General features: G+C 43.9%; 2 long non-coding RNA genes across 5 annotated transcripts; one reads left to right on the plus strand and one right to left on the minus strand.

Annotated features, from left to right (window-relative positions):
* Positions 1–2,329: 2,329 nt before the first annotated feature.
* LOC132711909 (uncharacterized) lies at positions 2,330–106,504 on the minus strand. 4 transcript variants are annotated; one of them, XR_015729718.1, is made up of 5 exons: positions 106,416–106,504; positions 83,540–83,646; positions 57,573–57,775; positions 9,592–9,658; positions 2,330–3,218 (listed from the first exon to the last, which is right to left on the minus strand). It is a non-coding gene; the product is annotated as an uncharacterized LOC132711909 (long non-coding RNA). The 4 variants fall into 4 exon arrangements; XR_015729722.1 differs by lacking the exons at positions 2,330–3,218; positions 9,592–9,658 and adding exons at positions 52,842–53,215; positions 54,544–54,797; XR_015729721.1 differs by lacking the exons at positions 2,330–3,218; positions 9,592–9,658 and adding an exon at positions 54,236–54,678.
* On the plus strand, positions 21,208–26,089 carry LOC148112203 (uncharacterized). The gene is made up of 2 exons (XR_015729662.1): positions 21,208–21,485; positions 22,701–26,089. It is a non-coding gene; the product is annotated as an uncharacterized LOC148112203 (long non-coding RNA).
* Positions 106,505–144,179: the final 37,675 nt, after the last annotated feature.

The following is a 144,179-nucleotide window of genomic DNA, read 5'->3' on the forward strand; positions in this document are numbered from 1 at the left end:
ATAAAATTACAAGCCAGTTGGGGGAGGAACAGACCAGGTCTGAGATGACTTTGCCTGTTTTCACAGTTGTGTCAGTAGCTTTACAAGATTTATCTAAATTTGCCAGGGATCTTCCTGCAGAGCTTCTATAGACAGTAATAAGTGATGTTTCTTCTGTTGCTGTTTAAAAGCTTAACTCGTGGATCTCTGTGCCTCAAGCTATTCTCAAAGGGACCAAAAAAAAAAAATAGGCCATGCGAGGCTGCAATGTTGCTGCTGCTGAGAAACAAATTTGAATCGCAATTTTCGAGTTTCAAGGAGCTCTCAGCACAATGCTCAAGGAAGCATTCTGCGTTACCTGAAGCCTCCGTTCATCCTTTGCAAGCCATCGTTGTTCACTCTAGGAGCATCCTCTGAAGCCTTTCTAGAGTGCACAAAGCAGCCAGTGGCCCTGAGAAGGCATCCCACGGCAGAGCTAACAGAGAGGCTGGCCAACAGACTGCCCTTCCTGGGCACTTAGCGGTCCAATGAGGGGCCCTTTGTGCCAGTTCCTTTAAAGCAGAGGTCTTCAAACTTGGCAGCTTTAAGACTTGTGGACTTCAACTCCCAGAATTCTCCAGCCAGGATAGCTGGCTGGAGAATTCTGGGAGTTGAAGTCCACAAGTCTTAAAGCTGCTAAGTTTGAAGACCTCTGCTTTAAAGCAAAAGCCAACCAGACATGAGACCCCAAAGCACCCCCCCTTCCCCCTTCCCAATTCTCCAACGGACTCTCACAGCCCTTGCTGTCCCTGGGAGTGCCTGCTGTGGGCGCTAGATGGCAGCAGAGGCTTTTCACCCCTTCGCAGAAGTCAGGCAGACTCAGCCAAGAAGGATCCTCTGGGGAATCACCTATTTTGCAGTTCAGCAGAAGGCATGTGTGAAAGTGAGGGAGGAGCAGAACCACAGGCCTTGCCCCTCCCCCCCCTCTCTTGGAGATATTTTGTGAATCATGAGAGCATAATGGCCTTGTTTGCAGAGCAAACTCAGAAATGAAATTTTTAAAAGGGAGAGGGGGGTGGGGACATTGTATTCTGGCCCAAATCAGGCAAGAGACCATCTGATGGGTGAGGGGGGACATATGGGAGTAGAAGGGTGGCCGAGGGATACAAACACCCTTTCCATAGTTGAGGGCCTGACAGAAAGACAGAAAGAATTCCAAGCAAAATCATTTTTGTCTGTTTGACATTCACCTCAGATAAAGGAAGTTATGGCCAGTCATGGTCCTATTAATGTTCTGGCAAGCATTAATGCAATCCCTACTGGTGGGCATCAGCTGCTAATCTCCCTCTCTTGTACCTCTGGCAAATCTAGAGCAAGTCCAGAGAAGGGCTACCAAAATGGCGAAAAGAGTGGGAACCAGAAGAAACCTTGGGATATTCAGCTTGAAGAACAGAAGCTCAAGAAAGGACGCATCTTCAAATACCCATTGGGATGTCAATGTTGTAGAGGGCTTGGACTTCTTCTCAGGAAGGCTAGAACATCTGGGTTGTAAATACAAGTTAGACATGAGGAAGAATTAGTTAGACAGTCAGAGCTGTCAGTGAGTGGAAAACTCACTGAAAGTTTTTAACCTGAGACTGGGCCGTCATCTTTTGGAGTCACCTGATGGTGGAGTTTCCCTTCCAACTCTGATTCTGTGACATGGCGCCAATGCAGGGATGAAATCTAGCAGGTTCTGACAGGTTCTGGAGAACCGGTAGTGGAAATTTTGAGCAGTTTGGAGAACCGGCAAATACCATCTCTGGCTGGCCCCAGAGTGGGGTGGGAATGGGGATTTTGCAATATCCTTCCCCCAGGAGTGGGGAAGGAATGGGGATTTTGCAGTATCCTTCCCCTGCCACGCCCACCAAGCCATGCCCATAGAACCGCTAGTAAAAAAAATTGGATTTCACTACTGCTCCAATGGGCTTTTTCCAGCGAAGGCTGAATAGGTAATTTTCTCAGTGCACACAGAATGGACCAGCAGTTGATCAGGACTCAAGAACATGCTGGGGATGGAAGGGGGTGATGAAGAAACAATTCTGCCACATTCCTGTTTCGATGAACTCAGAGGTGGTGCAGAGTTGTGTAGAAAAGGTTTTGTGATGTTACAATGCAGATGGAAAAACCTTACAGTATGTGGGGACGTACCTCACCCAGATCACCCTGTGTGCATAGGAACCTACCAGGCCAAGAAGGAGGCCTTCTTACAAGTTTCTCTAGAGACGCACCAAGGAAACCTTCTGTTATGCATCCATCCACCACTGCATTTGAAAATGGTCGCACCCAGGTCCGAGGTTTCCCCATAAAGGATCATCAGCAATAACAAGACAGTTTGAAAGATCATCTTTGAAGTAGGAACATAGTTTTACATCTCCCCCCCGTGGAGTTTCAAGGGTGTGGGTGGTTTTGGTTTCCTTTGGAATGAGGTCACTGGAGGCTTAGAGGTATTTTGTAATATTTGCATTTTTTCAGAAATACCGTACGCTGCCTGCCTGCGTCTAGCAGGAGGTTTGCATCAATTCTCCAGCAGACAAGCTTGGCTCACTTTCTGCCCTTGATTTTATGACTTCTAATTCTTCACATCTGCACAGTGGAAAAGGAAGGTGGGAAGGGCAGCAGCTCCCCCTCCCAGAAGCGAGGGAGGGGGGGGGGTGTCTGAGGATCTCTCCTACCCTGCCTTTCCTCCTGAGGCTCAGAGCTTTTTCTCCTCTGGAGTTTTTCATGGGTGCAACTCAGATAGGAGAGGAATTGGCACAAATTTACCTCAGGAAGTCGTATAGTTGAGAAGGATGAAACTGGATTCCTGACATGGGAATAATCCTCAAGGTCATCCTGGATTCCTGGCCACCCCAGAAGAAAAGGTGCTTGGTCAAGGGGTGGAAGGCTGGGCTAATCTTCCTGACCAGCTCAGTTCCCTCTCTTCCCTCAGGATCAAAGTGAGGGTCGGGAGGCTGCCTGGGCTTCTGTGTTGTTAGCCCTACGGCCATGAACCAGGCCTCTGGGTGCTGAGCAGAGAGCTGGGGTCTTCAAGGGGTTAGGCCTCCAGGAGCTTTTCCAACCCATTCAGTTAAACTGCAGGGCCACGGTTTATAATTTGATTAGTATTTCTCACTCAAGCTTCCTGAGCTGAATTCTTGCCACCTGCTTCCCTGCATCTGGAGATGCCTGCCTCTTCCTGGGCCCTTGTAGGACGTTGAGACTGAAGAAATCCAGAGTAGCTGGAAGGGAAAGGAGCAAAGATGAAAGTGAGAGTTTCCACTTGTCCCAACAGCTCTTGATGGGGTTATAGATTTGGGCTGGTGGCCCTCAAAATACCTGCCAACTGTTTTGGATGTCTCAATTAGATTCCCCCTCAATCTTCAGGGAAGGAAATGCCAGGCCGAGCTTTGGGCAACCAACCCAGCTAGAATCCCCCAGCTTCACCCCACTATTGTAGTTTACTCTGCTCTGAGATTGCTTCCTACTGAGTCTGGCTAGGCTAAAATGACCCATAACATTAATGGAGTATTGATAGCACTGTATGTTTGCTGGAGCTGGTCTTTCTTCTGATCCATTTCATGATTTCCCCTACCCTGCTTTGTCGATGCATATATGATCTTTTCTTTACATTGGTAAGAAAGTGACTCTAATGTTGACATTATATTAGAGCCTGCAATAAGATCAGCACTGTGAATTTTTTAACAGAGAGATGGGAGTACCAGACCATCTTATTTGTCTCTTGAGAAACCTATATGCGGGTCAAAAGAAGAAACAGTGAGAACGACACGTAACCACTGATTACGTTCAAAATTGGGAAAGGAGTCCGGCAAGGCTGAATATTGTCACCCTGCCTATTTAACTTATATACAGAGCACATCATGAGAAAGACAGGACCAGATGAATCAAAAGTTGGAATTAAGATTGCTGGGAGAAATATCAACAACCTCAGATATGCAGATGATACCACTCTAATGGCAGAAAGTGAAGAGGAACTAAAGAGCCTCTTGATGCGGGTGAAGAAGGAGAGTGTAAAAGTTGGCTTGAAACGCAACATTAAGAAAATTTAAGAACATGGCATCCGTCCTGCTCAATTCCTGGCAAATAGATGGGGAAGAAATGGAGGTAGTGACAGATTTTATTTTCCTCGGCTCCAAGATCACCGCAGATGGGGACTGCAGCCAAGAAATTAAAAGATGCTTGATCCTGGGGAGGAAAGCTATGGCAAATCTAGACAGCATTCTATAAGGCAGAGACATCACCCTGCCAATAAAAGTGTGTATAGTCAAGGCTATGGTTTTCCCAGTTGCAATGTATGGCTGTGAAAGTTGGACTATAAGAAAGGCTGAGCGCCAAAGAATTGAGGCCTTTGAATATGGTTCTGGAGAAGACTCCTGCGAGGCCCTTGGACTGCAAGGCAATCAAACTGGTCAGTTCTAGAGGAGATCAACCCTGACTGCTCTTTAGAAGGCCAGATCCTGAAGATGAAACTCAAATACTTTGGCCACCCAATGAGAAGGAAGGACTCACTGGAGAAGAGCCTAATGCTGGGAAAGATTGAGAGCAAAAGAAGAAGGGGATGACAAAGAATGAGGTGGCTGGATGGAGTCATTGAAGCAGTAGGCGTGAGCTTAAATGGTCTTCGGGGGATGGTAGAGGACAGGAAGGCCTGAAGGAACGTTGTCCATGGAGTCGCGATGGATCGGACACAACTTCGCAACTAACAACTATATGCCTATGTTTGTTGTACATCATACATGTGCAACACACTTAATCGAAAGGTGTGAGGAAGGGGCGGAGCTTAAGAGTCTTTGCATGGCAGAAAGCAGAACAGCAGGCCTGATCTTCCCCAGAATCGCCCAAGCCTTATCTGATCGTTCCCAAGGGAATGCAGTCCATCTGGGAGCATTCTTGCAAATAGGCATTGCAACAATAAAGAAGTCAACTCATGGTGTGGGCCTGCGTCTTTGTGCCTGTCATTCAGGCTGCTGCAATATTTGTCTAATGCAAGTACTCACTTCCCAGAAGCACCCTTGATGTTAGGCAACATGCCTCCATGCGCATGCAAGAAGCTGGGGAATACCAATGAATGGAGGACTGAGAGACACAATTCCAGGGGTGAAATGCTCCCGGTTCGGTCCAGTTCACCTGAACCGGTAGTAAAAAAGGCTACTGGTTTGCCGAACTGGTAGTAAAAAATGTAAATGAGGGAAGAAGATATTATCAAATTCCCTTCAGAAGAAAGATCAGGGACTTCAGATTTCCATCACTTGGAGTGGAAGGTATTGAGGCTGCCATAATCTGTCCCTTATCCCTAGATGGGTATCCAACCTCTTACATTAAGAACTGCGTGCAGCCAACCTGGCAGAGGCTTCCATGACTCAAACTCAGCAGAACCCATGGTGAAGCAATCTGTCCTTCTGTCAAGATAGGACTAATGAATTTGAGGCTGTGGCAGCCCTTTGAAGCTCTGTGAAAAGCCTGGATTCCACTTGCATGCAGAAAAGATGGGGTAGCATCAGAGCTAAATCAGAGTTAACAGAGATGCAAGACCAAAATTGGCAGTATTTGCAAAATGTGTTTCCACAGATTTAATGCTGGATTTGGCTAAAAGTTGCGTAGCTTAGCTAATGCTGAGAGTGCTCTGAGACAAGGGACTATCTTTATCTACCCCTAGAACCATATTTCCTCTCTCACTTGCTTTCTCATGGAGAGAAAAAAAGAAGAAGATGCCATGGGAAAATGTAGGGAAGTTGTAATTGGAAGTTCTGGACCTTCCTGTAGAATTCCAGCTCAGAGAGGTGTTAATAAAAGCTAGTCTGTCCAAAATTACCCCTTTTCCTTGGCTTCTTAGATTTCTGTTTCTAGAAGGCCTGGTGGAGCATGATGGATCCTGCCTGACTTTCCCCAGGCATGCATTTTCAAAGATTTTCTACAAATTCTGGGTTTCTTCTTTTCTCACCAATGAGGCTTTGGAGCACCAGAAGATCCTGATGAGGACAAACCCAGCTAGCTCAGTCCTGCCTTCTCTCCCTCATTGGTGCAATCTCTTCTTGCCTGAGAAACAGGAAAGCTATATTTGTACCAATCATAATTATTATTCTTTCACCAGTACCCTTTTTGAGAGATAAAGCCTCCTGGAGGCCACAGGGCAGGGATAAACAGTTCAGGCTGGAAAGAAATGGGGCCCACAGGACAAATAAAAACTCAACTTCAAACCAGCAGATGCTGTGAAAGCCTCCGAGCAGGAAATATCTCCAGCATGACACTGAGATTTATGAAGTTCACTGTTTTGCAAGTTTTCAGAAAAGGTCCACCAAAAAGGAGGAGGGGGGGGAGGAGAACAGAATAACAGAATAAGAGAGTTAGAAGGGACTTTGGAGGTCATCTAGTCCAACCCTCTGCTCAAACAGGAGACCCTATACCATTCCAGACAAGTGGCTGTCCAGTCTCTTCTTAAAAGCCTTTAGTGATGGAGCCCCTACAACTTCTGGAGGGAAGTTCTTTCCTTGGCTAATTGTTCTCACTGTCGGGAAATTCCTCCTTACTTCTAGGTTCGATCTCACCTTGAAAAGTTTCCATCTGTGGCTTCTTCTCCTGCCCTCAGATGCTTTGGAGAATAGGTTGACTCCCCTCTTTTCTGTGGCAGCCCCTCAAATATTGGAACAATTTTATCATGTCACTCCAATCCTTCTCTTCACTAGTCTAAACATACCCAATTCCAGCAATTGTTCTTTATATGTTTTAGCGTCCAATCCCCTAATCATCTTTGTTGCTCTTCTCTGCACTCTTTCTAGAGGCGCTACATCTTTATATATATATATATGTGTGTGTGTGTGTGTGTGTGTGTGTGTGTGTGTGTCTTTTTCTTTTTCGTAGGCTTTTATGTGCATATTCTTTCTAGCCAGGTTCCACCTACGTAAGCTAAGTTGTTCCACAGCCCTAGTTCTGTGAAATCTTCTGTGAGATTTCACAGAACTAGGGCTGTGGAACAACTTAGCTTATGTAGGTGGAACCTGGCTAGAAAGAATATGCATATATATATGCATGCTTTTTTGGCAGCTGCAACACTGGCAGTGCTGGCTCATATTTAAGTGGTTGTTTACTAGCAGCCCAAGCTCTTCTTCCCAATTACTGCTATTGAGCCAAATTTTACCTAATCAGTATTTGTACGTTTGGTTTTTCTTGTCTAAGAGGAGGAGGAGGAGGAGGAGGAGGAGAGGAGGAGGAGGGGGGGATCACAGAGGTTAAAGTGGGGGGACCTCTCAGTGGACCAGAGACCCCGAAGCCTCAGGGTCCAGCTGCTTTGCGCCTCTTGCAGGATGATGCCTCCTGCTGGTGACTCCCTGCCTGTCCTCACCCCCCCTTGGCTGCTTCTGCTGCTTTGAAGTGGGGAGGTTTATGGTGGGCACCTTACAGCCCAAGTAACTTTCTGAGCCGTTGGCTCAATCTTGCAGCTGGATGAATTCATTTATACATGCAGTATATGTGCAGAGTAGGAATAAAAAGGAGCCTCAGGCAGTTTGGAAACCAACCTAAACTATCTGCAAAATTTAGAGCTGAAAAAATGAGAGCTCATCAGATCAGAAAAACTGGGCAGCATCTGGCAGTTCTCCTCCTAAAGAAGCACATTTGCATTGACTGCTTTATTCTCCCTTCTGCTCCTGACCTGAGGGCAGTGGGACGGGTTGCGCCAGATCTGGTGTTCTCAGCCATGCTGCCAAGCAAACCAAACTTCAGGGAAGGGGTGCACTTTGGGGCGGGAGAATTTCTGAGTTCCGAGCCTGGAAGTGAGGCCAAAACACTACCAAAAATTCAGATGTATCTTATCCGTCACACGGGGCTTGCACAGAGTGAACAGCTGTGCAGAAATTCTTGTGCAGGAAGAAGAGTCAGGGTGCTGCAAACAGGACCCTTCTGCCTGCCCAAACATGGTTCCTTCTGGGTTTATACTAGAGGTCTACGGGGCAGAATTCTGCAGGGAGCACCATCCCTTCCCCACTGCAGCCCTCGCACCATCAGAGCCCTGGTCTCCTCAGCCCCTGGGCTACAGCAAAGCTTTCAGCAAGGCTGGCTTCAGGCTGTGGCCGAGTTGGCATGGTCTGGGGCGCCATGACTTGGGTGTGCCAGAACTGAAGACTTCGAAATAGTGCAACAAAAAGAGCAAAAAGCAGTAAGAACACCCTCTGTGAGTCAGCGTACCTGCTTGAGGGCTAAATAGAATGAAGTAACAAGCCTCTTTTTGAATTCCTAACAAAATTGGGAGATGAGCCCAGAAAAGGAATTTGCTTCGGGTGCCACAATGTCCAGAGCCGGCCATGACTTTTGGACTGTCTCAGCCAGAAGCACCAAAATTGCTTTGGCTGTTAGTAGTTCAGATTCTTGTAGAGAGCTTAAGCTTCCAATAAATCTTTGACCTGCCTGGATCCTCTGATTTCTCTGGTGCTTGACATGGCCCTGAGGAGACAATCTGGGGGGAGCCACTGCCATAATAAATCTACTTTTGATTGCTTAAATTAAGATGAAGCCAAGCTCACCACTGCCCAAATGCCAGGGGTGCCCTTTCTCTCAAGGGGGCCGATGCCCAGTGCCTGGGAGAGGCTTGTGTTTTCCTCCCCAGGGCAGGAGATGGCTCTTGGGAGGGGATCAGAATGATTCCTGTGAGGAAGGGAGGCTTCTCCAACTGGATCTCAGTGATCTGGCTGGGAACCCTCTGCAGCTTTGGTTCTACTGCCCAAAGGCCAAAGAGGCTTCCGAAGCTGCTCCTGTATGGTTGCAGGAAGTGGGCACGTCTAGTCTAGTGAAGAGAAGGACCAGGGGAGACATGATAGCAGTCTTCCAATACTTGAGGGGCTGCCCCAGAGAGGAGGAAGGGGGTCAAGCTATTCTCCAAAGCACCTGAAGGCCAGACAAGGAATAATGGATGGAAACGGAACAAGGAGAGATTCAACCTAGAAATAAGGAGGAATTTTCTGACAGTGAGGACAATCAACCCATGGAACAGAAGTTGCCTTCGGAAGTTGCGGGAGCTTCATCACTGGAGGCTTTTGAGAAGAGACTGGGCTGCCATCTGTCAGAAATGGTGTAGGGTCTCCTGCTTGGGTGGGGGGTTGGACTAGATGACCTCCAAGGTCCCTTCCAACTCTGTTAATATGTTCTGTTCTGTTAATATCAGCAGAATCTCACCAAGTCCCTGCCTGTCTCCTTCCGGCCACTTGATCAGTTTCGCTCTTGAGCTGACTACTTGGGGCTCGCTGGCTTGTCTCTTGCTTTCCCTTGCTATATAAGGGTTGGGCTGCCTACTCGGAGCATTTGGCTGCTGGATCGGCCCTTGGGGCTGGCCCTGTCTCCGCCACTTATGTCCAGCAACACCACAAAAGCTGGGGGTTTGTAGTCTTTTGGGGAACCGGCAACACTTTTCCCCTTCCCTTCTCCCTTCTCAAATAGCTTACACGTTCTGGGCAGATTGTGGATTGAAACATTACAATAAAGCATTACTCCCTCCAAGTTCAGGATTTAGCAAGTGTCCGGTTAAATGTCTAACCCATTCAGGTCACATCCCCTCACAGTCCTGCAAGGGTTAACACAACCACACATCCCATCACCCCACCTTACCTCTGACTCCTCCCCCTGGGTATAAGAGGTCTCACCACGAGGCCATCCAGCAGTTCCAGATGTGTACCTGCAAGAGAAGGACAAAAGGTCAGTTGCTATCAGAGGAATGGGCCTAGGAACAATCCAGGCCTGCAATAAAAGAATTTCTTGAAGACATTACTCTGTCTCGTGAGTTATTGGGTTAGATCCATCACTATATCAGCAAGCCACATGAGACGATGTAGAGTCAGAAGCATGTGAGGACGGTGCTAATAGAGACATTCCAACATGTGGACTTGTGGTTTGGCCTGTCTCTTTAGAATGTCTCCTGGCGTTTTCAAACGGTGTGCTGTAAAATAACATTCTGTACTTTTATGGCTGGCAAGAGAGCCATAGAGGGAGACCAGCAGGGGCTGCTGACCAGCATTACAAGGCAAGGAGACTTCAAGGATTCAAGAAGGAGACTTTGGATGGGCCGGCTCAGCTTTGCCCAGCTCTCCGCTTCAACTCCCTGCAGCGTAATCCTGCACGACTCATGAAGCAAGTCATTTGAACCCTGCCAAACCCAGTAGAGCCCAGGTGGGTCTCAACTGGGGGTCTTCTCCTTTTGCTGCTGCTGTTGTTTGCCTGCCTGCAGAAAGAGCCTCCCAGCTTTCTCTGAGCATCTCCACCCACAGGAAGAAGAATTCATATGCTTTGGATCTGGCAGAGGAGACAAAAAGGAGACAGCTGGACAGATGTCTGCCTTCTACAGATTCCTACAGATAAACAGAGTTGGAAGGGACCTTGTAGATCATCTTGTCCAACCCTCCACCCAAGCAGGAGACCCTACACCACTTCTGACAAATGGCAGTCCAGTCTCTTCTTGAAAGCCTCCAGTGATGAAGCTCCCACAACTTCTGAAGGCAACTTCTGTTCCATTGGTTGATGGTTCTCACTGTTAGGAAATTCCTCCTTATTTCCAGGTTGAATCTCTCCTTGTTCAATTTCCATCCATTATTCCTTGTCTGGCCTTCAGGTGCCTTGGAAAATAGCTTGACCCCCTCCTCTCTGTGGAAGCCCCTCAGATATTGGAACACTTCCTCACCTGATGAGCCTACAGTGGCCATCTCCAGCTGTAACAGGCACTGGAGACATTTTCCTGCCACCGCATAAATGGGACCAGTGACATATTTGGGTTTGCGTACCCATTTTTGTCAGTAGTCCCCCTCCCCAATATTTAATTTATAAAATGGAGTCCTATTGCACAAACCATCCATTCCCCATGCCCCCTTCTCTCACACATAGATCCCACACACATAGCTTTCCTCCTAACAGCTTCGTCCTCCCCTCAAAAAAAGGTGTTGGTGAAACAAAATGAAGAGGGAAGACTGCACAGAGAAAAAAATGAAAGAAAGGGGAAGAAAAACTGGGTGGAAATTATAGTGGAGGGGAATTGAACAGGAGGCAAAGAAAAAAAGGGAAGGGCTAATTAGGAGTCGAAATGAGTTCAGTTCATCCAGGCAATGGTTCCTCCTGAGCCAAGGGCTGCAGCCTTCAGAGTAACTTGCCAAGGGATCCGGATTCCAGCACTTGGACCTCCAAGAAGGTCCTCTTCCTTCTTCACTGCTTGGTTTCCAAGAGCTTCTTCTATTCTGAGCATATGAGAGCTCCCCCTCCCTCTCCAGCCATTTCCCTGTAAATATGGGTGAGAAAATACCCCTTTTCTATTAGATAAATACATATTTTTTTAAATCTGTTCTTTTCTCTGAACCTGTTGAACTATGCACACTGTGGGAAAAGTTGATAAGGAGAAATCTCTGATGCCTGCCCCCTGGCATAATCCTTAAACTTTATTTAGAAAAACCTTGACCAGAACTGCTGCTCACAAAACAAATAGTTTTGTTATCTGAAAAAATGACTTTTTCATATACTTTCCTATGGTGCTTTATGCCCAATGACTACACTGCCCAAACTACTTTTATGGAGAGGGGTAAGGAGAGAGACAGTTCATTAATTAGGAAGAAGGTGCTGGCCCAGATTAGAAATATCTTCATTTTTTGTAAAATTCTGAAATCAGGAATGCACACCTGTGGGTCATAAAAATGGAAGGGGGTTATTAAACTTTCTACCCTGTTATTGTTATTTAGCGTATGGCATACAATGTCAGGGAAATCTACAAATGCTAGACACACAATGCAGTCCTGGCAGCCAAAATTGCTAGTTTATTATGTTTGGCACTTGCGTGCTTATCCTTGGTGCACCGCAGGGGGCAAACTAACTTACACCAGCTGCTGGCTCTTCCAGGCTCCTCTGCCAGCCTTGCTTCATGTTGTGTTGCCTCGCGTCCAGCCAGGTCCCATGCCAGCTTCTGCTCTCCACACACACAAACAAAGCTAGCTTTTCCCCACCAAAGTGATGCCCATTTATCTACTTGCAACACTGCATGCTTTCGAACGGCCGGGGGAGCCGGAGCCATGGAGCGAGTGGCAGGAGCTCACCCTGTCTCACAGAGCCAAACTCGGACCGCTGGAGTGCAGACAATTTCTGGCCAGCAGTTCCAGGGTCATTAAGCCACTGTGGCATCGCGCCCCCTCTACTCCAATACAAAGAGCAGCACTGAAGCGCCGGGCAATTCTCCCTGCCGGAAGTCTTATCTGGACTTTGTATGTGAACAAGAATTACCCATTCATTGTTATTAACCGTTATCACCTTTTGAGTTCTTTCTCACACTTCCAGTCTATTGTCCTACAACTTTTCTTTCAGTCATTTGAATAGGGAGGATTATTAATAGGATTGCTTGCAATTGCAACCCATAAAATAAATGAATAGAACATACAAGAATAGGAAAAACAAACGGGTGAATATTTCAGAGATGGCTGCTACTCATTTTGGTCAACTCTCCCTTAGCTGTGCTCGCATGTGCCTCCGACACGCTGGAGGCTGGAATGTTGAGTTTTTGTGGATGTAATTAAAGGGAGAGTAACTGGAAAAAACCGCAGGCTTTGTGAAATGCATTCCAGCCATTCGCTCGACAGTGTTCTCTTTAATGTTTTTTTTTATATTACTTTTCTTTGTCCAGCAATTGAGTTGTCAGTTTTGGAAAACTGCAAAACACTTTCGGAGTCTCTCATAATAGATGGAAGGATCAAAACAATGCAATTTGAGGATTACAATGCTCCAAACTGGGAACCCCAAAATATGACATGAAAAGTGCTGATAGTTCCACACTCTTTTTACAGATACAGATCTCCAATTACTTGCAACGAGGGCAAGAAACCCAGTTTTAATGATCAAAAAATGTAGAAGATTTTTTCTGTAAAGGAAAATGGTTTCAAACCTCCTCCAAGAACTAGTTGTCAAGAAGCTGCTCAGAAGGAGATCCAACCTGGAAATCAAGAAGAATTAATAAGTGAAACAACTTCCCTCCTGACGTTTTGGAGGTGTTCAAGAAAAAACTAGAGAACCGTTTGTCTGGAAGGGAATAAGGTCTCTTGCCTTGGACAAGGAGTTGCCCTAGAACACTTCCAAGGCCCCTTCCAGCTCTATGACTCTAACTTGCACCCAGGTAATCTCACAGACACATTAAAATCAAAGTTTTTGGATAACAAAACAGAAATTGGTTGCTGTCTTCTAAGGTGCTTCTTCTACCTCATAATGTAGCCTTGAGCTGTGGGATTCCTTAGATCTTCTTCTCAAGTATTAACCAGGCCTATAAAATACAGAATAACAGAAGGGATCTTGGAGGCCTTCTAGTCCAACCCCCTGATCAAGCAGGAAACCCTATACCAGCGATGGCAAAAAGGTTGCGTGGAAACGTCTTGCGTGCATGCGTGCTCATCAGGGCCGCACTCCGGAAAAGCTGAGCTTCCAGGTTCTAGTGTGTATACGCGCCCACCAATCAGCTGGCCAGCATGCATGCACATACTGGGTTTTGGTGCTGCCGTGCGCACGAAGGGATCACGCTCTGGAAAAGCTGAACAAGGAAGAGCCTTGGTGGCGCAGCAGACTAAAGCACTGTTAAGTAGCACCAGCTGCCTGCAATTATTGTGAGTTCAAATCTCACCAGGCTCAAGGTTGACTCAGCCTTCCATCCTTTCGAGGTAGGTAAAATGAGGACCCGGTTTGTGGGGGCAATAAGCTGACTTTGTATATAAAAAAAAGAACACCGCTTAGGGGGGAGCTGAAAGCCCTACTAAGCAGGTATATACCAAAGTATGAAGGCTATTGCTTAACACATTGTAAGCTGCCCTGAGTCTCCAGAAAAGGGCGGCATATAAATCGAACCAATAAATAAATAAACTTCCAGGTTCTGGCACACATGCGCACCCGATAATCAGCTGGCCAGCACACAGATGCACACTGATTTCAGCACTGCCATGTGCGTGAAGGACAGCTGATCATCATATGCACACGTGCACCAGAAACCCAGAAGACAAACAGGCAAAGTTGCATGTGCCAGGTGACATGGCTTCACGTGCCACTTTGGGCATACGTGCCATAGGCTCACCATCATGGCCCTATATCATTCTGGACAAATGGCTGTCCAATATCTTCTTAAGAATCCTCCAGTGATGGTGCATCCACAACTTCTGGAGGGAAGTCATTCCACATATTAATTGTCCTTGCTGACAGGAAATTTCTTCTCGGTTCTAGGTTGGATCTCTCCTTGATAGGTTTCCATCTCTTACTCCTTGTCCTGCCCTCAAGTGTCTAACTCTACTTAGCTTCCAATTCCAGAGAAAGTGGTGAGGTACAGTTTCCTGCTGACTTTGGCAAACCACATACGTACTGCAGCCAGGAAACTGCATGGACCATGAAGTCCTCAGGAGTCCACCTTCATGCAAAGAAGGCGTGGAAATGACAGGAGCAACCGAGGCATAGAAGGCATCACTTGTGGAAAGTAATAGCTCCTGCAGCTCCTGGGCTTGAGTCTTTCCCAAGGAGGAGAAACTTCAACCAGCTTCCAGTTTTAAACAATCTGATTTAGATTTAATGTTGCATGTGAGCAATTTTGTTCAGGTTAAATTCTCAAAATTCTTCACTTTCTATGTTTAGGGTGAATTGATTTTTATGTCAGCACCTGCCCTTTCATGTTTTTACAGTAACAATCATTTGATGTTTTATGAATTTTGTTCATGTAGGAAAGATTTTGATTGCAACAGCAAAACCAGGTCTTGAAATGTTGGTGGGCCCACTTTATTTCTGCCATGCCTGAAGGATTAACTTGACTTGTGAGATGCTGCTAGAACCGAGCAAACCCCACTGGCTGCATCAGTCAGAGTTCAGAGGAACCTGCTTTTCGTGCAAAGGGGCAGCCAGGGGTCCATCTCGTGTGGTGCCTCCCTGGGCTCTGTGGCAAAGAGGAAAGGAAGGGATGTCATAGAAAAAAAATCAATTTGAGCAGGTTAACAATGTTACAGAAGTTCACCAGAAGTAAGCCAGTCCTGAAACCTTCCAAAATATATAAAAAACAGAGGACAGATTGAATTGGCTCCTTTAGCTCCATGTTACCTAGCAACCAGGTAAAGCTAGACTTCTGGTTCTCCATCACTGGAGGTTTTCAAGAAGAGATGGAGAGCCCCGAGGATTCCTGCCAGGAGCAGCAGCTGAATTAGAAGACTTGAAGGTCCCTTCCAATCTGGAGATTCTATGAATTTATTTTTGTCATCTATCCTGAAAAAACAATAAATGGGTGAAGTGAGTCTGGAAAAATGGCTCTTCGGAGGCTGGGGAGTTAAGGATTTCTTCACAGAACATCTGCTTCTATTTTATTCTCAGACTTTGATTTGGGGGTGGGGGGGACCTTATGGGGTGATGTTCTAGGGCAGGGAGCTGCAACCTTAAATACTCAAAGAGCCATTTGGATCAGTGGTGGGTTGCCCCCGGTTCACACCAGTTCTATAGTAACGGTAGTAAAACCGACCCCGATGTCTTCAAAATGCTTCTGGTCATGCTCAGAAGAGCACACGTGCGTGCAAAGCGAGCACATGCACCTGGTTGTGAACTTGTAGTAAAGGTAAATAGAACCCACCCCTGATTTGGACCCATTTCTCACAGAAAAGAAAACACAGGGAGCCACAAAATCTGGGTGGGTGTGGCCAGCTCGATGTCACTCACTCACTCCTACCCAGTCACATTATATGAGTGACTGGAAGGGGAGAGCGAGGGGTGGGGCCAGCCAGTGGTGGGTTCAGCCGAAAGGGAGCCCCAGCAGGGTGACGAAAGAGCCACATGCAGCTCTGGAGCCGCAGGTTGCTGACACCCATTCTAGGGCCGTTGGATGAACCTGGAGATCCTGCAGCAGGAGTAGCTGCAGGAGTTTTCCTCTGCAATCTCAAAATTGCCTAGAGAAGACAGTTGGGTCTGTTTCCTCACAATCTGCTGCTTTTTGTCTCTTCAAGGGTCTTTTCTGGGAAATCTCCATTTACATTCAGGGAAAAAAAGTGCTCCGGTGCTTAAATATTTGGACACCAGCAGATTAGTGGAACCAGGACCGTCCAAAGCCCTTTGGCAAACCAGCAGAGGCTTGAAGGACTTCCTGCTGCAAGGAAGCTGCAGCCAACACGTTGGAGGGTCTTAATTGGCCCTCTCGGGTCAACCTGCATGCCTTAGTTTGGGAGCCTCACAGGCATCTTGGCATAAAAAGAAGAAGGGGGTTGGGAGGATGAAAGGGCAATAAAGCTTTGTGTGTACGTGATAGGAAATCAGAAGGTGGGGAATGATGGGATAAGGACTAGAGCAGGCAGATCCTGTTTGTACCAGTATCCCACAGCCAGGCATCCTGAGAAATATACGGATTACCCCCAAACATCTCGGAGTTCTCAAAACATTTTGTCGTGGTTGGCTGGAAATGGACTGGTCATGGGGTGGGGGGGTGGGGTGGTGCTGGGGGCAAACTTACATTTTATTTTTGTGTCCAGCAAACGAGGTGCTTTCAGAGCTGGCTTGACTTGACTGCAACCGACACTCTTAGTAAAAGAACCCTTTGCTTTAACCAAATGGAGCTGAAGGTTTTTCTTCCCTAAGGGATCGGACTGGGGCAGGTCTGACACCTCCCCATAACAGCAAATGGTCCTCTGGCAGGGAGCCTTGCAAGGGGCTTCTGCTTCTGGCCTTTAATAGCTTATTTATCTTTCTTGATTGCAGAAAAGATGACATCTTCCATGGTGAAGCTTCTGGATAATTTGCTGGCTTGGCGGGAGCTGGATGACACTCCCATCCCCCAGGCCCGCCTGACCGACCACTGAGCTCAATTTGCTGAGCTGGGCAGAGATGTGGTAGGGAAGGAGGAAGGGAGCGGTGAGCTTTCCTGGGCTGCTCAGGTTTCGGAATGAGGAATGGCCTTTCCTGGGAGGGGAGGGGAGCACAGCAGTCTGAGCAGAAGAAAACCTCTCAGAGCCCATTGCCTGAAAGATGGATGCCAAGCAAGGGACAGAAGAGGCTGGACGGTTACTTGTCTGGAATGGTATAGGTTCTCCTGCTTGAGCACGGGGTTGGACTAGAAGACCTCCAAAGTCCCTTCCAGCTCTATTCTGATTCTGGTGAAAGAATGTTGCATTCTGGGAAATTCTAGCCCTTGCTTTATCCTCTCCGAAAGATCTGGTGCTTGGTCTTCTTCTCACCTTCCTTCGGTGCTAGGGGGCTCCTATTTCCAGCACTGATACGATTGTGGAACAGATGAATTATTGTGAAAGAGAAAACGAAGGATAAAATTGACAGAGCAAAGGGAGGCGTTTGGGCAGGAGACAGATCAGATGGTTATTTAATGCCCGTCACACAGAGCAATGCTGTTCTTTAAATACTAATCCTTTTTCATCAGTCTGTTGTTTGGCAAACAAACCTGTCCATCGTCTCAGCGGAGCTTATTCCAAAGAGTTTTTTTTTCCTTCTTCTTCTTCTTTCTGCTCCGTGGGAGAGAGGATAGCACCTGCATTCAAAACACTTCATGCCAGGGAGCTGGCTCAGGTGTTCTGTGGGGCTGAGAGGAGAAAATCAGTGCTCAGCTGGAAGCAGAGCAGAACATTAAATCAAATCTTGATTACCGTCAACGACCAGCACAGTTTCTCATGGGAGATTCTGGGCCTCCCTCGGGTGCTTCGGCTGCCTGTCGTAGGATGGCTCTCCATTCTACTAAAGTGTTGTAAGAAATTAGAAAACCCTCAAGACCCCCACCTGGTTAGTGGGGAGTGGTGGGGAACGCCCGTTTTTTGCTGTCCCCAGCCTCCAGAGCCTCTCTAGGAGTCTGGGGAGAGCGAAAACAACCTTCCCCAACCCCCAGAGGCCAAAAATGGCCTGTTTGCCAACTTCCGGTGGGACTTTAAGGCCTATTTTTTGCTGTCCCCAGCCTCCAGAGCCTTTCTAGGAGTTTGGGGAGGGCGAAAATGGCCTTCCCCAACCCCCAGGAGGCCCTCCGGAGGCCAAAAATGGCCTGTTTTCGCATAGAATTATGGGTGTGGGCATGCATGCATGCAACCCCCCTGCCCCCCTCCTGGCACGCGGGCAAAAAGGTTAGCCATCACTGGTATAGGGACTCCTGCTCAAGCAGGGGGTTGGACTAGATGACCTCCTGTTATTCTATGTTGTATGCCAACAGCACTGTTAAGGATCCATCACTGTCTCATTTGGAAGCTGAGGAACTTGGCCCCGGGTGGTAGAAATTCCTTCTAAGGTGCCCTGGTCCACCATAAATGAAACCTCACTGCCACGTATTCTGTGTGCCATCATTTCAGCTCTTTTCAGAACAATCTTCTGCTTCCAAAAGAGAGAACTTAAGTACTTGGAGATGTCTTCAATTGCCCCTCATCCTTATTGATGTTATGAGAAAGAGGGTTGACCCTTTTTAAATTATGACTTGTTTGCTTTTATTTAGAGTCCATTTAAGCTACAGCAAAATGTCTCTTGAAATGAAGAAAAAGGATATATGTCTTTAGTAAAGTTATTAAAAATGGAGCCAGAAGAACTGCCTGTTTCCACTGTTCCTTAAAGCTATCTGCATTTCAAAACAAACACTCGTTAATGTAGACCAAATGTTGCTGGTCACTTATTTTGAGTCAGGATCCCTGCACATGTGGCAAATCGACTCTTGCCCATCCTCCCCCCTCTGGATGAGAGATAGAGCTTTTCCCCCTGGATGGCTCAGAGGCATCTGAGCAGGCGTGGATCCACTCTCCCTGTAGCAAAAGAGGTGATCACACCTGCTGACAGCTTCACACAAGTCCACACGCTTAGAATCCTGACCCAAGACAAGATCAGCCCCATCATGGAAGCCTTCTTAAGGGAGCTCCCATCTCTTTCCAATCCTTCCAACTCTATTGTTCCATGTTCTGTGTTCATTCCTTGTTTCTCTGAGCAAACATGGCAAATACGTTCCTGACATGGAAGTCAATGATTCAGTTTGGGGGGAAAAAGTAGATATGGTCCCATGCCAGACCACTTCCATTCCAGTCCATGGTTAATAGAGGTTGGCAGAAGTTCTTCTGGACTTAGGATTTTTGGGGACTAGGTCTGGGAATGGACTAATTTGCACAAGGGAGTGCAAGGAGAAATGGAAGTGGGCAATAACATAGAATAACAGAGTGGGGATGGACCTTGGAGGTCCAATGCGCTGCTTGAGCAAGAGAGTCTATATCATTTCAGACAAATGGCTGTCCAGTCTCTTCTTGAAAGCCTCCAGTGTTGGGGCAGCCACAACTTCTGGAGGCAAGCAGTTCCACCGGTTGATTGTTCTGTCAGGAAGTTTCTCCTTAGTTCCAGGTTGCTTCTCTCCTTGTTTAGTTTCCATCCATTGTTTCTTGTCTTGCCTTCAGTTGCTTTGGAAAATAAGTTGCCCCCCTCTTCTTTGTGGCAGCCCCTCAAATACTGGACCACTGCTATCATCTCACCTCTAGTCCTTCTTTTCACTAGTCTAAACATACCCAGTTCCTGCAATCGTTCTTCATAGCATCTCAGTAGTGATGGGTAAGAGGAAGGGAGAGATACGGCAGGAGTCAGGGGATGGGCCATTCTCAGGTGCTCTACTGCAGGCTTCATGTACTTGTGGTCCATTCCATCCCCTGGTCCCATTCCTGAGTTCCATTTGGAGACCTTCAAGGCCTTCAGTTGTCTGCTGCTGCTGAGTGCCAAGTGAATCTATAATAAGGCACCCTCATCCATGACTTGATCATGGGTTAAAGGGCTGACCTGGCATGTGTTACCAGAACCCATCTGGGGCTGGAGGGCGATCTCTGGCATCAGCTTGGCTCCAGGGTGGAGGTGATGGGCTGGCAGTTCTGAGCCTAAGAAAGGACTTCTTTCCTGGCTGTATTAGCACTGTTGGTTGGGTTAGTTTTCTCATCTACTAAGTATTTTAATTTCTGTGTTTCTTTATGATGCAATTGTTTTTATTTTGTAATTGTTTGTCACCCAGGGTCGCCTGTCGAGTTGGGTGCCTTCAAAAATTGATGAAACAAATCAATAGGTCCATCGCCTCAAATCCCTCTCACATGCATATACAGAGAAGCCAGTTGGATTAAAAAAATATTTCCTGGCCTTCAGATCTACTGATCTACCCAACTGAGGCTCCCTTTTTGCCTAGATGTGAAGGACCCCGATGGCTTTCCCTTGAAAGCGAGGTTAATTCAATATTGAAATTCAAAGATAGTGACAAAAATGGATGCGTGACCTTGTTGTCATCTTGAGCTGTTTAAAAATAAAGACCCAACCATGACAATAACAGTGTGGAGGGAAGTGTTACCCCAAGCCAACTGAAGAGATTTAGAGACATTTTTGAATTGCAATTTACCACCTTTGTGAGTAAAACATGGAATTTGGGTGGTGGACTCACATAGAACATGCTGTGGACAGTCTCTTAATGGCTGTGTCATATTAAGAAATGCCTGCTTACTAGAACCCAGTCCCAGGTTTTCAGCTGGAAATTCTCTACATGTTGGTCCTGGTAATGGAGGTGGGGGGATGAGGGGAAGAGATGCTGTCCAGGAAACAATCAGAGAAGAGAGGCAGGAGCCCTCAGTGGCTTAATGGTCAGAGGAAGGAAGGACCTGCCTTAATGGTTCAAATAGTGGAAAATGGACAGGAGGAGTTTGTACTATCAGACCTGCAAGATTCTGTTGATGTAGCCTTACAGTCAAGTAGAATTAGCTCATCTAGCCCTGTTTCCTGTTTGCGGGAGGGCTGCCAGTCCTAAGATGCTCCCTGTTTTTCACTCTGAGCTGAAGCTTTTGTCTGAATCGCAGCCCCCTCTTCCTCTTCTACCAGCCACCCCCCTCTGGCAATTCTTTTCTTCTTAGATGCCACCAGGGACACTGAACACTGAGATTCAGAGCATGGGAAAAAAGGAGGCAATTAATTAACAGCAAATGTACAATTAGCAGCCCCTCCCACTTCTAATAACTCATCAGAATGATTTCATTGAAACTGAGGCTAGCGAGCACACTTATTGCAGATGGGCCATCCTGCTCTGATTTAATTTCTGTTCCTTTTCCACCCAGAACCAAAGCAATATTTTAGCCTTCCTATTTGGCAGGCACACTGGAGCATGGGAAATCATTGTTGCTTTGAAAATTTTCTTTAAACATCAAGCACATGGAAACACGTCCTGCTTGGTCTCAGTGCCAAGTGTTCTGAGGAAATGCTGATAACGCAACCCAATGTAGAAGCATCATTTGCATATGGCCCCCCAACAATCTGGATCCTCATTTTCCTGATCTCAGAACGATGGAAGCCTGAGTCAACCTTGAGCCTATCAGGATCGAACTCCTGGCTGTGGGCAGAGTCAGCCTACCATTCTGCATTCTAACCACTGCGCCACCAGGGCTAAAGCTGAATCTCTCTAAGGGTCAAACCCAGTTCGCAAGTTCAGAAAAGAGGCTTTGAATGGTCCTGAGAGATGCTGGGAGGAAGAGGAGCAGCTGTGATTGGAGCTCAGTCCTCTGCAGGTATCCATTGTGCAGGGGGGCCGAACCAGCGGCTGGGGGGATGTTTAGAGTCAAGACGTGAAGTGCTAGTTGCACTCCTGAGACTCCTCAGAGCAGCTCTACCTTCAAAGCCCTGGCCAGATCTGTGAGCAGAAGAGTGGGGCAGTGTGATAGGCACCTCAAGGCTCTTCCTACCTCCTCCAGTTTGCTCCCCCCAAGTCTGCTCAGGGCTTTGCTTTTCACTCGGAAAGGAGGAGATCCCCTTGCAAGGCTGATCGGTTGCACGCTGGGAAAGTGGGGATTGGGAAATCTGGAGCAATTCCTGCTGCTCTGGAACATCGTACGTAGTTTCAGGATATTGTTTTGCTACTGAAATTCCCTCGATTTTTAAAAATCAGCTTAAATCTGGGGAATTCTCTATTTGAAATCCTCTAATACAAAAGCATCCTCACTTTTTTCAGTTCCTAAAGCCAACCTGAGTAGAGAAGGGCTGGGCTGTCCTCCCAGTCTCCCTGCTGGGTCGCAACCCCCCCGCCTGAGCTCCTCAGGTGCTTTGGTGGTTGGTGGAATTCTTCAGGCTTTGCGTCCTGGGGGATTTCAATTTTTTTCTGGAAGTCTGGCGATCCCTGCATCATGTATGGGGTTCTGATGTCACCTTTAAAATAATTATATTTAATTGTTTTAAATGGCTTTTGTAAAATGTTTTAATTGTTGGTTTTATGGCACGCTGCTATACTGTACAAATAAATATGGGAGCTCCAGGATGAAATGACGTTGGCGATGCAGATCCTCTGTTAAATAGAGTTCACAATTCAGAATTGCCTCATCTCTTCCCTACAAACCACACATTCCTAAATCTGCAGTTTTCCAGTTCCAGCTGCCCTCTACTCTTAGATGGGTGGTTAAGACACTGGATTTATTGGCTGAAAAGACTGTAGCCCAGGTTTGAGGCCTGAGGGCCGTGTGATGGGGTCAGCTCCAGTTTTTGCCCCAGCTCCTGCCAACCTAGCAGTTCAAAAGCATGTAAATGCAAGTAGATAAATAGGTACCACTTCAGTGGGAAGGTAACCACGATCATGTTGGCCACATAATTGCAGAAATGTCTTCAGACAGCCTAGCTCAATGGTCTTGAAACAGAGATAAGCAGCGCCCCCTACAGTCGGTGATGACTAGCGGAGTAAAATCCACAGAGACTCAGATGCCATGGATTGATATATCTCCTTATTTTGCCTGCAGACACAAGTGTGCATTGATAGACACCCTACCAACGAGGAAGCAGTAAAATGACCTTTTCAGAGATGCAAAAGTGCCGTATGTCAGCCCACTGGAGAGAAAACTGTTTGAAATGGGAGAAAACAACCTCAGAATCATTTATGTGATTTAACAAATGTCTGGAGCTGAGGACCTTGTGTCAATGACCATGAACCAAATCTCTAGTTCTGAAAAAAAGACCAAGGAAACTAGAGGGAAGGAAATTAATGAGGATCATGCAGTCAGAATAAATGGAGACCAAACAGTGGCTTAACTATTATTAGAGAATTATAAAAGTATAATTTAAAACTGGGCAACTTTTCCATACATCCTGAAGGACAGAAAGATGCAAGCAAGAGAACCTTTTAAAGCCCCTTGCAGAAGGGGCTGTCTCTTTGATGAAACCAGAGTTCAGCATAGTGGCCTTTCTCCAAGGCTGAACTGGGACAACTAAGGCTTCTTCAGAACCAAGCAAGACTAGTCCAGCAGCAGGATGCCATGGAAGGAGGAGAAAACTTTGGACTGGCATAAATGGAAGGTGCAGAGAAAGAATAAGGCCCAGTGAATTTCAGAGCCAGGCTGGTCCAAGAATGGAACCCAGGGATGGCATCACCCAAATGCTGGGGTGGTGATGATGATGGTGATAGGACAGCCAGGATTCTGCAGTTAAGCCTCACCTTCCCCAAACATTGATGGCTTAGAAAGAGGGGAGAAAAGGGCATGATAGCCTGCAGGAAGTGGCAGAGATGTATGTAAGTATGGAGATAAGATTCCTTGACGAAGGACCATTGAGAGAAAGGAAACACCAATTTAAGATGTCTTCCTAAGTCTTCTTGGCCCTCTTTCGGCAGACAAACTCTTTTCCATGCTCTTCTCAGCTTGCAACTCCAACACATGGCAACACAAAGATCCTGTAGCAAAAGAAGTCTGCTTGTGGCGGGCAGGGGGAGCAAAGGGTCTTCAGGATGGGAAAGTCAGATTCTTAGCCCAGACCAGACACTGTCTGTCAAAATGCAATGAGGATGGAGTCTTTGGAAGATAAGGCTTAATTGGCCGGAGAGCCAGGACTGAGGCAAAGGCCAAGCATTTCTGCAGGACTCAGGAATTTGGCTAGAAGTCAGGCATTAATTTTGACTGCAAGCCATCATTCCGCACTCCTCCAAGGGCAAAGGCAGCACCCACATCCTAGGAAAGCAAACATCACAGCTTGTCTTGCCATACATAAGCGAAATGGCATTCAGTGCTGAGCGCAGTAAATAAATGTTAAATGCCCCAGGTCAGTGGCCGACTCAGCAGTTCTTCCGAGGCAGATCTGCACTCATCTCACAGCCCCTGGCAGAAGAGAAGCAACTGGAAGAAGGGTTGAAGGCTGCCTCCTTCCAACTCTCTGGGCTTGGGAGAGTTGGATCATTCTTGCAGGCCTCCCCGCTGGAGCCTTCAAGCATCTCCAGGAACATTCACAGGGTCTACAAGACTTTCCTGCTGCCACATCATACCAACTAATTTCTCAGCATCATTCTGGGCTGGGAATTCTGGGGGAATCAGATTGTGATACAAATTTGCCCTCCCTACCAATGTTTAAGTAGGAAAACAACTATTTTCCCATTCTTTATATTTCCTGGCACTTTTTAAACTTATAGAACATAGAATAACAGAGTTGGAAGGGACCTTGGAGATCTTCTAGTCCAGCCCCTGCTCAAGCAGGAGATCCTGTATCCAGTGGTGGGATTTAAGTAATTTAACAACCGGTTCTCTGCCCTAATGATTTCTTCCAACAACCAGTTTGCCAAACTGCCCAGGAAGTTAACAACCGGTTCTCCCGAAGTGGTGCGAACCGGCTGAATCCCACCACTGCCTGTATCATTCTAGCCAAGTTGGCTGTCCAGTCCCTTCTTAAAAGCCTCCAGTGTTGAAGCACCCACAATTGCCATTCCATGGTTTATTGTCCTCACTGTTAGGAAGTTTCTCCTTAGTTCTAATTCTAGGAGCTAAACTCACCAGTCCTTTTACAGAGAGTTGCTTCTTATACAGAGAGAGGCATAAAGGGAAAGGCTCACAATTCAAGGCAGGAGCGGGCTCAGAAGGAATTATGCCAGAACAATGCAAACATTACAGAAGAGACAGCGGAGAGAACTGATCATTTCTTCTCTAAAGATGGTCAGTGGTGGGTTCCTCCCGGTTCGCTCTGATTCGGCTGAGCCAGTAGCAGTGACGATATGACGTCACCGAACCGGTTCTCCCCCCCACCCACCCCGCCCTCCCACCCCCCACGTTATTCTTACCTTTTATTTGGTCCCACCCCCAATCTATTGCTGCCTCCTGAGTCCCAGCTGATAGCTAGAGGAAAAAAAACTGTTTAAATTCTTGCCGCGGGGCTTCAAAGGGCCGCCCTATAGCCAGTGGTGGGATTCTGCCGCGCCCCTCTGCACCACTATTTATTGCCAATAAATAGTGGTGGGCGAGGGGCAGGCGAGCCAGCAATTTAACAAATGGTTCGGTGTTTTTTTGTAATTTTATTGGCCCGCAGAGCTTCAGCATAGGCTAATTAGCGCTTGATTAGATTGGCTCCCGACTCTCAGCTGATTTGCTCTCAGCTGTTTTGCTCAGGGCTCTGCTGCTTATTTGCTTGCTAGAGCAGTTTTTTCCCCCCTAGCTATGCTGAAAAACAAAACTGAAAGTAAAGCAGGCTGTTGGCTTTGCTGTTGCTGCAACATTGGAAAATTAGGCAGGCAGATTTCTTTTCTTTTTCCTCACCAGAAAAGGTAGGTGCAAACAATGGGAAATTTAGGGAAAAAGAGGAGAGTTCAAGATTTTAAAACACAAAAGAAAAAAAGCTCTATTTAACTAGGGAATTGTAATAATTGAGATACTATTAATTGTATATTGTGTTGAAAGCAGAAATGGTTAAGTTGTGGTTTGGAGGAATATATGGGGGAAATTATTTGGTTTATTATTATTGGTAAATATAATTAATTGATTTGTAAGAAATTGGATTGCATGGAAATAATTGGAATATTCATGTTCATATTGATTAATATACAAAAAAGGTAATTATATAACTAATTGATTTATATTAAAATGTTGAATTTATATTAAACAACTGTAATATTACATAATTAACCTATGTGAGGATGGATATAAAAATAGATGACAATGGGAAGGGGTATAATATAGAATAGAAGGGAAAAATTGAATTTGATTAAGATTAGAGATGAGGATGAAGGGTAATATTGGTTTTTTTAAAAAAATAGATAAGGAATAAATATGGCAAAACGGAAATATAGAAATTGTAAATTTAATTGAAATGACTAAACAATGTTTAAATTTGTGAACCGGCCAAATACTCTGTTCAAAGAAAATACATTGTATGTTTGTATGTGTGTTTCTAATTATTGTTATTTATTCATGTTTGTTCTCTTTTATTCTTTAAAGTTTAACAATTCATTCTTTATCTTAATATCTTTATATTTTTGGGGGGTTGGCTTTCTTCCCTTTCATCTTTTTTTATTGTACAGCAATCTTTCTCCTCAAACCTACCACCTCTTTCTTCTCTTTCCTTCTTACTTTCTTTTCCTCCCCCTCTTCTTCTCCTCCCTACTTCCTCTTCCTTTCTCCTTCTCCTCCTCTCTTCCTCCCTCTCTTACCCTCACTCGTACTCTAATTTCCCTTCCCTTCCTTCATCCTTCTCTATTGCTGTATCCTTTTATGCATATGGACTACTCAGAGGGCTGAAAAAGTTATTTCTGACTGGTCCTCGCACTTTTGACCAGTCCTCGAACTTACGATTGTCCTCACATTTTACGTTTTTGCCCTATCTTGTCACCATGGTGAAGAGAAGCAGTTGTGAAATGAGTGACATGGTTGTTAAGAATGCTACAATGGGCATAAATGATGACCAGTCATAAGTGCGAAGACCAGTCAAAAGTGCGAGGACCTGTCAGAAATCACTTTTTTCAGCCCTCTGAGTAGTCCCTATGTGCACAGGGACTACTCAGAGGGCTGAAAAAGTTATTTTTGACTGGTCCTCGCACTTTTGACCAGATCTCGAATTTATGACTATCCTCACATTTTACGTTTTTTGCCCTATCTTATCACCATGGTGAAAAGAAGCAGTTGTGAAATGAGTGACATGGTTGTTAAGAATGCTGCACGGGCATAAATGTGAGGATGGTCATAAGTGTGAGGACCAGTCTAAAGTGCGAGGACCTGTCAGAAATGACTTTTTTCAGCCCTCTGAGTAGTCCCTATACACATAGCCATGGCCACCCGGTCACATGACCAGCTAGAAACGCCCACTCAGTCACATGACCTCCAAGCCACGCCCACAAAATAAGACACGCCCACAGAACCGGTAGTAAAAAAATTTAGAACCCACCCCTGAAGATGGTATGTTATAAATATCAGGCAGCTTGATTGCCCTGTCCATCTCTATGTAGCTCATTTCAGCAATTGATTAATGTGATATTTAAAAAGTGTGGGCTTTAGAAACAAACAAACAAACAAACAAATTTCCAACTTTGGAGATTGCTCAAGAAGACATTTGTTCTCTGCAAATATTTCATTTAGAGCATCTAAAATTAATGTTCTAAGGTTTTGTTTGTTTGTTTGTTTTAAAAAAACCATAAGATCTACCTTTCATGAGATGTAAACGTACTCTTAAAAATGCATAGACAATCTTAGTGGGAAAAAACAATCCTTGGTTTTTAGCATTTTATGAAGAAAAAGCAGAAATGGTTTAAAATGTTGCTTTGTTGGCACAGAAATTGTATTTTATTTGACACAGATTTTTGTGTCAAATTGGAATCATAGCAACATAAACTGGCTGTGGTGGATCCAGTGGTTATCGGCACAATGGGTGACATACCCCAAAATCTTGGCTGGCACTTACAAAACCTGCACATTGACAAAATGTCCATCTGTCCATTACAAAAATTCTACACTGCTTAGATCTGCACATATATTACATGGGTACACTATAACATCCCAGATTCTTGGGAAAAGCTCAGTGTGTATGAAGGCTGCAACCCAGTGGTGAAATCCAATTTTTTTTACTATGGGTTCTGTGGGTGTGGCTTGGTGGGCAGGGTGTGGCGTGGCTTGGTGGGCGTGGCTTGGTGAGTGTGGCAGGGGAAGGATACTGCAAAATCTCCATTCCCACCCTACTCCAGGGGAAGGATACTGCGAAATTCCCATTCCCTCCCCACTCCTGGGGGAAGGATATTGCAAAAATCTCCATTCCCACCCCACTCTGGGGCCAGCCAAATGTGGTATTTGCCGGTTCTCCAAACTATTCAAAATTTCCACTACCGGTTCTCCAGAACCTGTCAGAACCTGATGGATTTCACCCCTGCCGCAACCAGCTAAAGACCAGGCAGCTGTGATTCGAAATTCTTTTTCACATTTTTGTGTATTTAATAATAATAATAATGATGATGACTCTCTTAGCCTCAGATGCTACCTTCATAATTCTCAGGTCTTTGGTCAGGACTTGAATTATTAAGTTTTCACCAGTCTTTGACTGTAAATCTAATTGTAGGTTACCCATATAATAATAATAATAAGGTCTTGGTTGGAGAAACATAATCCAGCTGTGAGGGGAGCCCATCCTGATAGTTTGCTGCTTTTCCATCCATCCATAAAAAAAGTCCAATAATTTTATTGAAACCAGATTCTCTCCCTCATCATAGAAGGATTTCTTCAGACCATCCGTCATGTCTAGAAGCCCCTTGGGATCTGGCCAACCCTCAGGCAGAGAGAGAAGATGATGGAAAGAATAAATGCTGAGTGACTTTTCCAGTGAACCCACTTTGTGTACACACAAAATGGCATTTCTGAGATCTAAGGAAAGAATTTGCAGCAGATTTTGTGTTACATTAAGCCTCGGAGCTTACGGATACTTAAGCTGTGCCTCCAAAAATGTATTTCTAAAACACTTCAGCTTCTCTGAAATTCCTCTGCAGCTTCATCCAGCGAGGAGCTTTCAGCGAATTCATTTCAAGCTGTCATTCAAAGTAAAATCTGCTTTGTGGGGCCCAAGTGAAAATGTTTGTCAGTCTAAGAAATGTTTTGCCCCTCCTTGACCTTCAAATCAGAAAGGACACGTGGACATCCAGGCAGGAAAAACAGGCAGCCACTAAAGAAGACGACAGACGGGCAAATTGGAATTGTTGAGCTGCCCTTGGGAAAGGGAAAGCTCAGAAGGAGCCCACGAAGAAAATAAATCCTTAGATATATATTCAGAACAAAAGCACAAGAAAAGAACTCGCTTCTCTCAATGCAAAATGACAATAGGTAATAAAGGAAAGAAAGAAAGTAAGAAAGAAAGACAAAAAAAGAAAGAAAGAAAGAAAGAAAGAAAGAAGGAAGGAAGGAAGGAAGGAAGGAAGGAAGGAAGGAAGGAAGGAAGGAAGGAAGTTTTTACCAGGACATTGTGAAAATCAAGATGAAAGAGCAAGTTTGAATGATTGAATGGAGAAATGGTTCAGGGACTATGGTGCAAAGTTCCACTTATGGAACTATAAGTAAGTAAGAGTAGTTTGACAGCGGAATTCGTGACCCCTAATAGTGGTGTATCTAATCAAACAGGCTCCTCAATCATATTTCAGGATTATTTTAATTGAATTCCTGCACACTTTTCAAAATAAAAGTCCTCCATAACTGTTAACAGGTCATCAGTATATATTTCCAATATCATCAATAGGCTAAAGCAACATCATAAAGTATTCCAATTTCATACAAACCAGAAATGAATGGAATAGTCAGAATTGTGATTTATGAAATGCATCATTTTTTTCGTTGTTCTGTCATTTAATTGCAGGACAATAATCTTAATATCTCATATCAACAAGGAACTGCTAAAGACATTAGTTTTTACTACATGGAGACCGAAGTTGCAAATGTATGAACAAATCTCACAATGGAATCGGGAAACACGAGACCACTTCTGTATTTATATTTGTAGTGACAGTCATGTACCGTATGACTGTCACTGGGTGTTGTGCCTTGTGATTCTTGATGAGTGTATCTTGTCTTTTTATGTACACAGAGAGTGTATGCACCAAAGACAAATTCCTTGTGTGTCCAATCACACTTGGCCAATAAAGAATTCTATTCTATTCTATTTAACTAATCTGGGCTGTCCAAATCCAATGATTCTGGGCAACTCAACCTGTGAGAATAATAACAATTTGAAATAAATTTCAAAAAGATAACATCAACTGGAGGGACAACAGTCAATGGAGATTTTAAAATAATGGAGAAAAATCCTTCTCAGCCAACCAAACTCCAGTCCTGGGGAAAGAGCTGTGTTTTAATCCGGGGAGTGACCATCTGAAAACATGGGGAAATATTATTTTGTAGGCTGGATGATGATGATGGTTTTATCTGAAGAGTATATAACAAAGGACTCTACTTCTGTTTTGTGAAATACCCCAGAGCTTTGGATCATATTGATCACTTGAGCCTTTGGAGGTCTCTCAAAGCAAAGGATGGACCTCAGCATTTGGTTCTTTTGGTAAAATTAACCAGCCCTGGAAAGATCAGAATTCAGTAGCACCCAGTGCTTAGAATTGGAAAAGAGGTTAGACTGGTTGCATCCTCTTGTTATGCTGGCACAGTTTCTATATTGAATGCATCACATGTGGTGGAAGGCCTAAAGGCTGAAGTCCAAATGAGTGGGAGGAATGCCAATCATCTGACATAGTCATAGGGCACAATCTCAATATCAGAAACCGAAGACCTAAGAATGATCATTATAAAACATAAAACAGGAGAGTTAAAAGGGAAGGCTTTCCTTGAACATCAAGAAAACTAAGATTATATCTTCTAAGATTATATCTTCTAAAGGAATTTCACATAAAAGTGTAAGATGATAGAAGAAGTTGACATTTTCTAGGCTCCAGAACTGATAAAGATGAAATGCAAAAGAGATTCAGGAAAATGACAATAGATCAAAAGTATTGAACGACTAAACTCAAGAAAGGCCAGGGCATTTCAATCAAGACAAAAGTTAGTATGGGCAACTCAATGGTATTCTCTGCTATGATGCACAGATGTGAGGGATGGACTCTGAGCAAGAACAGAGGAAGAAGTTTGACTCCTTGGAGTCCTGGGGCTGGAGGAGGCTGTTTCACATTCCTTGGACTTCCAAGAGGACCAACCATTCAAACAAGTGATCACCAGAAGCAAGGATCACAAAACAGGAACCGCCATACTTTGACACAACAGGAGGGATGGTGCCTCTATGGAAAAGATGGTAATGCTGGAGAAGGTGATGGAAGGAGAAGAAAAGGCCAATAGCACCTGAAGTGCATGGAAGTAGAACTGGAAGCCACAGAAATGGACTTGCAAAGATCGTGTGATATAGTGAGAAACAGGATGCTAGGAGAGCTTTTATCCATAGAATCACCAGGTGTTGCTATGACTTGATGCAGCATAACAGCAGCATCACCAGAGTCAGCATGTCAGAGGAGAATATTGACTGAAGGGTAATCGGAGTAGCCACATTTGAACTGTGGACTATTCAGAGGACTATCTGACCATTGATCCAGATGAATTTGCCTGGTGCTGAGCTTTGTGCTGCATCGAGCAATCTCAACACACATTGGAATCCCTTCCATTCCATCCAAAGGTCTCCCTTGTGATCATGTTCATGTTGGAAGGATGAACAAGGATCAGGAAGTGTCCACACTTTCATATCATATCAATGGGAAAGATAACTGGTTGTCAGTGGACAATCCCTGCCAATTATCTACCATCAGTTGTTCCTTTGTTGTATATGTCTATCCTGCCAGATGTTGGGTAAGAGACCGATGGTGCAGTATTCAAGCAAAGAGACCGATATAGGAATCAGGAACTATCTGGTGCAAAAGTTGCTTCTGCAATGAACTTAGTTTGGTTTATATATGTCACACCTCTCAATTTTAGCCTCTGTCATTCCTACCACCCACAGCAGAAGGAATAAAAATATTGGTTTATCGTAATGAAATTATTCTCCTTGTGAAAGAACCAGACAAATATTAAGGAGGAAGAGGAAGATTTCTGGTTGCACTAATCTGAATCTAAAATATGGATCTTTCAGTCACAAATTGAGGCTCTCACCCAGTTTTTCAGCATATAAAACAAGTTCATATCCAGCCCTTTCCCTTGAATTATTTTCCTGCCTCCTCCAGGGGGTTTCAGTTGGAACAGAAGTGTGGAATCATTGCTGCTTCACATGATTCATCCACATAACTAACTGTGGGGACTGGATCAAAGGATGCTATAAAACAGCGTGAGCATGAGCATCAGAGGATCCATAGTTGAGCAGGGCACATGCTCTCTCTTTGAAGCAGCTTCTTTGGCAGGAGCTCTGTGAGAAGACCATCCCTTCTTCCTCATCTGCGCCCAAGTATTCCACATGAATGGCTGTCTCTAGTAGGTTGGGAGCTGCGGCTCATAAGGGGTTGTGCTGAGGCAAATCTGTGACAAAAGTACTTTGGATTCATTAGTCTTGTGTGACTCCTGGGAAAACACAAGTGTGACTTTATTACTGTTTCTAAGAAACAAGGATTTAAGTTCAACTTTCAGACAAGTTCCAACTGGAAAATCCACCCTGCCTACAGACACCATTCCCTCTTTCTCTCTCACCCATTCTTCTTCTTCTTCTTCTTCTTCTTCTTCTTCTTCTTCTTCTTCTTCTTCTTCTTCTTCTTCTTCTTCTTCTTCTTCTTCTTCTTCTTCTTCTTCTTCTTCTTCTTCTTCTTCTTCTTCTTCTCCTCCTCCTCCTCCTCCTCCTCCTCCTCCTCCTCCTCCTCCTCCTCCTCCTCCTCCTTCTTCTTACCATCTCTTATAGCACATAAAAGAGACCAGCTTCATCTCCCTTGTGCATTGTCGAATGGCCTATGCTAAAGACCCTCAACCACTTCCAGAGAGAGAGAAAAAATCTTGGAAAATATGATCCTTGTAATCAGGTTAGACATTTTAATGAAAGGCTTAGGGATATTTATAGAGGGAGAAGCTCGGCTAGTCAAAGATTTATCACTTAGAGTTAGTTATACCCTGCCTTTTGACTGAAGACTCTCAGATTGTGGTTGTTTTATTTCGGTATGAGGTTTTGCATTATATTGTATTTTTTCTGTAGGGGCTGCTGAGAGAGGAAGGAAGGAAGGAAGGAAGGAAGGAAGGAAGGAAGGAAGGAAGGAAGGAAGGAAGGAAGGAAGGCAAAGATGAGACTAAATCATATGATGGAGCTATGTAGGTATGTCTAACCTACCGAAGAGAAGAATGACGTGATAACTGTCTTCCAGGTGAGGGGCTGTCACAGAGAAGAGAGAGTCAATTTGTTTTGCAAAGCACCAGAGGGAGGAAAGAAATAATGGGTGAAAGCTTTTTAAGGAGACATCCAATCTAAAATTAAGGAGAAATTTCCAGACAGTGAGAACAATTAACCATTGGAATAGCTTGCCTCCTGGGGTTGTGGTCAGTGGTGGGTTCCTCCCGGTTCGGCCCGATTCTCCCGAGCTGGTAGCGGTGACGATATGACATCACCGAACAGATTCTGCCCCCCCACCCCCCGCATTATTCTTACCTTTTATTTGGCCCCACCCCCAATCTATTGCTGCCTCTTGAGTCCCAGCTGATGGCTAGAGGGAAAAAAAACTGTTTAAACTCTTGCCATGGGGCTTCAAAAGGCCGTCCTACAGCTGATCAGTGTTAAAAGAAAACAAATGAGTGGACCAGTGCCTGCAAAAATAAATGGGTAGACCAGTGCCTGCAAAAATACATGAGTAGATTGGTACATCTCTGCAAGCAGTTAAAAGCCTGGTAGACCAGTACCTCTGCTAAATCCTAAAGAATTGTCACATGACCATCAAGCCACACCCACAAAATAAGCCACGCCCACAGAACCGGTAGTAAAAAAAATTAGAACCCACCCCTGGTTGTGGTGCTCCATCATTGGAGTTTTTCAGAAATAGACTGGACAACCATTTTACTGGGATGGTATAAAGTCTCTTGTCTTGAGCAGAGAGTTGGACTAGAAGACCTCCAAGGTCCCTTCCAGCACTTTGATTATATGTTTTGTGTAAAAAAAATGGTTATCATGTGGCACAACACCCATTATTCACAACCACTGCCCACCATTGCCCATCAATTACCAGGGCAACTCAGAGCAGAACTCAGAGCTGAAATGGAAGAGCCCGGTTCCCCTCTTGCTTGGATTTTCTCCCTGGAAAGCAGGGGTGAAAGAAGCAAAATGGGAGTGAAGCTTCGTTCTCTGAGCTTGTGGGTGAATTTCCGAGAGTTTCATTACCAGGCTAGGTAACATCTTCAGCAGAGTTTAGGGCAGTGATAGCGAACCTTTTAGGCACTGTGCCCAAGTGTGCGTGTGCGCCCAAACTGCAAGGTCTGGATGGATGTGCGCACATCCTGCTTATGCGTACACACCCCGTGCATGCGCCCACACCCCGCCCAAACTGCAAGGTGTGGGCACATGCATGCTTGCACCCTGCACATGTGCATGCCTTGCACATGGCACATCCTGTGTATATGCGCGCATCTGTGCATGCACCCGTGGCCCGCCCAAACTTCAAGGCATGGGTACATGCATGGGTGTGTGCACCCCACACATGCATGTTTGTGCCTCATGCATGCGCGGCAGAGACCCGAAGACCAGCTGGCCAGTGGGAGGTGCACGTGCATGTGCAGCAGAGACCCGAAACAGAGCTGGGGCAACAGCGCGCATGCCCACAGAGAGGGCTCTGAGTGCTACCTGTGGCATGCATGCCACAGGTTCAACATCACTGGTTTAGGGGATGAAAGAATCGAAATGCTAAAGCGCTTCGGCCAACTCAAGTAGTTGAAGCACTGAGTGGAATATTGTTGAGGGAAAGGGGTTTTGGGGTTCGAATGGACTGTGGCCCGATACGCATACAAACGCACTAGCATGGAAGTTGACTGAGGAGTCTTGAGAAAGTACTTTAATAAAAACACATAAAAACAAAACCTACAAGAAGGCATAGACAGCCCAAAAGATTCTCCTCTCAGCAAAGTCCATTTAGCTCTTATCTTCTTCCCAAGCATGGGAGACGTTCAGCGCTCTTTGTCAGCCTTCTCAGGAGCAAGGCAGTGACTCAGCTCTTTGTAGTGACTTCAGCTCTGGAGGTAGCTCTGCTCGGCATCTCTGCATCTCACGCTCTGCTCAGGATCTGCGAGGGTCTCTAGTGGCTGTAATCCTGTTGCTACTTATATACTGGCCAACTGACCATTGGAAAGTGCGGGAAACTCAGAGCCAGGACGCTGTGCTCTGATTGGCTCATTCAAAATGTTCAAACCAATCAATCAATTAATTGCAGCAACATGCTGAGAGGTTTTTTCCTCTCACAAATATGATCTGGAGCCAAATGAAGGAAAACGTGGCCTGATGGCCAGTGGTGGGATTCAGCCGGTTCGCACTGGTTCAGGGTGGCCGTCGTGGGTGGCTCATCCCGCATGTGCAGCAGAGATGGAGGATGGGGATGGGCCATGCCTTCCATGACAGCCAACCTGACCCTGGGCGAACCGGTTGTTAAATTACTTGAATCCCACCACTGATGATGACCAAGTCTGGGCACGAGTTGGAGGACTGGCAGACCTGCTCATCACTGGGACCCCTGCCGCACGAGCTGCTTCCCAATACTATTTGGGGCTCAAGGTGCAGATGGCGGGCAGAGGGCCAGAGACAAAAGAGGGCAACTCTCCGCCAAGCTCCCCACGGTGTTTCTGCGCTCAGAAACTGAGAGCAGAGAAGAGGAGGCCTGTGGAGCATTTGGAGAAACCCAGCAGCCTCTTGTGCACAGGAACTGGGAGGGGAGGGGCAGTGCTCAGCTCTGGATCCTGGGCTTCTGGACTTCCCCAGTTCTTAAATGGACTTGAAGGAGAAAGAACATGTGCTTTATCTTGGCACTTAGCAGAAGAGGTTTGGTTTGATGTGCCAAATCCATATTTCTCCTTAAGATAGGCTACGGGGGTGGGGGGTAGGAAGAAAAGAAGTCAAATAGCTGGCCAAAAAGATGGCAGACAAATTTGCTCAAAAGCCCTAAGTAATGGGCTTCCTTTGACTCAAGTGATCAATGGAGCTTCTCCGCAGGCTCTCAAATTAACACAACCTCCATCCTCCTCTCTCCGGGTCCATGTGGGACCCTCAGGATTGAACCTTCAGTGGCTCCCTACATGTCTCCCGATGTGTCCCAGCTGTTTGACTCAGCTTGGTTGAGTTTTCTTGTGCTGAGATGCTCAGTGCATTCTGTTTCTTGCAAATACCTCTATATTTACATCTGTGGAATTTCAACCAAGAAATTACTGAAAAAGGAATTAAAACAATAATACAGAATGAACAAGATAACAGGGAAACATTGTAGTTCAGAGCTATAAAGGAACACAAATGGGCCTTTAAAATAGTAATAATAAAAACCTACTGGAGAGCCATTAGAGTTGGTGTTAGTGAGACGCCATGTCAACAGCGGAATGCTTACGGCATCGCCTGTCCTCCGCACACTCAGCAGAGGGAAGGCAGATGTGGCTTAGGCAGACCATCCACGAAAGCACAATTATGTTGGCTCAGGTCAGGCAGAGACCACGGGAGCTGAGCCAAATTGCTGGTTTAGGAAGTGGGCCCTCTCATTGCCATCAGCACAGCAGACTGTCTGGGCAGGAAAAGGAAAGAGGCAGCTGCCAAGGAAGCAAGGGCACCCGAGAAGTGGGGTAGTATTGGCAGTGATTTGACACCTTCGGCTCTCCCTGTCTCCCGTTCTTTCAGCCCACTTGAAATGAGTGATACCATCTTTATTCGCCTGAAATAAATAAGTAACCACCATGAGTTCCTCACCCCCAATGTTCTTCTTCTTCTTCTTTTTTTTTTTTATTGCAAAAGTTTTACAATTACATTTTCACCCCTTTTTTCACCCCCCCACCTCCCTCCCCAAACTTCCCGTCCTCCCTAACCCTCCCTAACCCTCCCCCCCCAGACTTCCCTATTATATACTCATAACTAATAACACTGATATATATACCTGAACCCATCCCTCCCCCTACATAATTTTCCCTCTTTGTCTCTTTATATTAAAATATTTCTAATACATTGTTTTCAAATAAAAGCTATTTGATACTTTCTAATTTGGTATTTGTTCTGAACATATTCTATCCACCTTTTCCATTCCCATTCATAAGTCTCTTGTGAACAATCTTTTAAATATGCTGAAATCTTCGCCATCTCTGCAAAACTGGCCATCTTCGAAGTCCATTCCTCGATAGTAGGCAAAGCTTCATTCTTCCAATATTTACCTATCAACAATCTTGCTGCTGTTATCATATACAATATTAATTTTGTTTCATCCCGTGTAAAACCCTTAACTATGCCCAATAAAAACAATTGTGGAGAAAATTGAATTTTTTTCTTCAAAACATTCTGCATGACCCACCATATTTTTATCCAAAAAGCCTTAACTTTCCTACAGGTCCACCAAACATGATAATACGTAGCATCCAAACATTCACATCTCCAACATTTTGGCTGAACATTAGGGTACATACATGACAACTTTTTAGGATCTAAATGCCATCTATAAAACATTTTATAAAAATTTTCCCTCAGATTCTGCGACTGTGTAAATTTAACATTCTGAACCCAAATTTTTTCCCATGTTTCCAACATCACTGGTTCTTCAAAATTTTGTGCCCACTTAATCATGCAATCTTTAACTAATTCCGTTTCTGAATCCCTTTCTAGCAAAACATTATAAAGCCTTTTGATATGCATTGGACCTTTCTCTCTTATATGTCTAACCAATTCTTCCTCATGCAACATAATACCAGTTTTTTGGTCCTCTTTCCATCTCAATTGTAATTGATTATATTGTAACCAGGTTAAATTAATCCCTTCATCCAACAGTGTCTGCAATGTCTTCAGCTGCCATCTGCCCGCATCTGTAAAAAGAACCTCTTTGTATAAAAACCCCCCGAGTGACATTATATTTGTATTCCACAAGGTATGACCAAGATCCAGCCATAGCGGTATTTTATAATCCCATTTGAGTCGGTGCTTCTTCCAAACTCTCATCAAAGAGTCTCTAAGTATATGACTTTTAAATACTTTATCAACTTTGTCATCATAAAATAGGTAAGCATGCCATCCAAATTCAAGATCAAAACTTTCTGCATTCAATATTCCAGCCTTTTTACCCCCAAACCAATCACTTGTTAAAGTTAAAGCTGCTGCATCATAATATAACTGTAGGTTTGGAAGTTTAAGGCCTCCTCTTTCTGGAACATCTTGCATAATTTTCAATTTCACTCTCGGCTTTTTCTCGTTCCAGACGAACTTATTAAGTCCAGTTTGCCAGACTTTCAGTTGTTTATCACTTTTAAGCACCGGAATCATTTGAAACAAAAACAGAAATCTTGGCAAAATGTTCATCTTAACTGCTGCTATTCTTCCAAGTAAAGACAGTTGCAGCTTTTTCCAAGTCTCCATGTCTTTCTGAACCTCTCGCCACAACACCTCATAGTTATTTTGAAACAATTTCATATTTGATTCTGCAACCTGAACTCCAAGATATTTTACCTTAGGTACAATTTCAAAACCTGCCCTCCTTTCAAGCTCATGTTTACGATCTTGTGTCATGTTTTTGACTATCATTTTAGTCTTTTTTGAATTCAGTCTAAAACCTGAAACTCTACCATAGTCTTGTATAATGTCATTCATCAGGATTGTTGATTCCATTGGTTGTGATAGGGTAACCACCAGATCATCTGCAAATGCCTTTATTCTATAATCCTCTTGCCTTATCATTATGCCTTTCAAGATTTTTGAGTCCCGTATTGTATTTAGCAAGACTTCCAATGTTAAAATAAATAAAAGTGGGGACAACGGACATCCCTGTCTTGTTCCTTTTTCAATTTTAAACTCTGTCGTCAAACTTCCATTAATAATAATCTGTGCTTTTTGCTCTTGATAAATTGCTGAGATCGCCTGTGTAAATTGGTCCCCAAAGCCCATCTTTTTTAAAGTCTTTAGTAGAAAATTCCAATCCACTCTATCAAAGGCTTTCTCCGCATCCAAAAAGACCAGCACTGCAGAAATCTGTTTATTCTTATCAAGATATTCCAATAAGTCTATTACTTGCCTTACATTGTCCTTCATGTATCTGCCCTCAATAAATCCCGCTTGGTCCTCATGAATCACCTTTTGGATTACTGGCATCAACCTGTTGGCTAATACCTTCGCATAAATTTTATAGTCTGTGTTCAAAAGAGATATTGGTCTGTAGTTCTCTGGTTTTTTAGGACCAACTTGTTCCTTTGGTATCAAAGATATATAAGCAGTTGTCCAGGATGGGGGTATTTTACCCCCTTGTTGAATATTGCAAAATAAATCTCTAAGTTGTCCCACCATTTCAGCTTGTAAAGTTTTGTAATACACTGCAGTCAAACCATCCGTGCCAGGAGCTTTAGCTGTTTTTAGCTGTTTAATTGCTGCTATTATCTCCTCCTCTGTTATAAGATAATTCATTCTTTCCTTTTGTTGATCAGTAATTTTTGTAACTCTCTTATCCTTTAAATATTTTTCTATAAGTCCATTCTGCACCTCTTCTTTAGCATATAGTTTAGTATAATAATCCACAAAAGCTTCTTTAATTAATTTTTGTTGAAAAATTTCTTTCCCTCCAATATCGATACTGTCAATAATCCGCATACTTTGTTTTTTCCTCAATGTGTAGGCCAACCATCTGCCCGGTTTATTAGCATTGCAAAATGTATTATGCTTCGCGTATTGTAAACTTGTTGCAACTTGTTCCGCCATAAGCATTTGGAATTGGTCTTTCAAAAGTTTTATAGCACTTCGTATTCTTTCATCTGTTGGGTTTTTAATAAGTAACTGTTCTTTATTCTTTATTTCCATTTCCAACTCAGATCTTTTCTTTTGTCGGAACAGTCTATGTTTAGAATTCATGTAGATAAGTACCCCTCTCATATAAGCTTTACTTGCATCCCAAACAATTTCAACTGGGGTACCTTTATTCAAATTTATTTCAAAAAATTCTTTCAAATGCTTTTTAAGTTCTATTATATTTTTTTCCCCAATGTTCTTCTTATCTGTTATCTGAGATAATAAAAAGCCATCCCTAAAATATTTATTTATTTATTCAAATCCTGCAATCGTCCTTCTCAAACAATGTCTCAATTGACTATCTAATTAACTTGAAAGGAAATAACTGTTATTTGAGAAAATGCATGGTTTATTTCCAAGATTGATCGATCGATTGCTGGGTTTGTCAACCTCAGGCCAAGACAATGCTGGCTGTTTATTGAGTGGCAGAGAGAGCAATTCCTGTGATGGAGATTCCTGAAGTTAGACTTGGACAAGAGAGAGGCACCAGGACGGTCAATGCCTAGATTTATGCCGGCATCTTCAGATATTTCAATCACACTCAGATGAAAAAGCCGCCTGGGTTGGGTGATGATCGAAAGCAGCGCAGGAGGTGGGCGCTGAGGGGAGAGTTGCAATTGCTGGAATGGCAAGAACCGTCCAGATTCCTGCCCTACAAATTCTCCCCAGATGACAGGGCCAAACCTCTGTCTCTGTCTCCCCTCTGTTCCTGTTTCCAGCTGCTGCAGGATAAATCAGCCGCAATGGTAGCTCTGTCTGAGGAGGAAAGACGGTGCGTTTCCCTAAGTGCATTTTTCTTATATTCTTCATAAAGGTCACTCTCTGTTTACTGGCAAAAGAGATCAATATGGATTCATTATTTATAAAGGAGTTCACTAATCTGTAATGATTGGGAATCACAGGGCCAGGATGTTTCCCTTACACCACACTGTCTTGGAAAACAGAGGCGAGAGGAGAGGGCGCAAAACCAACTCCACACAACTCAAGGTTTCTTACTAGTCCTTGGCGGTTTTCCCTTCTTTTCAGAACCTGCAGGCGGCTGCATCATCGTTCAGACTCAGATCTACTTAGCAACCCAGTGGTAAAGAAAATAGGACCTTCCTGATGGGGAGAGCAATTGATCAATGGAACGGTTTGCCTCCGGAGTTGGGGATGCTCCATCACTGGAGATTTTCAAGGAAAGATCAGACAACGGTTTGTCTAGGATGGAATCGGCACTTGTGCCTTGGCAGTGGGTTAGACTAGAAGACCTCCAAGGTCCCTTCCAGCCTTGTGATTTCTTGATTCTTGCTTATGAATCAGAAATGTTTGTCACCTGCTCTGAATTGTAAGTGAGTAGCATGTAGGTCACCTACACTAATAGCATTAAGAATTTCCAAGGAAATTGAAGAGCGGCAGTTCCTCATTCTTCATCCCAGTAGGGATAAAAGGAGGGTTAAATTGAAATGCTAACAGCTGCCAGGAAGACCCCCCCTCCTGCTGGAAGACAAGAGCCCCAGCTTCCCCACCCTGGAGAAACCCCACCCTGGGTGCTTCGGAGAAGAGTTCTAAACTGCTCTTGCTTAGCATTGTAGTTGTTGCCAATTTAACACTCACTGCTGTTCCTTGGGATGGAGAGGCAACTGTTTGCTTAAACATTTCCATGCCTCTTATATTTATGAGACATTACTGGAACATCATCTTTACCAAATGCACTTAGTGCATTCATTTGTCTGAAAGCAGAGAAGGCTTGCCTCTTCATTTTGACTGTATTCTAGATCATGTGGTTCTGGCAAGTCATGTGGAAGGAAGGAAGGAAGGAAGGAAGGGAGGGAGGGAGGGAGGGAGAAGAGGGAGGGTGGGTGGGTTGCTTAAAAAATCCAGTGCATTCTTAAGTTTGTACTTTTACGATTCTTTCATGGAATATGACACCAAGCAACAAAGACTGTATACCAATAAAATAAAGTAAAATAAAAAGTGGACAGGTCGGCACCCTCAGTGGATGCTGCAGCAATTACCTGCTGAGCCATCCAGGAGAGGTTAATGTCTAGACAGGAGAGGACAAAGCATTGACTTCATAAAGTGAGCAGGTGGAGACAATTGGGTATTTGCAATCTACATAATAGCTGCATTGCACCTCAAGAGGCACTGGCTTATTTTGGCATTCTTCCAAGCATACATGGATAAGCATTACCTTTGGATCTTTTCTGAAATTCTTCCTGATCGATTCCATCAAGCCCCTTTGCCCAATAACCTTACCCTGTGTCCTTCTCTGCATCTGAGGCCATATCCAACAGGTATGATTGAACTGATTCCCAGGAATCAAATCATGCCCTGGGTAGGTGCTTTCCCCTGGCCTAGGATTCATCTCCCGAGGTTTATTGCAAATGAAGCGGTCCCTCTTTTGAGTTGATAGGTCACTGTGAAAATGAGATCGTTCCACTCCTTGACTCAGAACACAACAGAATAACAGAATTGGAAGGGACCTTGTAGGTCATCTAGTCCAACCCCCCCTCAAAAGCAGGAGACCCTACACCATTTCTGACAGATGGCAGTCCTGTCACTTCTTGAAAGCTTCCAGTGATGAAGCTGCCACAACTTCTGAAGGCGACTCCTGTTCCATTGGTTGATTGTTCTCAATTTTTGATTGACCTGTTTCATTTCTCGTGGTTGCAATGTTCCTTGGGGAGGAGGAGGATTTGAATACTAAGGTAAGGATAGGTGGCTTAAGGTATCACCAGCAGGAAAAGAAGCCAAACTTCCTCCTCTGTTTCCCCCCCCACAAGACAGAAAGATTTGTGGCACAAAATGAAATGAGCAGGACAAGACCCAATAATTCAGTTTTTCACTGTTTTATATTGGTTTCATCTATTTTTTATGATTTTTAATATGTTGTTTTCTTAGTCATCCAGAGTTATTTGTTTAAGCTGGACAGTCATATATATTTTTTTTAAATAATGCAAATGAGGCTTAATTAGAGGAGGTTTTTGTGATCATCTCCTAGTCAAAAAGAACAAGTTAGGAAAGGCTGGTGGGTCTCGTTCTACAGACCGGCCATCTCTTCAGGGGAAGCAATGAAGCAATGGAGACAGTTTCGCTTTTAACGGAGCTGATGATCATGGTAGGAAGTGATGCTGGTGAAGGAATCAGCTCTCCAAACTTCTCTCTGGAGGAAAGAGAAGACTTGGGATTGCCCAGGGTGTTCCTCACAGATGTTCCCCTCAAGGAGACTGTATAATGGCGATGGTTCCTCAATATTTGATGTGGACATCAGATACTAAGAAACCGTTGCCATTTTACAGCTGCTGCCACACACGGCTGGCTCCTGTCTAAGTGATCGTCCACCAGGGTGCCAAGGTCCCTCTCACAGAAACTGATTCTGAGCCAGCTTTCCCCTAATCTGTACTTGTACCTTTGGCTTTTCCTGCCTAAGTGTAAAAGTTTGCTTTTCTCCACATTAAATGTCATGTTGTTGGCTGGGGCCCATTGTTCAAGTCTGATCTTTTTGGATCCTGAGCTTGTCTTCTGGAGTGTTGGCTCTTCTTGCCAGCTTAGTCTCATCTGCAAATTTGATTCTATTAATCTAATTTTATATTATAAATATTAAAAAAAATGTTATAAATATTAATTTGAAAAGAATTTTTTTTATTTCACCACCCAGAGGTACTTTAAAGGGGAGATAGGTGGCAATAAAATTTAATAATTTAATAAGTATTTTCCTATTTTTTTCTTTTTATGTTTTCTCTTTTTCCCTTTTCTTCTTTTCCTCCCTGTACTTTCTTCTTTCCCTTTTTCATCAGTGCATTGAAGACGTTACCTAGTTTGGTAAATTTGTCCCTCAGGATTGAGGGGCAAGAAGAAAGGGGAAAGAAGTTGCAGGTTGCCCCCCTCCATTTATCCCACTTCCCTATTCTTCCTCACGGCCTGTGCACTGTTCAGTTTCCCTCCCCAGCCTCCCCCAGTTGGTGCCATCCTGTGTGTGTGTGTGCCATCCCTGAGAAAATCCTTGGCTTTTTCCTGCTCTGACACTGCCCCCCCTTCTCCCTCCAGCCGATTCTAACTCGGGTTTACTCCGGAACAAAATGGCCTCCCGCTCTCCTGCCTCCAGACCAAAACATTCAAGGCAGAAGCTTCAACTCGGGCAGGGACCACCCAGAGCAGCTGTTCTGTGCAGACGATGCCTCAGACACAAAACGTTTTGCATATCCCGAGTCCTGGGTATCGTTAATAACTATCGTGGGACATATTTTTCCAGTCTCGCTGTCAACAAAAGCTGGTTTTCTAATATTATCGGTCTCTGGTTACTGCCTAAAAATGCTACTTTTAAAAGGCAAATAGCGGCATAAAAGCGATAATTGGATTTAGGCCCTGGTTGCAGTCTGATGCTGCAAAGGATCAGGTTGGGTTTTTGTTTTCTTTTTTACATAATTTGCATAATAATAATTCCATAATAATTTGCATAAAGCAAATTATTGGGATCCATCAAAACGCGCCCACCCCCTGAAAAGAATCCTCTTGGAAGAAGCCCCTGCAAAATCTCCTCGCTTCAGAAGAGTGGATTTCAGCTGATCCTGCCTGCATTCTTCTCTGGGCTGCTTCCCACCAGGAGGCCCAGATGTTTCACATATGTCCATTTCCGCCCCTCATCTCACAACCACATAATGGCTCTTCCAGCCTTGCTTCTTCTCAAAGACGAGACCCCAGACTGCGCTGCTTAAGGAGGGTTTGCATTTAATTCCCCCAGGAAGGCAGCCCGCATCTGGTCTGGCAGCTGCCGGCCGTTTTGGAGCACAAAAATTCTACTCCAATGAGTAAAATTGCGCCAGCCTTTCGTCCCTACCCTTTATTGTTCCGTGTGCTGACTCTGCTTCTCCCTAACATTCCAGCTTAATTCAAAGAATAGCCAGAATAATTCCTTCTTTTAAAACCAACTTTATTAACTTTCAAAAAGAGGTGAAATGCAAAACAACAAGAATGGGGGGAAAAAAGGGTTGAGAAAGAGGGCATCAAGGGGAAAAAGAAGTTAAAAAGTGACAAAAAGTTTTAAAAAATACAAAAGGAGTGGCTTCTGACTTTATTCAGTAGAGATACAAATACATAATAAAAAAAACCTCTTATTCTTTTTTAGAATAACAGAGTTGGAAGGTCTTCTACTCCAATTCTATACCATCCTGGGACAAATGGTTGTCCAATCTCTTCTTAAAAGCCTCCAGTGATGAAGCGCCCACAACTTCTGGAGGCAAGTCGTTCCACTGGTTAATTGTTCTCACTGTCAGGAAATTTCTTCTTGGTTCTAGGTTGCTTTTCTCCTTCATTAGTTTCCATCTGTGGCTTCTTGTCCTGCCCTCAGGTGCTTTGGAGAATAGGTTGACCTCCCTCTTCTTTGTGGCAACCCCTTCTTTATAATTTTTTTTTTTTTAGAAAGTTAAAATACACACTCCAAACAAGAAAAAGGAAATTTTACAAAAAACAAAACACAAATTGACAAAAACATTTAAAGAAAAAAAGAGAGAAGAAAATGTGCATTAAAATGACAAAAAACAGGACGTATATACATATATTATCCCCCCCCCCAGTTGAATACTGATAAATATATTACAACAATAATTTCCTTCCCTTGCAATTCAGGCACAAAATATATAAAGGTCTACATTATTTGTGATCAGTTTGACCTGTTATACATTTCTCTTATGTGTATGTGTGTATGTGTATATGCATATGTATATGTACACACACACATACACACCCACACACACCAACAGCAAAGTTAAATTTCAAAGTCCTCTGTTAACTGGTATGTAATTAATTCATCGAAAGTCTACAACAGCTTCTTATCTGCCACATCATTATATCTGATCAATCCAGGATCAAATATTCTCATTTGTTTCAGCATCACAAATGGTGGATTTGTAACTGGCTGACAAATCATACTCAACTGTGGAATCCTCAACGGAACTACATCTACAGGGAGGGAAGTAAGCAGCGGGGTAACCCAAGGTTCTGTTTTAGGCCCAAAACTCTTCAACATGTTCATAAATGATTTAAGGTAAGGGAATAGAAGGGGAACTCATCAAATTTGCAGACAACACTAAACCAGCAGGAATAGCCAACACTCCAGAGGATAGGCTCAAGATCCAGATGGATCTCGACAGATTTGAACACTGTGCCATATCTAACAGAATGAAATCCAATGTAGAGAAGAGTAAGGTTGTGGCAGGAAAAATCAAATGTGCAAGTACAGATTAGGTGAAACCTGGCTCAATAACTATGTCCCGTGTTTTCTTTCAATCTGCTTATCCATAACACCTATAGCTAAAGCTTCTGGTTTCAATTACACATTTGTTTTTAGTATTTTCTGAATATCTGATCCCAATACGTCTTGGCATTATTACACATACCTTCACATTGATTATATTTCCAACACTTACTTGACATTCCTCTATACATCTCTGATAATTTCTCAGGTGTTAAATACCAACTAAATACCGACAAATGCTTTCAAATTGTATTTCAATAAAAATTTCAGCCATTAAACCACATATTTTCCCATTGATCAAGCATAATATATCTATTTTTTGGCCATTTAATCATACAGTCTTTAACATATTCAACCTCCCGGTTCACTTTCAACAACAGTTTATATACCTTGCCAATAAAATGTTCATTATTAGTACATAAATCCCTTTCAAAGTCTGTTTTTTTTCATCTACAAAAATCTTTTTATCCCATTTAAATCTTCTGACCATTTGTGCATAGCAATCGATTGACAAATGTGACCTTATCCGAACACTTTTCTTTGTACTTAATGTAGATTCTCTTTCAGTAAAAGTGAATAAATCAGCATAGATCAATCAAGTTTTTGTAACTCTTATTTCTCTTCTAAAAAAAGCTTCCTGGGTTGACCAAAATAATTCTTGAATGACAATTAGCACAGAAAGTGGCAGCTTATATCTGCTTTATGTAACTTATGTAAAGTTCATGTGAAGAGATAGGCAGCATATACATTTAATAAATACATAAACATAAATAAAAAGTCTGTAGAGATTCTCAGTCATCCAGGTCATGGTTGTCCCAAAGGTGCTTTTTTCAGAAGGCAACTGGACTTTCTTGTTTTTTTCTTTTGAAGACTTTTCACTTCTCATCCAAGAAGCTTCTTCAGCTGGCAACGACTCTGGCAACAACTCTCAGCTGAAGAAACTTCTTGGACGAGAAGCAAAACGTTTTCAAAGAAAAACCAGAAAGTCCAGTTGCTTCTAGAAAAAGCACCTTTGGGACAAACAAGAAGTACTGGGACAGCATTTTTTGCATCAATATGCATCGAATAATAAACTGGATGAGTTTTGAAGCAGTCGAGTAATCATAATGGCTGTTGGTTATAAGTCCTTTGAGATAAGGAAGCCCTTTGTTGTTGTTGTTTTAAAATAAATCTTCAGAAAGGAGACCTCAGTTCAAATTCTCAGCCACTGATGAATCAACCAATAGTGCGGATAATTGTTAACATCTATTTGAATAGCTGGGAAAACTTATTAGATTCACTGTTCTTTGGCCTGACATAGAGCTTAGAACATATTTCTCTTTCTTGTCACTTACCACAAGGCCGTTTTGTTGCCAGATGTGTTTTGCATATTTGTTTTCAACAGTTGTCGATGGTTTCTAATAATTTGTGCTATTTCATAAGGCCTGCGAAGCAATGTGGTGGAACATTCTGTGCAAGTAAGGTAGGAATTGCTCTGCAGCCTCAGGACCACAGCAAGCCTGGCTGCAGGGACCCCCTGTGGAGCAGAGAGCCAAATTGCATCCCTGCTCCAGGGTTAACTGGAACCAGCCGGCAAAGGCTGGGCTTCCTCTTGGCATCTGTGCACGCAGATAAGCACAGTTCTGCCAGCCCCACTAGGCGGCCCCTACCAAGGCATCAATTCCACAGGAAGGCAAAAAGAACAGAACCTTGCAAATGCTTATGCTGCGTGTCATGCTCTTCCTGGTACCTATGTGAATTAGGAAGATGTCTGCCGGCCTGAACTGCTTACAAATGGCTATTTATTGCTTGTGGACTTAAATATATATTTTATCTCTATCGTGTTGGTAATGGAGCTTCAACATCTCCATCAAGGTCCTCTCCCTTATTCCTTACACTTCCTCCCCCATCATCTTCAGCCTCCCTTCTTCTTTCCCAGAAGACTCCATGTCAAGGCCATGGGAATGAACTGTGAACATGTCGCCTTCTTCCTCTGCTCAACTCCCCTAGATCAGGGGTTCCCAATCCCTGGTCCATGGACTGGTACTGGTCCATGGCCCATTGGGAACCGGGCTGCACAAGTAGCGGGTGAGCATGCGAAGTTCCATTTGCACATCCACAGGATTAGGTTGTGTGCACAAAACCATCCCCTTCCTCCTCCCATTCCTGGCACCCACCACCGGCTACCCACCATTATTTTCTGGTCCGCGGAGCCAGAACAGTTGGAGATTGCTGTCCTAGATGACTCAACAAGCCCCGTAACAGAGCAGTACCCAGTTATTCCCCTCCCCTTGTTCCTGATCTTCAGACTGGTTTCTCCTTCCATTCTCTCTGTTTTTGCATCCTGTCCCTTTGGCCTGGCAGCCCTGATGTCCATGCAGGCAGTGTGGTTTTCCTTTCCTCCAGTGCAGTGGTGGGATTCAGCCGGGTCGCACTGGTTCAGGTGAACCAGTTGTTAAATTACTCCCCACTATCAAAGTGGATCCTGGGCACTGCGCTGCAGTGGAGAAACGGGCAACAGAGTGGCCAGCGCGAGGGAAGGAGAAGGCCACTTTCCCTCTTTCTTCTCCCTGATCCTCCTCCTTCCCTCATGTCGGCTGCTCCATTGCCCGTTTCTCCACTGCAGCGCAGCACCCAGGATCCACTTTGATAGCGGGGTATGTGTGTTGAGGCAGGAGTTCTGGAGGCCAACATGTGAGGGCAGTAGCAATAGCAATAGCACTTAGACTTATATACCACTTTACAGTGCTTTACAGTCCTCTCTAAGTGGTTTACAGAGTCAGCATATTGCCCCCAACAATCTGACTCCTCATTTTACAGACTTCAGAAGGATGGAAGGCTGAGACAACCTTGAGCCGGTCAGGATTGAACTGTTGAACTGCAGTCAGTCGGCAGTCAGGAAAAGTAGCCTGCAGTACTGCGCTCTAACCACTGTGCCACCATGGGTCTTAGTAGCCATAGGTTGCCTGAATGCAGAGACATGACAATGGAGCAATGTACCGAGTTGTAGATGTGAGCATCTAGAAACCAGCAAGACAATTAACAGAAGCCAGCATGGCTTTGTCAAAAACAGATCATGCCATACAAACCGTATTGCATTCTTTGACAAATTGGCTAAATTAGCGGACCAGCAAAAGGTTGTGAATGTAGTGGACTTCAGTAAGACATTTGACAAAGTAGGTCTTTGACAAGTGGCCTCAATGACTCTCAGAAAGAAGGCAAACAAGCACATGACTGCAAGGAATATAAATCCTTCCATCCTCCACCACTTGGTCAGAGCTGAAGAAGCTTGTTGGCTGAGAAGTGAAATGTCCTCAAAGAAAAACAAAGCCCAGTTGCCTGTTGAAAAAGCACTTTTGGGACAACTATGACCTGGATGGAATGGGATGGGATGGGATGGGATGGGATGGGATGGGATGGGATGGGATGGGATGGGATAGAATAGAATAGAATAGAATAGAATAGAATAGAATAGAATAGAATAGAATAGAATAGAATAGAATAGAATAGAATAGAATAGAATTCTTGGCCAAGTGTGATTGGACACACAAGGAATTTGTCTTGGTGCATAGGCTCTCAGTGTACATAAAAAGACAAGATACATTCGTCAAGAAATGTATCTTTCGGATGACTGAGAATCTCCATAGACAGTCACAGATTACTTCTTGGTAGGACAGAACAATGTGGGATAGACAGCGTCACCACCAGATGGATTGGTAACTATCTGACCAACTGCACTCAATGGGTAATTCTCAATGGAACTACAGCTACAGGGAGGGAAGCATAGAATGAGGTACCTCAAGGTTCTGCCTTGGGCCAAGTACTTTCAACATCTTCATAAATGGTTTAGATGAGGGGATAGAAGGGGAATTCATCAAATTTGCAGATGACACCAAGATGGGTTGGGTGGGGGAATAGCCAACATTTTAGATTCAAGATCCAGAAGGATCTCAACAGACTTGAATACTGGTCCCTATCTAATAAAATGTACAAAAGATTAGAATCATAAATGAATGCTAAATTAAAGTCTGGCGTATAAATTCTGAGAGAGTGGAATCACACTGCAACTCCCTAGAGACTAAATTTCCTAGTCTGGGTGCAGCAAAGAAGAAGGCATCTCCCACTGCAGAAAGACCAGCCTCTGAGAACAGGAGGAATCTTGAAAGAGCTGCTGCCCTTAACAGCTGGAGAAAAAAAAATATTATCTTTGCTTGCAGTTCTGTTCTTCAATCTCTCCGGACTGTTCATGACCCAATAAATGTAATTTCACCAGGATTGTTTGTCAGTAAGTAGCTCTTTCGAGTTCTTATAAACTCCCACTTGCATCATCAGTGATAGTATCTAATTGCCTCCTTTTTTGGGGGGGGGTACTTTTTCCATTGCCTTTGATAATTCTAAGCCTCAGGGCCTTCCCCAGTGACACTTTCCTTCCCATTATATGTCTAAAATACAGAAGCTTTGCTTTCATTATCAGTGCTTCCAGGGAGCAATCTGGTTTCTCTTCCTCTGGTATGGAACAATTTGTTCTTCATATAGTTCTGGCATTCTTTCTTGTATTCCCCAGCACCACAATTCAAAAATATCAATTTTATTTAATTCAGGTTTCTGATGGTCCAGCTGGCAGCCGTATTTTACACCTGGGGAAACGGTATCCTTGATAATATATACTTTTGATGTCAGTGTGATGTCTCTACTATGTTTTGATCTGTCATAGTTGGTCTCTTGAGATGCAGAATCTCTGCTTCATTACTGTTTACTGCTCTGAATTACTAAGCCCAGGAAAATAAAACTTGCAGGATGCAATCTGAGTTGGTCACCGGGACCAGAGGGTTAGTCTTCCATGATGGGCTCCAGCACGAGTCCGAAAGCTTGGAAAATTAAACCTCTGGCCTCTGTGACCAACCCAGATTGCATCCTGTAACATTATCCTGGGACACATCCTGTATATTCACCTTCATTCGTGAAAATAAAGTTTGTTCCCAGTTCACCTTTTTGTCTGATTCTTTGTGTTGGATTGGCATAGCCCGTTGCCACCTCCGTAGGCTTCTGAGCAGAAGGCTGGATTAGGCACTTTCACCTTCAACAAAAGGTCCAGGAGAAAGGCCATTTCTGCTGTGTTTGGTAGTTTTGCTTTTATAATGATGTAAACCACCCAGAGTCACCTCTGTTGATAATCTCTTAATTGGACAATCAATTAAATATGAGCCAACAGTGTGCGGCAGCAGCCAAAAAAGCCAATGTAATCCTCAATTGCATTAATAGAGGGAATGAATCAAGATCACGTGAAGTATTGTAATGGTACCACTCTATAAAGCCTTAGTAAGGCCACACCTAGATTATTGCGTCCAGTTTTGGTCACCACATTATAAAAAAAGATGTTGAGAGAGTGCAGAGAAGAGCAACACAGGTGATTGGGGGTCAGGAGGCTGAAACATATCCTCCAATCGGTTAAAGGGGAAAAGAAGAAGCTGGTATGATAGAAACAGTGAGTAGAAACGAGAGCAGCACAGGCTCTATTTTGCTTCTACTTTGCTTCCCAAGGAGGATCTGGGTTCAAATGGACCTAAGCGTGACAACTGATGGAAGGGGAGGGTGACCTTAATGGTCTCTGAGTTTGGCTCTTTTCTTGCAGCCGTTTCATTACCCAAACTAGGTAATGTTATCAGTGCTAGCAGGGAGTGGGGTTTGATCTCAGTTGATATTCTAGTGACTTGCCCTGTCAGTATTGGTGGGAGTGGTCTTGGAGGGTCTTTGGTTGGGCTGTTTACTGTTGGCTTGTTTGGCACTTCGTTGATTGGGATACTCTTTCCTTTTTTATTATTGGCCTCTTATTAATCTTAGAGAGGGGTGGGTGCCACTTACTTTTGCTACCGGTTTACAACGGGAACACGCGTGTGTGCGCTCCCGCTTCACTCATGCGTAGTGCTTCTGCACATGCGCAGAAAATCCATGATGATGTCTGGGTGGGTGGGTGGAGCCTCCTGCCTCCGTTACTATCGGTTTGCAAGATCCGGACCGAACCGGTAGCAACCCATCACTGATCTTAGAGTTAATTTATGCTCATCTTGGTGTTAATTGCTGGTGGGGATGCATTTTCGTCTTTTTGTTCCCTTTTTGACTTCTTGATTGTCTCTTTTGCACAGTATGTAGATATTATTTATGCCTGTTTGTCTATTGATGGCTACTTTGTCAGCATGTCAGGCTTCCAGACTTCTCTAGCACTTTTGTATTTGGCTTGGTCTAGGTGTCAAGTTTCTGAAAGATGCCCTAATTAATTCATGAGCCATGATCCAAACTTCAAAGGAAATATATTCATTTATTAGGACCAACATTCCGGCAATACTCGGATGCAGTTAGGACTGATCCTACGTAGATTTACGTTCCCCTATGACCCTGTCTCTCCCCTCCTCTCTGGCCATGTCATAAATCACATTCTCCAATTACCCACTTTGGCTGGCTGTGAAACCTAACGCCCTCCTTCTGATTGCGGTCAGAAAGAATATATGGAATTCACTTCGGTTCTCCCTCCCTCCTGCTCATGGCAACTTGAAAGCTTTGCAAGTTGACACTAGGATGCTCACTGTGTCCCAGCTGAACCTATGGGTAAGTCTGTCCATATGTTGTGAAATTAAAGAGTTTTCATCATGTCATCATCTGATTGCTAGTTGGCTGCTCATCTTCTGCCTTTTGACTTCCATAGTGGCTGTTGCACTCATTACACTGTATGTTGTAGATCAGGGGTCTCCAACCTTGGCAACTTTGGCAGCAAAGCTGGCTGGGGAATTCTGGGAGTTTAAGTCCTCCAGGCTTAAAGTTGCCGAGGTTGGAGACCCCTGCTGTAGATGACTCTTCTGTTTTCTCCAGGGCTGCTAGGTCTTTTGGTTTACTTAGGATATTTTGGATCCCAGGGTCTCAGCATCTTTTTTATGTTGTGGTAACCCAGACCAGTATTCCTAGTGTGGACTCACTAGTACAGTACAAAGTGATACTAGAACTTCATGTGATCTTGATTCTCTCCCTCTGTTGATGCAGCCTAAGACCACATTGGCTTTTTGGGCAGCCGCAGCACATTGCTGTCTCATACTTAAGTGGTTGTCCACTGGGACACCTAAAGACTCCTCACAGTTGCTATTGTTGAGCCAGGTACCACCTATTCTATACAGTACCTCAACAGCAGAATACCTGTGTCCATCAACAATATATAATACCTCTCCTTTTTTGATAGAATGGCTGGTGTGTCCATGGGAGTGCAGGAAATCTAGTATAATTTGACTCCAGGAAAGCAATCAACAACATTGCCCATAAGGCTCTAGTAGAGAAGATGGCAAAATGTGGACTGGACTCTGTCCAAGCCTGGATACAGAGCTGGTTGAAGAGTCATACCTAAAAAACATACATTAAAAATTCTGCATTGTGTTGGAAAAAAATATAGAACTGAGTGCTGCTGGGAACATTGTCATCCCTGTAGAAATTCAATGCATTTACAAATGACTTGAATAAGAGGCCAGGAAATATCAGTGACAAGACAAAAACAGGGCCCATTACCAAGATTCAGGACACTCTCGTCAAACCAGAAGAGTGGACAAGTGTGATTAATTTCAACAGACAAAGTCTTATATTTGAGAAGTCAGACTAAAAGGCATGAGTTCAGGATTGGAGATGCTAAACTAGGGAACAGGTCATGAGAAAAAGGTCTGTGTGTCTTGTTGGGTCACAAGGTAAGCACGGATATGTAGAATTCAAGAGAAGACATTATTCCTCTCGGTTCTTTATAGGTGAGGACCAGGGGTGAAATGCTCCTGGTTCGGACCGGATCGCCCGAGCTGGTAGCAATGGAGGCGGGTGGTTTGGAGAACCGGAAGCAAAAATCCCTGCCCCACCCCATGTCCAGCTGAGCCGCACAATCATCAGAGACTTTTTTTTTACTTTTAAAAGCATTTTTTCTTCAACCTCTTTGGCCGAAAAAATGCTTATAAAACTAAAAAAAAAGCCTCTGATGATCGCGCGACTCATCTGAGATCATCAAAGGCTTTTAAAAGAAAAAAAAACCCTTTTTTTCTTTTAAATACCTCTGCTGATCCAAGCTGAGTTACCTGATCGGCAGAGGCATTTAAAAGAAAAAAAGCTTCTGCCGATCAGGCAACTCAGCTGGGATCGTCAGAGCCTTTTGAAAGCATTGTTTTACAACCTCTTCACCGAAGAGGTTGTAGAAAAAATGGTTTTAAAAGTAAAAGAAAAAAATTGGCCACGCCCACCCAGTCACATTACCTCCCCCCCAGCCACACCCACAGAACTGGTAGTAACAAATTTTAGATTTCACCACTGCTGCCAGGACATATCCAGAGTATCACACCCACATCTGGAAACCACATATTAGGAAGGACGTCGCCAAACAGAAAGACGTCCAAAGGAAAGTGACTCAGATGATAAACTCAGGAAAGAAAAACTTGAGAGGAACAGTGAGAGGCGTTGGGTACGATCAGACAGGTGAAGAGAAAACTGTGGGGAGATATGTAAAATGCTGTTTCCTACGGAGGCACTAAGTGCACCTCCATTAAATGCAATTCTGTTTAGAAGTACGGATGAAAGAAACAGCACAGGGATCTTTGGTTGAAGTTCAAATTTTCCAAGTTTAATTTTCATCCCAAGTAAAAAATTCCCCCGGAGGATCTGCCAGCATTTTGAAATGGAAAGTACAAACTTTGATTTACTTCTTGAAGTTAATTCACATTTTGATGAGTGGTAGAAGTTGGGGGGAGCCGATTCCTCAGTATTCTGCTGTTACCTGAAGGTCAGCCTATTCAGAATCTCCCGAGAGATGCCGGCCTTTTCTTGTTCTATCTGGGCTTGAATTTCATAAACAGGAAGTCAAAGGAAGTTCTCGTTGTGCTCTAATTTAGACTCCCACCAGATTCAGAATCTAATTTTTCCATGTTTTCATTGCTCTGACTTTGGTATTGTCATCCTTTTGAAACAAGAAGCATCAACTATGAGTATTAATACTACCTTTATTGTAAAGTTACAGTAACAGAATCTTACAAATCAGAAATTCTGGTTTTCCTTTTCCCTCTCCCTCCCTGCATTTCCTCCTCTGCCCTCCTCCCCTCCCCCTCCTCTTCCCCCCTCCTCCTCCCCATCTCCCCTCTCTCCTCAAGATAAATGAAAGGTGAACTTTGGGAGCAGAGTTGCTTTCTTCAATCCAAGAAAAAAAGTGCCTTTTCTCATTCTCTAGTCTCTAAATCAGAAATTATTTAGCGGCTGAATTCACCTTCCTAATGAACCTAGGTGGAATGGAGAAGGCACATTCTAGAACTGAGCATTAGTTCATTACAGTCCTGGATCAAAGAAATAATATAGAAGTAATAACAATTAAAAAGCTTTTCAAACCTAGCGTTATGTGCTGCCATTGTGGTTAATGGCCAGTGGAACATTAGCATACTTGCTGTGGACTGTATAGTTCTCACCAATTGTGCCAGTGTATAAATGAAGTCGTAGGAGAGAGGTTTTATTTTGGGGGGCCTACACCGTGGTGATACAGATGGTGAAACATCACTGGTTCTCCATCCTTATTGCATCTGATGATAGCCCCCCCCCATGCCCTGTTTAGGGTGACCTGTTCCCTATTGGTGGGAATGGCCCGACTCTCGAGGATCGTATCCAGATAGTGTATTCTTACTATCTGGCAGACAACGTCACTCAGATTTGCTCAGAGTTGGACTCCAATTGGGCAAATCCTAATGAGTTGCTAGGGAACAGCCTTATCATGTCGTCTCAACTGAGTTTGCTTCTGTTATGCCCAAGGAAGAGGGCAAGACCCTTTGGTCTGTTAGTCCAGCCACTGTTTGTTAGATGCTGACCTCCTCACTGGGTTATTAAGGCAACCCTAGAGGTCCACCATCTCTGGTTGGGTCACAGAAGCCCAGAGATTGGTACTTTTTGCCTGCCTGCTATCCTCTCCAGCTCTTATTCCAGTCTTTGTCAGCAACCATTCCAAAAAATGCCCTCATACATCCTGATCCTCGCTTACAAGGAGCAGTTATTTGTAAACACAAATGCATTAACAAGCCGGCAAGCACCCCCATGAAAATTTAATGCTGAAGAGACCCACATCTCCTTCTCTTTAATGGATACTCATCCTATTATGTCTCTGCTTGTATGAGCGGCTTCCTTTTTGGGAGAACATAAATTCAGGTCCCCTGTGAGGAGCAGAGGAAGCTACTGAGCCGGTGGTTCAATCATCTCAGAATTGGAGGAAGCCATGTGGAGTTGAAAGCACCAAGTCTTTCCTGCCCTCCTCTGGCCCTCAGCATCCAGCACTGGCCTCTCCGGTTTCTAGCCTGGTGCCTCGACCACTAGGCCAAGCTGCCTCTCGAACAGATTTGCAAACAAAAAATCCCTTGCATTTCTTAACATTCAGACCAAATTTGTCCTGCTGTCATATCCTGAGCCTTATCATAATCAGTTATGATACAGGTAGTTCCAACTTAATGAACAGAATAGGCAGAAACGAGTGGGTAGAGGCTGCCAGACGAATCTAATTTTGGTTTACAGGATGGAAAATATACTTAATACCAGTGGTGGGATTCAAATTTTTTTACTACCGGTTCTGTGGGCGTGGCTTTGTGGGCGTGGCATGGCTTTGTGGGTGTAGCTTTGTGGGCGTGGCAGGGGAAGGATACTGCAAAATCCCCATTTCCTCCTGATCAGCTGGGACTCGGGAGGCAGAGAATAGATGGGGGTGGGGCCAGTCAGAATCTTTACTACCAATTCTCTGAACTACTCAAAATTTCCGCTACCGGTTCTCCAGAACTGGTCAGAACCTGCTGAAACCCACCTCTGCTTAACACGAATAACAGATGATTACAGTAAATATTTTACTGTATTTCAGTGAAGCTTCGGATTAGATTAGATTAGAATTCTTTATTGGCCAAGTGTGAATGGACACATAAGGAATTTGTCTTTGGTGCATATGCTCTCAGTGTACATAAAAAGAAAAGATACATTTGTTAAGAATCATAAGGTACAACACTTCATAAGTTGTGGGGGCTCCATCACTGGAAGTTTTTAAGAAGAGACTGAACAGCCACTTTTCCGAAATGGTTTAGGGCCGTGATGGCGAACCTGCCACAGGTGGCACACGGAGCCATATTGGTGGGCACGCCAGCGTTGCCTTAGTTCAGCTCCAGCGCGATGTGCGTGCTGGCCAGCTGATTTTTTGGGCCCACCAGAAGCCAGCAAATGGGCCATTTCCAGCCTCAGGAGGGCCTCCCAGGGGTGGGAAGGCTGTTTTCGTCCTCCCTATGGTCCTAGAAAGTCTCTGGAGCCTGGGGAGGGCAAAAAAATGGGCCTACCGGGCCCACCGTGCCAAAAGCAGGGGGCGCACAGGGGATCACGTGCACATGTATGGGGGCATGCATTGAATTATGGGTGTGGGCACACATGTGCGTGACCCGCCCGCACTCCCCCTAATTTTTGGCACACAACAGCAAAAGGATTTGCCGTCACTGGAATAGGGTCTCCTGCTCAAGACCTCCAAGGTTCCTTTCAACTTTGTTATTATGGTTATAGTAAGTGCCACGATTTGTTCTGAAAGAATAGGAATGGAGGAGCATTACTGCGAAAACACAGACATTTCTGTTCAGAAATCCAGGCGGACATGAAAAATCCCGTGGAGAGTGTGTACATTAAAATAAACGGAGGGATAAATAAAAACAAGGCAGTGATGACTGCTATCTCTTACCTGTCACCCTCCCAGCCAATAGAAAGAGACAGATGATGCCTTTCAAAAACTAACAGCAGGTCTTTCAGAGAGGTGATGATGGGGGTGTTCAGTTTGCTTGACATCTGCAGGAGACTTTCCCTCCTGGCCCCTGGCCTCCTTGGGTGGGTGTTGACGGTGGGGAGGAGGGCATTTGGGGATCAGCTCCTTTGACTTGATGCTAGCTGTAAGGAGATCAGAGGCAATGGAACATTGGAGGAAAATGAGCATAGAAGGTGGGGATTGTTTAAAGAGAAATGAAAATGTAGCCTAGCCAAAAAAGGAATTTGATAAACTCAGAATAATGCTAAGTATGCACCCCACCCCCCACCCCCATCTGAGAAGAAGCAAAGAGCTGTAAGATGGGCGGGAATTCCTGAAGGAGAAAGGGAAGCAGCCTGGCCAAGAATTCCAGCCAGGAAGAAAACAGGCAGCCCGAAGAAGCCCGGGGAGCCTGTACAAAAAAATCCAGTGCAGATGTGAAAAGCAAATGGGATCCCAGAGATGTGGCTGTCATGGTTGAGGCACCCCCCCTCTTCTGTCTGTCTGTCTGTCTGTCTGTCTGTCTGTCCGTCCATCCGTCCATCCATCCGTCCATCCATCCATCCGCCCGTCTGTCCACCCATCTCTCTCTCTCTCTCTCTCTCTCTCTCTCTCTCTCTCTCTCTCTCTCTCTCTCTCTCTCTCTCTCTCTCTCCTGAATGAATTATTTCACAGGACTGAATGAATTATTTCCCAAGAATGAATGAATTATTTCCCAGAGTATTGAAAAACCTTCTGATTAGTCTGGCCAAGCCCTCCTTCATAACCTTTAAGAAGTCATGGAGAAGCAGGGAAGAACAGAAAGGAAGATCTCTACAAACTAGTCAGTCTGACATCAGTCCTGGGGAAATTCTAGAGCAGGTCAGAAAGAGTCTGCGAATGCTTGAAAACAATTTGGCAAATCAGCAGTGATTTGTCAAGAACCGGTCTCTTCTGACAAATTGTGTCTCCCTTTTTGACTTGACCACTTCCTTTAATCAATTGTGGGAGTACCACAGAAACAGTATACCTGGATTTCAGTGACATGTTTGACAAACTACTGCAAAATACCTTGATTCGCAAGCTAGTTAAGTGTGGATTACTAACCACAACCACAGATTATTTTGCTGGCTCAAAGATCACAAAAAAGTGCTGATCAGTTGGAAGGAGGCATCCCTTCCACTTTGTGGGAGACGGTGCAGAACAAGACATGAGTCTGGACAATTCTCTCCGAAAATATTTTATTACAAATACAGGTTTCAAAATAAAGAACCCTTTATAGGAAGAATATGATTCGGTTTGTTTTTCTTGTTCCTGGGGATTCTTATTTTTAATCTAGGGTGCTCTGTCCCGACTATCTAATTTTATTTCGGTTGACAATCATTTATTAATAAATTTATAGGCCACCCATCTCAACTGGGTAAGTAAAAACAACAAGAAAAAATATTAAAATAATAAACATTAACATTAAAATTAACAAAGAGGGGTAAGGAAGAATTCGAGATGCACACAGGGGTGGGAGATGGGGGCTTATCTTAGTCCAGCAACTGCCTCCAGCCCTCTTTGGCCCTCTTTCGGAAGGCCCAAAGGGTGGATGTGGAGCTCACATTTGGGGGGGGGCGCAATGTTCTAAAGGCTGGGGGGGGAGGCTGTGGCAGAAAAGGCTCTTCTGGACCCCACCAACTGAAATTCCTTGGTTGACAGGATCTGCAACAAGCCCCTTTTGTTGGCATGGGTGGGGCAGGCCAATCCTGCTGGGGTGAGATGGCTGCTCATATATTTCTCATACCATGAAAGGCTTTAAATTTGAACACTTTGAATTGGACCTGGAAGCAAGCCAGCAACTGGTGCAGCTTGCACAACAGGTGTGTAACATGGGTCATCCTAGGGGCCCCAAGAGCTGTCAGCATGGCTGTGTTCTATGCCAGCTGTAACTTCTGGATACTCTTCAAGTATAGCCCCATGCAGGATGCATTGCAATAGTCCAGACGGGAATGCTGAGTTGACTGAGTGCTCAGTCTATTCACTTACTATGTTTTTTTTAAAAAAAATTCTAAATATAATGCGTTTTAATGCTCCCCTTCATTTATTTACTCTCCTTCATGTCCACTCACCAAGAGATGGCTCCAGAATCAGTCCAGGACATGCATTCTATTACTGATTGAATAGAATAGGATAGGGTAGAGTAGAGTAGAGTAGAGTAGAGTAGAGTAGAGTAGAGTAGAGTAGAATAGAATAGAATAGAATAGAATAGAATAGAATAGAATAGAATAGAATAGAATAAGAAGTAGAGAATAGACTAGAATAACAAAGTTGGAAGGGACCTTGGAGGTCTTCTAGTCCAACCCCTTGCTTAGGCAGAAAACCCGACACCACTTCAGATAAATGATTATCCAATCTCTTCTTAAAAACTTCCAGTGTTGGAGCATTGGATGAAGAGGTGATTGATTGGATGAAGAGGTGGAGGTCAGGTTGGCAGAAGATAAATAATTGGGTCAATAGGTAATTTTGTAGATGTGTAATAGCATTCCCAATTATCATGGTAGGTTGGTAGGGGGTAGTGTAATTGCTTGTAATTCAAACCTGGTTTTTATCTGGCAGACATTTGGGCTGGGAAGTTAAGTGAGCTGTGCCAGATAATGTTTATATTGTAGACTGGAATTTGCCATCTGTGACTTCATTTATTATTTAGATTGTTTAATTGTTGTTTTTAACTTTGTATGCGCCCAGAGTCTCTGCTGTGAGATGGGCAGCCATGCAAATTGTTTATATGAATAAATAAATAGTTGGAATGTGGTTCAAATAACCATGAGATTTTTGTCAAGAGAAGCAGAGGGCTCTTCCCTTGGAAAACAACAGTCAAATGCATAGTTCTAGCTTGCAATAGCTCTGTGAGCTGAACTATGCGTGGGATTGGCTGAAAAAAACCCAGCCAAGGCAAGCTTAGTCTCACCAGACCAGAGGTGGGATGCTACCGGTTCTCCCCGGTTCTTGCAAACCGGTAGTGGAAATTTTGAGTAGTTTGGAGAACCGGTAAATACCACCTCTGCCTTGCCCCGCCCCCAATCTATTCACTGATTGGCTAGAAAGAAAAAATCAGGGCTCACTTGACAAAGAAGAGAGAAAAAAAAAGACACCATAGCTTTAAATTGAGAAGCCAAGAAGCCTCCCAACTGATCGGCTAGAACCGTTCTTCTCCTTGTAAACCACTCGGTAGTGGTAGATTGGCAATTGAGGCCAAGCTGCCTGAAAGCAGGTTTCCGATGCTCTCAATGGTGGCAGTGGCAAAAAACTGTTTAAACTCTTGCCGCGGCACTTCAAAGGGCCGCCTACAGCTGATCAGCGGTAAAAGGCCGTGCGCTGGTAGACCAGTGCGCTCCAAAAACAAATAGGTAGACCAGTATGGCTCTGCAAGCAGTTAAAAGCCAGTACCTCTGCTAAATCCTAAAGAATTGTTTGTCACATGACCATCAAACCACATCCACAAAATAAGCCATGCCCACAGAACCGGTAGTAAAAAATTTTAGAACCCACCCCTGCACCAGAAGTATACTTTCCAAATCGTAAAATGATTGGCCTGTTTTATGGAGACCCCATGTTGGATCCTGGGTCTAAAACCGCATTCTACAAAAGATCAACAGAAACTGGACCCTGTTCAGAGAAGGCAATAAGGACAATCGGGAGTCTAGACCAGAGGCCTCCAACCTTGGCAAGGAGTTCTGGGAGTTGAAGTCCGCCAGGCTTAAAGTTGCCAAGGTTGGAGGCCCCTGGTCTAGAAGATGTGTCCTATGAAGAAAGATGGAAACTAGAATCATAGGGCTGGAAGAGGCCTTGGAGATTTTCTAGGGTCAGGTCCAACCTCCTACTCAAGCAGGAGAGAGTTGGACTAGAGGACCAAGCAGGAGACCCACAGCATTGAAGAATACTGGATGAAGGGCTATGAAATGAATGGATATAAACTCTCCTTCCAAATATCTCCCTTTAAAATGACCTCTGCAGCTCCCCTTCTGTTGTGGCCCGTCATCGGCCTGTGCAGTTAGTAGCTGATTCCAACAGCGAGGAGGCTGGTGTGGTACTGCGCCAGCAGCCTGTGCAGCTGGCACTTGAGTCAGACAATGAGGAGGCTGGAGAAGATGTGGTGCCAGAGGTGGGGATTCAGCCAGGGCCTTCAGAACCTCCAGAAGTTCCCGTAAGTGAAGAGGATGAAGAGGAGGAGCCTCTTCTCGATGCACGAGCGCACAGAGCTGCAAAAAGGCAGGAGTGGCTCCTCAGGAGGAGGTCTCCTCAAGAGTAAGGCTTGGGGCAAATTGGCCACTCCCCTAGCCTATTTAAGGAAGGATGATGACTGATGCAATTTGCAGGAAACAACTTCGTTCACATTCCTTCGCGTCTTGATTTCAGAAAATGTTTGATTCGGCTCTTGTTTCTCTCTTATCAGTTTTCCTGCAAATTGCTTCTGGGCATTCTGCCAACCACAATAAGATTACAGTTATCTGAAATATTGTGTCTCAGAATTGAGTTATTATTCTTTGGATTCTTGTCAGCTGTTAATGAAGTTAAATTAACAGCCTTTGTTCAAAAAAGACTGATTTAAATTAGTAAACTAAGGTTTGTAGGGACTTTGTGTGTGCTGCGTTCTTTGGGGCCCGCAGCTGGGGCAGAACACCTTCCCTTTGGTCTTCTGACTAGAGAGATACAGATTTTGGGTTGTGTTCTTTTCTTTGTCCACTTTGTATTTATTTATGTTTCAAATTTATATGGTCAACTGTCTTGCACAGAGCAATTCTGGGCAATGCACCATAAATCCCCAAAGAAAACATAGAATAGAATTCTTTAGTGGCCAAGTGTGATTGGAATTTGTCTTTGGTGCATAAACTCTCAGTGTACATAAAGCTATAAATGATAAATCATCATCATAGTCATCATAAAAATACATTCATCATAAATCATAAGATGCAACACTTAGTGATAGTCATAAGATACTAAATCAGCAACCAACATAAATCATACTAGAAAACTAAATAAAACAACATAAATTGATATAAATTTTGAAAAATATTTTTCAAAATCAGATGAAAACAATGAAACATTTATTTTATTTTATTTATTTATTTTATTTAATTTGTATACCGCCCTTCTCCAACAAGACTCAGGGTGGTGAACAGCCACAGTAAAACACAACATATAAAATTTAAAAGCAGTTTAAAAGACATTAAATAATTTTGGCCATCAATTTAAAACAACCCAGTTAAAACCAATTACAAATTAAAACTGTAAGGATGGGGTCAAGCCAGCCCGGCTAGATGAAATAGATGTGTTTTCAGGGCCTGATGAAAAGTCCGGAGGTCTGATATCGTGCGTATCTCTGGGGGTAGGTCGTTCCAGAGGGCAGGTGCCGCCACAGAGGAGGCTCTCCCCCTGGGGGTCGCCGGCCGGCACTGCCTGGCCGACGGCACCCTGAGGAGGCCCTCTCTGTGAGAGCGAACTGGCCGGTGGGAGGCAATGGGTGGCAGAAGGCGGTCCCGTAAGTACCCCGGCCCTAAGCCATGGAGCGCTTTAAAGGTGGTCACCAACACCTTGAAGCGCACCTGGAAGACCACAGGAAGCCAGTGCAGCTCACGCAGGAGAGGTGTCACATGGGAGCGCCCCGTCGCTCCCATAATCCCCCGCGCGGCCACATTCTGGACCAACTGGAGCCTCCAGGTGCACCCCAAGGGGAGCCCCAGGTAGAGAGCATTGCAGTAGTCCAGGCGGGAAGTGACGAGTGTCTGAGTGACTGTGCGTAGGGTAAATAAAAACACAACCACAAGAAGGGAAAACATCAAGATGCTGCGCATGATGCAACCAATGATTGCATTTAGCAATCACCTAGTCTGGCTAGGTGGCTCTGTGGCTAAGACACTGAGCTTGTTGATCAGAAAGGTCAGCAGTTTGGTGGTTTGAATCCCTAGTATAGGTCTCCTGCATGAGCAGGGGGTTGGACTAGATGACCTCCAAGATCCCTTCCGTTACTGATCCCTGAGTCTGTTGGAAGAACCACAATTTAAGGGATTTCTGGAAGGCCAGAAGGGCTGAGCTTGGCTGGGGAAAGGGGTGGGGCAAAGGGTCATGGCAGAAAAGGCCCACTTCCTGAATCTTGTCAGATGAAATTCTTTAGCAGACAAGACCTTCCTCCTGGACTTGATGGGGTGGGTAGAGGTACCAGAGGAGAGGCGGTCCCACAGATAATCAAAATAGTACTTAGACTTACAGTATATACTGCTTCACAGTGCTTTCCAGCCCTCTCTAAGCAGTCTACATAGTCAGCCTCTTGCCCCCAAGAATCTGGGTCCTCATTTACCCACCTCGCAAGGATAGAAGGCTGAGTCAACCTTGAGCCACTCAGAATCGAACTCATGAACAGAGTTAGCCTGCACTACTGCATTCTAAGGACATGGTGGCTCAATGGCTAAGACGCTGAGCTTGTTGATCAGAAGGGCGGCAGTTCAGCAGTTCAAATCCCTATCGCTGCATAACGGAGTGAGCTCCCATTATTTGTCCCAGCTTCTGCCAACCTAGCAGTTCGAAAGCATGTAAAAAATGCAAGTAGAAAAATAGGGACCACCTTTGGTGGGAAGGTAACAGTGTTCCGTGCGCCTTTGGCGTTTAGTCATGCCAGCCACATGACCATGGAGATGTCTTCGGACAGCGCTGGCTCTTCGGCTTTGAAACGGAGATGAGCACCACCCCTTAGAGTCAGGAATGACTAGCACACCACCACGGCTCCTGGGCCCATGCCACATAGGGCTTTAAAGGTCAAAGACAGGACTTGGGAATCAGACCAGGAAGCAAACTGGCAGTCAATGCCACTCACGGAGCAGATGTGTCATATGTGACTTCCAGGTGCATTTTGCAATAGCTGAAGCTTCCTGATACTCTTCAAGGGTAGCCCCATGTAGAGTGCATTACAGTAGTCTATTTGGAAGATGACCAGAGTGTGAGTAACTTCTGTTTAAAGGACCTCCTGACCACAACTACTAACTGCTACTGGAGCAGGAGTTGTGAATCCACAAATTTTGCATACCGGGTCTGCTTGGGGCAGATCTAGTGCCGTCCCATTGAGTACCAAGTTAGTAAAGTCCCAGATTCAGAAGGCCTCTAAACTCAGAGCCATTTTGCCCTCCTAGGGTTCAGCTGAAACCTGTTGTTCCCCATCCAGACCTCTGTAGCCTCCAATTACCAGGGTCAGAGAGACACAATTGAGTGCCGTCAGTGTTCAGCAGCTCTCTTCAATTGGTACTTGATCTTGCTCCTACTTGTTGCAACTCTCCTGCCATTCAACCCCTTCCTCCCCCTCCTCCTCCTCTTTGCAGTTCTGGCAGCAGGGACTTTCTGACTATTGATGTGAATTGCCTTCCCAATCAATAATTGTCTTAAAAGCCAGACCAAATGCAGCAAATGAACAGTTCCTACTAAATTCCCCATCCTCTGAATTGCTTCTTACCTGGCTGGACCTGCCCCCCTTCCCCCTCGCTGACTTTGGCTCATCTCCCCCCCTCCAACTGCCTGGAATGTTGACTTCAGGGCACTTATCTAGTAATCAGCTCCCTTTGTGCCACGTTCAGCCCCTTCTATTTTCTTTTGCCCCATTCATCACTTTGAAAAATGAGAGATTTGTTCCGTTGCTTGCCAAGCTGCGGCTTCTCAGCTCCCCTCGGCCCTCGTAGTTGTGATCCGAACAGGAAACACTCCCATGTTGTTAATTAAGGGTGATTCTTCAGGAAAGTCACAGCTAAATGGCCCGGCTGGTCTTTGGCATGATGGATGAGACACCCACAGGATGCCTCCTGGCTTTCCTTTCCAAAGAACCTCCCCCCCACTGCATTCCCCAGGTTCATGTCCTCCTCAGACTGGGCAGTCGGCCAAAGAGGCTGCCCTGCCCCCTTGGCTGCTGTGGCCAGCTGGGGAGTGATCTCTCCTCTTCTGAGGGCAAACCAGGAGGGGTTGGAGACCCCCCTGGCTGCTGTCTTGTTTCCTCACAAGGGCACAAAACCAGTTTTTGAATGAAGTCACCACACTCCACTGTAGAAATTGCAGCGAGGGCTCCTGCTGAACGAAAACGCTGAACGGGATGCAGAATTCATTCACTTGCAGAAAGGATCCCGCACCTGTTTCTGCGTGAAATGGCTGGCAGGATCTTTCCCACCATGGCCAGGTATTCCTCAACATTCAGCGAGGCTGCATAATATTAGTTGCTAAACTTACTGGCCTTACCCAAAGGGGAAAAAAGGGCTTCTAAGGAGGCTTCTAATTTCATGTTATGCAGAATTTGTGCAGAACAAAATACATCTCAAATATACTTAAGCCTCTAAGATTTGATTTGATTTAATTTGATTTATTAGATTTCTATACTGCGCTTCTCCCGAAGGACTCAGGGTGGTGTACAGCCATAGTAAAACACATATAAATATACAAAATGTAAAACAATTTAAAATTGAATATATAAAAATTTGGCCCATAGATTAAAACACACATATACCAGTTCTAAAATTCGTATTAGGCCAGGCCGGCTTGTTGGAACAAGAGGGTCTTCAAAGCGCGGCGAAAGGTACGCAGGTCGGGGATGAGATGAATCTCAAGGGGCAGCTCATTCCAGAGGGCTGGTGCCCCCACAGAGAAGGCTCTCCCCCTGAGTGTCGCCAGTCGGCATTGTCTGGCTGACGGCACCTGAAGTAGCTGCAGTACTGCTCTCTAACCACTGGGCCACCTCGGCTCATAAATCATCCCTGTTAGGATTCAGCCTTATGCAGCCACATCCAGACTCCAGGGCATGTACAGCATACGTTCTTCTGACTTTGATGCTGCTGATAAGGGCCATTTGCCCTCTGGATTTTTAGCATTTCTCTAGAATCATTCATTGGCTATCAAAGGGATTTAAAAGCTTGTCCCTTTTCTTTTACTTTGGATATGATTATTGGTTATTCTGCAAGATGCAAATGTTAATGTCAGGCTTGCCCAAGATAGGTCCCTAGGAAAGAAAGACCCTCGACTCCATTTGATTGAAATGAGGATTAGTGATTGCAAACAAAACAAGGCTAAAACTGAGATCTGACAGCTAAACCTCCCAAGTAGCAAAATAACCAAAAATAGTTGAACAGCATGTCAATTTTATGCTAGAACATAAAATTATAGGACTGGAAGGGATCTTTGAGATCTTCTAGTCCAACCCCTTGCCTAAGGCAGGAGAGCTTATACCCGTGATGGTGAAGCTATGGCACGTGTGCCGGAAGTGGCATGCAGAGCCATTTTTCAGGACACGTGAGCTGTCGCCCAACTCACTTGCAGCTGTGCTTGCATGTGCGTCCCAGCTAGTCTTCGAAGACTAGCTAGTCTTCCCAGCTAGTCTTCGCGCATGTGTGCGAGAGTACTGGTGTGCAGTATGTGCATGCACATGTGGTGTTTGCGCACGTGCATTGCGCATGTGGAAACAATGCACATACTCTGATTGTGAGATTGCACGCACGGTGGGCATGTGTAAAAGCTGTGCACATGCGCCAATGGTGGGTTGCTCTTGGTTCTATAGAACTGGTAGTAAAACCAGTGGGAGGCTCCACCCACCCACCAAGATGTCATCATGGGTGATCTGTGCATGTGCAGAAGTGTGTGGGTCCTGTTGCAAAGCAGTAGTAAAGGTAAGTAGAACCCACCCCTGGGATGCACAGATGGTGTGGTTGTGCATGCAATGCATGGTGGGGACACGCACAAAAATTGTGCGCATGTGCAGATAGTGTGGTTGTGTGCACAGCGCATGGGGGAGGAGCCACATGTTACCGTGGATGGCACGCGCGTGCACAAAGCGTGTACCTCTTCGGCACTCGGTGAGTAAAAGGTTTGCCACCACTGGCTTATACCATCCCGGATAAATGGATGTCCAATCTTTTCTTATAATACTCCAGTGATGGAGTTCCCACACTTCCAGAAGGCAAACTGATGAGTATTCTTATTCATCTTTATAATGCTTTATAAAGATTAACTTTATAAAGAATGCAGATGACCAGCTGTCTGTCTTTATGTTCCTTGCAGAGAGCTGGTCATCTGCATTCTTTAAGGGAGTCATTGAGGCCACTAAGAGATTTATCTGTGTCTTCAGGGTCACCTAAGTAATGCAAATGGATGTGGAGCCTTCTTGGCTGCAGGGTTTTTTCTGCAGCCAATATATATCCTTCCATTATCAATGTATGTATGTATGTATGTATGTATGTATATGTATTTCTCTTTAGCCAGGTTCTTCCTACGTAAACCAAGATTTTTATGCAGCCCTAGTTCAGTGAAATCACAATCCACTAGTTTCTAGGCTTTTTTTCTGGCAGCCAGCAAGCACCCTGCTGCCCATTGGGAGACTAATATATATATATATATTAATATATATATAAATCCTTCCATTCCCCACCATCCAGTCAGAGCTGAAAAAGCTTCTTGGATGAGAAGTGAAACATCTTCAAAGAAAAACCCAGAAACTACAGTTGCCTCCTGAAAAAGCACCTTTGGGACAACCATGGCCTGGATGACTGAGAATCTCCATGGACCTCCACCTGAGATGGGCAGGCTGAGCTGGAAAATGAGATTTTCTTTTCTGTAGATTTCTTTAATTTTATCTCATCTAAAATCACTTGTGTTTTCTCTTGGCGTTTTTTGTTGTTTCCTATTATGTTCTACATTCTGTCTGCTCACAAAAGCTTGAGTCTCAAGCCATCTTTATGTCTGTGCCTTCAGTATGATTATTGTAAAAAAAAATCATTTTTTTTTGGCAATCTGCTACAACAGTGTTTCATTTAAACTTCATTGGAAGTAACTATTTTTTCTTTTAAATGTTAAAGTCATTGGTTGTGATTTGAAAAAGTATGTGGTAGTAGCTTCACTTTATAAATACTAGTAGCCAAATTCTCATCCAAAACATATCAATTCTTGAACAAGATCTGTGACTTTCAGAAAAATAAGTATATTCCTTTGCATCACTATTTATGTATTTCCATGTATCTGCTCTAAATTGTCCATCATATCAAAAAACATATTGACAATTTACCTTGTGTTATTTTAATATGTTTCTCAGAAGTTCTGCCTTTTTTTGAACAAAATATTCATTTCCAATCTCCCATTAACCCCAATTTTGATAAGGCATGTCCCCTAGTTTATTGATGTCATTTGTAAAATGTTACTTTAACCTTGCTTAGAGCATCAATTCCATTATGAAGGTCTTGGCCCCATGAGAAATAATTTCACACACCCCTCCCCCAAATCTGCCATAATCATCAGTCATATCAATTCTGGTTGTAATTAGGGGTTATGTACAAAAAAAAAAAAAAAAAAAAAAAAAAAACCACTTCTCTTCTAGGATCCTGCTGAAATAAATTCTTCAGCCAAGTTTTTGCAATGCAATATTTTGAATCCTTTTTTTACATATGTGTTCTTTATAGATAAACTACATCTTCTTTCAATTTTTTTAAAATAGTGAAATCATTTTCTTCCTGTTTGAGGAATGCATGGTCCATTTATCTATTACATTAGGCACTTAAATTCTATTTTTATGCTAAAAAAACTAGAACGGTGAATAACTGTAGTGCCTCTCATAATGTTCTTGCCTTCAGTTTCTTGTTGTAACTGCAGCTTGGGATCCTTTATCATTTCCATTTGCATTCCTTCCAACTCTCTTTAATTTTTTTCTATACATATATATATATATATTTGCTCTTTGGACTGAATTCTGAACCTCTGTTGTTTAAAAATGGAATTTACTGCTTCCAACTTGTTCCAAAACCATTGAAATGGTATCTTTTTTAAAGGTTCTCAATCAAGAAAAAGAATCTCCTTGTGCTTACGCAGTATTCCAGCTGGGATTTCTTTAAGTACACTCATTTCTTCATTATCAATCTTCAGTCTGCTAGTAGAATGCTGATCTCTAGGCTTCTTCCTGCTAAAGCGCACAAGAACGTCCCTTGGTACATTTCTTAATTTTGCAAATTGCGTATTGATTCTATACACTTTGTCAATCTCTGCCTCCATGCAATGTTCATTCCATTCCAAAAGGTATGTTAAAGATTGAACAAGCTATTCCCTGGAGCTTTCGCCAGGGTTGTCTGAAACTGCTCTTTCTCTAGCAGAATTTTTTTTTCTCTCTCAATTCCAGTAACATTAAATTGTCTAAATCAGGGTTCTCCAACCTTGGCAACTTTAAGACTTGTGGACTTCAACTCCCAGAATTCCCCAATGGTAAGCAATGATGGTAGGGAGCTAGATATGTGTCAAAGAGAAGGACTGGGGGGACATGATAATTGTCTTCCAGTACTCAAGGAGCCACAATCAGAATTGTCAATGACTCTTATCAAAATGGTAAAGGACCAAGCAGTCAAAAAATATGCTACAGATCAGCCCTTGGTAGAGGAGTCATGAAGGTCTTGGAAAGGGTCAGCCTTGTGCAAGCAACAGCATTCCCCGTGACACCAGTTGGACTTACAAGGAGAAGGATAGAAAGAGTATTGATGCTTTGGAACTTTGGCTCTAGAGAAGCCATCAAAGAATATCCTGGACAGCCAAGCACACCAATAAATTGATCGTTGAATAAATCAACCCAGGGTTCTCACTGGCACAAATGACCAGGCTCAATTTTTTCTATTTTGGACGTGTATGAAAACACTTCGCTCTTTGGAGAAGGCTTTAATTGTGGGAGAAGTGGAAGGAAAGAGAAGTGGGCTATCAGCAGGAAATTGCAGTAATGATGAAGTGAAGAACCAGATTAGGGACAGAGCATAATTTATTTATTTATTTATTTATTTATTTATTTATTTATTTATTAGATTTTTATACCGCCCCCTCTCCCGAAGGACTCGGGGCGGTGAACAGCCAAAGTTAAAAACATACAATATAAACAATTAAAATACGTTTAAAACAGAATTAAATCTAAAATGGCTCCCCAATTTAAAATGCCTTACCCATACCCCTATAAAAAGACGAATTTAAAATTTAAAAATTTAAAATTTCCACATTTAAAAAGGGGGAAGATTTAGGCCAGGCCAGCTTGATAAAATAGAAAAGTCTTAAGCGCGCGGCGGAAGGTGCGCAGATCCGGGATCCTACGTATCTCCGGGGGGAGCTCGTTCCAAATCGTAGGTGCCCCCACAGAGAAGGCCCTCCCCCTAGGGGCCGACAGCCGACATTGTTTGGCCGACGGCACCCGGAGGAGCCCCTCTCTATGGGAGCGTACTGGCCGGTGGGAGGCTATTGGTGGTAGCAGGCGGTCCCGTAAATAACCAGGTCCTAAGCCATAATGAAGAAAACCTCACTAATATTGGTCTGATAGCACATAATAAAGCAATCAATTCAAAAGGCTGTTGAATTGAAGTGACCGTTATCATGGTCTTGCTACACTTTGCAACTGCTCTTCTGGTTTGGCATTTGGCATCTCCATGGTTCTAGTTCCGTGTTCTGTCCTCTCCCATGAGTGGCCTTGCAGAAGCTCAAATAGCCCGGCAGTAACAAATGCAGGCTAGAGAAATTGAAGCTGGCCCTTTAATAAGCAGTTCTCTTTCAAAAGTATATCAGTTCAGTAGTTACCGGCAATGTTCCAAAGGTATATCAGTTCAGTAATTACCAGGCAATGTTCCAGAGGTCTTGGCAGACGGCCAGCAGGCTAATGCAGGGATGCAGACTCCTTTTCAAAACTCAAAACTAGCAGTTCTAAACTCCACTGCATCCAAAACACCAACAAATTGTTCACCACGCCTTTCCAGTCCAGCCACACCCCTTTTATATTTTGTAGGGTGTGGCCCTACATCTCCTGACCACACCTCTTGGGACGTGGCAATAGCTGTTCTCTACAACGTCTCCTACGTCTCTCTCTTGCATCCAACAGGGGCTCCCTCTCCTTGTTACTGGCCTCTGTTTCCTCCTCAATTTGGCTGGGGTCCAGAGGCACGTCAGCAACTGTCAGTTCTTGCTGACTCACCAGTGAAGACAGCCCCTCCGGCACATAGCTCGTGCCAGCTTCCTCCTCCTCCGTATCATCCTCCAACTCAGCATGCGAAGATAAATCAGCCTCCAGGGCCGGAGTCACAACATTCAGAGTTGTAAAACTTGCGGTCCGCAGCCTGGATACGTCATGGTTTAGCAAAGAGGACAAAAGTCCCGATACATCAGATGCTGCTGCTGTGACAATGTGACAAAGCTCTGTTCTAGTTTATGGAAATGGTGTCTTTGCTGATTCACCTCACATGGAGCTCTTTTATACTATAGCAGCAGCTTCCTATGACTGAATCAGAGATTGTCTCACCTGTGCAACCGAAGGATCAAATTAATTGTGACAGCTCACCTCCCTGGCCAGATCTCTTGCCATCACCCCCTCCACCCCCACACATACACCTGTGGCTAAGGCCAAAAGTGCAAATGCCTGAATATGAATAGGGTTAGTTTTCGAAACTAACCTTCCAAATATACAATCCACATTCACTCTGACTATCAGCTCAGCAGTGCAAATCAGCCATCTCCACAGGGATGGGAAATCAGGGAATATAATTTGGACTAAAATTCGGTCATTCTTGAACAAATGATGGTCTTGTAATTGATGTTCTTATGTCATTATGGTATCTTACATCAATTACAAGACCATCATTTGTTCAAAGATGACCGAATTTTAATACAAGCTTCCACCTAGGGTAATTCATGGCTCAGAGTCAACAATCTGATCCTCAATAACTCTGAGTAGCTCACAACAATCTAGCAAATAAATTACAATAATACCAACAAAACATTTTTTTAAAAAAATCAAAAGATGGCATGCAGATGAAGTGAGGGGTCTCACTCCCCCCCCCTTGCTGAAAGCCTGAGTGGAATGCCAGGTCTTCATGGCTCTTTTAAACAACAGCACTGTGGGACCCATATGGGTTTTGGAGGAGGGGTCTCCTTTCAAAGGGCAGCCCTGCGGCAGAGGAGTGCACTGGCCTCCAACTGATGACATTGGTTGACCAAAGATAACACAGAACATGCCTATCCTGCAAGATTGAGTCATCTGGGCAGATGTGATGGAGCTGGAGACATCCATCAAGAAATCAGGCCCTCTTGCATGTAGCTAAACAACCAGCAACTGGACTTGCACCAGGCAATAAGAAGTGTGGTTGGGTGAAACTCCTTTTGTTGGTAGAAATACCCATGTTAGAGTAGAAGCTGAGTCATCTCCACGAGGCAGATGTGGTCCAGAGTCCTTAGAGTAGTGTTTCTCAACCTTGGAAGCTTGAAGATGGGTGGACTTCAACTCCCAGAATCCCCCAGCCAGCGCTGCTGGTAGGGGATTCTGGGAGTTGAAGTCCACCCATCTTCAAGCTTCCAAGGTTGAGAAACACTGCCTTAGAGGATCAGAAACAGTGCCAGAATCACAACATAATCAGGAAAATGGGATTTAAATCTGGCTCAAGGGTAAACCAATGTAGAAAAAAAAGAAGCCAGATTATGTATCCCAAGATTACAGTTACGAAGACTGACATTTTTTAAAACTATTTTTTAAAGAAAGCATAAAACTGGGTTCTTGGATAGCCAAAAGATTCTTCTCCAACATTTCTTGGAATGTGTCGTGGCATCTGGCAGGTCTGGACTAATCCTGGAAGCAGCAGTTAAGAAGCCTCCACACTTCAGACAGCCTTGAATATGAAGGCGAAAAGTGTAGGTTTGTTTTAAAGTCTTCTTGCCAAGCCTAAATATTTAGTGCAACCACCAGAGGTAAGTTTCAGATATTGTTACCATCGGTTCGCCCCACGCGTGGACGCTCGCTTCTCACGTGCACCTTTCATGCATGCCCTTTGCTCTCTCTTGGGCCTTCCACGCATGTCCCTGGCCTCGAAAACGTGGTTAAATAGGATGGCATAGCACTGGGGCAGGTGGGCAGGCCCACCCATGATCTCTGCTACGAACCGGCTGAATACCATCTCTGGCAACCACCCTCTACCTCTTCCCAGAGCAGATTTCTTTCCAGGGAGGGATGAATTCTAGTAAAATTTCATTCTGGCTGGTTTCATTCTCCGTGCAGCTGCAAAATGGCAAATCCACTCTCAATAAGATCCGAGACAGAAGGTCCCCGAGGACTTTCCTAATGACAGTGGTTTCCTCAGTGGTACTTCCAACATTAGAACCTGGAGCAGCACAACAAACTTTACTTGCACCTGGATTTCATGCCCTCTGGCTTGTCCTCCATGCTCTTAATGGCAAAGTGATCTGATTCTATAACCGTCCTCCTGTTCCTGCTCCTCCTTCTCCAGAAGGAAAAGGGCCACAGCTGTCCTAGGCTACAATTCTGAGCAGTAATTACTTGACTTCAAAAGATGGTTCCAGGACTCAGCAAAATTAAAAATAGTAACACTCAAGCTGGTTGCAGCTGTTTGTGGGAGGGCCAAGGGGAGGATCTGGTTTTTCTTTTGTTGCTGCTTTTCCATTTGAAAATTTGGCTGGCAGCTCTTCAATCTGCCACAAGGAGATCGTGCTTGGGCCAAGACGAGATTAGCAAATAATTCTCCAATTAAGACTGGCTTGGAACTACAGTTGCTATCAGCTTTTTCCCCCAGTTCCATTAAAATGGGTGGGAGGGTTCATTCTGGCATGGCTGCTTCTGGGTCTCCACCTCAGTTCCCAGAGACACTCTCCTCTATCAAGGACGAACTGAATGCAAAATATGGTCGCCAGGTCCCAGAGCAACTCCAAGGTTGGGTAAGGCCTGCAGTTAAACGTTTCTGAACCACATTTCATTTCCTCCCCTAAATTCTTATTGTGGCATGTTCCTGGGTGGGATGTGTGAATAAAACGGGAAGTGTACATCAAGAGCATATACCTTCAATTGGGTCGCCCAAGATCAGAAGGTCATACCAGCTGCCAATTAAAGGCAGCCAGGACTTATGTTGGCAGCAGCCATTGAGAACGATGCTAGAGGAAGATGATCATTTTAGTGAAAATGGCAGAGGTGTCAAGTCATACTATGTGGAAGAAGGCAGTGGGAAATCCCTCCTGTATTTTTCCCCAAGTAAGCCACAAGGATGGAAATTACGAAATGACATACTGTAGTTCTGGATGATTGGGCCCACAGCTTGGATGGCTTACAAGTCAGATTACAGGAACTGGATATGTCTAGTCTAATGAAAAGGAGGACCAGAGGGGACATGACAGCAGTGTTCTAATATCTGAGGGGTTCCTACAAAGACAAGGGGATCAAACTATTTCCCAAAGCACCAAAAGGCCAGATGAGAAACAATAGCTGGAAACTAAATCAAGGAGAGAAGCAACCTAGAACTAAGGAGAAATTTCCTGACAGTGAGAACAATCAACCAGTGCAACAGCTCCAGTAGAGCAACAGAAGGTGCTCCAACACTGAGGGCTTTTAAGAAGGGATTGGGCAATCATTTGACTAAAATGGTATAGAGCAGTGATGGCTAACCTTTTTGCCGTTGCGTGCCAAAAGCATGGGGAGCTTGGGGGGGTTGCGCGTGCATGTACCCACACCCATAATTCAATGCTCCCTGCCCCCCATTCATGCGCACATGACCCCCCCCACGCGACCCCTGCTTTTGGCATGCAATGGCACGGTGGGACCGGAAGGCCCATTTTTCTCCCTCTGCAGACTCCAGAGGCTTTCTAGGAGCCTGGGGAGGGCAAAAACAGCCTTCACCACCACCCCTGGAGGCCCTTTGAAGGCCTGTTTCCTGACTTCCTGTGGGCCTGGAAGACCAACTTCCAGTGCGCCGGCCAACTGGCACACTGGAGCTGAGCTAGAGCAAAGCTCACGTACCCACTGATATGGCTCCGCATGCCACCTGTGGCACGCGTGCTATAGGTTCGCTATCACGGGTATAGGATCTCCTGCTGGAACAGAGGGTTGGATTGGAAAATCTCCGAGGCCCCTTCCAACTCTATTATTCTATATTCTATGGCACTGAACATGCTATTGAGGAATTGCAGAGAATTAATGGTGTTTATGACATAGTTAGATTAAAGCCTTTGGAATGACTAGTTGCCTTTCAGGAAAACAAAAATCTGAAACTGCAAAGGCAGAATTACGGTGGGAACATGGAACGTGTGTGAAGCACAAACATGAGAACGCTCAACACAGCGAACAATGAAGTGGTACAACTACAAATCGACATCTTAGGCATCAGCAAATCTCCCTCTCCCTCCCTCCCTCTCCCTCTCTCTCTCCCTCTTCCTCTCCCCCTCCCCTCCCCTTCTCTCCCTCTTCCTCTCCCCCTCCCCTCCCTCTCTCCCCTTCTCTCCCTCTTCCTCTCCCCCTCTCTCCCCCTCCCTCCCTCTCCCTCACGCTCTCCCCCCATTCCCTCTCCCTCCCCCCTCTCCCTCTCTCCCCCTCTCTCCCATCAATAGCATTCAATATGGCTCATGAAGAAAAGGTTTTCTCCAATTTCTTCTACGATATCCTTCACGGTGTTTCTTATTCTTCCCTTGAAATTACCTTCCATCATCAAATAATCATGATTGGCAGTTAGAAGATAAAGTAATTGGTGAGATTATGGAACACTTTTTTGGGGAGAAAAAAAATCAGAATATAGGTTTTGAGAGACAATCTCCAGAACAGCCCATCGTATTCTAACTGTATCTGCCCTCCAGTTCCTCTGATCTGAATGATCTTTTAGGACAATCATTGGACAACCAGGGCAATTGATAATTTAAAGTAACAACAGAAGGTAAGCAAATAAATGATGTTCCTGTCCCAAAGGACTACAGGAGTAGTTACAATAATGAAAAATGTGATTGGTAAATTAAAATCTAAACAATAAAACCTTTGGCCTCTAAATACCGGACTAAAAATAAGTGGTTTTTAAATGCATTTTATAAAGGCTGAGAGCCAAATGTAACTGCTTAATGAGCATCTTCCAAGCTCTGGGAAAAGGCAATCTTCCATCTGTCTAATACATCAGTCTCAAAAAGCAGCGCAGCTCCTGGGTTTCTCTTGCAGATTTCAACGTTTGCTGAAACACCAATTCCCCTTAGGCAGTCTGGCCCTAAGTGCTTAAAAAGGCAATTCCAAATCTTTTGCTTCCCCTGATGCCCCAGGGAGTCTTTTGGACAGCACCAGGTTTCCCATCCGCATCCAGGAGTTTTCACTTTCCTTTTTTATTTTTTAACTAATTATTTGGCATTTGTTCTCCAATTGATAGGATCCCCGAAATCCTAAACTTTTCAATATCCTGTAAGTGACAGGAAATTTATGAGTCTTCTCCTGAAAGCAGATGGGTGAGCCAAATTCACCATGAGGGAGACATTCCTGTTTCCCCAAGTGATTTCCACCAATTAAATTGTCTCTAGAAGCTGCAGCCTACACTTCCCATTGCATCTGAATCTGTATCTGAACCCTACAACTTCACTATTTGTTGGTTGATTTGTTTAACTTATATGCCACCCATCTAGAAGCAACTGTAGGCTTATTATTATATTAAAAACAAAATAAAACATTAACATATTCAAACAATAGATATTAACCCTAAAATTGTTTTTAAAATGTAAAGCCTACTAAGTAGAGGATACAAAAATGGATCTCTTGAACTATCTATAATAATCTCTATATTTGGTCATAAATGTTTCCTGTGAAGAGACTTTCAATCCCAAGAATTTTGGAATTTTGGGGAGAGGGGGAGGAAGAGAGAGGGGAAGAGAAGAGAAGAGAAAAGAAGAGAAGAGAAGAGAAGAGAAGAAGAGAAGAGAAGAAAAGAAAATAGAAGAAAAGAAAAAAGAAAAGAAAAGAAAAGAGAAAAGAAAAGAAAAGAAAGAAGAAAATGGAAGAGATGCTTAATTGGTTTCTATCCCTTTAATAAGGAACCAGGATGGAGAACAAAGAGAGGGAAGATGGTGAATTGAGAGGTAGCTCAATGATCTACTTGATCCCTCTAACCTTTAACAATGATATCATAGGATGATTCATGTCATAGATTGAACTGGTTATGTTCACACATGTTGGGGAATAGAGACCACCAAGCTGCTACCTTCACACCATATGCTAAGTTTGGTTAGGGACTTTTGGGGAGCAGGTGATTATGTTGCTGCACATCCAATACTGACGTCATCTGATTTTGGTGCTCGTTCAAGAATTGTTTTTTGTTTTTTTTTGGTGTGTGTGTGTTTGAGCTTAGTAGCTCAGATCTGCCCTTCTATATCCTTGTCCATGCTCCTATCGTTAGAGCTGTGTCTTATAAGTACAGGTAGTCCTCACCTTACGATTACAATTGAGACCAGAATTTCCATTGTTAAGCAAGGCAACCATTCAATGAGTTGCACCTAATTTCACAACCTTATATAGTTCTACCATTCCTTTACCCACACAACAAGTGCCAGGTTTGAAGTAGTGGTTGTGGCAGGCCCAGGGATGGAAAATGTTTCTCAACAACAATAAAAACTTCAACTCCTAGGTTGGGGGATTCTGGCCAAGGAACATGCTGGCTGGTGAATTCTGGGAGTTGAAATCCACACAGCTTAAAGAGGATAAGGTTGACCAACACTCCTCAATAGAACTTTGTTCTACTTAATCGGTCCCTTTGGCTCTTGATTGAAGTCCTTTGAACCTACCTCCAAATGCAGGCAGGACCAGGACCAGGACCAGGAAATAGTCAGGACAAAGCTTACACTGGATTCATCCAAACATACTATGTTATGCGCCATAATTTCCCACTTCTATGTCAATCAAATGTACAATTTTCAAATAGGGTATGGAGAATTGGAACAGGGAAAAGGCTCTTCCTTCCTTTAGAAGATTTGAACTTGGGGGCCTGATTAGTACTAATATGGGGAGATCTGCTCCTGAACTAATTTTTTAAAGAATACCTAATCGAACGGTGGAATTGAATGCCATAAAATGAGATGATGGCTACTGTTTTGAAAGTGATTGGACAACTTCATGGAGCATTGCTCCATCAATAGTCATTAACTTTGATGGCTGTTCATTACCACTTAAACCACAGACAGCATTGTGTCAATTTCAGCTTTGGCCTATCCAACAACATTTTTTTTTTCTTAGAGCATTGTAAATGTCAAATGTGCTTACCTTTCAATCCAATTGGCTCTGATAGCAACTTGATCCAACAAGAATTGCAAGAGGAAAGAGAAAGGCCTCCCTCCAATTCTTCTGCTTTCATTTTTTCGACAGGCATTTGACATAGATTCTAGCCTTGGAAAGCAGTATGTAGAGCTGATTTTGAAATATTAACCTCTTAGAATCATAGAATCATAGCACTGGAAGGGACTTTGGAGGTCTTCTAGTCCAGCCCTGCCTAAGGCCTTATTATGTCCCAGACAAATGGATATTCAATCTTTTCTTGAAGACCTTCAGTGATGGAACATCTACAATTCCAGAAAACAAGATGTCCCATTGATTGTTTGTTTTCACTGTCAGAAAATTCCTCCTTAGTTCCAGGTTGGATCTCTCTTTTATGAGCTTCCATTCATTGCGTTTTGTCCTGCCTTCAGGTGCTTTGGAGACTAGGTTGTCCCCCTTTCCCTTTTGACAGCCCTTCAAATATTGGAAGGCTGCTACCATGTCACCTGTAGTTCTTCTCTTTGTTAGACTGGACATACCTAGTTCCCACAACTGTTCTTCATGTGCTTTAGCCTCCAGTCCCCTTTGTAATATTTGCTGGTCTCCTCTGCACTTTTTCTAGGGTCTCAGAGTATTTTTTGTATCTTGGTGACCTGAAGTGGATGCAGTAGTCCAAGGGAGGCCTCATGAGTGCAGTAATCCTTGAGGTATGGTAGGCCATTTAATGAAAATTTTAAAAGCTGCATTTGACCTCACTTCAAAGTGAAGATGGCTGCAGTGGCCCTGCAATCATTTGTCCTTATGACCCCCCAGGTCACTGTAGCCTTTCCCACCTCTCTCCCCATCTGACCATGTCAAAATCCTGCAATGCTTGGTCCTCTTTCCCACATGCCCATCACGCCCCACATTTACATTTTGAAGCTCTCTGAATCCCATGTTATGGAAGGAGGACAGGCTATATATTTGTGGGCCATCCATAGTGACTCTCCAAATGCGGTCGCCATTTTGTCCCATCCATTTGTGTGTGGGGATAAAATGGCAGTCGCCAGACAAATGGCTTCATTTTGCTACCTTAGAGAGGTCTCCACAGAGCTTCAAAAGCTTCTGAATGCTGCAGAAAGCTTTTGCAGCACTGTGGAAACCTCTCTTAAAGCAACAAAATGAAACAGTTTGTCCCTGCAGTGTGTGGTGGCAATCAGAAAATGGCTTTTAGAATCATGCCACGTGACTGTGCAAAGAAGGAAGGCAGCCCTGGACCTCCTCAGAAGGGAAGTGAGAGAAGGGTGTTTGCCTGGCATGGTGGGAATCAGCCCTAAGGCCCGGGAGGACCCAGTGGGTGTAGGGAAAGGCCTATTGGGACCCAAGGTGGGGCAGTGGAGCATGGGGCATCTAAGGGGGTGGAGGAGACCTTGAGACTGAGAGCCACACAGGGTTGACTTTGTAATGCTTGCAATATGTTTTCTGTAGCACTGTTGCACTGGCTAACTAACATGGCTTTTCTTGCATTTTAAAATTGCTTTTTCAAATGTATTGTGTATAATTTGTCATAAGCCTCAATCTTCAAGAAAAGCCTCCCTTTTAGAACCCAGGACTGACAGGAGAGCATTCAATGCAGTGTAGATCACAATTTGGTTTTCATTGTTCTGAAGCCTCCATGAACAAAGCAAATATTCAAGGCCAACCTTGGGAAGCACTAAGAATGTATGTGACCCATACCGTTCTGATGTTTTTCCTTTGCAAATTTTCCTTTTCCTTTTACAGCGGTACCTAGACACTCATCGTTAATTGGTTCTGGGAGGCACAATGAGTACCAAACAATTTTTTGCCTTAAGGAATAATGTAGTGAGACACAAAGCAGCCGACACCAACAAGTTTCTAGCCTGTGCATTGAATACCAAACACACAATGAGTAGTAGGACAAAATGTTCACGTAAAATGAGTATCAAATTAGATGATTTTCAAAGCAGTTGAGTACCAAAGTACCACTGGATTCACAATACTCTTTTCTACGACTATGCTTGCATAGTATTGGATGCTTTAATTTTTGTGCTGTAACTGGACAGATGACCATTTCTAAACCAATCAACTTTTACTTGTAAATTTCTGTCTTGTGCTAACTATAAATGTAAATGTAAGCATTTTTCCAGGTTGTCTCTGTCTACTTTCATAGAGAAACTTTCATAAGAGCCTTGGTGGCGCAGTAGATTAAAGCACTGTTAAGTAACACCAGCTTCCTGCAATTACTGCAAGTTCAAATCTCACCAGGCTCAAGGTTGACTCAGCCTTCCATCCTTCCGAGGTAGGTAAAATGAGGACCCGGATTGTGGGGGCAATAAGCTGACTTTGTATAAAAAAGAACACTGCTTAGCCCCCCCCCCCCGAAAGCCCTACTAAGCAGGTATATACAAAAGTATGAAGGGTATTGCTTAACGCATTGTAAGCTGCCCTGAGTCTCTGGAAAAGGGCGGCACATAAATCAAACCAATAAATAATAAATAAAATAAACCCTCTTTTGTAGAGTACTCTAATAAATTGCTTTTAAATGCTCTTCCGACTCAATTGTTTCTTGGAGAGAGCCTGCCAAAGCAGAATCTAAGGCCAGAGGTGGCCATCCAAATCAGGCAGGCTTCAGACAATAGGATGGCCCAGCACAGGAGAAGCAACACCAAGGCCTACAGTCAGCAGTATATCTTCATTTAAAAGAAAAAAAAACCCACGATATTCTTTTGAAGGCAATAATGTTTGTATTTTGGACAGGGAAGGTAGATGGTTTGACAGAGGAGAATAGATACAGATACAGATTAACAGAGTTGGAAGGGACCTTGCAGGTCATCTAGTCCAACCCCCCGCCCAAGCAGGAGACCCTACACCATTTCTGACAAATGGCAGTCCAGTCTTTTCTTGAAAGCTTCCAGTGATGAAGCTCCCACAACTTCTGAAGAGGAGTGAAGACGAGTGGAGGAATCCATTTATGCCGAAGTGGAAAATCCTTCCCTCAACTGAGGTGGAGCCTCAGACACAACCTCTCTCCCATTTTTTATGCTGCTCTCTCATCAGTTCCCCGGAAGATTAAGACACTTCACAGTTCACCAGAGATGGAATAGGACAACTGGCCATGGCCAACTCGCTGCGGGACAATTTAACAATTCTATTTAATTATTTAAATTTTTTAAAAAATAATAAAAGTAATTATTAAAAATAATTACTAAAGTAATTATTAAAAAGTAATTATTAAAAAAGATAAAAAATTATTTTAAGTTTTGCCATTCACATTTCATTCTGTCCCTCCTTTTTCATCCTTTCTTTAATGATCCTATTCTACAATTTCTTTGATATTAGTGTTCCGCAGTGAGTTGTCCTGTGGCAAGTCAGCTGTGGTGGGTATCCTGCAGAGAGTTGGCCATGACAAGTTGGCCACGGAGAATTGTCATAGACCCCACCAGAGAGGCCACACTTAATGAACTGTCATGGGGAAAGGATTTAGGAGTTTACCTCATATTTACATCCCAACTACTCTCTGCCTACTCACTTGTCCTAAAAGCACCTATCCAAAGAGCTGTGGTGGCACAGTGGTTAGAGTGCAGTACCGCAGGCTACTTCTGCTGATCACCGGTTGCCAGCAGTTTGGCAGATCGAATCTCACCAGGCTCAAGGTTGACTCAGCCTTCCATCCTTCCGAGGTGGGTAAAATGAGAACCCAGATTGTCGGGGGACAAGAAGACGCTGACTCTGTAAACTGTTTAGAGAGGGCTGCAAAGAATTGTGAAGCAGTATAGAAGTCTAAGTGCTATTGCCATTATTGCCAGTCAACTTTTTAATTCTTTGGGGGAATTTGGATTGCCTGGAATTGAAGAATGGATATATGCTATATTAAAATACCTCTTGATTTCACAATTTGGTCCAGATGCACTAGCAGCATATAAAAATCCTGAACTATTTTTAATATTGGAATGTGTTTGGGATAATGCCAAGTCTTCAGCATTTTTCTATATAACTAGTTATTAATATCACAAAGATGGATCTTAATTGTTTGAAAACGTTCTGGAATAAAGAGCTAGAATATCCCATCTGAACAAAACAATAGCTAAAGAAGTAAAGATGTTTAAAATCATATCTTATGATCTTAAAATGTGTGTAATTTAACAAAGTATTATTTCATTGTTAGTGGACACATCATACTTTGATAAAAAGGTTTCCACATCAATAGACGTTATCCTGGAAGTGAAAAATGGAGGAGGGGATCCTTGCTGACTAGATATAGACTAGTTTGGGGCCATTTTATTTATTTTATATTTTGATTTAGGCATATGTTTGTGAAAAAAAGAAAAAAGTGCAGGACAAAGGTAGGTTTCTATCTTCATAAACTACAAGTATAAAGTATGCAGGAGCAGTAAAAATGATTTTTCATTCTTGAAAAACAGAATAACTCCAGTTTTACAATATTGGATCGATAATAATGCCTTCTCTTTCTGTTTTCAAATTGACATTTTATCAATCTAATGGAAGGACTGATCAATATTGTTTTGGGTGGAAGATTTAATGATATGTTTAAATGGGCTGAATGATTTTCTTTATAAAATATAATATTTTTGTTGTTTTTTTCCTTTTTTCCCCTTTCTTTTATTTGTCTCTTTGAATATTAAAGTACTACAAATAATTTTATTTAAAAAACCCACATTCTATGTTCAAACTTTTATTACAGGTATTTCCCCCCATTTTTTTTGTTACTTCGTAGTGTTTCCCACAAGTGCAAATTCACACACCCCCTCCCCAACCAAGAATTGTGACAGTTTGTTGATCAAATCTCATTTCATGGACTGTGACAGACAGACTGGCCTGAAATCACCCAGCCGGCTGTCATGTCTAAGGTGGGGCTAGAACTCACCGTCTTCTGGTTTCCAGCTTAGGGCCTTCACCCAGTCAGACCAAACTGGGTCTCCATGTTATTACAGGTCAGTTACCCAGACGTACCTCATAAAACCTCCACTGGAGCTATAAAATAGAACATACAAAACAAAATAAGCACACAAAATAAAGAAAAATATACCAGGTATGTGAACAGAATGATTCAGGGAATGACATGAAGTCCTTAACCAGAGGAATGTTGGTGGGCCCAAAGACTCTCCTGAAGGAGAATCATGACTGGTTAGGCTTCCTATCTCCCTATCTCATAGGGAGAATTTGGATTTAGGCAATTGAGAATTATATAGAGCTGTTGCATTTAAGCAGCATCTACTTCCAATTAGTGTTTGAATTCAGATGAAAAAAGCCACAAAACAGGGAAGGTTCTTTCAAAGTTGGTTTTCAGGGTTGATGATGTTGATGACAAGAAGTCATGGGTGGAAGATCATTAAAGAGAGATCCAACCTAGAACTAAGGAGAAATTTCCTAACAGTGAGAACAATTAACTATTGGAACAGCTCGCCTTCAGAAGTTTATTTATTTTATTTTATTTATTTGTCAAACATGTACAAGATAACAGGTATAAGTATAAATATGAACATGAACATAGGAAATGAGTACAAATAAATGGGGACAGTAGGACAGGGACGGTAGGCACGCTGGTGCGCTTATGCCTGCCCCCTTTATGGACCTCTTAGGAATGGGGTGAGGTCCACGGTAGACAGTTTGAGGTTGAAGCTGTGGGGGGGTTTGTGGATGTAACAATGGAGTCAGGTAGAGCATCCCAGGCATTGGCCACTCTGTTGCTGAAGTTGTATTTTCTGCAGTTGAGTTTGGAGTGGTTTACCTTGAGTTTGTATCGATTGTTTGCCCACGTATTATTGTGGTTGAAGCTGAAGAAGTCATTGACTGGTAAGACATTGTAGCAGATAATTTTGTGTACTATGCTTAGATCAGACTGCAGGCGGCACAGTTCCAGATTGTCCAAGCCCAGAATTTCAAGTCTGGTGGCATAAAGGATTCTGTTGTGAGTAGAGGAGTGGAGGACTCTTCTCGTGAAATACCTCTGAACCTGCTCAATGGTGTTAGTGTCCAATATACAGTGTGGATTCCAGGCATGAGTGCTTCATCATAGAAGTTTTTAAGAAAAGACTGGACAGCCATAAACCTCCTGCCTTGCAGGGGGTTGGATTAGAAGACCTCCAAGGTCCCTTCCAACTCTAGAATTGATTCTATGTTCTATGATTCTGTGATGATGCCTCCTTTTGATTAGTCTGGTGAACTCTGGACTGTCATTGCTTTCTTTCTCTTCCAGTTCTGATCTCTCCCTCCCTCTCCCTCTCTCTCTCTCTTTCTCTCCTCCCTCTCCTCTCCCTCTCTCCTGTCCTCCATCCCTCTCCCTCCCTCTCGTCTCTGAATGGTGCAAGTCTGGTTTTCACCTAATTCCCTCACCTACCATAATGGAGGATGACACTTTACACCTTATTAGCTCTATGTAGCTTTAAATAATTCAGGGTTTCCTATCACTTGTTATTTCTTAAATGAAGGTTATCTTCCTCTTCCTTTTTTCATTCAAGCAACGTTTTATACAAATTATATTCCTAACAGGGTGCTTAAGTTTGCTCTAATCCTCAAATGCCTATTTCAGTTCTTAATTCCCAGTACACCAAAAAGTGTTAAATAATTCAGCACAGTTTACTCATGTCAGCTCGATGAGATAGACCAAACCAGTGAATCAACTCTACAGGAAGATTGGAATTACTTGTACTGAGACTGGTGATGAGAACAGAACCTTGCAAACTGGATTATGCTGGGCCTCCTCCCTTTCTTAAATTCTTATGAATCGGGGGGGCATCTCCTGCTCCTGCAGCCATGTCTTTCCCCTTGTTTGCAGCCCTCATCATTGTGTATTTTCTCACCAAGAGATTCATTGGAGGCTATGAAGCCAACACGGATACGTCACACTGCTGTCCCATGGGTTTTGATGGAAACAAATGGGGCTGTGTCCAGTGGTGGATTTCAAAATTTTTTTTACTACCAGTTCTGTGGGTGTGGCTTGGTGGGTGTGGCATGGCTTGGTGGGCATGACAGGAGAAGGATACTGTAAAATCTCCATTCCCTCCCCACTGCAGGGGAAGGTTACTGCAAAATCCCCATTTCCTCCTGATCAGTTGGGACTCGGTAGGCAGAGAATAGATGGGGGTGGGGCCAGTCAGAGGTGGTATTTACCGGTTCTCTGAACTACTCAAAATTTCCACTACCGGTTCTCCAGAACTGGTCAGAACCTGCTGAAACCCACCTCTGTCTGTGTCTGTCTAGCTCCAGAGGCTGGAAGGGCAAGTGGGCAGATGGGTGCATAGCTCTCAGAGTCCAAGAAGATTGAAAGCTGCTTCCAAATGTTATTGGCTATTCTGGACATAAGGTTTATGGCCCTTTTTGTCCAGGCAAAGATCCTGCATCAAGGTCATCTTTCTTCCTCTCTCTACTCCAGGAGACTTTGTGGCCACAGATGGGGAGCTGGAGGTTGCTCCAGAGGATGGACCTCTGCAGGATGCTGGAAGAGAGGTCAGGTGGTACTCCTTCTGGGACTGCTGCACTCAAAGCAAGGTAACCAAACTGGAGCAGGTGACCACGAGGCTATAGCAGCTTGATGGGGTGGGGGGAAGGGAATCAGGTTGTACCTGGCTTGCTCTGCAGGGCTTGCTTTCTAAACTGCAACCCTTCAGTCGGCAGAAAAAGTAATTGTTTTCAAAGGGAAGAAAAGAAAATGGGCAGACCGCAAAGTGTTTGCACTTTCTAGTTATAAAGAGACTGACGGGCAGGTACACCTTTCCTGCCTGCCAGAATTAATCTCTCTCCCTCTTTCTGCCAAGGACTTTGAGGCTGACAAGCACAGGAAAGAACAATACAGAATAACAGAGTTGGAAGGGACCTTGGAGGTCTTCTAGTCCAACCACTGCAAAAGCTGGAGACCCTACACCAGTGATGGTTAACCTTTTTGGCACTTGAGTGCCAAAACTGGAGCATGCGCACCAGTGGTGGGTTCCTCCTGGTTCGGCCCGGTTCGGCCGAGCCAGTAGCGGTGACGATATGACGTCACTGAACTGGTTCTCTTTGTTCAGGAGCTGGGGCCCCCTGCCCCCCCGCCCCCCCACCCCCTGTTATTCTTAGCTTTTATTTGGCCCCACCCCCAATCTATTGCTGCCTCCCGAGTCCCAGCTGATCGGCTAGAAGGAAATAAACTGTTTAAACTCTTGCTGCGGGGCTTCAAAGGGCCGTCCTACAGCTGATCAAGGTCATCTTTCTTCCTCTCTCTACTCCAGGAGACTTTGTGGCCACAGATGGGGAGCTGGGAGGTTGCTCCAGAGGATGGACCTCTGCAGGATGATGGAAGAGAGGTCAGGTGGTGCTCCTTCTGTTACTGCTGCACTCAAAGTGAGTGCAGTCAAACTTCTGAGGCAAGATGTTCCACTGTCAGGAAATCTATCCCACAATTTTACCAAGAAGTAGGTTGTGGTTTATTTTGTCAAATGCCATATTGAAGTTCAAGTATATTATGTCCAAAGCATTTAGCTGATCCACTAATTTTGTTACTGTGTTAAAAAAAAAAAGGCAATAAGTTTTGTCTGGCATGAACTGTTTTTAACAAACCTGTGATGGCTTCTAGTAATCACCTTGTTAATTTCTAAACGTTCACAAATCCTCTGTTTGATTTTTTTCCCCCAAGAATTTCCCCAGGTATTGTCCAGCTAATTGGCCACAGTTGGAATCCTGCATCCAGTTTTGGTCGCCACAATATAAAAAGGTGTTGAGACTCTGGAAAGAGTGCAGAGAAGAGCAACAAAAATGATTGTAGCTGGAGGCTAAAACATGTGAAGAACAGTTTCAGGAATTGGGTTTGTTTAGTCTAGTGAAAAGAAGGATTAGAAGTGACACATATATAGCAGTGTTCTAATATTTGAGGGGCTGCCACCAAGAGGAGGGGTCTATTTCTCAAAACACCAGAAGGCAAGACAAGAAACAATGGATGGAAACTAATCAAGGATAGAAGTAACCTAAAACTAAGGAGAAATTGCCTGATAGTGAGCAATAGCAATAGTAATTAGATTTATGTACTGCTTCATAGCACTTTGCATCCTCTCTAAGTGGTTTAAGAGTCAGCATCTTGCCTCCAACAATCTGGGTCCTGATTTTACCGATGTCCGAAGGATGGAAGGCTGAGTCAATCTTGAGCTGATGAGATTCAAACTGCTGGCAGCTGGCAATCAGCAGAATTAGCCTGCAATACTGCATTCTAACCACTGCATCACCACAATTAACCAGTGGAACGGTTTGCCTTCAGAAGTTGTGGGTGCACCATCACTGAGGAATATTGGACAGCCTTTGTCGGGAATAGCTGCCAGCTTGTTTGCTGGTACAAGGCACTACCTACAGCCTTTCAAGCCTACAGTGTGTGATCCGGCCCAGAATACATGACTCCCCATCCAGACACACGATCGTAGCAATCCTTGGGAGCGTCTAGATTGCCTGGAGACTCATTTTGCAGACTCTGAGCAGCTTTCTTGGAAAAAATTTCCAACAGTGATGAGCAGCCTCATTTTTTTGTTTGTCTTTTCCATGCATATTATTCCATGAGCCTTTAAACTTCAATTCTTATACTATTCATGACTTTAACTTTGATTTTGTTTTGATGGTAAATGATGAAAAACTTCAGCGATGATAGAATGAAAAGTCCTATGAATCTAGTAACTGGATGATTGAAATGTCTTTTAAGAAGAGAACCACTTTTGGTACCGCGTGCAAAGGTCCTGGGCACTATTTTTATGCAATCTGAAAACTGGCAGATTCTTTCCACATCAGGGAGGTTAAAACAGATTCATTGAAATGACTTGATCCCCCGCCCCCTCCACTTCTTTCTCCGCATATAAAATGCCACACAGACAGACCCATGCATATTTCTTTTGCTTTGAATGCAAATCAGATATGTAGAGGATTTAAGCTTTTTGGAAAAGAGCAAGAGGGGATTAAACAAAAAAAGAAATGCACATCTGGAATTACAGCTCCATCTCCATCTCCCTGCCCCAAATTAATCATGTGATGGAAACACTGCCAGGCTTCTTGCTCCAGGCTTCCAATCATCTTCCAGTCATCGTCAGTAGCCTCCTGAGAAATGCCTCCAGGTGGCTCAGTTGGAAAGCACCAGCCCAGTCACACTCCCAGTTTGGGCTCACCAGGACCCCCAAAGCCTCTGGATTACACAGCACACCCCCACATATGATCTCCATGTGTCCCATTTCTGGGCAGGATGGTCCCTGCCTTTTCCCAAGAGAAAGAGTTTGCAGGTACTAAATCCAGGGTAACTAAATCATGAAAATGGGCTGACCTATGTTGATCCCAGGAAGAATGAACTCCATTGCTGCATGGCAAAACTTAAAGATGGACAATGATGCCGATATGTGGGCCTCAGCACCAAGGTGGAAGTGGACTGCATTCTTTAGATAGAATCAAGATCAAATATTCGTACTGCTTTATAAAACCCTAGTAAGATTACACATGGAATATTGCAACCAATTTTGGTCACCATACTACAAAAAAGATGTTGAGACTTTGGAAAAAGTTCAGAGAAGAGCAACTAAGATTATCAAAGGCCTGGAGAATAAACCATACGAAGAGTAGCTGAAGGTTTTGGGTTTGGCTAGTCTAAAGAAAAGAAGAATTAGGTGTGACATGATAGCAGTATTCCAGTACTTGAGGGGCTGCCACAAAGAAGGGGTCAAATTATTGTCCAAAGCACCCAAGGGCATAACAAGAAGCAATGGTTGGAAACTAATCAGAGAGAGAAGCAGCCTGGAATTAAGGAGAAACTTCCTAACAGTGAGGACAATTAACCGGTGGAACAGCTGGCCTCCAGAAATCGTGAGCGTTCCATCATTGGATGTTTTTAGGAAGTCTAGACAGTCACTTCCTGTGATGTTTAAGAATCCAATGAACAATCAGTCCATCCTTGCCAGAAAACCCCCTGCAGAGATTAGGACCTCCTACCCAGACCCATCTCCAGGAATGTCCATCTGTGCCCCGCTTGGTGCCTTCTTCCCAGGGACCTTCACTGTTCTTCTGCTCCTTGCCAAAGATGCTTTTTCAGAAGACAACTGGACATTTTTAATTTTTTCTTGAAAAACATTTCGCTTCTTTGGATATGACCTTCTAGTTATTAAGTGAAGACTCTTCAGTCAAGATTAATGGATAACTCCATATGGGCTTTTTGACAATACTACACAGGTGTTTGACTATTGTCTTCTTCTGGAATGTCCTTTCACTTCCTGGTGTAGCCTTCTCACCCAGGGATTTCCTGATGGGACCCAAATACTAACCATGCTTGTCCCAAAGGTGCTTTTCAAAAGGCAACTTGGTTTTTTTCCTTGAAAACATTTTGCTTCTCATGCAAGAAGCTTGTTCAGAATCAGATTGAGAATCTGCAGACACTCCTTGTTGGAGCTGCCATAAGTGTCTCATTCTTTGTATATTCAGTGCCTGCACCTTTGGGTGCTTTTCATGCACATCGACAATCACTTTACCCACAATTGTTGTCAAGCATCTGCCGTGCGTTTGCTGCCAAATGTCTGAGCAAATGCAATGAGCTTGGCATATGAAAATAAGTTCTACAAGCAAAAAGGAACCGAAGCAGTAAAAATAAACACAGCGGAGGGCATTTGCTCTGGGAGAAAGAATAAAAATGGCCCTCCTGGAAAGGGTGAGGGATGGTGAAGGCGGAACTGGAAGGCACATTGTGCAGATGGGATCAAACTGCACCCCTGGCTAATAGTTTAAGCAACTTTCATTCCCACAAATGCAATCCTGTGGGGAATCTTCCAAATGAGGTTGGAAAATGCAAGGTGGGCACTCTCCCCAGGGCAGGTGTGTGTGTGTGTGTGTGTGTGGTAGGTAGTGAAATGCACCCTATGAACTGAGATTGTGCCCTGTGGACAAGGGGCCCCTGAAGCCACAGCTCCTGCCCTGCTATGTTGTTTCCTCCGTAAGGATTCCCAGACTCTGTGATTCCTTACCAGATAAAATATCCAGAAAATTCTGATCTCTTTTACATACAGCTGTTACTGCCGGATCCTGGTTTTTTTTCAACATGGCTACATTCAGCTATGCTGTATGTAAAGTTAGGCAGACTTTGGCCTGATGATCTCACCACTAATTATAATACACTATTATGTCTTGTTCTGTTCTATTTCATTTTAATGTTTTGATTTTTACTCTGGTCTGTGACTGTAATAAAAGATGATAATGATGATGATGGTGATGATTTGGTTAATCTTCAGTTAATTTGATTCACAGCCTGGGACTGGTAAGAACTTAACAGTTCAAGTCCTAACCAAGGACCCAAGATCTGCTACGGTAATGTCTGAGTATATAGGCAGTTCCAAGTGGGGTGGTTTTTTGCAAAGTCAGGATATTCAGGTCTAATAAATTCAACATTTCCATGTATCGAGGCAGCCCTTTGGGGCTGCTCCAAGGGCTCCTATTATTGTTGGTACAGCCATTGATTTCTTCCTCCACAATTGCCCAACTTCAATTTGTAAATCATGATATTTCATTATTTTTTCTAGCTGTTTCTCTTCAATTCGTGCAGCACCTGGTATTGCAATATAATGGACTAGACCTTTTTTCTTTTCCATAATAGTGATGTCAGGCGTGTTGTGGGCCAGATGTCTGTCGGTTTGGATCCAAAAGTCCCACAAGATCTTGACCCGTTCATCTTCAAGAACTTTGTCAATTTGGTATTCCCAGTAATTTTTGCTGTGTTCAAACCCAAACTTCTGGCAAAGCTTCCAATGTATGATTTTGGCAACTTGATCGTGACATTGTAGACAATCAGTCTGTGAGATTTTGCTGCAGCCACTGATAAGGTGGTTCACTGTTTCATCTTTCTCATTGCATGAGATACATTCGCTGTGGTTGTTGAATTTTTGTTTTCATGGAATTGGTCTGAAAGGCTTGTTCTTGGGCAGCCAAAATGAAGCCTCCAGTTTCTTTCTTCAGCACCCTGATCTCAGCCAGCTCCATGTTAGCTTTCCTTCAATGTCCTTCAAGTATTGCCTGTGCATAGGCTTCTTTTTCCAGTTAGGAACTGAATACTCACTTGTTTCCTTTTGATGTTCTGCTTTCAATCTTGTTGTTTTCAGGAGGTTTCCCTTGTCCACCTCCTTCAGCAGAGGCTCTTTTGCTTTGTGTATGTAGTCATTTAAGCCGTGTTTTTCCTCTTCCACAGTTTGTTTCACCTGTAACAGTCCTCTGCCATCCTGAGATCTTGCAAGTACAATTGATCAATATCAGTTTTTGGGTGCAGAGCATGGTGCCTCGTCATTAGTTTTCTTGTCTTTTGATCCAAGTTATCAAGTTCTAGCTGAGTTCAATCAATCATTCCAGCTGAGTATATTATTATTATTATTATTATTATTATTATTATTATTATTATTATCTTTTATTCATTAAAAATGAAACTCAGTCAACTGGACATTTAAAAATGCATCACAAATACCATTGACTGGTGCTAATGGTTGATATGGGTTGCTGCCAGCATCCTGGGTATCAGCTAAGTACCTTCTTAAAATATATAATGTTCTGAGTAGCACAGTTTTTTGCAGTTCCGCTGGTGTTATTACAGGAAGCTGCAATTTCTTGAAGTGTTTTGTGAAATTCTTGGACATGGTACCAAGTGCCCGGATGACAATGGGTTTCACTGTGACATGTTTCATCCATAGCCATGTAGTTTTGATGGCCAGGTCGCAATATTTCATGATTTTTTTTCCAGTTCTTTTTTTTTTTTTACTGTGGCGTCTCCTGGTACCGCAATGTCAATAAATTGTACATTTTGGTTATCAACAAATCTGGCGTATTGTGTTCAAATTGACGATCCGTCTGTATTCGAAAGTTCCACAAGATCTTCACCTTCTCATTTTCTATAACTTTTTGGATACAGGTAAGTCGTATTTTTTACATAATGACCAGTGGATTAATTTAGCAACTCGGTCGTGTTGTATTATTATTATTATTATTATTATTATTATTATTATTATTATTATTATTATTATTTCTTTTATTCATTAAAAATGAAACTCAGTCAACTGGACAGTTAAAAATGTGTCACAAATACTATTGACTGGTGCTAATGGTTGATCCGGGTTGCTGCCAACTGAGTATCGTATTATTATTATTATTATTATTATTATTATTATTATTATTATTATCATCATCATCATCATCATCATCATCATCATCATCACAGGGACCACTTCAAAATCCCCCCTCTTCTCCCTCAGAACCTCAAGCTCTTCTCCCAAGCTCTCAGCACACCAGTCCCTGTCTCCTTGGAGTCTCTCTGAAACCAAAAATGTCTTCAGAGACCCCTTTGAGAAAATTCCCCCTCCCCCACAGCAGGGCAAGAGACCATGGGAAAACGCTCGTTTCAAGGAAGCCAAAAGCATCACTTACGGTTAGTGGAAGTTCTGCCAGCTGAGTGGGAAATTCCGGCGGAAGAAAGGTAGTGTTGGGTGGGGAAAGGAACCTTCTGAAGGGAAATAGGCCTTTATTTTGGACATGTTTTTATTATAGGATTTTAACCATAAAACAGGGGAATGCTGAAAAAACCCCATCTTTTAAGATACCTGCAAAGAGCAACACCAAAGAGCTGTGGTGGTACAGTGGATGCAGTATTATAACCACTGAATGCAATATTGCAGGCTAACTCACTGCCCACAGCCAGGAGTTCAATCCTGGCTGGCTCAAGGTTGACTCAGCCTTCCATCCTTCCAAGGTCAATAAAATTGTTGGAGGCAATATGCTGACTCTCTAAACCGCTTAGGGAGGGCTGTAAAGGACTATGAAGAGGTAAAGGTTACCCCACACATATGTGCTAGTCGTTCCCGACTCTAGGGGGTGGTGCTCATCTCCATTTCAAAGCCGAAGAGCCAGCGCTGTCCAAAGATGTCTCTGTGGTCATATGGCCAACATGACTCAATGACAAAGGCGCATGGAACGCTGTTACCTTCCCACCAAAGGTGGTCCCTATTTTTCTACTTGCATTTTTTACATGCTTTCTAACTGCTAGGTTGGCAGAAGCTGGGACAAGTAACGGGAGCTCACTCTGTTATGTGGCGCTAGGGATTTGAACTGCTGAACTGCCGCCCTTCTGATCGACAAGCTCAGCGTCTTAGCCACTGAGCCACTGCGTCCCTGTATGAAGAGGTATATAAGTCTAAATGCTACTGATTCTTAAGGGAAGATTTCACTCCCACTTTAACCAATGCAGATGTTGTGTCCAGGAGTTACAGCATGAAAAATCCAGAGATTCAAGGTTCCTAATGGCTAGTCTAGAGAAAAGAAGGACTAGGGAAGACATAATAGCAGTATTTCAGTATTTGAGGGGTTGCCACAAAGAAGAGGGCATCAAATTATTCTGCAAAGCATCAGAAGGCAGGACAAGAAACAAGGGATGGAAACTCATCAAGGAGAGAAGCAACGTGGAACTAAGGAGAAACTTCCTAACAGTGAGAACAATTAACCAGTGGAACAGCTTGCCTTCAGAAATTGTGGGTGCTTCATCACTGGAGGTTTTTAAGAAGAGACTGGACAGCCACTTGTCTGAAATAATATAGTGTCTCCTGCTTGATCAGGGGGCTAGACTAGAAGACCTCCAAGGTCCCTTCCAGCTTATTCTATTCTACTCTACTCTACTCTACTCTACTCTACTCTACTCTACTCTACTCTACTCTACTCTACTCTATTCTATTCTATTCTATTCTATTCTATTCTATTCTATTCTATTCTATTCTATTCTATTCTATGGTTCTTGGTCAGGCTTTGGTGCCTTCTCCCAAAGCAAAGCAGCTTTGCCAGCCCCTCCCCACCTCACCAGACAGGCCGAGTGGGTCTCCTTCTGCCTCGTGGCCACAGTCCTGTCGGGGAATGTGCATGGGGTCCCCTACAGCGAAGAGCCCTGTCAGCAGAACCTCATCCTGGCACCACAAGGACATTTCTTCCAGCTGGCTTACAAAGACACGGCAGCCCATCGTTTCCCATCAGGCGATGGCGCAGAAATGCAGAAATGTGCTTTGCATTTTGGAGGATTAGGCCGGGGCGGAGAGAGGATGGGCTTTAGCCCATGTGTTTTGCTTACCAAAGCAAAGTTGTGGTTTTATTATTTGAACTCTTCTCTCTGAAACACATTTTCCGTAGCAGATGGGCTAGTGATGGCAGCAGCCGGCAGTGGGAGCTGGCTTGCAGCTCGTCTTCCTCACAACCCCACCACGAAGATGCTCCTGCCCTCAAGACACCCCTCGCCTTGGTCTTCTTCCCAGCCCACAGGGGAGGCAAGGGGGTCTCTCACAGGGGAGGCAAGGGGGTCTCTCACTGTTCAATTCCAAAAGAGGGGGTGTTTCCCCTTCTCCCAAGGTGATCTTTGTCTGAATATGACCCAACCTGCTTCTTTGGCCGCTAGAAGAGGTGGGTAATTTGTCTGCTTTGGCCATGCCCTCCTCTTTGGCCCTAGAGTGCTGCCCTAGCCATCCTAGCTAGGCTGCAGGAGAGGCCAGACCATGCTTGAGTGATGCCCGGATGGGCTTTTCCAGGTCTTCTGTGCCCCCATTGGTGCCCTTCTGAAAATACCTGAGCTGCAGCCCTTCACAGCAGGTCAAGGGGGAGCCAGCCTGTTGTCCTTCACCCTGCCTCCCCCTCCATGTCTGGGCTACTTTGGGACCCAAAGTTGAGTTAGCCCTAGACCCAGGTTCAGATATCGCACCAACCGGGAGCCTCTTTGCTCTTCCATCCCATACCCGCCTTTGCACCTGTGGGCAGTCGGCTGGGCCATCGGTGGGCTGATTCCTTCTAACGGGCCAAACTTATGCACAGATCCAGCCTTCTATGGTGAGAGGTAGGTCCCAAGGGTAGAGCCTTGGTGGCGCAACAGATTAAAGCATTGTTATTAACATCACTGCCTGCAATTACTGCAAGTTCAAATCTCACCAGGCTCAAGTTTGACTCAGCCTTCCATCCTTCCGAGGTAGGTAAAATGAGGATCTGGATTGTGGGGGCAATAAGCTGACTTTGCATAAAAAAGAACACCGCTTGGGGGGGCCCAAAAAAGCCCTACTAAGCAGGTATATACAAAAGTATGAAGGCTATTGCTTAACACATTGTAAGCCGCCCTGAGTCTCTGGAGAAGGGCGGCATATAAATTGAACCAATAAATAAATAAATAAATAAATAAATAGAGCCTCTCCATGCCAAAGGGAGCTATATCTTCCATTTCAGGCACCCCAAAGCTACCCCAGCCCAAGATGGAGAGGGGGAGAAATGGCTGTTTTCCTGCCGGATCAGGTGGCCCTTGCTGGGAGGGCAAACGGAGAATCTAGCCGGCCTTTCCTTTCCTTCTCCTGGGTGGGAATTGCAAGGACAGGTCTGGATGCGGAGGCAGAGCTGCTCTCAGCCATCGGAGCAGAAAGGGGCATCTCCACATTTGCCCCCAGGTCATGCAATACTCTTTTAGTGATGTAACACTTGGGGAGGATTGTGAGACACCCAGGGAAACACATGGCCATGAACTCAGCTGATGGGCTGGCACGAAATTATATTTAAGAAGTCTTTCGGTAATACTTTAAGCCAAAACGAATCCACAGGTTGGATTACCAAACAAAAGCTGTTCTTCATGTTATCACTGGAGGAGAACCGAACACGGAAGCCAGAAAATTACTGATACATTTTTCAGCCCTCTCTATATTTTTAGTTTTTAACAATTCCAGGTAAAAAAAAATGAAATATGCTGAACAAATGATTTGAAAACCCACATTACAATACATTTATCGGAGGAGGTTAATTTGCAATGTTAAACTTGTCAAAGCTTTCATGATTCCCATTTCGTTCTCTTCATTTACTTAAAATTGAGATTATGCATAGCTTCACAATTCAAGCCTTTTTTTAAAACCTTGCATGACATCGTCATGGCTTCTTTCTGAAAAGCGCAGGGTTTTCAACACTGATTGAAACCCTGAACCCGTGTGCTGCATTTCCAGAAACCATACACACCTTGCTGGTGGCTGCATGGGGGTCCCCTTGCTTTCAGACGGGGGCTGGCACCCATGCAAATGGCAGAATTAATGATCCGTCATGAAAGGTGGTTTATTTCTGACCCATTATAAATTCAAAGAGCAGCATTAAAAAACGAGGCTTAATTTTGCTGAAAATCACACAGATGGGCTCAGCTTTCCATGGGAAAGGACTTGGACTGTTTATTTTTTCCTTGGTGTAGTTTCTACAAACTCCATTAGGAGCTTAAAATGATGTTTCTCTCTTGCTTTGACCTTTTTCATTTAAGCAAGACTGGCTGATTGATGCTCTGATCTCTGGCTCTCCCCTTCCTCCCTCCCTTCCCTCCCTCCTCTCCCCAGCTCCAATGACCTTAATGGCCTGCAATCAGCCCTGCAATGCCAGCCCTCCTCCTCTCTCCCACCCCCCCCAATCTGGAAAAACAACAGACAGGAGAAGGCATCTCCCTCAGGTTCCTCCAGTTACTGACCTTGTTCTTCTGCCATAAACAAGCCATAAGGGACGGGAGGGGCAGCTGCAGTGGTGTAGAGAGCTTCCATCCCAAAGTCTTGATTTTTAATTAATCGGAGGCTGTCCTTATTTCCTTACCGAGAAGTTGGATCTACTCTCACCACCAGCAGGCCTTCCCTTGATGCATGTCTGTGAAATAAAGCTGGACGTATCAAGCTGAGTACAGAAAGCACCCAAAGCAGTTCATGGGACCGTTTTTCATTTTCTTTGGACCGGAGATCTGGAACTGGCCATTTCCTGTTAATGGACTGCAACAGACTAGCATGGGTCCCCCACTCCCCCCAGCCCCCCCCACCCCAGTTGGAGCAGGTGACCGAATGGACTTTTCCAAGTTGGTCCAGGGCCAGCTTTGTGTCAGAACAGAGCTGGAAAGGACATTGGAGGTCTTCTAGTCTAACCCCTGTTCAAGCAGGATACGCTATCTGTTAAGGATATTGTTGTGTTACCAACCAGCAGAGTAAGTGCACAGAGAAACGGTACTGAGAGCAATGAATACAATACATACAAACTGGTTTAACAGAGCTTTTACTTTGTAGTGAAAAACAATTGCATAGTCTTTTAATCAATCCAAGTCTTTAGCCATTCAAATCAGTCCGAAGTTACAGATATTTTCTTACCATACAAACAGCAGTTGGTAATAAACAGCAATTCAACACTGGTAACAAATCACGATGATAGCAGATCCATCCACTTCTTCACACATGACAGAAACAGTTTCAACCAGCAAGTCAACCAGCAAGTCAAGCAATGATGAGAGCAGGTCCAACAATGACTATAGCTTGGCTCTCTCCTTATATACAGTTTACACTAGTAATTATCCACTTAAGATAAGTGAAGTCAGCAATGCAATGACTCAACAGTACAATTATGATAATTGCAGTCAGCATTCAGTCAGCAGGCATTAGTCATTACAATGACTCAGCAGTACAATTACTAAGCATTACATCTTAGAGTTACAGAATACATTTAAAGTTATAGAACACATATATTGCCTGGACAACTTGTTAGGCTTACACCATATCCTAACACTATCCTCTACAATGTCAGACAAGTGGCTGTCCAGTCTCTTCTTAAAAACCTCCAACGATGAAGTACCCACAACTTCTGAAGGCTGTTCCACTGGTTAATTGTCCTCACTGTTAGGAAGTTTCTTCTTAATTCCAGGTTGCTTCTCACCTTGGTTAGTTTCCATCCATTGTTTCTTGTCTTGCTTTCTGGTGCTTTGGAAAATAAGTTGACCCCCCTCTTCTTTGTGGCAGCCCCTCAAATACTGGAAAACTGCTGTCATCTCTCCCCTAGTCCTTCTTTTCTCTAGACTAGCCACATTCAGTTCCTGCAACCGTTCTTCATATATTTTTGTCTCCAGGCCTTTGATCATCTTAGTTGCTCTTCTCTGTACTTCCTACTTGATGAGGACATCAGAGCTTCTCAGAGTGGAAGGTTGGGATTCTGAAAAGTGTATGAAGCCCAGGTGACCCCAATGCATGGTTTCTTTTTTATTCTTCAGCTTCTTTTTTATTCTTACCTACCTCCTGTGTCCATGTTGTATTCTTGTATTTCTTTGGATTATCCCATATCTGTCTGCACCCAGAACTGGATTGTTTCTTCCTTGTCACTGCAGTCCCTCCATTGAGGGTTTGTTAGAAACATTTCTAATTGGATCAGAATTGGAGATTCTGTTTATACTGTAATTTGAAACTCAAGCTTTGTATCTGCTGCTCTTCTTGGATATAGTGGTTATTTGCTATTTTATTATTTCCAATACTTCCTTGATCTTCCTTGTTTCTAGGTGATATTTCTTGATTAGGTCTTCTTTGGTCTTCTTGTCTATGGAGATTCTCAGTCCTCCATGTCATGGTTGTCCCAAAGGTGCTTTTTTCAAGAGGCAATTGGACTTTCTGGTTTTTCTTTGAAGACATTTCACTTCTCATCCAAGAAGCTTCTTCAGCTCTGACTGGATGGTGGGGAATGGAAGGGTTTATACTCCTTGCAGACATTTGCATCCTTTTAGCAAGGGAGGGGGAGCCATATGACATAATCTATCTCCAAATCTACAACACAATCCTTTCAACAGTTCCAAGAAGGCTCCACGTCAATTTGCAACACTCAGGTGTTGCAAATTGATGACACAGATAAACCTCCAGGAGGTCTTAACAACCCACTAAAAGAATGCAAATTACTAGCTGCCTGCAAGGAGTTTAAATCCTTCCATTCCCTTGCTTGTCCAAAGTTCTTAGCCCAAGCAATCATTGTCTCCTTTACCTGCTCACTTTCTAATTTGACGCTCAATAAGTAACCATATAGTTTGTTTATCAATTTCTCATCTGTTCCAATTAATATCTGGTCTAATTTTGTCAGTTCTTTATTAAAGCCGTACATTTTGGCATCTTTCTCATAATGCGATTGGATTTGCATTTCTGGCCACCATGCAATTTCTATTCCTTGCCTACTGAATTCCTGTTTAGTTTTGAATTCCCCTTCACCCAGGGGTGAAATCCAACAGGTTCTGGCGAACCGGTAGTGGAAATTTTGAGCAGTTCAGAGAACCAGTAGCAGAAATTTTGAGCAGTTCAGAGAACTGGCAAATACCACCTCTAGCTGGCCCCAGAGTGGGGTGGGAATGGAGATTTTGCAATATCCTTCCCCCAGGAAAGGGATGGGAATGGAGATTTTGCAGTATCCTTCCCCTGCCACTCCCACCAAGCCACGCCCGCCGAACCGGTAGTAAAAAAAATTGGATTTCATCATTGCCTTCATCATTCAAAATGTCATTGTATCTTACAATTTTTCCCATATTGATAATATTAGGGTGTACCAGAGTCTCCATCGTGGAAAGCCAGATTGGAATTTTCAAATAATGTTGTTCCTTTATTTTAAGCCAGACAGATAGCAGTCTGTTTCTGACATAATGTCTCTGGAAATAACTATGTATTTTGGTCCTCCCATACCAAAGGAAGGCGTGCCAACCTAATTGGAGATCATGTCCTTCTAACGTTAATAGTCTTATATTTCTCAGATTGATCCATTCTTTCACCCACATGAGCACCGAGGCCTGGTAATATAATTCCCAATTTGGCAGTCTAAATCTCCCTTTTTTCTTGGTTTCCTGCAACATTTTCATACCTATCCTTGCTTTCTTCCCTCGCCAAACCAAACAAATCTTAATATTGTTTTGTTTAATTCCTCAAAATATTTTTTCTCCAATTTTATTGGTATAGTCTGAAATAGGTATAGAATTCTTGAATACTTTATTTCATATTATAAATCAACATTGATCTGTTAGCTCCTGTTCTGTTATTTCTGACTCTGGATGTTGTTCTTTCTAGGACTAGATGCATTCTTTTCAGGTATCTTCATTGGTTTGATTTGAAATTACAGATTGTTATTTCTTTGTTTTCAATCTCTGTATATTTGTTTCTTTACTTCCAGTAGTTCAGCAGCTTCTGGGCCTGGTTGTTCGGCCCACAGTCCTGAGTACTATTGCTCATTTTTACCAGATGACAGGAACTCCAACAGCTGGAGTGGTCCTTGTTGACCTGGGTGATGACCAAGCTAATATGGGTTTCTGTAATTTATGTCTCATTTTTTATGGGAGAAGCACTCTTTGTCAAAGTCCTCCGATGAGACCTCTCCAGTATGATCGAACCTGTAGGAGATGACCAGGCTGAGCCCAAGAGAAAATTGCCCAATCTTTTCTTTAAAAATCTCCAGGGATGGAGCACACACAGAGAGGACATTTCTCCTTAGTTCTTGCTTGATTCTCTCCTTGATTAGTTTCTATCAGGGGTGAAATCCAACCAGTTCTGACAGGTTCTGGAGAACCGGTAGTGGAAATTTTGAGTAGTTTGGAGAACTGGCAAATACCACCTCTGGCTGGCCCCAGAGTGGAGTGGGAATGGAGATTTTGCAGTATCCTTCCCCTGCCACACTCACCAAGCCACATCCACCAAGCCACGCCCACAGAACCGATAGTAATTTTTTTTTTTTTAATTTCACCACTGGTTTCCATCCATTGATTCTTGTTGTGCCTTCAGATGCTTTGGAGAATAGGTTGACCCTCTCTTCTTTGTGGCAGCCCCTCAAATATTGGAAGACTGCTATCATGTCATTCCTAGTCCTTCTCTTTGTTAAACTAGACACTCCCAGTTCCTGCAATTCTTCACATGTTTTAGCCTCCAGCCCCCTAATCATCTCTGTTACTCTTCTCTGCAATCTTTCCAGAATTTAATATCTTTTTTTATATTGTGGTGAGAGGTCAACTCCAGAAGTCAGAAACAGGTGGGGGGAGCCAGGAGAGCTGCCAGGAGGGGCTGAGATGGCACAACTCTTGTCACTGGGAAGTTTGAAATTCTGTGCTATGTGGGACATGGTTAATTTTAATTGTGGTCAGGTTGTGTCTTTTATTTTTGTTTTTGCATAGCATGTTGTACAAACCCAGTTTGTTTAGTTAGTTCAGGTTAAGCGTGTTGGCTGAAAGCAGGGTTATTGCAGTAGTCTAGGCCCCAGGCTAAATACTGGGAGACGGGGAACTCTGGTCCTGCCTTAGGCATGAAATTCAGCTGGGAGACTGTGAGCCAATCACCAGGAGACTCTGAACTGTAATCCCGCCTTAGACATGAGAGCCGGCTGGGGGAATGTGAGCCCCTCACCCTGTCTCATCCCTAGGAAGGAGAAGGCAAAAAGCCTTCCAAAAATCTCTGCAGGGAGCACTCCAGACAATCTCCAGGAGTCGACACTGACTCAAAGACCCCCCCTCCCAATCTTAGGTGAATCCAATAAATTGGTCATCTCAGGCACCATGTTCTTCCTGGTCAGTGAAAAGGGTTGCAGCCGCATTCTGGAGCAGTGCAGATTTCAGACTCTGCTAGGTTATTTATCCTTCCTTTGGGAAGGAATTGGGCAGGAGGAGAGTAGAGAGTGGCCCCCTCTTGACAGAATAAAGCTGATGGTCTTCTCCTCCTCCCCACCCAAAATTGTCCCCAAGGTTGGCCTAAGGCAAAACCGGAGTTGGAAATGTCAGGCAAAAGAGCGGTAAGGATTTGAATAGAGATCTTCGGGAGGTTTCCCCCTGTGGCACCCTGTAGTAACACAACATTACACTCTTTATTAAATTCAACGCCAATTTATAGGGTGAGGCTCAAGTGCAATGTTTGTAAAGCTTTCGGCGAACACAGAAATCTCAGCGTCGCCATTCAAGCCTCAGATACTTTGTGCGCCTCCAATCCCGGATTTATTTTACCTACAGCAAAATACGCGAGCAAAGCAGCTTCTGCAGGCGATGCGCTGAGAAGCTGCAAAGGCTTGTCAGCATTGCCTAAAGAAGGTTTGAAGGGCTACAGATTAATATGCCAGAGAGTGCAGGGATGACAATTATTCTTTCTTGGTCTGCTGGGTTGGGGATTCCAAGCAGTTCATGGTTAATGAATAGGGTAAAACTAAAGCAACTGAAATTCTCTGATTTGCATAGATCCACTCAGGCCACTCCAAGCTGATCAATATTTTACTAAACCCCACAATGAACATTCGGAAAGCCAAAATTGGGCACCCTGAATGGTTCTGTTCTTAATGTAACAAGGAGGCCACCTTCCCAAAGGCATCCCAAGAGATTCTGACATATATGATGGCTGGAAACATAGAGAGGAAGAACAGAAACATGGAGGGCCGGTTTGGTCTAGTGATTAAGGCAGCTGGCTTGAAAGTAGGAGGCCGTGAGTTCAAGTCCTGTATTGGACATGACAGGCAACTGGGTGACTTCGGGCCAGTCTCTTTTTCTCTCTTTCTCTCAGCTCAATCCACCTCACAGGATTGTTGTTATGGGAAAAATGAAGTGATGTCCCAGTGCCTGGAGGCTGTGCGGATCTGGATGGGGAGGAACAGGCTCAAGCTCAACCCTTCCAAGACTGAGTGGCTGTGGTTCCTGGCATCCCGATATAGTCAGTTGACTCCATCACTGACTATCGGGGGCGAGTCTTTGGCCCCCGCGGAGAGGGCGCGCAATTTGGGAGTCCTCCTGGATACGCAGCTGTCCTTGGAGGAGCATCTGACGGCTGTTGCCAGGGGGACTTTTGGTCAGGTTCACCTGATTCGCCAGTTGCGGCCCTTTCTTGATCGGGATTCCCTGTGCACAGTCATTCATGCCCTCGTCACCTCTCGCCTGGACTACTGCAACGCTCTCTACATGGGGCTCCCCTTGAGGAGCACCCGGAGGCTCCAACTGGTCCAGAACGCAGCAGCGTGGGTAGTGATGGGAGCAGCATGGCGCTCCCATGTAACACCGCTCCTGCGCGAGCTGCACTGGCTCCCAGTTGTCTTCCGGGTGCGCTTCAAGGTGTTGGTTATCACCTTTAAAGCGCTCCATGGCATAGGGCCTAGCTATCTTCGAGACCGCCTGCTGCTACCAACGACCTCCCATCGACCCATGCGCTCCCACAGAGAGGGCCTCCTCGGGGTGCCATCAGCCAAACAATGTAGGCTGGTGACCCCCAGGGGGAGAGCCTTCTCTGTGGGGGCACCTGCCCTCTGGAATCAGGTGCCCCCAGAGATAAGGAGAATCCAAGACCTCAGTGCCTTCCGCCGTGCCCTTAAAATCTTCTTTTTCCAGCAAGCCGGGCTGGCCTAACACTTTTTAAAATGTTTTTAATTGTTTGTTATTGTTTTTAATCATGGGGCCAAATTTATATATATTTTTTAATTGTATTTTAATGTTTGTAGTTTATGTTTTTACTTGGCTGTTCACCGCCCTGAGTCCTCAGGGAGAAGGGCGGTATACAAATTTAAAAATAAATAAATAAATAAATAAATAAATAAATAAATAAATAAATAAATAAATAAATAAAAAATAGGAGGAGGAAAGAATATTAGATATATTTGCCATTGTGAGTTATTTGTAAAAATAATTTACCTCTAGAGCCCATCTGTTAGGCAGTTAAGAAAGTTGATAAATAAATAAGAAAGAAAGGAGGGAGGGAAGGAAGGAAGGAAGGAAGGAAGGAAGGAAGGAAGGAAGGAAGAAAAGAAAGAAGGATATAAATAATCATTGCATGGGGGCCACCAGGATCATTTCTTGGATAAAAGCCCTCAAATATTTAGATTTTCCTACATGTCTTCCTCTCTCTTTTGACTTCTTTCTTCTGCTCTTGCTTCGAATAGTTCTTTGCTTATCACTTTACCTTTTTTTTTATTAAGCAAGTGACAAGACTAAGCAAGGAAGTTGGATTCCTTGGAAGCCCAGCTGCTCTTCAGCATGCAAGGCCATTTCAACAGCAAAGCCGACATTTCTACCCAAGGACACGTCCCCAGAGATCAGCCCCACCAGGTCCGAGATGGTCTCTGGGGCTGCCGACTCTTCTCAAGAAGTTTTAACAAGGCTCCGTCTTAGAGCAGAAAGTGGGAAGGCCACTTGAGGTCATTCCGTGGCAACTCTCGTGCAAGAGCTTGGCTTTTATTAAGCTACTTTCGGGATGGGACTTGCCACATTAATCAGGCCTTGAAAAGATTAACCCAGTTGAACCTAACCTTAGTTTATTTGGAGCTCTGGCCGAGAATAACTGCCTGCTGGGAGCCGGTTTACGTGCTTCCAAAGATTAATAAACTCCTTAGAAGGTTCTGAATTGCTGACTTGCTCTCTGCACAGAGCGGGGAATTACCACGAATTGCGTCATTAGCTGGAGCTGAAATGAATTTGTTCTTGTTGGTGAGTATTGATAACAAATATTCATGGAAGAGAGGAATGTCAAGATCTGGTCCGGTCTGAGGCTTCCCAGTAAGCCAGAAAAAACACAGGAATGCATTTGTTGGAAAGCTCGTTTGGCACTCTCTGCAAATGGATTTATTTACTGTATTTATGTATCACTTCCTAGGCTGAAGTATCTTGAAGTGATTTACAATACAAACAGCAGTAAAATACATACTAAAGCAAAACAAAACAAAGCACTTTAATTAAAAAATGATGTTTGATGGTGGGGGTGGAAGATTCCAGGAAGTTCTGGGGGAAGAAGTGAGTTTTCAACAAGGATTAAAAAAGATTTTTACAGGTGAATTCTGAATTCCAAAGCAGCAGAGGGGGAGGGGGAGGAGGGAAAGTCTCCCATATCCTACCTGCCGATAGCTCTCAGAAGATACTCTGTGGCAGTGGTGGGATTCAAGTAATTTAACAACCGGTTCTCTGCCCTAATGATTTCTTCCAACAACCAGTTTGCCAAACTGCTCAGAAAGTTAATAACCGGTTCTCCCGAAGTGGTGCGAACTGGCTGAATCCCACCACTGCTCTGTGGCCCTTGGCACATGCAGGGGCCCCTCCCTGAGGACCTGGCCAGATAAGGAGCAGTGACAAGAACTGGGGAGGGCTCCTGCCACTGGTTGTAGCCAGGCAAACCTGACTCGGGGCTGACTGGAAACTGGCACAGTGGCTCAACTGAGGGGTAGCTTTGCACAGCCAGGAGCCCCACTTGGCCCTCTGGCCAGGGGTGAAATCCAGCAGGTTCTGAAGGTTCTGGAGAACCATTAGCGGAAATTTTGAGTAGTTTGGGGAACCGGTAGCAGAAATTTAATAGAATAGAATAGAATAGAATAGAATAGAATAGAATAGAATAGAATAGAATAGAATAGAATAGAATAGAATAGAATAGAATAACAGAGTTGGAAGGGACCTTGGAGGTCTTCTAGTCCAACCCCCTGCCCAGGCAGGAAACCCTACACCACCTCAGACAAATGGTTATCCAACATCTTCTTAAAAAACTTCCGGTGTTGGAGAATTCACAACTTCTGGTGGCAAATTGTTCCACTGATTAATTGTTCTGTCAGGAAATTTCTCCTTAGTTCTAAATTGATTCTCTCCTTGATTAGTTTCCACCCATTGTAGTATCCTTCCCTTGGAGTGGGGTGGGAATGGAGATTTTGCAGTATCCTTCCCCTGCCATGCCCACCAAGTCACACCACACCCACCAAGCCAGGCCCACAGAACCGGTAGTAAAAAAAATTGGATTTCACCACTGCCTTGGAGTCTGTGCTGGCTGCTTTCTGGGCCAAATTCCCATCCCCTTCCCTCACTCAGGAGTTCTAGGGAGCAGATCCAATGTGAGTCTCTGAGTTGTCACCTGATTTGTGGGCTTAGGAAACCCGATCCCTCAGGCTCTACTCAAGATTCAAGAACTAGCTGAGAACAGTAGATGCCTGAAAAAGGAGGAGACCCCACCTCGGAGCCTTTGCTGAGCTAACCGCAGCCTGCTGCTATGACTCACCGCCAAAATTTCCTTTGAACCCGGGTCTGCCGAGAGATGAGAGCTCTAACCGTCTTCATTAATGACTCCTTGTTGTTTGAAGCTCTTGGGGGATGTAACGGGAAGAGGGAAGGACCCTGGAAGGCAGGAGGAAGAGCCGCAGCACAAACAATGGTCTAATTAACAAAATCTGGGTCCGAAGTAGGGGTGGGGGGGGAAGAAGCATCTCCTGAGAAGCCATCCAAGTTTTGGGAGAGTGAAAGTAAGAGTGGGAAGAAATACTTTCAGACTCACAAGATTCTGTTGCTGTCATCTTACAATAAATGGGTTGTAAGGTGGTTGGTGCTTCTTGTCTGCATTGCCTTGAAAGGCTGACAGGGGAGCGTAATCTTCAAAAACCATACACATTTTCATTCTAGGACATTCTTTGGAGGTGGGGTCTAAGACAGTGGTGAAATCTAATTTTTTTTACTACCGGTTCTGTGGGTGTGGCTTGGTGGGCATGGCAGGAGAAGGATACTGCAAAATCCCCATTCCCTCCCCACTCCTGGGGGAAGGATATTCCAAAATCTCCATTCCCACCCCACTCTGGGGCCAGCCAGAAGTGGTATTTGCTGGTTCTCCGAACTACTCAAAATTTCCACTACCGGTTCTCTGAACTGCTCAAAATTTCTGCTATCGGTTCTCTGAACTGCTCAAACTTTCTGCTATCGGTTCTCCAGAACCTGTCAGAACCTGCTGGATTTCACCCCTGGTCTAAGGTCACCATTGCAATTGTGAGGTCCCTGTTCCTCTTTTAATGTCTAGAAAGCTGGGAACCTATGGTGGTGGTTGGGCCAATCCAAGGGCAGATCTCTCTCGATCAGCTGGTGCCCTTTTGGTGCAAGACACCCTTATGTTTTCAACCATCAGTCAACCAGGTTTGTCCTGCCACCCAAAATACACAGAGAAACGTCAATCATTTCCCCCACCTTTCGAGGGTTAAAAGAGAAGTGATTTTGTAGACATTTTGGCAGCCATGATTTCACTTTCTCAGAATCTGGTTTTGTTCTGAACCAGCGATCTCCAACCTTGGCAACTTTAAGACTTGTGGATTTCAGCATTGCAGGCTGAGGAATTCTGGGAGTTGAAGTCCACAGGTCTTAACGTTGCCAAGGTTGGAGACCCCTGTTCTGAACTATCCAAGGAGAGAACAGCAGCCACCGTTTCTACCAGAAGGTCCACAAAGCAGCTCTGAACATTCTGAGAATACAGAACGGGGGTCATCACCACAGCAGGAATCCAGAACAGTTTTGGGGTCACAAATACAGTGAAATAATGAACATGGAAGTGTGCAGACAAATGCCATTTAAATGGATTCATAACAACATGAAGGTGTTTTTAAAGGTTGTCTAATTAAATGGATGAGATCTTTAACTTCTTGAAGGAGTGCAGTCCAAACAGGAATCTCACATACACCGTGGACTTAGTGTGATTTAGACAAGCTCCATTAAGTCACTGTTTCAGATCTGAAAATTGATCTAATCTGGAGAAGCTGCTTCATGCGTAGATGCATCAGCGCCAGGCAAACCGGATCGGAGGGTGTCTGATTTGATTTGGCCATTTGAATGGTCAATTCAATTTAGGAAGCTGATTGAATTGCCTCCTAATCTCCGAGCTGAATATTTGCGCAGGTCTTTTAACAGCCCTAATAATATTTGACAGTTGAGGACACATGGTTTAAATATTAGATCTGTGAAAGGCAACACTATTGTGAGAGATCAGAATGCCTGCCTAAATCAAATAATAAGGCAGACGATCCAATGGTGCTTTTGATCTGAGGCATCTAGTGCCTTTTCCCAGAAGGGGCGATTTCCCTGGGAACCCAAGGGAGATGCCTACCAACTGCTGGGCCACATTATCTCTTGACGCATCATCACAACCCAGATTCGCAGCTCTGTGCAAGTGCAAGACAGCATTGTTGCAAGCGCAGTGAAGATTGTGTCCTATGGGAATCCCATAAGTATGAGATCTGGAACAAGAATGCCGGCTGAAACATACGTAATACATAATACATACATACATACATACGGGATAGGATACTGCTAATGGTTCATGTGATCTCTCTCTCTCTCTCCCCCCTCCCTCTCTCTCTCCTATCTATCTATCTATCTATCTATCTATCTATCTATCTATCTATTATCTATCTATCTATCTATCTATCTATCTATCTATCTATCTATCTATCTATTTATCTATCTCCTGGCTTCACCTCACTCTCTCCCAGACCAGTTAGCTCTAAGACTGAAACATACATAATACATACATACATACATACATACATACATACATACATACATACGGGATAGGATACTGCTAATGGTTCATGTGATCTCTCTCTCCCTCTCTCTCTCTCTCTCTCTCTCTCTCTCTCTCTCTCTCTCTCTCTCTCTCTCTCTCTCCCCTCCCTTCTATCTATCTATCTATCTATCTATCTATCTATCTATCTATCTATCTATCTCCTGGCTTCACCTCTCTCTCTCCCAGACCAGTTAGCTCTAAGGCAGTGTTTCTCAACCTTGGTAGCTTGAAGATGGGTGGACTTCAACTCCCAGAATCCCCCAGCCAGCAGTGCTGGCTGGGGGATTTTGGGAGTTGAAGTCCACCCATCTTCAAGCTTCCAAGGTTGAGAAACCCTGCTCTAAGGGAATGGGTTCCTCAATAGAAGGAACAACGCCTTACAGGTATGTCCTCTTATTCTTCAGGTATTGTTTTTGCCATCTTGAGCATTTTCACGAGAGGCTGCACTGTAAATTCCACAGAAAAGGTCTGTAAATTTTCATGACTTGACTTTGCCCTTGGACCGCTTCATCTAGTAAAAAACCCCAGATTCCTGCTGCCTTTCAACCAGGGTGTGGCAGCCACCGTCTTGGGGTTCCAAGAGGGGAGTTTCTGCCCTCCCCTCGTTTGCAGAAGCTGCTCTGGCTTTCCCTGGGTGCCATTGTGGGAGGGAGCCGCTGGGGGGCAGTGGTACCTCACCAATGGCCTGGAGGTCGGCTGCCTTAAGCCCCTCAACTTGTGGTTTCAATAAGCCCCTCTTCTGAGCACGCACACCAGCCAGAGCTCTGAGGGCTCATTTCCGCTTGGAAACCCCACCTAATCCTTTTATTATAAGGTCAGAGCTCTTCGCAAAATAACAAATATGTTTCATTTTTAATTTTCCCACCAACGCCTTGCCTCATCCTCTGCCCTCCAGGGAAAGCAGCTCGGACTCCTTCCTGGGGTCCCTTCTCCCCTCCTCTCTGCTCCCCTGTTCCTTCTAGGGCACAAAGGGGGAACCTGAGCCTGGTGTGAAGTGAGCAAATCACGAGATTCTCCTTGCACCTCCTGCACACGCACAATACGTGATTCCTTGTGGGGAAATAATAGTGGTCTTTCCACCACTAAGGGAGCTGGGGGTTGTGGTGGGGGAAAAAATGGGATTCAGTGATCTAAACAATTAGGGACCGAGTCAATTAATCTCCAGGGGTTACATTTAAAATGGACCCACAATGCCCAGAGTGAACCTCATTCCACCTGAACCCAATCAACAACAGATATACATTTCCATCATTGACCAATAAAAGTACACTCAATATGTGCCGAGATGGATACATTAACAAAAGAGCTTAAAGAAAAAGAGGATACGGAATATGATATAATCTGACACAAATGGTATAAGTGTCTGGAGAATAGGAATAATGGAGAAAAAAAATAGGGGTGAAATGCAAAAAGGAAAGAATAAATATGTTAATGTATAGAAAATATAAAGTTAATAAATACGCTGTAATTAAAAGAGAAGGGTACAAGAAGAAATTGGAATAATATAAAGGGAAGAGGGGGAAAATGTAAATATTAGAAGAAGATCATCATCACGAAATAGCTGTTAAGAGAGTATATATATAAATGTTGTATGTCTTGTAATGTCATTTTATGTTATAATAATAAAAAATAAAAAAATTTAAAACACAAAAATACATTCAATAAACCAAACAAAGGAAAGTCAACCTGCTAGCAACTCTTTGTGGGCAAAGCTTACACATAATGTAGAAGAATGTTGCCACTTTTAAGGAAATAGGCTTTCATCCTGACTGTCAAATGAATAATGCGAATAAAAATTATTGGAGTGCCTGGGAATTGAATTAAAAAGGAAGAATCGACCGATGGTGAATGTCCCTGTGGAACTAACAATACAAATGCAGTGTTTCTCAACCTTGGAAGCTTGAAGATGGGTGGACTTCAACTCCCAGAATCCCTCAGCCAGCGCTGCTGGCTGGGGGATTCTGGGAGTTGAAGTCCATCCATCTTCAAGCTTCCAAGGTTGAGAAACACCGGAATACAGAATCAGGTATCTATGGCCCAGATCAAGCTAGATCAATATTAAGGCAAAGGATTAAGACCAAAGAGAAATTGTTGCTTTTTCCTCGTGATATAATTTCAAATAAATACAGTTTAACTCCTCTGAGAGCTTCATGGCACATCACAGTTCCCAAATTAGAAGAGGATTGCCATGAGCCCCATTTGATAATCTACCCCCAGCTGTGTTCGAAGGGAAATAGAGGAAAACCTCTCAGGAAGTTCAAGAGACACAGGTGCCCTAGAAACCACATCCCACCACATCCAACGTTGTCTCATATGCCAGTTCTCCAGGGTTGATTATACCCCTTTTTAAACTCAATTTCCAGGGCACTCCAACTTCTCTTTGCTTTATTTGTTAGATAACCAGGATAAATGTCTACGTCTTTAAAAGTGGTAAAGTTCTGCTGTATTATAGATCATATAATATAAGCTTTGTCTGCAATGGGTTGCCAAGAGACTTTGATGCTTATTTATTTATTTAATTAATTAAATTTTTATTCCACCTTTCTCCCGAAGGACTCAGGGCGGTGTACAGCCAGAAATAAAACACACAATTATATGAAAGTTAAAAAACAATTTAAAAATATTAAATAATTTGGCTGAAAGAGCTAAAATAGAAACCACTCATTAAAATAGCATTTAGGCCAGCCCTGCTTGGTGAAACAATAAGATTTTGAGGGCGCGGCGAAAGGTGCGAAGGTCGGGGATCCTACGAATCTCCGGGGGCAGCTCATTCCAGAGGGCAGGTGCCCCCCCCCCCACAGAGAAGGCTCTCCCCCTGGGGGTCGCCAGTCGACATTGTTTGACCAACGGCACCCTGAGAAGTCCCTCTCTGTGGGAGCGTACTGGTCGATGGGAGGCTATCGGTGGCAGAAGGCGATCTTGTACATACCCAGGTCCTAAGCCATGGAGCGCTTTAAAGGTGGCAACCAACACCTTGAATCGCACCCGGAAGACCACCAGGAGTCAGTGCAGCTCGCACAGGAGCAGTGTTACATGGGAGAGTCGAGTCGCTCCCATAATCACCCACGTGGCTGCATTCTGGACCAGCTGGAGCCTCTGGGTGCTCTTCAAGGGGAGCCCCATGTAGAGAGCATTACAGTAGTCCAGATGTTAGAGGTTAACTTTGCTTTCTTTGTTTTATTGCATGTATTTTTATTGTTCAATGAGTGAAATGAAGTTTCTATCAGTCAATGAATCTATGTTGGGCACTCAGACCTTCAGAAAAAAGAGCTGGAGGAAAAAGGGGCTGAACAAGCAAAAGGTAAAGAATCCTCAGGGGAGGCCAGATAGCCCGCAATGTGCTTCTCAGTTGCTGATTAGCTGCAACACTAAGCCAGGATGCCCAACCACCATCTGTCTGATTTTGGAGAAACCTGGTTGGGAAAGAGCTGATGGGATTCCAGCTCTTCCTTGGAGAGTACGAGGAGGGAGGAGGAGGAGGAGGAGACATTTGGGGTCCAAAATGGCATCTGACCCAGTTATAATGGCTGTCAAATAGCTCCAACTAGGTTATTGACTGATGGAATTCAATGTGTTATGTGAGCAGTCACTGGGAGGATATGCCATGCCCACCACACTGGCTGTGGCTGCCGTCTGTATACACAGGCCAGTAGGTGGGTGGGTGGGCTTCAGAAGATCCGAACCTTCTGCTTCCTATTAAGCAAACTTAAGTAAGCAGGACTTTCAGTAAAAATGGCAGCCTACAATGATACAGAATCTTTGATCTCAAGAGGATTCTTGCTATCTTGTGATTAGAATTCTGCCTACAAACCGCAGGTTTAATACAATCTGCGGTGGCTTCGTTTACTCTTTTTAAAGCACCTTTCCGTCTGCCAGGAAACAGAGTAGAAAGGGGAAATTAAGGAAGTAATCTTTAAACGTGTTTGTATGATTGCTGTTTTACACTCCCTGCTAGCTGCTTCCAGATAGGCTGAACAACAGGATTATTTGAAGATTGCATGCCAGTTTGAAAGTCATTTTATACAATACCACCTATTGATCATCACTATTTTTGCTGGAAAATGGTATTCAGTTATTAAACATTGTCATAGTTTAGAATAGCTCCAATGATTAAAATATTTTATATACAGTATTATTTATTTTTATTTTTTACTGTAAAATCAAGATGAGTCTACAATAGACCTACTCCAAGAGAAATGGTTTGAGGAGCCTGTCCCTGCCCCTGTGGCCCCCATACTAAGGGTTCTGCCCCAACATGAAACCCCAGAGGACGAGACCCAGTGGCTTTGGGAATGGGAGGGGGGCTCTTGTGCGTTTCCTCCCCTCTTCTCCTCGGCTGCTCTAACAGTAACAGTAACAGAGTTGGAAGGTACTTTGGAGGTCATCTAGTCCAACCCCCTTCTCACGCAGGAGATCTATACTAGCTGGGCTCTTGCTGTGAGTGGCCTCCAGCAGTCCCAAAGGGTCTGTGAACCAGATCCCAAAGAAAGTTGGTGACTCACTTTATGAAAGTGCAGAAGACCAACTTGGCAATTTTATTTGTTTATTTGTTTATTTTATTTAATACAGAGATATATTTTCAAAAAAGATTGTCTCTGTAGATCAGAGGTCTTCAAACTTGGCAGCTTGAAGACTTGTGGACTTTAACTCCCAGAAGTCTCCAGCTGGCTGGAGAATTCTAGAGAATTCTGGGAGTTGAAGTCCACAAGTATTCAAGCTGCCAAATCTGAAGACCTCTGCTATAGATGGACTGGCAGTATATTTGTAAAATTGACATTATATAGCATTAATAAAAGATTCCAAACAAAGTATCTTGAGTTTTGGCTATTATATTAAAAAAATGAATAAATATGAATTTTTGAGCTTAGTAACAATATACAAAAATACTAAATACTAAATAATAAAAAAAATCCAAAAGAAAATTAAAAATAAAAAAAGGACAAAACCCACAAAATAATCAAAACATTAAAAAGGTGCCGTCAACCTTGAAGCTGACCTGACTGAAGCCACCTTGGAGTTTCAGTGCTGCCACACTGGAGTTGAGGGGTGGGGGTGGGGATTAGGGATAGCTGGGGTTTTCTAACCAAAATAAAATACTTTCTCTTGGGAACCAAGGACATTCTCACACCTGGCCAGAGAAAGGAGGAGTGGTGTCACCAGGCAACCAGACAGCGCCTTGATTGGACCATGTGACTGATTGTTTCGGGTTGAGGGAAAACGTTTACTTTTAATTGGGTGAAAACTGCGGGAACCTTCAGAGTTGGTTTTCACCAGCTTGTGCCACTATGACAAATCCAATAAAACTATTCTTTGAGGAATCTACCTGCCTCGGAGCTTGGTTTGCTGTGGTTATGTTACTTGGAACCCTGACAGGTGCATCAAAAAAATTTCCCACCACATACACATACACCACATATTATCCCCTTTAGCTGAATACTGATTAGTACGTTACTACAACATTAGTTCCCACCCCTTGTGAAACAGGCCCCCTTTAAACTACTAAATTATTTGCAACTTATTGACCTGTTATATTAGTGCCAAAGTAGTTAACAGGAAGAATAAAGATACTAAAACAGAATTAAAGTTTCAAAACTCTCTGTTAACAAACTGTTTTTGTAATCCACTCATAGAAAGTTTAGCATGGCATCTTACCTATCATGGGCAGCACCCCAGACCCAACTGCCAGGATCAGGACCAAAATGTTGAAGAAGTTAATTTTCTTCCAACTCTGCTTCCCCGCTTTCCTCCCCCTGCAAGTTTTCAGGCTAAATGTGTGGATGAGATCGGTATCCTGACCTGGAATTCTGGAAGTTTTTATTAACACCATAAACACTAATCAACTTTAGAATAGAATAGAATAGAATAGAATAGAATAGAATAGAATAGAATAGAATAGAATAGAATAGAATAGAATAGAATAGAATAGAATTTTTTATTGGCCACACAAGGAATTTGTCTTGGTGCATAGGCTCTCAGTGTACATAAAAGAAAAGATACGTTCGTCAAGAATCATAAGGTACAACTCTTAATGATAGTCATAGGATACAAATAAGCAATCAGGAAACAATATCAATATAAATCGTAAGGATACCAGCAACAAAGTTAAGTCATACAGTCATAAGTGGGAGGAGATGGGTGATCGGAACAATGAGAGATTAATAGTAGTGCAGACTTAGTAAATAGTTTGACAGTGTTGAGGGAATTATTTGTTTAGCAGAATGATGGCATTAATGTTGATGGTTTGGAGATGTCCTTCACCAGGAGAGCCCAGGTGCACTGATGGCTTGATAGGTCTTACATCTCTGGGTGCTTTCCATTGTAGCCTAGAAACAGTTCCTCCCAGGAAGAAGCCAGGGGCTCAGCAAAGGGAAGTTAGCAAGCGAGTGTCTCCGGGGTGAAGCTTTATGATGCCAAAGGCCCCCTCCCGTCCTTCAGCCCTTCATATGCCTATTATTATTTATAATGATTATTGATTAAATTTATCTGCCGCCCATCATGTGGTTCAAGGAGACTCTGAGCACATGCTGCTAACTCAGGATCCTGCCTCTTATATTCAGCGACACTGAAGGAGGGTCTGGCAAAATCTGCTGTGATCCCCTTTTATGGTTTCCAGCAACGGCTTGAAAAACCCGCTGAAAAGGAGGCCCCCACCTCTTTGTTTGGCAAGCGCATTCTCCTGCATGCAACGGTGGTTTTAGATTTACCTCTCCTTATACCCTGTTGGAATCTGCCATCTTGTAACTGGACTCCCTTATTCCTGGCCTTGTACCCAGGACCTCCGAGGAGCAGCAGCTTCTCCTCCTTCTGTGTTGCCCTTTCCTACCCCCCCTCCTCACCCCTGGTCTTCTCAACTGATGGCACCCTTCCCAGGGTCTAGGACAGGGCTGTCAAACTCACGGTCCAGATGCGTCACGCGCTGGCCACGCCCACCCTTGGTTTAGCGAAGGGGAAAAAAGTCACGACACATCATGTGACGACAATGTGAGTTTGACACCCCTGGTCTAGGACAATTCAGCAGAGCCAAACTGGTGTGGCCAACTCCCCATGGCCATCTCCCCATGGCCAACCCACTGGGGCCAACTTGCCGTGGGACAATTCATTGAAGGATGAGAGTTATACTAATATCAAAAAAAATGCTGGAATAGAATCATTTTAAGAAAGGATGGAAAAGGAGGGACAAAAGGAAATGTGAATGACAAAAATTACAATAATTTTAAAAATTATTTTAAATACTTCAATTGAATTGTTGAATTGTCCCACAGAGAGTTTCCCCGTAGTGAGTTGGCCATGGCAAGTTGGCTGCACCCAGTTGTCCCATTCTGCCCTTTCCAGGTCCTTCGGGCTCTCTCCGTAAGACCTGGTTTCTCATTTTTCAATCTTTTCCAGTCACTCTGAATTCTTCCTAAAACATTGAAATTCCCAGAACATAGTTCAGCGTAGGATGAAGTATAAATTGTCTCCCCTAGTTAGGAAATAATCTTTCTATAGATGAATCTTACCATTGCTTTTTTTTTTTTTTTGACACAGCCACATCACATTTCTGACTCCTATAAACTAAATAGCATATAACCCAATTCCATCCCTACATCTTTTTCAAAAATTTCAAACCAGGTGCTTTGTCATCTTGCATTCATTTCATTTTTATTTCTTAAGTGACTAAGTTTCAGATTTCAGGCCATTTCTGTTACCTATTAAGATAATTTTGGATTTTATTTATCTAGAGTATTATAGCTGTTCCACCCAGTTTTTCATCTGGGCTCAGAACAGAGGTGGGTTTCAGCAGGTTCTGACCAGTTCTGGAGAACCGGTAGTGGAAATTTTGAGTAGTTCGGAGAACTGTAGTAAAAATTCTGACTGGCCCCTCCCCCATCTATTCTCTGCCTCCCAAGTCCCAGCTGATTGGGAGGAAATGGGGATTTTGCAGTAACCTTCCCCTGGATTGGGGAGGGAATGGGGATTTTGCAGTATCCTTCCCTGGGCCCACCAAGCCACGCCCACCAAGCCATACCACGCCCACCAAGCCACACCCACAGAACTGGTAGTAAAAAAATTTGAAACCCACCACTGGCGCAGACCTGACCAATGTTTCCTCCACCTCTGGATCCAAACCCTTCACGGGAGTGTTGGGAGTTCAGGAGCCAGGACTGGGCCTACGGAGCAGGTGTGAACGCTTGTAACCCAGGGAGTTCTGCCTCTGACTGGGGAAAGCTCCGAGAGGCACATGGCCAGCAGGCCGGGAATAAAACGCCTGGCATTTTCCGAACCTCCTGAGTAAATTCTTTTTAATTATCTTAACTTTTGTATTTGTATGTTTTTTAATTTTGGCTGTTCACCACCCTGAGTCCCTTCTGGGAGAAGGGCGGTATACAAATTAAATTAATAAATAAATAATAATAAATAAATTCCAATTTTCCAAACCATAGTAGGCAGTCTCAGTTATACCTATTAAACAATGTTTATTCTTCTGTAACAATAATTCAGATTCCTCTTATTTATTTTCCCACGCTCTGAACTTGTGCATATAGGCAGCAATAGCCACAAATCTTGCAAGTTCATGTTTTCTTCCCTGATTTTTTAATGAGTCATTTAATAGGCCCCATTTCAGTAATGTTTGCATTTCTTTCTCCTATTTATAAGGTCTTACATCAGGATTTTCATCTCTAACCTTCACAGAATTCAGCTTAAATTCAGCTTCACGAATCCAACTCATTATCATGCTTTGGTGAAATATATCTTTATCAGTTCTTGTGGGCTGCAGCCTATCTGCCATGCCCCCGTCAGAGCCTGAATCTGAGGAGGATGACGAGCTGGAGCTGGAGCCGATGGAGTTTGAGGGGGCGGCCTCATTGGCTTCAGAGGAATGTGCAGAGAAGCAGGCTGGGGCAGGCCAGGGCCCCTCAGGATTGGGACAGTTTGTTAGCAGGGAGGAACGGGGGCAAGATGACCGAGAGAGGGCAAGCAGTGGACATGAGGCATGACAGAGCTCAGGCGATGAGCAAGGACCACCCACTCCTGGTCCCTGAGCATGGAGAGTGGAGAGAAGGCAGGACAGCGCAGGTAGACCCGACGATTCTTCATCCTGCCCCGCCCCTCTTCACAAGGCCCCACCCCTCTTCACAAGGCACACCTGGGGACTGAGATTTAAGGAGGCGCTCTGGGGAGGGGCATTTGTTGGGAACAAACACTGAATTGGTAGTTTGGTGTGCAAATTCCAACAAACAGTTGGAATTTGCAGGACTGCTTGCTTCTTCCTTACTTCTGGACTCAGTGCCTTCTTCATGACTTTGTGGACTAATTGTTTGTTCCTTGTTTCATGGATTCCTTTCCATGTTCGTTTGTTTTGCTGTTACTGTGTGTGTGTGTGCGCGCGCTTTGCTCTGGGACTTGAAGGTGGGAGCGTGGGAGCGTTTGGGGGACAATTTGAAGCATTAAAGGGGAGTTTGAACTCTCAGCTGGCTGTGTGATCTTCGTGCCTTGTCCTGGGTCATCACATTATCCCAGACCATGGTGCCCAAGCTCAAATCTTTCCCTCATTGGAATATAGAACATGGAATAATACAGTTGGAAGGGACCTTGGAGGTCTTATGTCCCACCCCTGTTCAAGCAAGAGATCCTATACCCATGATGGCAAACCTATGGCACGCGTGCCACAGGTGACACATGTAGCCATATCAGTGGGCACGGGACCTCAGGCCAGCTGATTTTCGGGCCTTCTGGGCCCACCAGAAGTAGGGAAACAGGCTGTTTCCTGCCTCCGGAGGGCTTGGGGGGTGGTGGCGAAGGCCCGTTTTTCTCTCTCACCTGGCTCCAGAGCCTCTCTAGGGGATACTTAATTCTACACATTATCACGGCAGCCAGAATAACATATGCACAGTATTGGAAAGAAAAAAGAATACCACCGGAAGAACATTTAATTCAGAAAATTTTAGAATGTGCTGAGATGTGTAAATTAACATCTGAGATTGAGGAGAAAGAGGAATCGGAATATTTTATGGTGTGGGGGCTATGGTACAAATGGTTGGAAGATAGAATAAAGAAAGGAAAAGGAATAACTTAGATACCTAAATAAGGGAGTAAAATAGGAGCTATAATAAGTTAAGAATTTATTCAATCTGTATTCATATTAACACTGTCTAACTGATAGTTCATGTATTGTATTATTATGCAACTTAATATTTTTTTTTTTTAAAAAAAAGGAGTCTCTGGAGGCTGGGGACAGCAAAAAAGTCACTTCTTGTCCAATGAGAAGTTGGGAAACGGGCCGTTTCTGGCCTCTGGGGCAGCGGGGAAGGCCGTTTTCACCCTCCTTAGGCTCATAGAGAGGCTCTGGAGGCAGGTGAGAGAGAAAAATGGGCCTACTGGGCCATCATGTGCCGGAAGCAGGGGGCACATGTGTGGAGGTGGGGCACATAGAATTACGGGTGTGGGCATGTGCATGCACGATCCCCCATCCCCTGTCCTGGCACACGATGGCAAACATGTTAGCCATCACTGCCCTATACCATTACAGACAAATAGTTGTCCAGTCTCTTCTTAAAAGCCTCCAGGCAGTGGTGAAATCCAATTTTTTTTACTACCGGTTCTGTGGGCGTGGCTTGGTGGGCGTGGCAGGGGAAGGCTATTGCAAAATCCCCATTCGCACCCTACTCTGGAGCCAGCCAGAGGTGGTATTTGCTGGTTCTCCGAAATGCTCAAAATTTCCACTACCGGTTCCGCAGAACCTGTCAGAACCTGCTGGATTTCACCCCTGCCTCCAGGGATGGAGCATCCACAATTTCTGAAGGCAAGCTATTCCATTGGTTGGTTGGTCAGAAATTTCTCTTTAGTTCTAGGTTGCTTCTCTCCTTGGTTAGTTTCCATCCATTGTTTCTTTGCTTTCTGGTGCTTTTGAAAATAGTTTGACCCCTCCCTTGCCTTTGTAAGAGCCCCACAAATATTGGACCACTGCTATCAGTGGCCATTCCATTGCTGTTCTTCTCTACTTCTGGAAGGGTGAATGAGGAGAGATCCCATCAAATCTTGAGCTTCTTTTCTCCATCATTAAAGTCCATGGGGATGTGCTGGTCTGTGCTCTCGGCACCGTTGTTCCTCTCTGCATGAATTGACAGGAAAGGGGCTTGTCAGGGGAGCTGACAAGTCAATCCCATCACCAGTTTGTATGTCTGGCAGGCGGAAGACCCAAGGAGTGTGGCCAGCACATGTCCAGCTCGTTGCAGTGATTGGTTGGCTATCATGGTTCTTCATGCACCCTCCCCGTTCTTCTGGAATCTCCCTCTTCCCCCACTTTGTGGGACACTTTGTGGGACACTAAAGTTGCACTTTCTCCTTGAAGAACCCGGAAGCTGTTTCTGAGCTTCAGCAGTGCCCTGGAACTCCTGCATCTCTGGTTGTCCCTCTTGATCCCCTGGGCTTTCCTTTCGTGGAGTCCCAGGGGACTTGCTTCCTCTGTCAGCTACTCATTAGCAGCTTCTTTGCTTGTTATAATAAATCTTTGTCCTGTGATAGAAGTGTGGATAAGCACTGCTCCAAGGTGCACCTTTTCTCCATGGGCCATTACAAATATATGCTGGATATTCAGAGAATAACATAAATATATATAAAATATATCCATGTATATTCATCTCTGTTGGTTATGTTGACACCAAAAGTAGGAAAAGCTTTTATATCTTCTTGTTCAGGCTTACACTTAGTGGTGACTTATAGAGAAATACTGCTAGGGATTCCTCTGAAACCATCGTGATGAATGTGCTTGGAGCTCCAAGCATTGTTAGAGACCCCACACACCCACTTCATGGTCTTTTTCTGTTGCTCCCCTCTGGGAGGAGATTTCGAAGCATTTCTAGCAGGACTACCAGATTCTGTCATAGCTTTGTTCCCTAGGTCCTCTGTCTGGTAAACTCACAGGATTCGTTTTTCATGCTATACTTCTAACTAGACTGTGTTGTTTCTCTGTGTCATATAACTCATCGTTCCATCCTTCCATCCTTCCGAGGTGGGTAAAATGAAGACCCAGATTGTTGGGGGCAATATGCTATTTAGTATACTGTCGATTGTTGTAAGCCACCCAGAGTCCTCGGAGAGTGGGTGGCATAGAAATATGATAAATAAATAAATAAATAAATAAATAAATAAATAAATAAATAAATAATAATAATAATAATAATATAGGTGGGTATATGCATAATTTTATATTTATTTATTTAGTCATGTTTATGTAGTGTATATTGAGAGCTGTATGCAACAAAATTTCATTTTAATGTATGTCGATTAGCGTACATTCAAAATGACAATAAAGTTATTCTAAGTTTCTAAGAATTCTCTAACCTCTTAGCTGTCTCTGCTCAAGAAACAATTCCTTCATAATTACTACCAAGGTGATGTTAAAAGATAGAAGAATAACCATTGTTGTCCCTGAAAAAAAAAAAGGTGGTTATAATGAATTCAACTATTCCTAAAGAGACCAGACAATGAACTAATGGTTTGGACTGGGCAAAGCTTTTTGGGGGGGGGGGACTTTGCTTTGCCAAAGCTGCTTAAAAAAATTGATGGGAAGGTGCCGTGTTGTGTTACCATGCTTCTGCTAGTCAAGTTTGTGGGGTGATGCCAAGCATGATGCTTAGGCCAATCACGTTCCTCCTCCATATCCTGTCCATGATGCATTGACTGAAATGAAGGAAGCTAGTCTCATGCTGGCCTAAGAGAAGCAAAGGGGGTGGGGGGAGAGAAAGAGAATGAACTTTCTCATCCTACCTGGATGGCTTCAGGGGGAAAGTGAGAGGAAGGCATTCACAAGAAACATTATCCTTTGTTTTAACTATGCTGGAAATGGCATGCTACGAGTCTCTCTCTCTCTCTCTCTCTCTCTCTCTCTCTCTCTCTCTCTCTCTCTCTCTCTCTCTCTCTCTCTGGCATCTGCAGAGGTTTGGCATTTGACTTTCATCAAGAACGTGAAGTCTAAACACCATTTCTTCTGTTGATGGTTGATGAAGAGATAGGCTGAAGGGCAAAGCAGTAACAAAGGCTTCAAGCAATCAGCAATTTGGAGGTTTGCAGTGGAACAAACAAACAAGCGAGAGGCCCTAGAGAGCCCCAGCTGAAGGGTCTCCCATTGCTGGCAGTCCAGATTTTGTCAATGAGGGGAAGTTGGGGCAGGGGGGGAGTCTGTCATTGCCAGCCCTTCACTTCAGGCTTCTTGGTTGGGTGAAGTGCCATTTTGTCCCATGACTCTCTTCCTCTCACAAATCGCCCCACTGGACCAACCCAGAACCTCCTTTGAATTTACCTTCTTGTCTTGACAGTCTCCAAAGAGTTTTCCTCTGGTTCGTTTTTCCCCCTTGATTCCCATTTCTTTCCTCTGCACTTCACTTGACAGTCTTATTTTTTACTCTAAAGTGTCTTTTACATATTTCATTTGCTAAACCAAAATGCACTACAACAACATCATCTTTACTTTTTCATAGACCGAGACCTCTCAACTTCCTTCCAAGCATCGGACCTAAATAAGTCATTTTCTCAGAATTACCTGGTGCTGCTAACCTTGCCCTCGGAGCCTCAGGTGAAGCCACCTTATTTTGGCACAATCATTCTCCCGTGTCTTGGGAAGGACACTGAAGCAGGGATGTCTGTTTCCAAAGCCAGGATACTCCCTTGTGCCTGAAGCTCCACTGCCTTGTGTGTCACACAAGTGGCACTTTGGTTACACATCTTGCCTTTGGTGACCATCATCTTGCTGGTTGCCCCCTGTGATGGCAGCCCTCTCATTGCAGCGTTTCAGCCAGGAATGGCTGCTCAGAGACCCAGCCTTGCCACGCAGGTCTCAGCCAGATGCCACCCAGGGAGGGCTCTGCTGGCACCTGCAAAGCTCTTCCCAGATTACACTGTTCCAACCTCTTTAAGCATTGACGAAAAAACACCTCCTCACTAAGATGATGATGATTTCACACATTTATTTATGAAACATATTTTTCTTTTTACAATCCTTTAATCTCTTTTGGAGATGGAGGCAGGACGACTGAATGGAACCAAGTGTTTGCTGGCAGGATACCTTCCTGATGCCTACATGGAGTTCTCAGCAGTTATTTTTTCTTTGCACCTGGATAGAGAAACATCCACCGCTGCCTAGGATTGAACTCTCAGCCTTCCGAGTGGGAGGCGAGCATCTTCACCTCTAGGCCATCCCGCCGCTCTTATTTATCAAACATATACATTTCTAAATTGTAACCAACTCAGAACTGACCAAGAGAATAAAGCCAAGCTGTAGATCAAAATAAACACCTGTCAATAAAGCCCCTTCATTAAGGAGCATGATCTGGGTCAGGCGGGGTGGGGGGTTCCCCCTCAAGCCCCAAGTCCTTCCAAAAGAGCCTGGCCTTCCTCAAGTAGGTGGTACCATGGATGGGAACAGCCCCCCTGAAAGACCCCCATCTTTTCATGATCTGGATGGTTTTATGGCTTGAATATGATCTCTGTATGTAATATTTTAGCTGTAGAAGAGTTGAGATGCTTTAACTTAGTCACTAGTATATACTTATTTTATTTATTTATTTTATTTCTATACCGCCCTTCTCCTGCAGGACTCAGGGTGGTGTACAGCCAAGATAAAAACATAGCATATAAAATTTAAAAAACATTTTAAAAAACAATTAAATAATTTTGGCCCAAGTTTAAAACAACCCAATTAAAACCGAATTAAAATTAAAAACTGAGAGGATGGGATCAAGCCATAAATATTTATTTATTTATTTATTTATTTATTTATTTATTTATTTATTTATTTATTTATTTATAATTTAATTTATATACCGCCCTTCTCCTGAAGGACTCGGGGCGGTGTACAGCCAATTAAAAACACAAGATACAAACAACAGTTTTAAAATAGTTAAAAGTATTAAACAATTTCGGCCCGAATTTAAAACCCCAAAATTTAAAACACCCAATTTAAAATCATTTACATAGACAGCCCTGCCTGGCGGAACAGCAGGGTCTTAAGGGCACAGTGAAACACACGGAGGCCGGAGATCTTGCGTGTTTCCGGGGGCAGTTCGTTCCACAGGGCAGGAGCCCCCACAGAGAAGGCCCTCCCCCTGGGTGTCGCCAGCTATACATTGAATTATCATTATTAAATAAATGCAATGATTAAACAATCATAACTGAACGCAGGGATGCCTTTCAATTGCCCATTTTGAGTTTGTGGAGAAAATGTTGTTTCATTTATTTGTTTGTGATGTTTATTAGACCTGATTGAGTGGTGTGATTGAATTCAGAGCTAAGAGATACACTTGCTTTCAAAACATAATTTCAAATTACTGCAAAAATTTCATTTCCAAACGTGCAGCTGCCATTCATTTTTAAACTAAAATTCAAATGAAATTATTAAAATTTGAAGTAGTTTAGTTAGTTTAGTTTAGTTTATTATATTTATATACCGCCCTTCTCCTGAAGGACTCAGGGCGATGAATAGCCATGGTAAAAACAATACACAAGAAAAATTTAAAAACTTAATTAAAATAATTCAATCATTGGCCGAATTTAAAATACCCAACTAAAATCATTTTAAAACCCCTATCAAAACCCAATTTAAAATCCTTTATCCCGTCAGACCAGCTTGCTGGAATAATAGGGTCTTCAGAGCACGACGGAAGTCGCGGAGGTTGGGGATCTTCGTATGTCCGGGGGCAGTTCGTTCCATAGGGCCGGGGCCCCCACAGAGAAGGCTCTCCCTCTGGGGGTTGCCAGCCTACATTGTTTGGCCGACGGCACCCTGAGGAGGCCCTCTCTGTGGGAGCGTATTGGTTGGTGGGAGGTAATCGGTGGCAGAATCCGGTCCTGTAGATAACCAGGTCCTAAGCCATCCTAAGTAACTCCTGAAAACTTTAAAGAATTCCAAGAAATGGAAAATCAGATGTAATCCTAGTCACACAAGAAAGCTTTTTGCAAGGGAATTTAGCAAAACTGTTTTGGCAATATTTATTTCTTTGGTAAGCAAATAATGTTGCAATTAGAATGCATTTACTTTTGCTGCTACTGATAATGCATTGAAATATAAGGCATTCTGTGGTCCCATTTTGTCAGCAGAGAAAAAGGGCTTACAACTGAAATACAAGCAATGAAAACATTTTTCTCTTGGCTTTCTATCTTCAAAAACTAGTTAAGAAAAGATATTTTTTCCCCTGATGTATGAATTGTTTTAGTTCACTTGAGTTATTTATTTTGAACGGTATGGTACAAATACCAGCCTCCTGGAGTAAGAGTCAGAATCATAGAGAATCATAGAATTACAGGGCTGGGAGGAACCTTAGAGGTTTTCTAGTCCAACCCCCTGCCCAAGCAGGGGTGAAATCCAGCAGGTTCTGACAGGTTCTGGAGAACTGGTAGCGGAAATTTTGAGCAGTTCAGAGAACTGGTAGCAAAATTTTTTAGTAGTTTGGAGAACCGGCAAATACCACCTCTGGGTGGGGTGGGAATGGAGATTTTGCAATATCCTTCCCCCAGGAGTGGGGAGGGAATGGGAATTTTGCAGTAACCTTCCCCTGCCATGCCCACCAAGCCACGCCCACCAAGCCACACCATGTCCACTAAGCCATGCCCACAGAACCGGTAGTAAAAACATTTGGATTTCACCAGTGCTGCCCAAGGCAGGAGATCTTGCAGCTGGGGGAAGTGCGGAGGCGGTGTCTATGTGAAATTAGTATTATCTGGATGAATAGCCTTTCCTTTTCCCTTTCCATGCCTGGAAGGCCCTCTTCCTCTGAAGCAGCAGGACAGACTACCCCAGTCTTGGCTCTGGACCGTCCATTGTGGCCTCTTGGCGGCTCCATTCCAGCGCAGCAGCCCTGCTCTGCTGCATCCTGGAGGAGGACCTGGCTGCATCCCAGCATTGACCCTGACCTTGAGGGAGCCTGGCCTTCAGCGTTCTCTTAGTCGCAACTGAACTGGGATCCCAGAGCTGCCTCTGGTGCCAGAAACATGCTGGTGTGTTGCCTCGCCGTGCTAGCCAGAGGCCGGGAGACCCTCCAGGTGCTGACCTGCTTTCTTGCCCACCTCTTTAGAAACGTCTCCTAATCTTTTGCATTCCTGGAATCCAGACTAGATACTTGGGCAGAACAACATGGAGATGGAATGGCCGCTTTGTGAAACCAGTCGATTCGGATCCCTCCAGAGCCATTAAAATCTCAGGGAAAGGATAGGAGCAGAGGGTCCCAATAGTCACCAGGAAGGGGAAACTGTTTCCAAAGGAACCAGTTAGCTCACTTCAGACTGGAGGTGGTGGTGATTTCAGCAACTTCAGACTGAAGATGTGTTAGCAACTCCTTCCCCCTAGAAATAAATCTACTTCCCTCCATTCTGATGACCTCGTGGACAAGAAACACTACAGAAGGGTTTCTCCTTACTTAATTCTGGGCTGCTGGAGACTTCCCAACCCAGTCCACTCTTCTGAAATTTCCTGGTGGTATCCCAACCCCAGAAGTCCCCAGACCACAAGTCCTGTTTAGCGCCCCAATATAGGTGAGGTTGACCAGCCTGTGCCACCTTGCGAACTTGCCTTGGAAGGGCACAATGGGCTATTATCTGGCCAAGAACAAGGTCTCAGCCCTCATGACGAATCAGCCCTCTCTGTACATTGCACAAAAGAGCTGAAAGTTTGGCTTTAAAGAAAGCTTCCTCAAATCATCTACAGTCCATCTTGAAATGGACTCTAAAAGTGGCAGGAAAAATGGTCTGTCTTCTGCTCTCCACTTTGGCCTCCCACTGAAAGTCAAAGTGAACAGCTGCTGGGTGAACCTTACTGAGCTCCATCATGGGGCAGTCTGGGCAGGCTTTGCTCCCTGTCCTTCGCTAGTTTTCCCTTCTCAGCCAGACTGGGCCCCATTGATTTAGCTCTTCCCCTTCTTCCCCAGCACACGGATGCAGGAAGGCCTCACTTCTTCCTCCCTGTTTGCGAACCTCTTCAGTCTCAAAACCTCAGATGCAGCATCACCTGGCCCCCATTCTCTACCCCATCTTTCCATGCATGGCATGACCTTGGCCTTCCTCCAACCTCTTCACTTGAATCAATAACATGAGGGTTTGTATTGCCAGAGCTGTGAAATCTGAACAGCTATGAAAATGGGTCAGAGGGAGGGGCCTTTGTGCTACTAAAACAAAGGTTCCTGCTTTTGACAATATATCTTTGCTCCTTAGCCTGTCAAGGGCAGGGAGTGGAGAGAAGGGGAGGACAGAGAAGGGGAAAGGAGGGGCAGGGAGGAGAGGAGGGCAGGGGAGGGTTAGGGTTAGGGTTAGCCAGAGAGAGTCCTTCAACTACTATCAGTGTGAAGACCATCCAAATCCTTGACCACAAAGCTGCCACCACTTTCTGTCACTTTACTTATTCTCTCTGTGTTTCAAGATGGACAAATAATTTTTACTGGTTTATTCCAGTTTTGCTCAAATCTTTCTATTCTGTTTTCTTATTAACTGGCAATGGGAAAGAAGCTATTGTGAAACTTCAAACATAAATTTCCATATAAATATTATTTGAATGTATTTTGCAATAGAACCTGCAAAACAGACAGGTGAGTTCTAATCCACCCATTCCTTTCCGAAAGGCAGGCGTGGAACAAATTAGTTTGCATCCGAACGAACAAAAGCTGAATTATTCAAGGAGGCCTTGGGCAGGAAATTACAAAACTGTACCCTGTTCGGCAAGCTCAATTAGCCACATTACACTGTGAATGTACATGGTTTTGTGTTCTTCCTCCCCTTTCTCAGCTTGTAATTGCAAGAATATTCCCAGGAGTGGAATCTCCCAGGGAGTTGGGTCAGCTAATGTTGCTTTGCCGTATCATCAGCTCCATGCAACTTCTCATTAATCCCTAGGAAATGTTCTGAATTAGGTGATTAACAATTCCCAAAGTACCAGCTTGGTTCTGTTTCCTGCCATGCTGCCTTCATCGTTGCTCATTGCTAGATAGAAGGAAGAGGTTTGCCTGCTATCCAGATGATGCTGAAGCATGCTAGGACAGCATGATGGGTGCAACATCTTTTTCTGTTTTATGTCATCCAGAACATCCTTTTCCCACCTCTGATGGTGCTCAGATATTAAGCAGAATGACTAAGTTCCAATTCATTTTAGCATCTGCTCTCGTGGGCTTGCGTTCTGGGGTAATGCTTTTCGTATGGGTGAATATGATAGAAAACATTTCCAGGGCCTCGTATCATGCAAAAGCTTTGTGGACATTTTCTTTTCTTTCTTGAGCTACTTCTGGTGGAGTTTTAATAGAGGAAAGGGCTGTGGAATCTGAATCCACATTCAAAGGATTTTTTTCCTCCAGGGATGAAGCAGCCTGACTGGTCTTGAGTGTTGGACAGAAGGTGGGCTTCATCTGCCCCTCTGCTTCAGACATCAAAATGCATCTCCCTTGTTTTTCTACCAGGGTTTGCAGTTGGTTTCTTCAGAAAGCATCCTCAGGTGCTCCAGAAGCTCTTTTAAGCTTCATGGAAAGATCGGTGGTTCATTAGGGGTTGAGGATTTAAGTTCTGGATTGCAAGCACAGTTGATTTCTCCTAGCTGTTGATTTCTGTCTCAAGAGTCAGGGTTCGGGATTCAAAAACAAGCCACATAAGGGGGCAAGGACAGGGTGTGAGTGGCTCAAACTATACACCATTTCAGATCCAAATTACAGCTGTGCCCCTGTAATGGGATGTGTGAATGACCTTGGGGAAACTAAAGGAAGAGATGCTGCCAGGAAACAATCCAAGAAGAGAAGAGGAGCCCCCGGTTGCTTGAGGGTTAGAGGAAGGAAGGACCTGCCCTAATGGATCAATTAGTGAAAAGTGAAGATGAGGGTTTGTGCCTTCAGACTTGAAAGATTGATGTCAGTTCTACTTGGAAGAAGGCTATTCAGCCGAGACACAGAGTTGATACAACAGAGGAGAAATTAAGGATCAGTAGTGGGAACAGGGCATTTCAAGCTAATGTTGTTTTTTTGCTAATTCAGGATTGCTGGACAGCTTTGAGGAAAGGCTCTAAAAAACTACTATGAGGAAGGAAGAAAGGAAGGGAGGGAGGGAGGGAGGGAGGATGGTCTGTTTCTCTTACTCCCTTCTGGGAGGAGGTTTTAAAGCATTTCTAAGAGGACTACCAGATTCTGTAAGAGCTTTGTTCCCTCGGCCATCAGTCTGGTAAACTCTCAAGATTCGTTTTTCTCGCCATATACATGTGTCATATAATATATGTGGGTATATGCATATTTATTTATTTATTTATTTATTTATTTATTTATTTATTTATTTATTCTGTCATGTTTATGTAGTGTGTATTGGAGGCGGTGACCCTTTGAGAGCTGAATGCAATGAAATTTCATTTTAATGTATGCCGATTAGTGTACATTCAAAGTGACAATAAAGTTATTCTATTCTATTCTATTCTATTCTATTCTATTCTGTTTTGTTCTGTTCTGTTCTGTTCTGTTCTGTTCTGTTCTATTCTATTCTATTCTATTCTATGAAGGAAGGAAGGAAGATACGTTAATTGCAATATGATGCTTCTAATATGAGACAGAGCTTTTTCTTCATTTCCTTCTTTTGCAATCTGTTCTGTCACTTGGGCATTCCATTCCTTTTTCAGGCATCCTCCTTCAATGTCTGTTTCCAACGGAACCAAAAAGCTGGATCTCTGCATAAAACATTTCTCCCTCTCTGTGTTTTGCAAACAATTGCCTTTAAATAAAATGGATCTAAAAACAGGAAGTTCAGGGACCTGATTAACTTTCTGCCCGAACTGGATACTGCTTAGAAAATCATCCTCTCTTATTTTGTTCTTGGTTGATTTTAGGGCCTGGTTCAGAGCAATGGCTCCAGCATTCTGAAGAATAGAAGCATGCAGAGAGATAGCTGAGTAAATATCCTGGCATTTGCTGAAAAGAGCATTCATCCAGAGTTAAGATCTGCCCAGATATAAATTGATCCAGTGGCATGCCAGGCTGAAACCGGTTTGCATTTATGCAAGAATTTCAGCCTGCATTCAATTATCCAGATGCTCTGGGGCAGCTGTCCTGGCGCGTGAAAGAACAAAAACAGACTCGGGAGGATTTCCCGAGAAGCACATCTCCTCTCTCACCAGACTCTCTGAGCAGACCCACCCAAGAGCCAATGGGCGCTTTCCCCTCTTGCTCCCAGCCAGCCCTTCCACACAAAGGACCGGAGCCTTGACTTCTGGATGCCCCGAGCTCTGTCCCCTCCCTTGCTTGCGATCCCTAGGAGAAGATGCCTCCCTCAAAGTTGGCATTTTCACACCTGGGATGTCCTTTGCCCAGAATTCCTCTGCCAAGATGAGCTTCTCTCTTGAGGGAAGAGACAGCAAGCCCCTCTTTTCTGCGGGCAGATCACAGGTTCAGTGCCCATCTCATCTGTCATTCCCTGCCCTGCTGCTCTCTTTCAGGGAAATCTGAAAATTTATGGAGCTCTTTGGGATGGAACACTAACCTTTCCAATGCAAAATGGAGTTATTAAGACGATAAATCAGTTAAAAGTATTTGCAATGGTTCAGTCTTCATCTCTTCTAACCTTGATCCAAGAAGAAGTAACTTCTCAGGTAAATGTAAGTAAGTTTTCATATTAGCACAACTGCACTTAAGCAGCCTGAGCTATGCCTGGCATGCAGATGACCTCACCTTTATCCAGGAAAGGCTGGGAAAAAAATCTTTCCTGGAATCCTGCAAAATTGCTGCCATTCAGCATTTGATGAGACTCACCAAGAGAGGTAAATAATCTGCCTCAATACACTAAACTCACTTTTTTTGGAAAGAAATGCATTTGTCATAGTTGACAAATGCATTCATTAGCACAGAAATATCAAGCATGACCTCAGCATCACTACAGAAGGTTCTGGTTCTGGGAAAGGAGGAGGCAAGAGAAGCCCTGAGCAGCGGGTTGGACTAAAAGTCCTCCAAGGTCCCTTCCAGCCCTCAAATCCTATGAGAATGACCGAGAGCCAGGGGGATGGACTGGGCTGCAGGGACAATGGAGACACCACTGGAAGTGCTTAAGGACCAGGTTAGGGAAGGACCATCAGGAAGGACCAGCTCTACATTGTCACAAAGAATCAACGCCACCTTATGCACACAGGCAATCCAGGATTAACCAGCACTGAGACAGATAGCCTCTGGAATTGGAAGACCTTCCTTTGCTGAAGATATTTCAAAGAGGCTATCTCTAGGGCAGTGTTTCTCAACCTTGGTAGCTTGAAGATGGGTGGACTTCTGGGGGATTCTGGGAGTTGAAGTCCACCCATCTTCAAGCTACCAAGGTTGAGAAACACTGGTCTAGGGGATAGCGATAGCACTTAGACTTATATACCATTTTACAGTGCTTTATAGCCCTCTCTGAGCGGTTTACAGAGCCAGCATATTGCCCCCAACAATCTGGGTGCTCATTTTACCCACCTCGGAAGGCTGAGTCAACCTTGCGCCTGGTGAGATTAGAACTGCCAAACTGCAGGCAGCAGAAGTAGCCTGCAGTGCTGCATTCCAGTGGTGAGTTGCTCCTGGTTCAGTCTGGTTCTATAGAACTGGTAGCTCCGGCCACCCGCCACGATGTCATCATGAGTGATCTGCGCATGCACAGAAGCAAGCAAGTGCACACACGCTCCTGTTGCGAACCTGTAGTATAGGTAAGTGGAACCCATCCCTGCTGCACTCTAACCACTGCATCATCATGGTTCGATGCTGTAACAGTGGATTCCAACACTGGAATCTGTGAATCTGGAAGAACTAGATGGTCTCCCTCACCAAGCATGCAGTCACTCAGTTCCTTTGGGTAGAGCCATTGTCTGGGTACTGACTACCATGGTTGCAGTCTGAAAGTGAACAAGAAGCAGTGCTCTATCATTCAATCACCTTCTTCTGGTGACTCCATACTGGGAGTATTGATGCTTGCTTTTTTTAAAAAAATCTGCCTATGGGGTTATAACGATTTTTTGAACAAATAGGGAAGAAATTAGTTTAATTAATTTAATTTAATTAATTAAATTTATATGCCGCCCCTCTCCGAAGACTCAGGCCTATCTCTCTCTCACACCTAGTTCCATTAACCATGAATAGAATAGAATAGAATAGAATAGAATAGAATAGAATAGAATAGAATAGAATAGAACAGATTTTTTTATTGGCCAAGTGTGATTGGACACACAAGGAATTTGTCTTTGGTGCATCTGCTGTCAGTGTACATAAAAGAAAAAAAACATTCATCAAGAATCATAAGGTACAAAACTTAGTGATAGTCATAGGATACTAGACAAGTAATCAAATCATACTAGGAAACTAAATAAAACAATATAATATTATAAGATAAGATAAGATAAGATAATATAATAATATAGTATCGTATTTTATATCATATCATATCATATCATATCATATCATATCATATCATATCATATCATATCATAGTTAATCCTTAACTGTTATTTATCTTATTTATTTTCTGCCTTCAAGTCGGGTTTTGACTCCTGGTGATTTCCTGGAGCAGCCCTGCAGTTCTCTGGGCAAGGTTTTTGGGGAGTGGTTTGCCATTGTCTGCTTCCAAGGGCTGAGAGAGGGCGATTGGCCTGACGTCACTCAGCTGGCTTCCTGCCCAAATCAGGACTAGAACTCACCGGCTCCGTGTTTCTAGCCTGGCGCCTTGACCGCTAGACTGAAGTGCCTGTCCTCCTCCCCTCCTTAAATGCAAACTGAAAGCCCTGTAGGAGGAGAGCTCTGGTAGCCTTTGGGGGCAAAACCCCAGAAGGAGTTCCTTTTCCAGATGATTTTCTTAAGAGGTGGAAACTTTTTCTGCATCTGATGAAGCTTTTGCCTTTTAATGAAACTGGTTAATCAGAAAAGGCACTTGCAGACTCCTGATTTGATGCAACCTGAAGGCAGTTCTAGAGTGATTCCTGTATTTCCCTGAAAGCAGATTACATCTCACAAGTGTATGCAAAGATGACTGTTTGGGGAAGGTGGGCCTGAAAGGGAGCATATTATGGGAAATATATGCATTTCACAGGGAACACACTTATAAAAATAGGTGCATTCTGATACGGCAAGGAAAACTGTATATATCGGAGTAAACAAGAATAAAAATATGTATCACCGGAGAAATATCCACGAGCTTTTAGGCACATTCTTTCTCTACAGGCAGATATGAAAAAGTGAGTGAAACTAGATTTGACCAATTTTTTGCATTTCACTAGTTTCACCCACTGACCGAAGGGGGGTCCAATCAGCCCATCCAGGCCCCAAAGCCCCCCATTCTTGCTAGTCTTTGCAGGGGGGCTGGGGCAACTGGAGAGGACCCTTCAGTGGATGTGAAACATAAATGGAGACCCATCAGGACCTGCGGATTCTTCCTTGGTAGGAGAGAGACTCGGGCAGGGGAAGTGAAACCCAAGCTGGCTGAAAGGACAAAGGATGGCAGGACAGTCGTTTCGCCTCCTCCATGCTGAGCGTCCAGCCTCTGGGAAGGGGAGGAAGGTGCTGGGGAGGGTCTGTCAGGGCTGTGGCTGCCTCTGGCGTCTTTGCACCCAACGTACTATGACAGCCACAATGCAGAGGAGAACCTCTGGCACTGCCGATGCTCAAAGCAATTTCTCTCTGCTGTAGTTCAATGATTATGGATGGACCTTTGGGAAAGAAAGCTCCCTAACTCTCCCTCTCCCTCTCCCCCCTCCCTCCCTCCCTCCCCCCCCCCTCTCTCTCTCACACACACACTGTCAAGGCTGGTAAGGAGCTGAATGAAAAGGGCAGTGTGAGGTTCAAGTGCCAAAGGATGCCTCATCACGAGTGTTTGCTTCACGTATTTATTCATTCATGTTGGGTCCTTTGAGTCAGTTTTTCACTCCTGCCTGGACAAAAATACCTGCAGTTTTCTTGGCAAGCTTTTTCCGAAGCACTTTGCCATTCCCTGCTTCCTGGGGCTGAGAGACAGTGACTGGCCCAAGGTCAACAAGCTGTCTTTGTGCCTAAAGAGGGACTAGAACTCATAGTCTCCTGCTTTCTAGCCTGATGCTTTAACCACTGTACCAAACTGCCTCTTCACATGTGCTTCTTATATTGAATTAATATTAATTCCGTCTGGTACTCAGTCATTTAATTGAAGGTTCATTTCACTCTTTGCCTTCTCACTGGTGCCACTGGCAACAGTCCTCCTGCAAGGGTGGCATTGGGCTGAACACGGTAGCAGAATGCCAGGCAGAGGCATTCTGCTACCACTGAAAGAGCAATTCCCTCTGTGTGCCCAATGCCATTTCCACCCCACACCCAGATCTGAATCTTGACTGCTCCAGATAATTCACTTCCTTGGGGGTCTTCTGAAGCTCCTGCACACAACCACCTTTCTTTAAATGGGGAGATTAGATCCTGGATGAAAAATGTGAGGTCCAGTGGGGGCTTCTTGAGGAGGGGGCAAACCAAAGCCTCCTCAAGAGGCCAAGGAACAATCCTCTCATTCATTGGCCCTTTTTTGGGGGGGGGGCTTTTAGCTGTTGGGTATTTGTGTATGCATTTGTGGTTTGCCTGTAAGTTTGCCTGCAGTTTTGTGGTTTCTTTCCCTGGGATATTTCATAATACATTTGATTTGCTCATCATTTGCTTTGTAAGTATTTTTGAAAAGGGGTTTGCCTGTGTATTTTTTGTTTTCTTTGTGTGTTACATATTTTATTTATACCCATCCTTTCTGTTTCGTTGAGTACTCAAGGCAGCTCATACAATTTAAATATATACTGATAAAAATCCATCTGGACTGTGATGTCAAAAGAGATCTTCAAACTATCCAAAAATGAAAACCTCGGGTCACTAAAGGCATCAGCTCAACTGACTTTTCCTGGTTTCTTTCCATTCCTGTCCTGGACAACTGAACATTCCCCATCATCAAACAACAGTTCAGCTGCCGGAGGCTCCCCACGGTACCCCAGAAACTTTGAGGCTTCAAAAGTCTTTTTGTCTCTTCACTGTCAAGTTTACACATGTTTAATTTGTTGTCTTCTGGTTTTATCGGCTCCCTGTTATTTTATTGCATCTCACAGACCAATTATATTGTGCTTCCACGTTCCATCAGCCTTCTCCCTTTAATGGTTTTCTGATTATGGAAGCACAGGCAGCCTTCAAGGGTTTTCAGGATAACTGCTCAATTCAGTTCCCTGTTGAGTGTAGAGGTCGTGTCCTGATTTTGGACTTAGTCCATAACTTAAATAGCCAGCAGATAATATAAGTAACATCTGTGAGTGAATTGCTGGTCATCAGATGAAAAATACCTCTCTTCCGAGCTTCCTCCTTGAGTCGCTAGCAAAAGGCCGTAATTAGGAGGGCTGCAACTGAAGAACTTCAAAGCAGTCTATTAAACTCCTGTCTCATCTTAAATTGCTTGTAAGCTTAAAAGCTCTTTCTTGCGATTTAAATGATTACAGAGCTGCAGCAATTAAAATGCTTGGGCTGCTTTAGAAACAGCTGTTGAAGACTAATGTGCAAAAGGAATAAATCGCCCTCAATGCTTGGATAAATAATGCGCTAAGGATTCAGATTGGCTGTTGAAAGGGAATAAAGACGTTCAAGGTGAAATGATCCTGGTTTTACACAGAGAGGTAACTGGGGGTTTGTGCTGAGCTAGGTGGGTTTTGGTGCTGCGTAAGCAAACCTTCCTGCCTGAGATTCTCTCCTGAATACAAGCTGGATGTAGAAGTGAGGGTCCTTGCTGAACTTCTTCCTTCATTCAGATCCAAAGTTACGACAAGATAGAGACTCCCCTCTGGGGCATCCAGAGAGCAAGCTGGCTCTCTGGATGCACCAGTGCAGAGACCTCCAAAACAGGCCATCTGCCCTGGCAGGGCTGTCTCCATCAGGAGTTGCACTGATACCTTTTGTGTCAGCTGCAGCTTTTGGGACGCCTCCAGAGGTGGCCCCACCTGAAGTGTGCTCCCAAGTGGCCATCTGAACATGGCTCACCATCCCCAGAGCATCCTGGCTGCACTGATAACAATTTCTTGGTAACTCAGCAGAATCCTGGCTTCAGAATGATCTTCTTATACGTCTCATAAAACAATAAATGACGGGGAGACTTAGTCTGTTTCTCTAGAAATCAGAAGCCAAGCATTCATTTCGTTCTGTCCAAGTGGGGAATCTTCCCATATTTCATCAACTAATTGTATCAAATACTCCCTGCAATACTAAAGTAAAGCCACCAAATGAGCTTGAGAAATCTTTAGAAAACTACCTTAGTTTCAAAACTAAAATAAAATATTTGCGGGACCGCCTTCTGCCGCCGATAGCCTCCCACCGACCAGTACGCTCCCACAGGGTACCATCAGCCAGGCAATGTTGGCTGGCGACCCCCAGGGGGAGGGCCTTCTCTGTGGCAGCTGCTGCCCTCTGGAACGATTTGCCCCCAGAGATACAAAGGATATCGGATCTCCGGGCCTTTCGCCGTGCCCTGAAAACTTTTCTTTTCCATCAAGCAAGGCTGGCGTGAAACCCCCCCCCCCCTTTTTTTAGGTTTTTAAATTGTCAATGGGTTTTAGTTTGAATGTTTTAAATTTTGGGCCAAAGTCATGTAATTCTTTTAAAAATTTTAAATTTTGTATCGGTATGTGTTTTAGTTCTGGCTGTGCACCACCCTGAGTCCACTAGGAGAAGGGCGGTATACAAATTGAATAAAATAAATAAATAAATAAAACCCAGACAATAAAGATACTGTAAATATAAAAGCCCACAAACTGCAGATATGTGACTTTTGAGTTATTACATCCTTTGCCCATGGAAGCCAACCATGTTTTCTAGAGTCCCAAGTTGCAAAGCCAGCAATTTTCCCTGATTGCCACATGGTTCACATCGAGTCTGCTTAATGTGCTCAAATGCAGCTTCCAACCTGAAGGAGACAAATGCTGGCTTAAATAAACGAGAGGCACAAAGCTTCCCTGTCCTTCCTTTTCTTTTCCAGAGATTACTTAATAGTCCTGCCCTTTACAGATACCTTAAACAATCCCAGTAATCAGTCCTCAGATTTGCTTTGTTTCCAGATTTTAGCTGATGACTAGGGAGGCTTAGTGAATATAATGAACAGTGAAAAATAATGTTCTTCTACATTCCTTCCCAGTAAATACCTCCAGGATTTCCAGGTATCTCCAGGAAGGAACTGGGTCACAGGTTTGTTTAGCAGAGAACCAAAGGAAAGCCTGGAACAGGCAGTTTCCCAATAGGGCCAAAAGGAAATAAGGCATCCATGGGGGCCATCAAACAATTGCCTCTCGGGCTTTGCCATGCACCTATGAGAAGCAACATGTCCTTCACAGAGCAGGAATGCGAAGGGGAATGTTTCATGCCTAGAGTTGGGTCTGCAAGAGCAGAGCATGAGAAGTTTGATGTCCCACATTCTTGCTTAGGCTGCTATCCCATCCCATCTCCCATCCTACCACTGAAGGCTGTGGTACAATTTGCGCATGCAGTTGGGCACCAGGTGTCAATATGAGCATCCCAACCTGCACTGAACAGGAGTGACTTGATGCTCTGTGGAATACGAGGAGGGCAAGAAAGAAGCATGTTTGTTCAGGATGGCATCCATAGCACAGCCACAGCATTCGCAGCTACCAAACGTTTCTGGCATTTAAATATGCAGGAGACTTCCAAGGAAAGCCCAGAAATATTCCAAGTTTCTTTCCTGAAGAAATGGAATAGGTTGCCTTTTTTCCTTAAAACAAAAATCCAGACTTGAAATATCTGTTCATTCCAATGATAAAGGCATTCATCTGTGTAATAAAATGGTTACAGAGTTTATTTAGCCCCATTCTGACAGTTGTTGGCATAATGCAGTAGGGAAAAAAAACCTTCAAATTGTATTTTCAAATAAGTTAAGACATTTGAGGATTGGAGTATTTGACTCATATGAATTCTTACATTCACATAGATCCTTATAACGATCCAGTTTAGATAAATGTACCTTAAAATTCTGAATTTTTGAATATTTATTGAAATAAGTAGCTTGCATTTTGTTGCTTTTTTAGGGGTGAAAAAATCCAGATCTAAGATTCTCCTATTTATCCCCCTTGTACTTATTATACAGATGTACATTTAAGTCAAGGAATGAAATTCTTTGATTTCATTTGTATTTCCTGGGATTCTGTGACAGCCAAATTTGAGCTGCAAAAATCTTGATGACCACAGAATGACAGGAAAAAGATACAGGACAGTCTCAATCATGTTTTGCTATTTAGGGTCTAAGTAATCACTTTTAAAATGTTTTTGCAGGAAATGTGTGCAAATGTTCATGCAGATTTTAAGGAAAAATGCAATATTGTAAGAAAGACAATAGAATAACTTGTGTTTAAAAAGGCGTAGTATAGAACACTGAACAGATAGCTTTACAGAATGGTTTGTATGCAACTAGACCAGTGTTTCTCAACTTTGGAAGCTTGAAGATGGGTGGACTTCAACTCCCAGAATCCCCCAGCTAGCACTGGCTAGGGGATTCTGGGAGTTGAAGTCCACCCATCTTCAAGCTTCCAAAGTTGAGAAACACTGAACTAGACAATCCCTTAGTTTACTTATTTTTACTATTTCTTAAATTTATTATAATATAGTTAAGGACCATAACCACATATATAAGTGGAGTTCTCTCTGTGTGTTCCATGACCTCAAGGCCCTTGGCCTTGAGAGGCTGTGTGTCCCTTGCACTCTCTCACTTTCAAGAGCTGGGCAGGTTTCTGGAAACAGAGGAGCTGCACTGTTTGTGTGCAAAAGGGATTCATGTTGGAAAATTCCTGTGGGTAATTTCCAGGCTACTCTGCATGCAGCCCCTCTCAGACGATCCCCATATCCAGGATAGAGCCGGCACCCTCCGCACTCGGTTAAGTTAGCAAAAATAGAGCTGGAGGTTTATGTATTAAATATCAGCAAAACCAGAGGGCAGAAATAAGAAAAAAAAGCCAGCTGAAACAGGGAGAGAAAGACACGTAGAATTGGCAAGAATACAAGAATGTCTCTATCTATGCTTAAACTTAAACTTTCCAAAACTTCCCAGGAGGGCTAGGATAGTCCATGGGAGCCAAAACTCAGAAGGGGTCTGAGGGGGGGACTGGAATTGGGGTGTGGTAGGAAGTGGGGGGAGAAAGGAAGACCAGAGAGAAGACAGGCCAGTTGGTTCTGCAAGTGCAGCTCTCATAGCAAGACCCAAAGGTGATTTTTTTTTTCCCAAAAGGCAACTGGACTTCTTTGGTTTTTTTCTTTGAAAACATCTCGCTTCTCATCCAAGAAGCTTCTTCAGTTCTAACTGACTGGTGGGGAATAGAACTGAAGAAGCTTCTTGGATGAGAAGCAAAACATTTTCAAAGAAAAAAAAATAAGAAAGCCCAGTTGCCTTTTGAAAAAAAAAAATCACCTTTGGGTCTTTCTATGAGAGCTCCACCTTTGAAACAACCATGACCTGAATGACTGAGAATCTCCATAGACGTCCCATAGAAGAACGGTCCCCAACTGTTGTAGCTTGGTGGCCTGGCTGGCGGGCAGGAGAGGGGAATTGGGACCATCGCTTTTGTGAGTGGAGTTGTGTGCATGCACCAGCTTGCCTCTCCCAAAGCTCAGTTCCAAATGGGCCATGGCCCAGGAGTGGCCCATGGCCTGCGGGTTGGGGACCCCTGCCATAGTGTGGCAAGAGTGAATGACTAGCAAGAGTGAAGGCCAACACTCCAGAACATAGGCTCAAGATACAGAAGGATCTTGACAGACTTGAACATTGGGTGCTATCTAACAAAATGAAATTCAATGGTGGAAAAAGCAAGGTTCTACATTTAGGGAAGAAAAACAAAATGCACAGGTATAGAATAGGTGGTACCTGGCTCAATAGTAGTAACTCTGAGAGGGATCTTGGAGTCCTAGTGGACAACCATTGAGATAGGAGCCAGCCGTGTGCAGCAGCTGCCAAAAAAGTCAACACAGTTCTGGGCTGCATAGACAGAGAGATAGAACCAAGATCACATGAAGTGTTAATACCACTTTATAATGCCTCGGTAAGGCCACACTTGGAATATTGCATTCAGTTTTGGTTGCCACAATGTAAAAAAGATGTGGAGACTCTAGAAAGAGTGCAGAGAAGAGCAAGAAAGAGGATTAGGGGACTAGAGGCTAAAATATTTGAAGAAGGGTTGCAGGAACTGGGTAGGTCTAGTTTAATAAAGAGAAGGATTAGGGGAGACATGATAGCAGTGTTCCAGTATCTCAGGGATTGCCCCAATGAAGAGGGAGTCAAACTATTCTTCAAAGCATCTGAGGGTAGAACAAGAAGCAATGGGTAGAAACTAATCAAGGAGAGAAGCAACTTAGAACTAAGGAGAAATTTCCTGACAGTGAGAACAATTAATCAGTGGAACAACTTGCCTCCAGAAGTTGTGAATGCTGCAACACTGGGAGTTTTTAAGAAGATGTTGGATAACCATTTGTCTGAGGTGGTGTAGGGTTTCCTGCTAGGCAGGGGGTTGGACTAGAAGGCCTCCAAAGTCCCTTCCAACTCTGTTATTCTATTCTATTCTATTCTATTCTATTCTATTCTATTCTATTCTATTCTATTCTATTCTATTCTATTCTATTCTATTCTATTCTATTCTATTCTATTCTACTCAAGCCTTATCAATTAGCAACTGGAATGTGTTAAAAATTGGATGTGTTTGTTAAAGACTCGGCTAAGGGAGTTTGCAGCCTCTGATGAATCTCTTCATCAATTCAGCAATCTCTTGCTCAATTATGCAAGGAAAGTATCCTTTTTCCGGGATGACTAATTTTAGATCCGTATGTAATGAAGACGCCTGCAAGGTTGTAATGTTCTAATATGGCTTTGTCCTTGCTTCAGTCCTGAAGTCAAATTAGTGGCCATCCATTATTTTTGCACACATTCTGGGCTGTTTGTCCTATGCAGGATCACGAGAGGCTGTGCTGGCAGATGATGGCCAGGATCACATCATCAGAAGGGCCTCTAATTGAGGTGCTGGGCAGAACCACTTGAAGACAACTGCCTGGGATGGTCTCATCGGGAGGGGCTGTTGGCCATTCCAGCTTCAACCCTCCATTTGCAGAACAGCAGCGGAAGAGATGCAGCAAGTGGGATGCCCTGTCCAGCCAGCCTCCTCTGTCCTGCACTACAAGCAGAACAATTGGAGGATGCATCGTCTACGACAACTCACCACGGCCAACTCACCGCAGGACAATTTGCCGCAGAACAAGAGTTACACTAATATTGAAGAAATGATGGAATAGAATCATTAAAGAAAGGATGTCAAAGGAGGGACCAAAGGAAATGTGAATAACAAAAAATAAAATAATGTTTTTAATTATTTTGAATAATTTTATTTATTTATTTATTTATTTATTTATTTATTTATTTATTTTATTTCTATACCGCCCTTCTCCTGCGGGACTCAGGGCAGTGTACAGCCAAGATAAAACATAGCATATAAGATTTAAAAAACATTTAAAAAAACAATTAAATAATTTTGGCCCAAGTTTAAAACAAACCAATTAAAACCGAATTCAAATTAAAAACTGAGAGGATGGGATCAAGCCAGCCCAGCTAGATGGAACAAGTGTGTCTTCAGGGCCCGACGAAAAGTCCGGAGGTCTGATATTGTGCGTATCTCAGGGGGCAGGTCATTCCAGAGGGCAGGTGCTGCCACAGAGAAGGCTCTCCCCCTGGGGGTCGCCAGCCGACACTGTCTGGCCAACTGCACCCTGAGGAGGCCCTCTCTGTGCGAGCGAACCGGTCGGTGGGAGGCTATGGGCAGCAGAAGGCAGTCTCGCAAATACCCCGGCCAATAATTAAATAGAATTGTTTAATTGTCCCGCAGCGAACTGGCCATGGTGAATTGACCGTGGGGAGCTGGTTGTAGGGAGTTGTCCCATTCCAACTGTAGTGGGTGGCACTCAGACCTTGGTCTGCTCAAGGCTTTTGGCAGGCATGCCGCAGCCTTCCTTGCAAACGGATCTGCCTTTGGCTGCAGAGACTTTCCTTCGCAATCGGAGGAGCAAGCAACTTCTGCTCCTTCTGACCTTTGAAGAGAAGAAAGAGGCCACTTTTTTTCTTTTTTAGGTACAACTTCTCTGAGTCTTTGCCACTCTGCCCTAAATAGGGATATTTTTACACCATGAATAGGACTTAAATACTAATAATAATCATTACAAATTAAGTTTCCATGTTGTCTGTTGAAGATATTTCTGCTGTAGGAATGTGCTCAAGAAGTCAAAGCCAGATAGAACATTCAATGCTAATGATCCTTCTCTAGTTAGAAAAGACAGATCTAGGACAATTGGAACATACTCTTACAAACTATTATTTTATTAAGATTTCCCCCCCCTCCCTCTCCCTCCCTCTCTCCCTCCCTCCCTCCCCCTCCCTTCCTTCCTGAACCTAATCAACGTGACTAATCAACTTGCTGGGCAGAAAAATTGGAAGCAATATTGTACTGCGGGCAACTACTCAGCCAAGCTGAAGATTTGGTTGTTTCACAAGACTGATCCTTAAACAAGACTGATCCTTAAACCCCGCCCCTCCAGTTATAATTCTCTGGAATATTATTTTTGCCACCAGAGATTGAAGGACTATTTTTAAAACACAGATATACAGCCAACACCAACCCAACCCAACTAGGGATAGGAGACAAATACAGATCACACCACATCTCAAATGCACCAAAAAATTTATACCAGATATTAATTAACAGTTTTTGGGAGAGAGGAGGCAAATACGTACAAGAGGCTCAGGTCACCAAAAAATTGTCGTGTATGTACCCTAATGTTCAGCCAAAATGTTGGAGATGTGATTGTTTAGATGCTACATATTACCATGTTTGGTGGAATTGCAAGAAAGTTAAGGCTTTTTGGATAAAAATATGGTGGGTTATGCAGAATGTGTTGAAGAAAAAAATTCAATTTTCTCCAGAATTGTTTTTATTGGGTATAGTAAAGGGTTTTACATTGGATGAAACTAAGTTGATATTGTACATGATAACAGCAGCAAGATTATTGATAGGTAAATATTGGAAAAATGAAGCTCTACCCACTATTGAAGAATGGATTTTGAAGATGGCCAGTTTTGCGGAGATGGCGAAGATTTCAGCATATTTAAAAGACCGCTCACAAGAGACTTATGTATGGGGATGGAAAAAATGGATAGATTATGTGCAGAATAAATATCAAGTTAGGAAGTATCAAATAGCTTTTCACTGAAAGTATTATATAAAAATAGAAATGTATGAATGTATGAATTGTGAAGAGAAAAAATTATAAGGAGGTTTGAGGGGTTCAAGTTTTATAAAAATGGGATTTTGATGGGATTATATTCAGTGGAAGTCAGGGGGGAGGGCTAGGGGGGATTTGGGGGGGGTTAGGGTGGGGAGTGAGGGGTGGGTTGGGGGGGAAAGTGGGGTAAAAATGTAATTGTAAAACTTTTGCAATAAAAAAAAAAAGAGGCTCAGGTCACACCCAGCATATCTCTAGTTGGCCTGAAGGGCTTGGAAAGTTCTTCTTTCCCCACCTTCAATCAATCAGAAGAGAGCTGGAAGGGACCTTGGAGGTCTTCTAGTCCAACCCACTGCTCAAGCAGGAGACCCTATTTCTATTTCAGATACGTGACTGTCCAGTCTCTTCTTAAAAACCTCCAATGATGGAACGTCCACGATTTCTGAAGGCAAGCTGTTCCACTGGTTAATTGTCCTCATTGTTAGGAAATTTCTCCAGGTTGCTTCTCTTCTTGTGCAATTTGCTTCTTGTCCTGCCTTCAGGTGCTTTGAAAAATAGGCTGACCCCCTTCTCTTTGTGGCAGCCTCTCAAATACTGGGATACTCCTTATAATTCGTATTCATAATTCAGTCCCCTCCCCCTGCTCCATTTCCAGCTTGACTTGCCGGATCTCAGTTTAATCTGGCCACTCTATGCATTTGATCAAGAGATGTGCAGCTCAAAAGAGTAGCTGCCTCTTATTAACAAACGTTAGTAAAAACAACAACAACAACAACAACAACAACAACAACAACAACAACAACAACAACAAAAACCCTAGCAGACTCCCTGGAGTTTAAAAAGCAAGAGTGGCAGTTGCGGAAGTTAGCCATATTCTGATTCCTGGCTAAAGAAGTTTGAAGAGGCAGCCATTTCTACCCAGTTAGAGTGCTGCTGCATGATTTGTATCAAGGGAGGGAGGGAGAAGGCCCAAGTACCACTTCTGGGATGCTTTGTTCTTGGGGGAGTGGGGGTGGGGAGTCTTTCGGTTAAAAGTAATCAGCTCTTCTGCTATAGAACCCAGAAAAGGACAGAGATGGGGGGAGCAAAGGGCATGCTTTTTAACAGCTTGACATTAAATATGTATTTAGCCTTTCTTTAGAGAAAACTATTGCAATTTTATGCATCAGCAATCTGATTTTCAAATGGAGAACCTGATCTTTTCTCTTCTCTCTCTGTCTGT

This window comes from Pantherophis guttatus, chromosome 12 (assembly GCF_059756535.1).
Source record: "Pantherophis guttatus breed Tessera chromosome 12, ASM5975653v1, whole genome shotgun sequence".
Taxonomy (NCBI): domain Eukaryota; kingdom Metazoa; phylum Chordata; class Lepidosauria; order Squamata; family Colubridae; genus Pantherophis; species Pantherophis guttatus.